The sequence below is a fragment of the Myotis yumanensis genome, unplaced genomic scaffold (assembly GCF_028538775.1).
Source record: "Myotis yumanensis isolate MYYU_CA2020_CCGP unplaced genomic scaffold, mMyoYum1.0.hap1 SCAF_18, whole genome shotgun sequence".
Taxonomy (NCBI): Eukaryota; Metazoa; Chordata; class Mammalia; order Chiroptera; family Vespertilionidae; genus Myotis; species Myotis yumanensis.
Window position 1 is genome coordinate 3,018,160 of NW_027223769.1, and position 114,341 is coordinate 3,132,500.

Here is a 114,341-nt window from a genome sequence, read left to right on the forward strand (position 1 = left end):
GTGGGGTCCCTCAGCCTAGCCTGTGGGGATTGGGCCGAAACCAGCCTGGTGCACAGATTCATCCAGGGCATGTGCAGCCCGTCTCGCCCAGTCCTGATCGGCCGGATCCCAGCATCAAGCTAACCTATCGGTAGGAGCGCCCGCCTCCTGGTGGTCAGTGCACATCATAGCGACTGGTTGAACGGTTGAATGAATGATTGGACACTTAGCATACTGGGCTTTTATTATATAGGACTAGAGGCCTGGTGCATGAAATTCGTGCACGGGTAGGGTCCCTAGGCCTGGCCAGCGATCAGGACCAATTGGGGCCTTCTGGCTGCCGGCTGGTGCCTTCCTTCCCCAGCTGCCAGCTGCCAGCTGCCAGCCAGGACCTTCCTTTGTTCCATGCTTCCCCCTGGTAGTCAGTGCACATCATAGCGAGTGATAGAACTCCCAGTCTCCCTGTCAAATTCCCAAGGGGACACTTTGCATACTAGCCTTTTATATATATAAATATATATAAAAGCCTAAGTGACCATCCGACTATTTGACCGGTAGCTATGACACACAATGACCACCAGGGGGCAGACACACAATGCAGGCGCTGCCGAGCTGCTGTGACTTGGCAGTGGCAGTTCTCGGGTGACACACCCAGAACCAGAGGAAGGAGCCCAATTCCGGGGTGCATCACCAGAGAACTGCCCTCTCGCTATCCAGGACCCCTCGGGAGATGTTGGAGAGCTGGTTTCAGCCCGATCCCCACAGGCTAGGGTGAGGGACCCCACCTGCCAGAGGGATACCACTCACTCTGCAGATGATCTTCAAGCCCCGGCGCCACTCCAAGTGTGGCTGGCTGGGGAGGGACCGAGGGAGATTGGCTCCAGGGCGTGTCCTGCCCGTCTTGTCCAGTCCCGCCCCACCTGCCACCTTCTAATTAATTTCGTTTCAATGTTCAGGAATCTGTGCACCAGGTCACTAATAAATATATAAAGCAGGCAAAAGAATTGAACAAAACTTCACAAAAAAGAAACTAGCTGGTTTGGCTCAGTGGATAGAGCTTCGGCCTACAGACTGAATGGTCCTGGGTTCGATTCCAGTCAAAGGCACATGCCCGGGTTGTGGGCTCATTCCCTAGTAGGGGGCGTGCATGAGGCAGCTGATCAATGATTCTCATCATTGATGTTTCTATCTCTCCCTCTTCCTTCCTCTCTGAAATCAATAAACATATATTTTTTAAAAAACTTCACAAAAAAGAAAAGCCAAGACAACAATGAACATTAATAAAGGTACTCAAGTAGTAATCAGGGAAATGCAAATTAAGATCACAATGCATTTCCAATATACACTCATCAGAATGGCTAAAATGAAAAAGAACACTACCACCAAATGTTGGTGAGGGTGTGAAGGAGGGGGAACTCTCATACACGAGAAATTTGTTCAAACACCAGGAAAACTCTTGAACATATCCTACGACCCAGCAATTCCACTCCAACCAGATGTGAACATATATCTGCCAAGAGATAAATTCCCATCAACAAACAAATGGATACATAAATTGTAGCACCTTCACACACAGAAAACTATACAGCAATAAGAATACAGCCCCATGCAACAGAGTGGGTGGATTTCACAAACAAAACCTGGCAGACAGCAGACATGAAACAATAGATACTTTGTGGTTTTATTTATGTAAAGTACAAAAACAGACAAAATTAACCCATGTTAGAAGTCCAGTTAGTGATCACCCTTGGGGGCATCCTGGAAGAGGCATGACAGCCATCCTGGGGAGCTGCTCATGTTCTCTTCTTCAGCCGAGTTCTAGTCACCTATTGAATTCAGTTTATAACATTTCATCCAGCTCTTCATTTATGACTTGTATGCTTTTCTGTACATATATTGTACTTTAAAACAGTTATTTTTTAAAAAATTAGAACTTTAAATACAGACATAGATAAATTCCCAAGATGCATCACTGAATGAAAAAGCAAGCTGTAAAAACAGTATGTACACTCACTTTGGAAAACAGTATGGTAGTTCCTCAAAACATTAAAAATAGAATTACCATATGACCCAGCAATTCCACTTCTGGTATTAACCCAAAAGAACTGAAAACAGGGTCTTGAGGAGATATTTGTACAACTATATTCATAGCAGCTTTATTCACAATAGCTAAGAGGTCAAAGCAATCCATGTGTCCATCAACAGATGAGTGGTAAAACAAAATGGAGTGTATATATACAATGGAATATTATTCAGCCTTTAAAAGGCAGGAAAATCTGCCCAGCCATTGTGGCTCTACCTATGAACCAGGAGGTCACAGCTCGATTCCTGGTTGGGGCATATGCCCAGGTTGGGTTGCGGGCTCGATCCCCGATCATGCAGAAACCAGCTGATCAACGATTCTCTCTCATTATTGATGTTTCTATCTCTCTCTCCCTCTTCCTTCCTCTCTGAAATCAATAAAGAGATATATATTTTTTTAAATAAAAGCTTACAACAATAAAAATAAAAGGCAGAAAAATCTGACATGTGCTACAACATGGATGATTTTTTTGAGGACATTAGGCTAAATGAAATAAGCCAGTCATAAAAGGACAAATACTAAATGATTCTACTTATATGAAGTACATAGAGTAGGCAAATTCATAGAGACAGAAAGCGAATGGTGGTTGGTTACCAGGGGCTGGGGAGAATGAAGAGGGGGAGTTGTTTTTTCATGGGTACAGAGTTTCAATTTTGCAAGATAAAAATAGTTCTAGAGATTAGTTGCACAATTATGTACATGCACTTAATGCTACTTGATCTGTAGACTTAAAAATGGTTAAGATGGCCCTAGCTGGTTTGGCTCAGTGGATGGAGTACCGGCTTTCGGACTGAAGGATCCCAGGTTCGATTCCGGTCGGGGGCACGTGCCCGGGTTGTGGGCTTGATCCCCAGTGTGGGGCATGCAGGAGGCAGCTGATCGATGGTTCTTTCTCATCATTGGTGTTTCTATCTCTCTCTACCTCAACCTTCCTCTCTGAAATCAATTTTTAAAAAAAAAATGGTTAAGATGGTAAATTTTGTTAGGTGTATTTTACTACAAAGTTTTAAAAATTAAAAATAAAAAGTACATAAATAAATATTCAGTGTGCTTCTTATAAAAATGTGTAAAATATGCCATTTCAGTAACAACAACAAAAATCATCAATAATAGCAAACATTATTGTCCTTCCTATGTGCCAGGCACTGTCCTAAATTCATTACGTATTTGTATTAGTAATCTATTGCTGGGTGACAAATTATCTCCCCAAACTTAGTGGTTAAAACAATTATTTATCACTGACATAGTTTCTGTAGGTCAGTAATCTGGAGATGGGTTAGCTGAGGGTCTCATGAAGCTACAGTCAGCATGTTGGCCAGACGTAGTGGTCATCTGAAGATCTGTTTGAGGCTGGGAGATCTGCTTCCACGATGGGTCACTCACATGGTGCTGGCTGTTGGCAGGATGCCTCAGTTCTTCCTCATTTGGTCTCCCCATGCCGGCTTTACTGTTGTTACATCATGATGGCTACCTCTCTCAAAGTAAACTATCCAAGAGCAAGATCAAGGTGGATGCTTTTTAGGGCTTGGCTTTGGAAGCCACTTAGCAACACTTCTGCCACATTCTATTGGTTAGAAGCTACTTACCTAGTGCAGCCTATACCCAAGGAGAGAGGAATCAGGCTCCACCTGGTGAAAGGATGAGTTTCAAAGAAACTGTGAACATATTTTAAAACAGCTTCATACATCCATTGACTCCTGACAATAATCCAACAAGGTGGGTACCATCATTCATTCTCACAGATGAGGAAACTGAGGTATTGTAGGTCACACAGAAGGGGAAGAGCCAAGACTGAAATCCAGGCAGTCAAACTGGGGAGTTTTTCTTAATCACTAATATCAACCAATAGAAGAAACCAATTGAAGAAAAAATATTTAAGGCCGTGGCCCGGTTGCTCAGTTGGTTAGAGCATCACCCTAATATGCCAAGGTTGCTTGTGGGTTCTATCCCCATCCGGGCACACACAGAAATTGTTGTAATGTACCCCACGAGTAACACACGGGACGAAAGATCAAATCAATGAGTCATTTAATCAATAAAGCCGGCGACTGCAAGGGAGAAGCGGCTCCAAATCTCGCAGTGCCCAGTGGCCGAAGCATCAGACTTATATAGGCAAATATCACAAAGGTATTGATTACATCTTGAGGTTTGGAATGAGGAACCTGGTTTGCAAAATGCAGTTTGTTACAGAAACTAGATTGAGCAAGTTAGTTATCTACAAAGATTAATTATAGTTTCAGGTCTTGAGACCACTGAGTCAACGGAAACACATTTTCTGGAGCCACTGAAGCAATTTAAAGTAATTGTGCTGTCCTGGTCTCTAGGTGCAGGGGAATGTGTTTTGAAAGACCAGTAAAACCACAATCAATGGGGTATTCAATCCACAATCAATGGAGTATTCAATTGAATGGGATGATTTATATAAGTTCAGAAAATCAAAATAACTTTTCTATTATTTTAGCAAGCAGATAAGTACAGAAGCCAGAACAGCAGGGTTAAAATATTTTTTTTGGGGGGGGGGGGTTTAAAATATTAAACAGCAATTTTTACCTGAGATGGTTGCTACCATGCTTCAAAATCAACCAATGAATGCATTAATAAGTGAACAACAAATCGATATTTCTCTCCCCCCCCTCTTCCTCTCTCTCTGTAAAGATAAATAAATAAATATTTTAATTAAAAATATTTAAGAAGGAGCATTGACAGGACTCGATAACTGGTTGGATGTGAGAAGTGACAGCATGCGGGTGACACCCACACACAGCCTCCCTGTTCCTTGAGCAGAGAGGCTAAGAACAGAAAGTGTAGAGACAGGGTCAGGCAGAGCTATGATCAGTTTGCTTAAGGCAAATAATTTTGCTCCAATTTCTTCATTTTAAATAAAGCTGATAATATTACCTACCTGTCGGGATGTCTGTGAGGATTAAAAGAGATGCAAAACCATCCGTTTCCGGGGGACTGGTACAAAGAAATAACTCAATACAGGGTAGCTTTCAAGTATACTTATCAGTGCAATATCCTATTGAATTATTCATTTCCATAAACCTTATCCTACTGAAATGTGCCCCCCCCCCCCCCCCCATAACTTGGAGTGGGTGACCAGCTTTTGTAGCCCCATTTCCAGCCCTGCGGGCGCCCAGCCTGGGCTGGAGCGGAGGGGACGCAGGCTCCGCTCCGCGAAGTCAGACGTGCGAGGGCCTCTGACTCAGTCCCTCTCCTTGTGCCCATTACACGGATGAGCAAACTGAAACCCAGAGCCACGCGGTCACAAGACAAGTTACTGGCGGAGTCCAGTTTCTAGAATCGGATTTTCTGCAGATAAAAAGGCCTCAGTTCCCCATTTCTCACACCCATCCCCCACGCCCATCCTCGCTCAGAATCAGCACCGTGAAGAGCTGCGCAGTTTTTCTGAGAAGGAAGTTGGATCATCAGTCCCACGAAGCCCGGGGAACTCTAAAAATAAAGGAAGGAAAACCCCTCCCCGCTTCTTGGGTATCTGTGAATGAGGAAGGATTTTTTTCTAGTTATGAGGCAAGAGGATGCACTCTGCTGAGAGTCCCCCTTGGTTCTGGCTCACACCTCTGGTTTGTGGTCCCCGTTGAGGGGAGATTTGGGGGTCGCGAGGCATCAATGGGTGATTTTGCTAAGAGGGCAGCTGGGAGAAACAGTCGGCGCTCAGACTGCCTCAGCCGCGCTTCAGATGGCGGCTGCCCGGCCACGCCCCCAGCGGCTGGACAGACCCTTTTCCCAAAATGGAGAGCGCGAAGGGCGAGAACGTCCATCAGAGTTTGGCCCCGCCCCCGAAGACAGCGAGGGCCAATTAGCGACCCGCAGGGCGGGTGCGAGGCCAGGGGAGGAGGCTGCTGTTGCCTCAGCAACCACCCGGGAGGACGAAGGCGGTCGCGGCCTGGGAGGGATCGCGGCGCCGCGGGTCTCTCCCTGCCGGGAAGATCGCGGGAGAGCGCGAGCCAGGCGGGAAGGCAGCGCCGGTGGAGAGAGGGACAGGTCAGGCCCATCAACTCCAGTCCCGAAGCCGCTTTCGCGCCTCCTGTTAGCGGTTCTGAAGTAGGCATAGCGCATGCGTACGCCTGGAGGCGGGGCTTTGCGCCAGCTCTTAGGACGCATGCGGAGTTGGAGCCTTTGCGCTGGTGGGGGCGGAGCCACTGGCCCTGGGCGGGGCTTCCCTCTGCTGTGAGCTGGAAGTTGTAGAGTTAGGTGCCTTCTCTTCAGCCCGGCCCTCCTCCCCTCTATTTTCCGGGCTCCCCTGGAGAAGCATTTAGGATCGTGTTAAGACCCCACACTCAGTGGTTTGGCGAAACTACTCTGCCATCCTAGTACTGTTCCTTTTGGCCTCAGTTTCCTCATCTGTCAGGTGGAAATAACAGTACACTGACCTCACAGGGCTGTGACTCTGTTTTTACCCTCCTAGGGCTATGGCTGAAGTGCACGTGATCGGGCAGATCGTAGGGGCCACCGGCTTCTCGGAAAGTAGCCTCTTCTGCAAGTGGGGCGTCCACACAGGTATTCCCGACCTGGCTCATTCCCCACTGAATACCAGCCTAGAGGCTCCACCTCCTTCCTTGACCCCCTGGCCCCGCCTCTGAGCCCCATCTCCCATCGGCTCTCAGGACTCCTGGCCCTGACCATACTGTGTCCATGTGTCTCATGCTCCCGTCTTATCCCTTTCCATGCCATCTCTGGGGGCTCTGGCTCCTGCTCTGAACACACAGCCCCTAAGGATATGGGGCTATAAGCTAGACCCCACACACACACTCCCAATCCTCAGAACACTAGACAGCCTTAACCCCATGGTTTGGACTTCATTCACTGTCCTAGGGGTGTCCTGGGTCCCTCCCCTGTCTTAATTCTTTGCTTAACAGTCTCCATTTATTGAGTTCTCACTGTAAAATGGAAGTTTCCATTCCAGATTTACAGAGGAAAGGCCACCCTCTTGTGCATAATTCTCTGTGAGAAGGGAGGAACCTGTTCTGGTAATCATCCAAGCCCATCCATATGGCCCAGGGAGGACCTCAGAGGCCCCAGTGTGCATGTCTCCCATGGGAGGCAGAATAGTGTGGTGGTAGTGTAATGGTCAGGGCCACCAGATCTGGGCTCAAACACTAACTCTCCCATCTGTTAAAGTGGGGCCTGTGAACTTAACCTCTCTGAGTCCCAGTTTCCTAGACTGAAAAGCTAATAGCTGAGAGGCAGCACATATTGAGGTTAAGAACACAAACTGCCTGGGTTCAAAACCAGTTGTTTATTAATTATGTGACTTTGGGCACTTGTCTTTGCCTCAGTTTCCCTGTCTATACAATGGTAATAATAACAATACTTACCTCATGGGGTGATTGTGCGAACTAAATGAATAACAAAAGCATTTAGGAGAGGACCTGGCCTAGTAAGTGTTCAGTAAGTGTTTACCCAGCTCATGTAAAAATTGGATGGGGTCTTGTTTGTAAAGCTCTGGGTATGCTGCCCAACAGATAAATGCACATGAAACGAGTGTGGCTACTGCTATCCTTATCTCTGCAGGCCCCAGGTCCTTGGTGGTGGTTGAGATTCCCTGGGAAATTGTGGTCCTCCAGCTGAGCACATGAAGAGGCAGCTCTGGAGTCAGACTTGGTTTCCAGTCTGGGCCCCATCTGCCCTGTGACCCTGGGCAGGTGCTGTCCCTTCTCTGAGCCTCAGTTTCCTCATCTGTAAAGTGGGATAGATTGTATGTGTAAAGCCGGACTCAAGGCCTGGTGCTTTCCTTGCCTGAGTCAGAGAGAACAGTAACTCAACAGTTCAGGGGGCTGTTGGGGAGGGGCAGTTAATCCAGCAGCGAGCTCAGAGGCAGTCAGATAAAGGGGAGCCGAAACCGGTTTGGCTCAGTGGATAGAGCGTCAGCCTGCGGACTGAAGGGTCCCAGGTTCGATTCCGGTCAAGGGCATGTACCTGGGTTGCGGGCACATCCCTGGTAGGAGATGTGCAGGAGGCAGCTGATCGATGTCTCTCTCATCGATGTTTCTAACTCTCTATCTCTCTCCCTTCCTCTCTGTAAAAAATCAATAAAATATATTTAAAAAAATAAAATAAAATAAAATAAAGGGGAGAGTGTAGACTGGGGGTGGGGTGGGATTAAAAGTCCTAGAGGGCGGATTAAATGGATTCATCACTAAAGTGCTTAGCACAGGGTCTGGCATTCGGTAAGCAATCGGTGCGTTTTTGCTATTATTATCACCCTCAGTAGGACCGGTCTGATTATGTGCCTTTCACAGTGCGTTCATGCTTTTTGTCGAAGGGCACCCTTGGTCCCATCTTAGTCCTTGGACCAGGCCTCTAAATGCAGTGTGAGAATAGTGACAAAACGATACCCAACACTGATCCAGCACTTACTACACCCCAGGCACTGTTCTAAGTGCTTTGTGTGTATTAGCTCATTTAATGTGCTCACAAAATGACAAGGAATGCATTATTACACCCACTTGACAGATTGGGAGACTGAGGCAGGAAAAGGTAACTTGCCCAAGTGTGTGCAGGCAGGAAGAAGTCATGCCAGGATCTGAACCCAGCCCTTTGGCCCCAGAGCCCACACTTTGTACCCCCTGTCCCCCAGCGCTAGAAGAAACGGTCTCACAGCCACATTGGCATATCCTTCCTGATGCCTGCCTCCCACCCTTCCCTGCCTCATTAGTGTCCTGGCTCTCATTGTAGGGGCGGCATGGAAGCTCCTGTCTGGCGTACGGGAGGGCCAAACACAGGTGGACACCCCCCAAATAGGGGACATGGCCTACTGGTCCCACCCCATTGACCTGCACTTTGCCACCAAAGGCCTCCAAGGTGGGTTCTCGTGCTCGGCCCTGCGCCAGGCTGAGGGGATGGGGTAGGGGGGTGGGGTGGGGGGGTGGTTAGCAACACTCCATGGGACTGAGAACACCAACTCCTGTCCCTGCTTCCTCGCCCTTTGGGTCCCTTTCCTGGCCAGGCCTGGCCCTGGAGAGACTGAGCTGAGGCCTCCTATGGCTGGCTCTAGAGCAGCCGTGGGCAAACTACGGCCCTCGGGCCGGATTCGGCCCGTTTGAAATGAATAAAACTAAAAAAAAAAGACCGTACCCTTTTATGTAATGATGTTTACTTTGAATTTATATTAGTTCACACAAACACTCCATCCATGCTTTTGTTCCGGCCCTCCGGTCCAGTTTAAGAACCCATTGTGGCCCTCGAGTCAAAAAGTTTGCCCACCCCTGCTCTAGAGTGTGTCAGAGGCCAGGGGTGACGGGAAGAGGGGAAGGTGGGGACCAAGGGGAGAGGAGGGATGGCTTTCAAAGAGAGAAACCAAGAGAGTCTTCCATCAAGAGGAAGCTGGAGGATTTATGAGAGGGAGGGAGGGAGGGCTGGTGGCTGTCCCCAGGCAGGGCTCCTCTGCTGTTCAGAGGAAAAATGAGTTTGCGGGGGAGGAAGGGTATCAGAAAATCTTTTCTGGTGGAAAATTTGGGTCATTGGAGAGGAGTGAATTCCAGGAAATAGCCTAGGTAAATATGCCATATATTTCAACAATATAAATAATAGTTACTGAGGACATGCCCTGTGACGAGTGATGCCGGGGAGGTGTCGGTGACGGAGACAGCTCCTAGCCCTGTCCTCACAGGGTTCACCATCCCATGGGAAGGCAGAGCTGTTCCCAGACAGTGATAGCCCAGAGTAGGCAGGGGTGGGACGGGGAGTTCTGGGGACTATGGGAGCCAAGAGGAGGCTCCTGACTGCCAGGGAGTTCAGGGAGGGCTTCCTGGAAGAGGGGATGTTTGAGATGCTGTGAGAGACCAGTGGGAGCTAATAAGGCAGAGGGAAGGAAGAGGGAAAGCCCAAAGGGTAAAGTGAGCTAGGGCATTTGGAGGATGGAGGGAGAGCAGGAGGACTGCAGGGGTGAGGTGGCAGGGGACAGGCCATGCAGGGCCTTGAATCCCAGGCCACTGAGCTGCGGCCATCCCCTGAGGGCACTGGGGAGCCACAGCAGGTGACTGACAAGTCAAATTTTGCTTCTAAAAGACCCTTCTGGCTGCTTGTGGGTGATGGGTTGGAGGGTGAGGCAGGCTGTCCTTTCACTCTTCAGACCCCACGTTCTCCACTGGTCCCACCAGGCAGCTCCCAACCAGGGCCTTTTCACGCGTTGTTCCCTCTGCTGGGCATGCTCTTCCCTAGATGTCTCCATGGCCCACTCCCTTCCCTCCTTTAAACATTCACTTACATGGCCCCTTCTTAGTGAAGCCTTTCGTGATCATCCCCTTTCTAAAACTGCACCCCACCCCCACCCCACCTAGCTTTATTTTTCTCCAGAGCAGTTATCACCATCTGACATACCCTATAATTTGCTTATTTACTATGCTCGTTGTCTAGGATGTCAGCTACACTAGGGCAGGAATTTTGATCTGTTCTGTTCACCTCTGTGTCCCCAGCTTGTAGAACAGGGCCTACCACAGAGGGGCTCAGAAAGGAGAGTAAAATGAGGCTGGGTCTCCAAGGCTTTGCCGGCCAGGCTGAGGAGCTGAGCTGTATTCTTAGGACACTTGGGGACCGGTGGGAAGAGAAAGATGCTTCCAGATGCCAGGAGGAAGGTGAACTGGAGGGGACAAGAAGTCCCTGAACCCAGAGAGGACAGGGTGGGAATGGGGGAGAGGTCTAGGACAAGGCTCAAGGTGCTCGCTCACCTGTGGAACATGGACAAGAGAGGGGATCAGCAGAGGCCTGATCTCAAGGGCCTTGGGTGTTGAGGTTGGGTTTTATTCTGAAGGCACTGGGGAGCCATGAAAGGGTTTTGAGCAGGGGAGGGATATGGATTCAGAAATATCCATTTGGCCGTTGTGTGGGAGTGGGAGTCCAGAGAGGAGGCTGGGGCAGACGCCAGGGAAGAGGACTGAGCCCAGAGAGAGACCGGCTGCACCATCCCTCTCTCCTGTCTTGCAGGCTGGCCCCGACTTCATTTCCAGGTGTGGTCCCAGGATAGCTTCGGCCGCTGCCAGCTTGCCGGCTATGGCTTTTGTCACGTGCCCAGCAGTCCAGGCACCCACCAGCTGGACTGTCCCACATGGCGGCCTTTGGGCAGCTGGCGGGAGCAGCTGGCACGGGCCTTCGTGGGGGGTGGGCCTCAGCTGCTGCATGGGGATGCCATCTACAGTGGGGCCGACCGCTATCGCCTGCATACAGCCGCTGGTGGCACCGTGCACCTGGACCTGGGCCTGTTGCTGCGCCACTTTGACCGCTATGGCGTGGAATGCTGAGGCACCTGCCTCCTCGGCCCATCCACACCCCTGGGCACCCGTAAGGGGCAGGATGGTGCAGTGGTCAGAAACGCGGGCTCTGGAGACTGCCTTACCCTACCCAGCCGAGGCCTGGGGCAGCTTCTGTCTGGCCAGCACTGCAAGCCCAGTACCTCTCCCTCCGAAGTCCATTTTCCCATCTGTGAAATGGGGGCAGCAAGTATGTGGGTCCCAGGGGTTTGGGGAGAAGAGGCTGCCTCACACATGGAAGTGCTAAATAAAGAACAGTTCTGACAGGTGTGGGTGCCTTCCTGAACTCCTGACCTGTCAGCTGGCCGTGCCCCATCTTTGCCTTAAACTCTGGGTGCCTCCTTATGACCCCTCTCTTTGGGGGGTTTCCTTCTCTGTGTCCCTGGGCCTCTCTGCCCCAGTCTCCCACTCTCTCCATTCTGGGTCCCCTCTTCGGATCCCTTGTACTCTGGGTCCCTATCCTCCGACTGAGCCCTCCCCGCCAGGTCTTCGTTCTCTCCGTCACCCCCGCCCCCCATCCCCGCAATCCCGAATAGCCATCCTAGCCACACGCATCCGCTTTGCTAGCTGTCAGCCACCAGGAGGCAGCACCCTGCTTGGGGCGGGGCCGGGGTGCCCGCCCCCTCCCGGGTGGCTTAAGGGACCCCCCTCGGAGCCCGCCCACGCGAGCTGAGGACGGTGGCCAGGCCCCCCCTATTGCCCTCCCCCGGGGCCGCCCCCGCCCCGAGCGCTTCCTGGGTGGGGCTGGGGCGGCTTCAAAACCCCCCGCCACTCTAGCCGGTCCTCGCTGCCCTCGCTGCCGCCGCCCTTCGCGCCCCGGGCCGCCCCACTCCCTCCTCCCGCGGCGGATCCACCAGACAGCTAGGCCCCGGCCGGGGGCAGGGGGGACGCCCCCTTAGGGGCACCCCCCCGGCTCGGAGCCACCCGCCGGGAGCGGAGGAAGGAGCGGCCCCGAGGCCCCAGAGTCTGAGACGAGCCGCCCCCGCCGCCGCCGCCGCCGCCGTGGGGAGGGGGGGGAGGAGGAGCGGGAGGAGGGACGAGCTGGTAGAAGAGGAAAAAAGTTTTGAGACTTTTCCGCTGCCGCTGGGAGCCGCAGGCGCGGGGACCGCTTGGCGCGACGCTGCCCAGCGAGGAGACAGGACTCGGGGATCCCAGATCGCCTCGCTGCCTCGGACGCTTGCTCCCTCCCTGCCCCCCCGCCCCCCGCCCCCGGCGTCCCTCAGGCACCCCACTCCGGACCAGCCCTCAGGAAACGCTAACCCGACCACCGCGAAGACTTGACCCAAGACCTTGGGCGCACCCCCTGCACGCTCCCCACCCCCAGCCTCTCTCCCGAGCCCCCACGTCCAAGAGCCCTTGTCCTCCGGGATCGAGGCAGAACCTCTGACCTGTCTCCGCTCCCCTGTTCAAGACCACCCACCTCTGGTACGAGATCGCTCCATCTCGGGTTTTTCCGTAGGACAACCAGCAGCCGCTCACCAGGACTCCCTGCTCTCTGGGACCTCACCTCTGCCCCCCCGCCCCCCCTTCACCCTCTGACTCTCCTACCTTTCGTCGGGAGACCCCCACCCCCAGCCCCAGCGGGAGCGGGGCCTCCTTTTCCCCACAGCAGCCCGGCCCGCGCTCTCCGCAGTGCCGGGGGGCGCAGCCTCCCCCATGCCGCCCTCCGGGCTGCGGCTGCTGCCGCTGCTGCTGCCGCTGCCGCTGCTGTGGCTACTAGTGCTGACGCCTGGCCGGCCGGCCGCCGGACTGTCCACCTGCAAGACCATCGACATGGAGCTGGTGAAGCGGAAGCGCATTGAGGCCATCCGCGGCCAGATCCTGTCCAAGCTGCGTCTCACCGAGGCCCCGAGCCCGGGGGAGGTGCCGCCCGGCCCGCTGCCGGAGGCCGTGATGGCCCTTTACAACAGCACCCGCGACCGGGTGGCCGGGGAGAGCGCGGAGCCCGAGCCCGAGCCCGAGGCGGACTACTACGCCAAGGAGTTGACCCGCGTGCTGACGGTGGACAACAACCACGGTGAGCTCAGAGCGGGGGGCGCCGGCACGCTGGGGTCGGGGAGGAAGCTGGCTGGAGGAAGAGGACCTGGGGGGCCCGGGAACGCTGGAGGCCCCCCTCCTCCCCCGAGAATAAATGGGTTGAGTTTCCTACCCACCAGGTGCCTGGTCTTGAGAGGAGGAGACAGTGAGCGGAGTGGACCTCTTCTGGAGGCGACAGGGACATCAGGGGTCGCGGGGGAGTCCCCTCGTGGGAGAGAACATGGGGGGAGGTAGAAAAAGACTTCGCCTCCGGGCTGCCCTGGAGTCGGGGGTCTTGCGGTGGGGGCTGCAGGGAGGGAGCCGCTTTGGGGCTGGGGGAGGCAGTGGGGAGAGCTGATGCGGAGCTCAGGGGTCCTGAGGTGGGAAAAGTCAAGGACAGAGAAGCTAGGCGAAGATGAGCTCCCCGGTGCCCTCAGAAAGAAGCCCAGCCTCAACATTAAGGCCCTTTGGAGGTTCTGAGGAACGGAGTGGGCCCGCTTGCGGAGGGTGCAGGGAGCGGGGATAGGGGGTGCAGAGAGCGGGGCGGTGAGGGTGAGAATCCGGGGAAGGAAGGGGCGCGAGGGAGGGGCTGCCAGGGATGCGCGGGGAGGAGCCCTGCGGGTTCCGCAGATGGACGTGCGAGGAGGAGGCCAGCGAGGAAGCGAGCCCCCAGGAAACCTAGAAGACGGGGTCGCGGGAAGGAGTGTTACAGAGGCGGGGAGACAGGCGTGGGAAAGGCGGACGGGGGTGCGGGTGAAGGAGAGATAAATGGGGCCCTTGGGCGCGCGAGCCCCAGAGCTGCGGGCTGGAAGGGAGCGGGCTGAGCGAGGAGTCGAGCGCAGCGGGAGAGGTGGGTAGGTGCGATCTGCAAGGTCGGGGTGAGGAGGTCCCACGTGGGTGCCACGCGCGGGGGGAGGAGCTGCGCGTCCGGAGGGGGCGAGGACCCCACAGAGCTAAAGGCTGAGAGTCTAGACCCCACAGTGTCAGTTCCTCCCCGCGAGGCTGGGGAAACCCCAGCGTCCGGCCGCCTCGCCCGCCCGCCCTCTTCCCTTTCCTTCCCGTGCCCCGGGGGGTGGGGATCGCGCGCGGAGCCTGGGGCGAGATGAGGCAGGTCCGGTCCCCGCCCTCGCGGCGGCGACGGCGCCTCCCGCCCTCTTCACCCCAGTTCCGGGCGGGGCTACCGTGGGCCCGCCCCGTCGGCGCCCACGCGGGGACGCAGGGGTCCCAAGTGGCCCTGCGACTTGGGGCGGTTCCCCTGCTTTCACCTTCCCTCGTGGGCGCTGGATTTGTGGGTCCCCAGCCCATTCTTTTGCCCAATTGTGGCTCCAGCCAAATGACGCCCATCCCCCTCACAGATCCGCCTCACCTTTTCCGTAATCGCTTCACCTTTTTTGTAGAGATTTAACAATGATACCTTCAATCCTCTCCCTCTGGCTCCCAAACCCAGTGTCCTTCTCCGAGTGTGTGTGTGTGTGTGTGTGTGTGTGTGTGTGTGTGTGTGTATCCATCTGGCCCTCATCTTCATTAGTCTCCATCTCCTGCCTCTACTTCTCCACACCTCCTCCAACCGCTCCCGGTCTGGTCCCTGGTCTCCGTGGTCTCTCCCTCCCTCCCTCTGTGGATCCCTGCCCTTTCTCTCTCTCTCTCTCCCTCCCTATCTGTCTCCCTTCCTCTGGGGGTTGCTGAGTAACCCCTGGGCCAAGATAGTGCTTATTTGCAGGAGGCAGGACTGGCCTGGCTAGAGTGGGGATGAGTAGAGGATGGGGGCCCACAGAAGGGATTTCCTCTGACATTTCTCAGAGCCTGTCTCTGTGTTTACCTCCCCACTGCAGAGGCCTAAAGCAGATGCTCCCGTTTATCCAGGAGTTCCCTCAACCTCAACCCCAAACTTGTCCTAGCCTAGAACACACCTGCTAATTTTCTCCCCACTCCCAGGCCATTCCTACCTAGAATGAACTTTGCCTTTTCTAACCAGCTGAGGGAGGAAGCAATTGATAATAACAATAATAATATCACATTAGCTTAGGGGTTGTCTCTGGAAGCTGTCTGCTTGAGTTTGAATCCCCATTCTGCAGCTTCCTAGCTATGTGACTTTGGGGCAAATTACTTGATCTCTTTGTGCCTCTGTGTTACTACCTAGAGAATGGGTATAATAATAGTATCTTCCTCATGGGATTGTTGTGATGTTTAAATGCAAAATGCTTTGAATAGCAGCTGGCAAATAGTGAGCTCTTTAACACACACATTAGGGTGACTATTGTGTGCAGACTCTGTGCCATGTGCTTCATCTGCCTCATCTCACTTCACACTCTCCTCCTGCAGCCATCCTTGTGTCACAGGTGAGATTCTGGCACAGGAACTGACTTGCTCAGAGTTACACCAGCACTTCAGTTAGGAGACCCTGGGGTGGAAGGCAGGGAGCTTGATGTGGTTGCCATTTTCCAAAGAATAGCAGGAAACTGAGGCTCCAAGAAGGGATGGGACTTGCCAAGGTCACAGAGCTCAAGGCAGCAGAGGCATGGCCTGCTCCAAATGCCCTTGACCCTACACTGCCATGGAACTTGCATTTGAGGCTCCAAGTACTGGGAAGATCTGAGCAAATAAAGCAGACACCTTTGGTGCCAGCCTGTATTGAGTGGGCACTTGACCGATGATGGAAGAGAAGGGTTTTAGAGAGGAGGAAATGAACCCAGAGAGAGCAAGCCACTCATCCAAGGTCAGGGTCGGACTCCAACCCAGGCTGTCAGCTCTGGAGCCCATGCTCTTCACACTTGGGGTGCATCAGCTCCCCTGCCACTGCCACACCCCTGACATCCCCCTTCTCCACTCCTTCTGCCTAGAAATCTATAAGAAATTCAAGCACAACGCACACAGCATATATATGTTCTTCAACACGTCGGATCTCAGGGAAGCAGTGCCTGAACCCCACTTGCTCTTCCGGGCCGAGCTGCGCCTGCAGAGGCACAAGTTGAAAGTGGAGCAACACGTGGAGCTGTACCAGGTGGGGGCATGGGCCAGGTGGGCCACTGGGCCATGGGTGACTGCAAGGGCCACACAGACAGACCGTGAAAGACAGAGGCCGTGGAATCATAGGGCTCTTTAAAATGTCAGACTCCTAGCACCCTAGAATGTTAACCACGTAGAAGGCTGGAATCTTAGCAATTGGATTCTAGAACGCAGGTATCTTGAAAGTTGAAATCTGTAGAACAGTTCAGGGTTCTGGACCTGCTCTGATCCATAGGGAAGCCACTAGTTACATATGGCCATTTAAGTTTTTAACAATTAAAAACAAAAATTCAGCCCTGACCGGTTTGGCTCAGTGGATAGAGCGTCGGCCTGCGGACTGAAGGGTCCCAGGTTCGATTCCGGTCAAGGGCATGTACCTTGGTTGCGGGCACATCCCCAGTAGGAGATGTGCAGGAGGCAGCTGATTGATGTTTCTCTCTCATCAATGTTTCTAACTCTCTATCCTTCTCCCTTTCTCTCTGTAAAAAATCAATAAAATATATTTTTAAAAAAATTCAATTCTTCAGTCCCACTGGCCATATTTCAAGCAGCCATAGTCACATGTGGTTAGCAGCTATTTGGGACACCACAGATAAAGAACATTTCTGCTGTCACGGAGGGGTCTCCTGGATAGCTCTGTTCTAGAAATTTGGAATCTTCAGGAAGATTGGGGCCTCTGGGAGAGGTGGTTCTCTAGAAGGTCAAGTGGCCCAGAATCCACGTCATATGGAACTTTAGTTGTGATAGTAGATGGTAGAGGGAACTTTGTCTCATGTTAACTTCTTGGCATCTAGAGACCCCAACTTTATGCTGCTACTCCTGGAGCATTCTGTCCAGAACCAGGGATCATTCCACAGGAGTGTCTGCAGAGGCTAGGTTTATGGCATGTCAAACTCCTGGACTTGTGGAACATTAGTCTCTCAGATCAACGGTTCTCAACCTGTGGGTCGAGACCCCTTTGGCGGTCGAACGGCCCTTTCACAGGGGTCGCCTAAGACCATCCTGCATATCAGATATTTACATTACGATTCATAACAGTAGCAACATTACAGTTATGAAGGTGCAACGAAAATAATTTTATGGTTGGGTCACAACATGAGGAATTGTATTTAAAGGGCCAGAAGTTGAGAACCACTGTCTTAGAACTTCTTGGGCTCATTGACTGTCATTCTTGGGATGCTGTCAAACCCTGGAGTTAGAGAATGACTTCTAACATAAGCCCCTAGAAAGTGATAGGCTCAGAATGCAGGGTGTCAAATGTGCGGAAATGTACGCTGAGTGAAGCCCAGGATGTCTGCAGGGAAATCTGAGCAGTGGGCTGTCCAAGCTCAAAGGGGCCTGCCATTTCACCAGCAAGGAAACTGAAGCCGAGAGAGAGAAAAGAATTTCCTTGGCTCCAGAGGATCAGGGCCCGAGGCTGAGCAGCTCAGGTGCCGTGACCCCCAGGCTGGAGCTCACTGTGGCACAGGTGGTTCCTGTGGGCCCCCAGGGCATGGGTGTCTGGGAGGGGACTGTCCATGGGACTGTCTGAAGGCCCATTTAGAGGAGCAGATGGGGTGGGGGTGCAGGCAGTGGACGTGGAGGTGCATGGCAGCATCTACCCACCATCTCTGTCTTTCTATTCGTCATCCCCCAGAAATACAGCAACAATTCCTGGCGCTACCTCAGCAACCAGGTGCTGGATTCCGGCGACACGCCTGAATGGCTGTCCTTTGAGGTCACTACAGTCGTGCGGCAGTGGCTGAACTACAAAGGTGAGGACCACTTGTTTGCCCCACCCTGTTTTGCAATGGGATCGACCCCATTGTCCTGCAACTACTCTGCCTAGCACCCCCACCCCCCCGGCCCTATGTTGGTGCCAAAGAGCCGGGACCTGGCCCTCCTCCCAGACACTCAAACCTGAGTGATTAATGGCTTGATCCATTTCCTGAGCTCCGGGACCTGTGCTGGGTGATTCTGGGGACACAGTAGTGATAAAAACAACTCCATCCTTGCCCTCACAGAGCTCATGATCCATTGTTGGGGTGGGGGAAGAGGATGAAAGACCTGTAAATCAAGTAGTAATGACCCAGAGTGGGCAGGCTTGGAATGGGGAGCCCAGAGGAGGTGGCTGCACAGTCTGGGATCAAGGAGGGCTTCCTGGACAGCAGAGCCAATGTCTGGGGGATGAGTGGAACCAGCCCAGGAAAGAAGGAGGGCAAGACTGTTGGAGGCAGAGGGACAGGATATGCAAAGGCCTTTATTCCGGGGAGAGCCTGGCACATCCAATCTGTCGAGAAGAAGATGGCCTCTGTCCTGTCCCAGCTGAGCCCACAGTGTCCACATCTCCCTTCCTAATATCCCTCTTACTCATGCTTCCATTCAGTAAATGCTAGTAGGTGCCTGCACTGTGCCGGGCCCTGGGTGGTGGTGCAAGGGAGACAGTGGTAACCAAGCAGACTTCTAGGCGTTGTCCTCACCATTACTTCCAGGCACCTAGGAAGTCTTGCCAAAGCCCTAGCAGGCAGTGATGACTAGAATGATCAGGGCCAGAAGAGGGGAGCCCAGAGCAGATAAGCAAATCCATCTGGAGGAGGTGGTCCAGGGGGCTTCCCGAGGTTAAGGGTGAATGTGTTGAGACTCATGGCATAAATGGTGGTTTGGCCAGATGAAAAGATGGGGGTTAGGGAGCATGTGGGCATTGGGAGGAGTGTCTGGGGCCACTGGACAAAGGCCTATCTTGGTCATTATTTGAGCCCAGAGCACCCAGTACAGGGTCCAGCACATAGTGGGAGCTTAGAAAATCCACCCATTCATTCAAGAAGCCTTTCTCCCAGCCCTGCCTTTTCCCACTTGGGGCAGGTCACCTCCTTTCTGTGTTGCCTGGGCATCCTCTTCTGGAAAATGGGTGGCTGTGGTGAGGGTTAAAGGAGATAATGCCCACAGAGTGTTCAGAACATGCCTGGCACGCAGTGTGCCCTCCTGCACTCAGTAGAAGTTTGTTTTTATCATTGTGGGCCAGGTCCTGCAGGGAACAAGAAAGCAAGGATCCCTGCCCCCATGCATCCTGCTCTCCACTGAGAACAATGAGGGAAATAAATAGCCAAATACAAAGGACCCAGAGGGTCAGGGCTATGGAGAAAGTTAAAGTGGTGTCATCGTGGGAGTGGGGCCTGCATCCAGCAGGGCCTCTTGGAGGAGGTGACATTTGAACTGAGACCTGAAGGTGGAGGGAGAGGCAGCAAGGCAGAGAGCTGCAGTAACAGGGTCAAGAGGCTGCAGTGAGAGGGCAGCTGGGTTTGAGCCTTCCTGCCTTCTCCCCCAGGGGCTGGGTGAGCCACACCCTCACACTGGCTCCCCTCTCCTCACTCTCACAGGCGAAATCCACGGCTTTCGCCTCAGTGCCCATTGCTCCTGTGACAGCAAAGATAACAATCTCCATGTGGAAATCAACGGTGAGGCCCACCCTTCTGTCCTGGTGCCATGTGCAGTGTGTGTGTGTGTGTGTGTGTGTGTCCTCCTCTCCCTGCCCATCCCCCACTCACCACCTAAGAGTGTGTGTTTGTCTCCCCACCCCTCACCCCGACTCCCAAACTAAAACAGGAATCAGTATGGGCCGCCGGGGTGACCTCGCCACCATTCATGGCATGAACCGGCCCTTCCTGCTTCTCATGGCCACCCCGCTGGAGAGAGCCCAGCACCTGCACAGCCCCCGACACCGCCGAGCCCTGGACACCAACTACTGCTTCAGGTGAAAACTGAGGCCTTCCAGCCTGGGAGGCCTGACCAGGTGCTGCAGGGTGGGCACCTGGCTGGCACTATACTTGGGCTAGTATCTCCTTCAGCCTGGAAAACTCAGGGGATGAGGTTTGAGTCCTAGATGCAGGGATGTGTGACCTGGGAGTCCTAGAATGTTGAGATCAGGTTGTTTTCTTGCGGGTGTGTGGGAATCAGAGGCTATTAGAATGTTGAACACCAAGAATGTGGGGATTCAGTCTTTGACATTACTGGCAGGTTGAGATCCTAGAGTGTTCGGATTCTAGGATGCTAGAATTCAGTGTTAGTTATTGAAATCTAACACTGTTGGACTCAAAGAGTGTTGGGATCCTAGAATTTGGGAATTCAGAATTGGAAGGTTGCCCTTGTTGGATTCCTGTTTATTGACAGATTGGCGTCTCCAGTGCTGGCAGATTGCAGTCCTCGAATCTGGGGCTCAGAAGGATAAAATCCTGTGTTAAAATGTTAGGATTCACAAATGGGATCTGGAGAAAGCCAGAATATGGGCACCCTAGAGTACTGGGGCTTGGTGTTAGCATGCTGCATTCTATGAAGGCTGGGATCTAGACAGTGGCAGCTTGGCCCTCTTGAGTGATGATGGGCTCAGAACTTTGGAATGTTGGAATGCGGTATTGAAATATTGGAATTCAAGAATGCCAAGATCCTCGAGAGTTGGAATGTGGAACTCCTAGAAAGTTGGAAATGATGTTGGAGTGTGAGTGTCTTGAGGTGCTGGCGTACTGCAGTCCAAGAAAGTTGAAAACTTGGACTTGTAAAATGTTAAAATTCAGAGTTAGAATGTTGTGAATTTAGAATTATAATATGATCCTGCCCCTCCCTTGCTTAATAAATTAAAATATAGATATATATATTTAAATATATATATTTTTATTGATTTCAGAGGGGAAGGGAGAAAGAGAGAGAGATAGAAACATCCATGATGAGAGAGAATCCTTGAGCAGCTGCCTCCTGCATGCACCCTACTGGGGATCGAGCCTGCAACCCTGACCTCTTGGTTCATAGGTAGACGCTCAACCACTGAGCTACTCCGGCCTGGCCTCTGCCTAATATTTTGATGGTGCCTCTGGGGCTTTGTCATGTGCTAGTCCCCAGCTGGGAAGTCAGCTCTTCTCCCAAGTTCCTTGCAGATCCTACCCTCAGCCCAGCAACTCTGTGAATGAATGGACAGATGAGGTCTTGAGTGCCAAAAGCTAATAACATTACAAAGAAAGGCAGCCAGCCATGTAAGCCTCCATTGAGAGGGACACAATATCACCTAGGAAGTCTTGCAAAAAAAAAAAAAAAAAAAAAAAAATTGAATCTGAAGTTGATCAAGATAGTAGATCCAACTTCCAATTTTCTAGAAATATAGGGATAGTGTAGCATGTTAAACAAACACCACCACAGGCATACAGTCAGCAACATCTAGATTGTGGGAAAACTTAGTTTCTTCAACACATACAATGCAAGGGTGGGAAATAAAGAATGGTTCTGTAGACTTAAAAAAACAATCTTAAGAGATACATCAACCAAGAGCAATGCGTAAACCTTATTTGGATCTTAATTTGTGCAGACTAAAAAAAAAATGTTTATGAGACAGTTGGGGAAATGTGAACTCTAACTAGATATCTGATAATATCAAGGAATTAATTTTTCTTATGTGGTATTGTGGTTATGTTTTAAAATAGCCCTGAATTTCTTGGAGATACATATAGAAATATTTATGGGTGGGGTGATATTGGGGAGAGGAAGTGGTAGGGGTAGAGATATAGTGAGGTTGGTCATGACTTGCTAAATGTTGAAGCTGGGTGATGGAGATATGAGGGTTCAATATAATATTCTCTGCTTTTGTGTATGTTTGAGGTTCAAACACCATCTTCTTGTCCTTAGCTCAATCACCATCTCCACTGGGAAGCTTCCCTGACCATTCCTTCCCCAGCATCCAGCATCCATGTGGGGCCCTGGGTTTCTTTTACTCATCAGGCCCTGTTGGGTCCTAATGGGCTGACTGAATGAGAGAGCTTTGTAAGGGCCTTAACTGCGTGTATAACAGGGCCCAGAATGCAGCAGGTCCTGAAGTGTAAGTGCCTCAGGGCCACTTGGAGAGCTTGTTAAATCTGGCCTGCTAGCCCTCACCTCCCACCCCCCAGTTTCTGGTTCAGGAGGTCTGGGGCCTGAGAATTTGCATTCCCCATTAGTTCCTGGTGATATTGCTGCTTATCCTGGGACCTCACATGGAGAATGGCTGAGTTGGGTAATAGAATCACAGACTCTTCAAATCTTAGCCCTTAGAACCCGTCAGATTTGGAACACAAAGTAAAGATTATTCTGGACAGTGACTCTTCCACTTTTGTGAGTCCAGGACCCCACTGAGAAGCCAGAAGCCAGGCACCATTCCTCCCAGAAGTATGTGCATACATACACATCTCCGTGCATGTGGTTTGGGGCCCATACATAGACTTCCTGAGCCCATACACAGACTTCCTGATACCTCTTAGGCCCTCAGGTTATCAACACTTTATTTGATCCAACATTGCCCCATCTTTGATGGGGAAACTGAGTCCTAACCAGACTGTGGAGGGACCAGCAGAGCTCAGGGGTCTCCGTTCCCTGCCTCCCTTCTTAGGGCTCTGTGGCTTGTGGAAAGGCCTTGCCCCAGGAGATCCTGTGTCATCACTCCTTTGCCCTCTGCTCAAGCTGACATGGTTGTACTGGGCAGATGAGGCCACAAGCTCTGGGGTGGCATAGAGTCAGCTGTGAACCTGGCCTCAAGCTCCACCCCTTACATACTATATGTGAGCAGGCAACATCCTTCTCTGAGGCTCAGTTTTTCATCCTTCAAATGGGAATAATAATAAGGCCTGCCTCGCGGGGTTTTGAAGTGAATTGATGAATTCTCTATTGATTACTATTTGAATAGGTAAATACATGCACATGGACCAAACCTAGAAAGGATCTCAGAGACCCTCCAGCTCTAACCCTCAACCTCTCACTGAAGAGGCAGCCACTTTTATTATATGTGTGTCTCCTTCCAAAGAGTATCTGCATGAGACACTTACATATAGCCATATATTAATTTATTTTGTCCAAATTATAGTCTTATATTTGAGGGGAGTGAAGGGACTACATTTTCTTTCCAGATTCTAGAAGTAACACATATCCACTCTTAAGAATTTGGAAAGGATAAAGAATATTGTCCATCATACTAAATATAAATGCCATAGAAATATAAATATAAAAGATATTACTCATTATACCACATACAAAATATCACCATCACATTTCAATAAATTTCCTTCCAGTTGCTTTATGCCAAACAGAATTTGGACCATACAGTACCTGTAGCTTTGCATAGTGCTTCTTTCACATGTTATAAACATGGAATATAAAGATCTTGTCTGCCCATGAGTCAAGCTTTTTAGCCAAGCTCTCTGTCCATCTCAGCCATGGTCCCAGGGGTCTGCACATTTAGTGCCCAGGTCCTTTCAAACAAACAGAAGTCTGGGCCCCAACTTGGGAGGACTGGCCTTCGGATCTGAACATGGCACAGAGATCATAAATCCAGGATGGTAGTATCTTATACACGACTATTCTCCAATGTGCTTTAAAAAAATTTTTTTTTATTGATTTCGGAGAGGAAGGGAAAGGGAAAGAAAGATAGAAACATTAATGATGAGAGAGAATCATTGATCAGCTGCCTCCTGCATGTCCCCTCCTGGAGATCGAGCCCACAACCCGGGCATGTGCCCTTGACTGGAATTGAACCTGGGATCCTTCAGTCTGTAGGCCAACATTCTATCCACTGAGCAAAACCAGCCAGGGCTCCAATGTGCTTTTTAAAAACCTAACCCATTGAACAATTAATTCATACATCCAATATTTGCAGAGTACCTACAGTGTGCCAGGCACTGTTGTAGGCACTAGGGATACATTGGGAGAGAAAACAGACAAAAAGTCCTGTCCTCAGAGGAAGGCAGATAATGAACAGATAAATCAATATCAAATAAAAGAGCAGGTAGCTAAAAGTTCTAAGAAGGAAAATAAAGCAAATGAAAGAGACAGAAAGAGATACTGGAGAGTATTTTTCCTATCCTGATTTTTATTATGAAAATTTCAAATGTATATAAAAGCGACCAGGATAGTATAATGAACTCTTATTCAGCTCCCACAGGTTTTAAGATTTTGTCCCACTTCGGACACAGACATTTTCAGATTTCCTTGCATACCTGCCATGCTGTAGTTACACTGAATGGAACTGTCTTTTGGATTGGTGTTTTGGGTAGGATGGTCCAGGAAGGACTCTCTAAAGAGATGGCATTAGCCCTGGCTGGTTTGGCTCAGTGGATAGAGCATCGGCCTGCAGACTGAAGGGTCCCAGGTTCGGTTCTGTTTAAGGTTGTGGGCTCGATCTCCAGTAGGGGGTATGCAGGAGGCAGCTGATCAGTGATTCTCTCTCATCATTGATGTTTCTATGTCTCCTTCTCCCGTCCTCTCTGAAATTAGTTAAAAAAAAAAGAAAAAAAAAAAGAGATGACATTAATTTGTTTAACTATTTATTGAGCACCCACTGCATGCCAGGCAGTGTTCTAGGATTGAGGCTCCCTGAGTGAAGGACATTTAAGCATATAATTAAAGGAAGTAAAGAAATAAGCTGGAGCAGAAATTTGTGTGAACAGCAAGCCAGGCAGAGACAACAGCAAGTGCAAAGGCCCTGAGGTAGGACTGTTTGAGGAACAGTGAGGACACTAGTATGACTGGAGTAGAGTGAAAATGGAGAGGGAATTGAGATTAGCCAAATCCAGTAGTGCCTTGTGGTTCATGGTGAGGATTTCTGGCATTTGTCCTTAGTGAAGCGGGGCCATGTTCAGAGAAGAGCAACATGACAGTCTCTAGCATTTGGCCCTAGAGGACAGGGGTTTCTGTCTGTTTTGTTTGTACTGAGTCCCTGTAGATCCCAGGGCAGCACACACTAATTCAGTAAACATTTGTTGCACATGTAGAATGTACCAGTACACATGGAGCTGCACTGTTTTATGTTCTAGTGTATGGATGTGCCATGATTTATTTAGCCGTCTGTGTGGATGGCCACTGGCTTCCTACAGGCTTGTTTGAGCACTGCACGAGACCCTGTTTATTATGTTGCTCTTAGCACAGTGCTTGACTGGAGGAAGTGCTTTATCAGTGCTGGCGATCATCAGTATTATAACTGTTGGCTGTTGTTATCACAGTGGGTGCAAGGGAGACCAAGATGGAGATGGTGCAAACACACACACACACACACACACACACACACACACACACACACACAGGGGCATGGCTAGCCCTTGCAGGCCCCTCTGTCGACCTGACCTGGATTCCTCACCTGTGTCCCGCCCGCAGCTCCACGGAGAAAAACTGCTGCGTGCGGCAGCTCTACATCGACTTCCGAAAGGATCTGGGCTGGAAATGGATCCACGAGCCCAAGGGCTACCACGCCAACTTCTGCCTGGGGCCCTGCCCCTACATTTGGAGCCTGGAAACGCAATACAGCAAGGTGCGTCTGGCCAGGGCTGGCGATAGCAGGGACCAAGGGAGGGGAGGGAGAGAGGTACCCGCAGAGATGAAGTGCCGAAAGGAGAAATAGAGACAGAGAGACTGGAGGAGAGGGTGATAAAGAGATGGAGAGAAGCTGGAGACCGGTCTGCACAGTTAGAGACGAGGCGTATGAGGAGACCCACGGGACGGAGTAGCTTGGAAGGAGAAAGAGAAACCGAGAGATGAGACAGAATGAAAAAGGCAGGAAGGCACAGGTTGATACACAGAGACAAGAAGATGGAAGGAGGAAGAATGATTGAGACACAAATCAAGATTGGGAAATGAGCGGCAGAGATTGAGCCCTAAGGGTGAGAAGAGGTGTAGGGAGAGGGGAGCAATCTGACCCCTGCCCTGACCCCACCCATCCGCCCGCAGGTCCTGGCCCTATACAACCAGCACAACCCCGGCGCGTCGGCGGCGCCCTGCTGCGTGCCGCAGGCGCTGGAGCCCCTGCCTATTGTGTACTACGTGGGCCGCAAGCCCAAGGTGGAGCAGCTGTCCAACATGATCGTGCGCTCCTGCAAGTGCAGCTGAGCCCCCTACCCCTCCCGCCCCGCCCCCGGCAGGCCCGGCCCCGCCTCCCCTTCCCCCTGCCCGTTGCGCTGGGCTGTATTTAAGGACACCGCCCCCCGACCCCCCCTTCTCCCGGCCAAGCCCACCTCGGGGCCCATTAAAGGTGGAGAGAGGACTGGGGTCTCGGTGTCGTTGGCTGACAGGGTCTCTACCGATGTTCCTGGACTCCCGCTCCATCTGCCGCCTCCTGTCTCTCTTCACTTTTCATTTGCCCCTCCTACCACTTACCAAGCTCTTCTTATGTTCCAGGTACTCCTGGCAAGCACTACATTTATTTATTGAGCACTTTGGGCCTTGTTCTAAGTGCTTATGTTAATCAACTCACTCACCGTAACAAGCTCTGGGGGTTCTTATAACGCCCACTTTAAAGGTGAGGAAACTCAAGACCAGAGAGGTTAAGAGAATCGTTCCTGCCCACCAGGAACCTACTTTCCCGGGAAGAGACAGACTTTGTAAATGGCATGAAGGCAGGAAAGCAGGATGGAGTGTGAGATGGGACAGGGAGGATTTCTTGGAGGAGGTAGCTTTTGGGACCTGAAGGCAGCTTAGGGGAGGAAGAGGGAGAGTGTTCTGGGAAGGACAGAAGGCAAGGCCTGGAAGTGAGGATAAACTTGGGGTGAGGGAGGGAGGGACAAGGCCAGTGTGGTTGGAAAGGAGGGCCAAGGGGAAGGGTGTTGGGAGCTGAGTCAGATGGTAACACCCATAGGCCAGAGAGTGATAATCCTCCATGCCAGGTATGAATCTACCAGCTCACTGCATTCTCCCCACAGCGCAGCAGAGCAGGGGTTGGCAAACTACAGCCTGCAGGCAAATTCTGACCTGCTGCCTGTTTCTGTAAATAAAGTTTTATTGGAGCACAGCCATGTCTCTGGCTGTTTTAGTGCTACAAGGGCGAAGTCGAGAAGAAACTGTATGCAAAGTCAAAAGTCTTTGCTATTGGGCTCTTTATAGAAAAATCTTGCCAACTCCTGCAATAGAGACCACCTTACAGATGGGAATATTGTGGCACAGAGAGGTTACTTGTTAGCTCACAAGCAGCAGAGCTGGCACTCAAACCAGGCAGCGGCAGTTAAGGGTCTCTGCACTGGTACTGCGTGCCAGAGCACGTCAGCCCTGGGGGAGGTGGGAACCTGTGAGAATCTGTACCTGGGGGGTGATGGGAGCCATGACAAGATTCTGTATAGAGATGGGATATGATTTGACTTCGGTGCTTAGCGATCCCTTTGGCTGATGGTTGAGAGTGGACTGAATGGAGCCGTAGGCGACTGCAGGAAGAACAGGGGTTCAGGTGAGAGGGGCTGGTACCCTGAGCCGGGTGGGTTCCCTCTGGGCTTTGTTTCTTCCCCTCTGCTGTGGTCTTGCTTGTGAATTCTCCCTTGCTTCCTCTTTCTCCGGCATCTTGGTTTCCTCTCCTCCTCCCAGGTTTCAATTCCCTCATCTGTTTCCTACCCTCCTTCCCAGGTCCCAGGCCCTGAACTACTGCTTTGCCCAGAGGTGCCCCGGGGGAGGGGGAGGTTTGGGCAGCACTAGGTCTGAATGAGTGGGCCTTGGGATCCTACCAGCCCAGCCTAGGGTAGCAATGTGGTTATTCCACCTGCCACAGGTCTGGGAGCCACGAGGGCTGAGTAGTGTGGGGGCAGGAGGAGTTCACTATTCAAGGAAATGCAGCCATTGTCACTGGCCTCCTATGAAAGGACACAGTGACATGGAAGTCACTGCGGCCCCTGAGGATGTGGCACACGTGTGCACACACGTGTGCACACACTCATTCATACATACAGGGGTTGAAGCATGGATAGTGTCCCACAATGAACACACTAGAACTCCTACAGGACACCTGGCAGCAGGCACAGCCCACATGTGACACCCATTACAGAGCCCACCCTGGAGCCTCACTGGGACCCAGCACAAGCAGAGATGTCAATAGGGACACAGCAAAACACACCCACACAAATACATCCTGTAGGGTCACAGTCACAACCACCACACGCCAGACTGTGCCACCCACCTCACAGAATAAGGAAATGAAACAGGCCACCAGCAGTTTACACAAACATCCTCTATGGATGGGGTCATAGTCACAAACAGGCACACGACCTGACTCGTCACAGTCCCACCCAGACACACCATACACGGAGATGTGACACGTCACGGTCTCACTGACTGCCAGGTGGTCATGCCCACTCAAGTTTGACATTTCACGGCCCCACACACTCAGGCCTGGGGAGTCCCACGTGGCCCTGCAGAAGGCAGCTGACCCATCATAGCCAGACACACTGTCACAGCCCGGTCTGGTCCCAGACAGAGCAGTCCCACAAACCCAGACACATCTCCAGGGTCGTGGCCCTCACAAGCCCAGCTCGTGCCTGGGCCTCAGAACAAGTCCTGGCTGCACCCTGGGGATTCACTCACACTCCCAGTGCTGAGCCCTGGCCACGCCCTCTTGACACACCCCGCCCACCTGCCTGCTGCCAGAAAAACTTTTGGGCTCAGCACCTTCTCACCACGTGAGCTCTGCTCCTGCCCCCACCCTCCTCGCTGGGGTGGCCAGGCCCTGTAGGGATAAGGCAGCTCAGGCCCCCAGCTAACGGCATGGGCAGGACCCGGGGTTCAGGGTGTCCTCCCCTCCCCCAAAGCCCAAGCTCAGGGAGGAAAGTTGAAGGGGGGTAGTCTGGGTTCCGGCTGAAGCCCCAGCTTCCTATCCAGCCCCCAGAGGGCAGGAAGCTGGGCTAGGGGAGGCCAGCTCAGGCCTTCCTGCCCCCTCCCCCAGACAGGCCTGGGACTGGGGTCAGTGGGTAACAGAAAGAGAAAGAGACAAACAGCCCATTGCCCCCTAAATCGCTGGACATTCCAAGCGTTGGTCTCTTGTGTTTCTAATGTGAATTTGAATGTGTTCGGGACCTTTGTGTGTGTGTGTCCCCAAGTTCTGTGGTGTGAGTTTTATGTGTCTAGCATAGGGGTCTTAACATACCAGCTGGGTGCCCACAGGCTGTGTGGGGATTTTCAGTGTGTGTGTATTCCCAGCACGCGTTAAGCTCCGTGTGCGGGTGACTGCTGGGTTCCTGGTGTGTGTGGTTGCTGTACAAGTCGGTGTGCTCTCTGGGCCGTGTCCTGACACGTGTGATTTGGGAGGTCTGTGTTACAATAGGTCATATGCCTGGGGTGTGTTATGTGTCTGAATTTTTTTCTTAGCATCTTTGCTGTTTTCCTCCAGGTGAGTTTGTATATCTTCAGTGTAATTTTGACTTGAAATGTGGATATTTTGTGTATGTTTATGGGCCTGGGAGAACGATGTGTTTCCAGAGGTGGTGTGTATTTTGTTTCTCACACATGAGCAGTGTTTTCAATGTGTGTGTGTGACAGTTCCCAGTTTCTGGGCAAGATGTTTCTGGGTTATACTTTGTGACCAGTGTGTGCGCCGCTGGTGTTCTGAGCATGTTTGTGTGTCCACGGGTGTGTCTCCAGCATGCTTGCTGTCATTCTCCAGGGTGTGTGTGCGCGCGCGCCCATCATGGGGACTGGTGTTTTCAGCCTCTGTGGGTGTCTGAGCAGGTGGTGTCTGTGTTGTCCCACATGTGGGCTGGTGGCTTCAGTGTGTGAGCAGTTGTGTAGGTTTCTATTTTGCATCGCCTTTAAGGGCATTTTGAGCTCTCAGTGGGGTGTGTATGTGTGTTCATGTTCACGAGCATTTTGTGCTGCTGTCTCCAGGGGAGGGGGAATTGTGCGTCCTCAGTGAAGTTGCTGGCATCCTGGGCAACAAGCCCAGTGGCCTCCGGGCTGAGTGGAGGCTGCCTCTGCGGTATGTCCCCTCGCCGGCTGGTGCCACGCTGGCTCGGGGCTGGCTGTGGCGGGCAGGGCAGGGCAGGGGCTGCGGTGGGCACTGGACCTGCGCCCAGCCCTTGGTATAAATATCCCGGCTGCCGGCGGCAGTGTTTACTCTGTCCCAGCCCGGGGGTGGTGGCAGCCCAGCAGGTCCTGGGGGCCAGTGGAGGGGGGGCTGACCAGGCCACAGCATAGACACTTCCTTCTGGCCAGACAGGCTGCAACCTCACTGCCCTTCCCACCCCCTTTCTGGGTGGAGGTGACCCCTCATTCTGGGCTCCCAGGAGCCACCAGTGAACCTCTAACCTGGATGTCCTCTCTGGGCTTCCAGGGTTTGGGAGCCAGAGAAGAGAGGACAGAGATTGAGATGGATATGATGGGGGCCGGCCAAGACAGCAGGGAGAGGGATAGGAAAACATGAGGGCAAACAAGCAGGAGTGACACAGGGAGGGGAGGCCCAACAGAAAGGCAGGGGAAATGGGGACATGAGACAGTGAGGGAAACTCAGGGAGTGATGAGGGAGAAAGGAGGCAGACGCCCAGGAAGAACGAGGAAGAAAGGGTAGACAATGACAGCCAGAGAGGTGCAGAGACGGAATGAAAGGGTGATAGAGAGGAGGGTGGGGGGTAGAGGGAGAGAAGCAGGACAAAGGACAGAGCAGGCAGGCATTAGAGGCTCATGGAGTCCATGTCAGCTTTGGCAGGACGCACAGAGGTGTCAGACGTGGGGGTGGCAGCCAGGACAGACAGGAGACTGGGGGTGGGGGCCGGATGTGCACCGAGAGACTCTCCCCCAGCAGGGCCCTCCCTTCCTGACTCAGCCTCTCCACCCACCCCAATCCCAGACCTGGGAGCCAGGGCCAGGCCACTGGGGCACCTCCAGGTCTCAGCACAGAGGCCGTGACCTTTGGCAAGTGTCTCTCCATTCCTCTTGACTAGCTCCACCTCCACCTCAGCTACAGACGCTGGTCTCCCACCATCTGACTCACCCCAATTCCTATTCAATAGTGTTCACTTAAAAAAAAAATTATGTACGGCACAGTATACCACAAATTTAATGATCGAATGGTGAAAAATGTGCACTAAGGGCTGATGCCTGGAGTAGGAGTGTGCTCACAACCTGAGGGCATAAGCACAGGTGCCAGGACACACGTCTCTCCTGTGAGTCAGCTGCCTGGATGACCCTGGGCCTCCTCCGGGAGGTGGATTATCAGTACTGATAGCACGAGGCGCACAGGACCGTGATGGTTGGGATTCAAATACTGACTTCTCCGTCAAGATGATTCAGTCAAGTCTGTGTGGAGGACGGTGCCTGGTGCCAACAGAGGCCCCCAAAGCTTAGCTGCTATCATCATCAACAGCTAAGTCTTCTCGTCTTCCCATGTGAGGACGTCTGTGCATCTGTCCACTCTGAGGGCCGATAGCTGACCGCAGGCCAGTAGAGCTCTCTAGGACTTGTGGTTCTAGACCTGCCTTTTCACCTCTGAAGGCCGCCCTCCTTCCTGGGCCTCCCTTGCCCGGTCTAGGAGTTGAGTCCCTAGTTCACAGCGATGTCTGGAGGATTCAGCGCAGTGTCAAGCACCTGGCTCGGGCCTGGCACAGGATAGAACTGCTCAGAAACCAGAACTTTCCTTTTTTTTTTTTTTTCTCATTGAACAGCCTGAATGTCCCTCTGTGCCCATCCAGCTCTTACTTTCTGTGTCTGGCTCTAATTCTGGCTGACCCAGAGGGCAGAGCTAAGGCCTGGGGGTCCAGTCATGGCCCTAGGAGGCCTCAAGGCCTCTGCTCACTCTGGACTACATGCCCCAAGAGGCAGCTTGAAGAGTGTTTAGGTTTGGCTGTGGAAGGATGCCGCTACTCCTGTGCACAGGGCTGAGAGGCCCCAGACCCCACCTCCCTGACCCGTGGCCATGCTCTCCTTCAGCAGACGGCCCTTTTCCATGTGTCTACTGGGGGAGCATGAGCTGGGTGTGGGGGCATGGGAAGGCGGGATGCCTGGGTTCCCACAGGCCGGTGGCTGAGTCACCAGGCGGCCATCTGGCTCCCATTAGCCGGGGAGGCAGGGGGCTCTGTGGGGCGGGCCTGTGGCTGGCTGGGGGCAGAGACGAGGGGCAGCCTGTGTGTGTGGGATGACTCAGGACCCATGATAACAGCCTGTGCGTATTTGGGGAGTGTAAACAAGAGGGAGAGAGAGGCAGAGGAAGTGAAGAAAGGGAAAATTGTGGCTGGGCAGAGGGGGGCTATGGGCTGGGAGGGGAGAGTGCCCCTCCCCCACTCCCAAGCTGGCAGGCCCATGATACCCAGTGCTTCCCCTGCCCATCCCTCCCAGGGCTGGGTCCCAGTGGAGAGGTGATGGCTGTGGACACCTCTGTGGTCTCCCCCTGCCTGCAGTGAGGCCACACTCAGCAGCCAGACTGGGGATGGCACTGAAACCCAGAGATAAAGGCTGAGAGATGGAAACGAACTGGCAGGAAGAACCACAGGCCCACATATAGAGGCAAGGAGAGCTTGACAAATGGGACAGGTGAATAACAGAGTAGGGACCAGGAGGGGAGACAGCGAGCTGCTCTGGGGCCCAGGGATCAGCCCGACCCCAAGTTGGGCACTGGTGTCAACTTGGCTGGCTCTAGCTACAAAGGGCCCTGCTGGACTTGGTCAAGGGAAGGATGTTCACCCTGTTGTGGGGACCAAGCGGCCAAGGCACAGAATGAGGAGGAGAAACAGAAAGGCAGAGAGGAAAGAGACTGAGGTGGAGAGAGGGAGACAGAAAGGCAGGGAGAAAAAGAGACCAAAGACAGAGAAAGAAACTCAGAGAAACAGCAATGAAGACAGAAGCAGGGTTGGGTTGGGGGGAACTGCAGACACAGCGGGAGGGGCAGTCTGAGGTGGGACCAGACCCTATGAGGCAGCTTCACTGGGGTCCCTGGAGAAAGTCTCTGAGCCAGCCACTGATCAGCTGCCTTGTTTGGGGGCGGAGGGGGACGGACAGGGCGGGTGGCTGGGCCATCAGTCCCCGTCTAGCTCCGGGCTAGGTGCATCCTCAGGCTCCTCCTCATCAAAGTACCTCTCTTCCTCATCCCGGGCCACAATGTCCAGGTTGTCGAAGTCGGGGTTATCATCCACGGCGCTGCAGAGGGAGGAGGGGGGTGTCAGAGGCTGGCTCTGCCTGGGCCCAGACCCCACCCTTTGGGGAAGCTGGGGAAATGGCTCGGCCCTGTGAGGTCAAAGGCCGTATGCTGGCAGCTCTAAGATTCAGCTAACCCCCTTGGAGGGGGATGTTGGGTCTCTCAGGGCTTCAAACAAAAGGCAGTATTTTCCAAATCAGAGATTTTACATAAAAACTTCTGGTTTCTCTTGAAAAGCTGGAAGATGTGATATGGTGACACTGGGGCCCACATTCCCAAGGCAGCGGTTCTCAGCCTGGAAGGCTGTGTCCCCTCAGATGACATCTGGTGATAACCGGAGACATTGTCACAACTGGGGAGCTGCTACTGGCACCTAGTGGGTGGAGGCCAGGGTACTACTCAGCATTCTGGTGCACTAGGATAGGCCCCGCTCACAAAGAATTATGCTGTCCCAAGACCATTAGTTCTGAGGCCCGGAAACTGCATTAAAGTGACAAGTGATCCTAAAATGTGAGGAGCCGGACTCCACTCCAAATCCTCCCTCAGCTCCCATCAAGCTCACTTTGTGCAGAAAGCCCTGTCCATTCTGCCCTCCCTCCTGCCACTCGGGCAGCCTTGCTATTCTTCCGTGCCACCCTAGGGCCCTTCCCCCGGATATCTGTCACTCACCCTTCACTTCCTGCAGGTATCTACTCAGAGAGCCTTTCCTGGCCACCTTGTCTCCCCCCATCCCCACCTTTTCTTCATGGCCCATCACCACCAAACGCTTGATGCTGCTTTTCCTCACTACAGTGGGACCTCCTTCAGGGCTGGGAATCCTCTCATCGGTTTTGTTTCCTGCTTTATCCCAAGCCTGGACACAGCAGGCACTCGGCACGAGGTGGCTGAACACCACGAGGGAACATGTGGCCCTGCTGCCCAGCAGTGGCCTCTGGAGAGGGGACAGGCTTCGTCTCCATCATTCCTCACGCCAGGCCTGGATTCCTTGTGGGTTTTATGGCAGCAATGGTGCCCTCACTGAGGGCTCCCTCCCTCACTCTGTGGACATTCAGGCTGCAAGGCTGGTCCAGGCTGGAAGTGACCACCTGGACCTGACTCCAGAGCCAGGATGTCCAGATTGGGCCAGTGGCTGTTATGATCCCCATTCAGCTGACGTGCCCCCGAAGGTCTGTTGTTCACACTGCATCAGAGTTGTGTTTGAAACCAGAGCCCTCTGCTGCCATGCCGGTGTTCAGGACCACAAGCCAAATTGCCTCAGTGGACAAACCACTTATCTTTGATTTTGATAGTTTACTCTCCTGTGTCCTTCTCCCTGACAGTAAAATCCTTTTCAAAGCAGGTGGCCCATGCATCTTGGCCCTGAGGTTATACTGGAGAAATTACCCACCAACACTGCAGGGCCCCCACCACAGGCCCCTCCCACTACACATTAGCTTTGCCAGGGATTACTTCCTGCAGCATGAGGTGTGGGGTTCCGGGGGACATCTGGGAGGCCTGGGGTAGTGGCATCCTGCCAGGCCACCAAGTGAAAATGTTTCAATATCTTATCAATATTGAGTTGAATGTCAGCCCTGCTCATTCCCTCCTTACATTTGGGGAGAGGATCGAGGCTCTCAGATGGACAAAGCTAGTCCAAGGTCACCCACTGATCTTTGGTTGATCTGAAACCCTGAGGCTGACTGACCCCAGGCCCATGGCCTGGAACTGTTCTGGGGCCTTCTAGCACCACGGAGGCCCTCCATGGAGATGCCTGGGACCTGGCATGCAGCTGAGGGCTATAGGGTGCTGGGTTGGGGGACAAGGAGGTAGAGGCATGAAGCACCTGTAGTCAAAGTCCCCGTCCTTGCCGTCCAGGAAGCGCTGGTGCATCCGGCTGGTGAACTCTTCCCGCAGGATCAGCCTCTCCTCAGAGTCGGGAACCCAGGCCTCCGAGTCTTTGCCAGGGCTCTCGTCTGTGGGGGAGACACCCACAGTGTGGGAGTGTGAGGGGGACGCTCAGGTAGGTGCTGAACACAGTTCAGAGAGCTGCATCCTTTGTGCTGGGTGGCACTGGGAACATAACAGTGACCAGAAAGCCTGCAGTCCCTGCCCTCCTGGAGCACACACCAAGCACATGACAACCAGTGCTCCACGGGCTGCAGAATAGGGTCAGGACTAGACACCTGAAGGGTGGTGAAGGGAAGGCATTCCCGGCAGAGGGAACGTCATGAGCAAAGGCCTGGCGGCGAGGGATTGCTTGGTGCTTTTGAGGATTGGGGGCACAGAGATGCTGTAGAGGTCGGGAAGGGCTAGGGCACACAGGGCTCTTGGGTCAGGCAGGACAGGGACTCAATGTCTACTCCTGCAGGTGGGGCCCAGCCTGGTACCATGGACTGAGGAGACTCCAGGACTGTGGAGTCCAGATACTGGGGCTCCCCTGCTGCTGGTCCTCACCTTCCTTGTCACTATCCTCTTCCTCTTCTTCCTCCTCCTCCAGGCAGGCCTCCTCCTCCTCCTGCTGCTGGAGCAGCCGTTGCTGCAGTTCCTGTTCCTGGTAGGATTGCAGCAGCAGGTCGGAGAGTGGGCAAGGGGGTGTGCCGGGGGAGCCGGGCTTGGGTGGCTGGTGGGCTGGGGTGCGGGCACTGAGCTCTTCCTGGGTTAAGTACTGCCCGATGTACTGCTCATACAGCAGTGGAGCCCGGAACCGCATCTGCTCGTCACTGAAGTACTCGCCCCCTGCACAGAGGAGACAGAGTGGGGTCAGGAGCCTATGGGCGGGGCTAGGGGCTGCATGCAGGGTGAGGGTATCTAGGCAGACATGTGTCCATGCGTGTGTGTGTGATCATGCTGGTAGGAAGACATGAACACACAAATGCAAGTGTGCACACATTCAAATATGTAGGAAAATATGCAGATGCCTGAGGTCCCGTGGCCACCAGTATTCATGCATGCATCTGAGCACATTTGTGTGACCAGGCCTGTATCTGCATGCCTACTCATGTGTCCAAACATGTGTCTGCACAGTAAGGCCCATGAATATCCTGCCCCTGAGGCACTGGCGGCCTGTGGACAAGATGCCAGGGCAGGACTCACAATCCCCTGCCCACATCCTCCCGTGGGTGTCCACACGCTGCCACAGGTACCTGTGTGACTAAAGTGTGCAGATATTGCAGGCAGATGTATGCGCAGTCTATAGGCTGTGTGCCTGTCCACTGAGCCCCATTCTGGCTATTGGCGCACACATCTGGACACCTAAGTGTATGTCTATGGGAGCTGGCATGTGTGCGCACAGGAGCAGCTAGAACAGGGCCTCTGCCCAGGTGTGGTTTTCCTGGTGGTCTTCCAGACCCCAGCTCTCCCTAGTGCTCCTCTCTGCAGCCACCCCCCAGGTGGGCCTGCCATCCCTGGCACCCTAAACCCGGGTCCTCTGCATCTCTCCTGGCTGCCTGTTCCTACAGGGGCAGTTCTGTGCCTCAGTTGACAGTTAAACGGAGCCTGGTCCCTCCTGCCCTACTTTCAGAGCCCAGGGTGGGAATCGGCCTGAATCCTGGCCTCTGGAGCACCTGAGCGTGACCGTCCCTGTCCTGCCTCCCATCTTGCCCTCTCTTACCCCCAGCTTTTGTATTTCCCACCAGATTCTGTCTCTCTCCCTCCTTTTTCCTGGCTCTCAGTCACCCTCTCCTTCTCTGACCTCAGTTTCTGTCATCCAGCCCCCCATTCATTCTCTCCTGTTTTCATCTTGCTCACCTGTTGCTGTGTCCCACTCTTTCATTTCCCTCAGCCCATGCCTTTTCCTTAACAAGAAACTTCACTTTCTCTGCTTCATTTGTTCTCATCTTTTACCTTTAGTTCTGGTGTCTTTGGTCACAAAAACACTTGTCATGTCATGGTCAAACAGGTATTGATTGATGTTTTCCTTCATGCTTTTCATTCACGTGTGCCTTTATGTCCCCAGGGTCATAAACACACTCCCCTAGGTTTCCAGCAATGCCTTTGTGTTCGGTGTGAGGGAGGGTTCTAATTTTCCTGACAGATAACCAGTTATCACGGCTCTAGGCACTGTGTCCTCGGTTCACAGATCTGAAATGGTACTTCGGTCGTTCCCATTCTCTTTCCCTGGGTCCCTATTTGTGTAGTCTACCTAATGTCACCCTGTCACTTCACATTTGTCTGTCTCCCCCTGAATCCCTGACTCAGCACTTGTCTCCCAGGATCTCTGTCTGTTTCTGCTCTTGCATCCTTCTTATTAGCTCTGCCTCGCTTTCCCCTCCTGTCCAGTCCACCTGCCCCCACACCTTGGATGAGCTCACGCAGGGCAGCGTAGCGCCGGTTACGCAGGCGTGTACGCAGGGTGCGGGGCCGAGCGGTGCCCTGCCGGGCTACCTCCGCACAGTAGAAGTCTGCACGGTGATCACCACGTAGGTGGCCAAAGCAGGCCAGGTGCTCCTCGCGGAGGCCTGTGCGGAAACGCTCTAGAAACACCAGTGGCTTCTCGTGATACAGCTGGCCCAGGATGGCCACCTTCTCCTGCTCGGTCAGGTCAGGCTCTCCTTGCTGCTGGCTGCATACAGGCAGGTGGCTGGCAGCCACGGCATGCAGCATAGCACTCACTGCTGCATTCTCAGTCCCAGAGGCGTCACTGCCCAGGGCCTTTGGAACGCCCTCTGCTGCTTCCACCTTGTCCAGGGGTCTGGATGGGACGGGCATCCAGCTCAGCTCCCCCCAGTGCCCAGAAGTGGGCTCTGTGCAGCCTGTGGGTAGAGGGGAGATTTCTTAGTCTGGAATGGGAGTGGGGGTGAGTAGGAGGGACTGGGTGCTCAGTCCCTCACTCACTTCACATTTATTGAGCACCTACTATAATTTGGGCACTGTGTTAGGCCCTAGAAATACCACAATAAACAAGAAGTTGACATTTCAGTGGGAGACACAGATAATCAAAAACATTTACTAAAAACATATAGTGTGTTAGAAAACATACAGTGTTAGGTGGTTTAAGAGTTATGCAAAAAAATTCAGAGGAAAGGAGAAAATGGGGGACAGGGAGGGGAAAAGGCTGCAATTTTAAGACAGAGAAAGCTTGCCTAAAAAGTGACATTTCAGTAGAGACTTGGGGTGGTGAGGAATTGAACCATGACATTTCTGGCGGAGAAGAGTTTCAGACAGAGGGAACAGCCAGTGCAAAGGCCCTGAGGCAGGAGTGTTTGGTGTAGTTACTTGGTCCTTTACCACTTCGTTCACCGATTCACTCAATTCTTTGCCTTTTCGTTTGTTCACAAAATGTAATACATTCACTAACTTGTTCACTCACTCATTCATTCTCTTCCAAACCATTCTTTAGCAACTCTAAAGCTATTCAAGGCCCTGAACTGAGTAATGCTGAGGAGCCACAGGAGGAATCCAAGCCAGCTCCTGCCCTCATGAAGCACCCAGTTGATGAAGGAATAGGGAAGATCAAAGACAATACAGGCCCTGAGAGCTAGGCTGCAGCAAGCAGGAGCTAAGTACAGACAGAAAGTATAGACAACTCCTTGCCCTGGCTGGTGTGGCTCAGTTGGTTGGGCGTTGTTGTCCTGTGCACCAAAACGGTGAGGGGTGTGCAGGAGGCAGCTCACTGATATTACGCTCTCACATGGACGTTTCTCTCTTCTCCCTTCCTCTCTCTCTAAAAATCAATAAACTATTCTTTAAAAAAAAAAAAAAAGAAAGTATAGCCCTAGCCGGTTTGGCTCAGTGGATAGAGCACTGGCCTGCAGACTGAAGGGTCCTGGGTTCAATTCTGGTTAAGGACACATGCCCAGGTTGTGGGCTCGAGCCCTGATCAATGATTTTCTTTCATCATTGATGTTTCTATCTCTCTCGTCCTCTTTGAATTCAATAAAAATATATTTTAAAAAAGAAAGTATAGACAACTCCTTTAGGTAGCTTAGCTGGGATGGAGAAGAATAAGGGGGTAATGATTACAGGTACATGGGTTTCAGATTTTTAAAAAATATATATTTTTATTGATTTCAGAGAGGAAGGGAGAGGGAGAGAGAGATAGAAACATCAATGATGAGAGGGAATCATCAACTGGCCGCTTCCTGCATTTCCCCTACTGGGGATTGAGCCCAAAACCCAGGAATGTGCCCTGACTGGGAATTGAACTGTGACCTCCTGGTTCATAGGTCAACACTCAATCACTGAGCCATGCCAGCCGGACACGGGAAGATTTAAACACACAAAATTTTTTTTTAAAGCTGAGCTAGACCAGAGCAGGTGCTGTGGAGGAAGGGACAAGAGGAGTGGTGGTTAGAAAGGTGTCTGGGGCCCGGCAGGCATGGCTCAGTGGTTGAGTGTTTACCTATGAACCAGGAGGTCAGGGTTTGATTCCTGGTCAGGGCACAAGCCGGGGTTGTGGACTCGATCCCCAGTGTGGGACATGCAGGAGGCAGCCGATTAATGACCTCTCTCATCATTGATGTTTCTATCTCTCTATTCCTCTCCCTTCTTCTCTGAAATTAATTAAAAATATATATTAAAAAAAAAAGATATCTGGGAGGCCAAGTACATAAGCCATGGGGCTAAAGGGCTGGGAGTTAAGGGAGGTATCCAATTAAGATCCAGAGCTCTGGACCCTGAACTAGTCAAACTGTCTGAGACAAAGACATGGACGAGCAGGTTTGAGGGAAGATGCTGACGCCAGTTCAGGACATGGAAGGTAAGAGGGAACCAGGGGACACCCAAGGGGCATTTTAGAGACCATTAGTACATGGGGCTAGAGCAGCCGTGGGCAAACTACGGCCTGCGGGCCGGATCCGGCCCTTTTAAAATGAATAAAACTAAAAAAAAAAAAGACCGTACCCTTTTATGTAATGATGTTTACTTTGAATTTATATTAGTTCACACAAACACTCCATCCATGCTTTTGTTCCGGCCCTCCAGTCCAGTTTAAGAACCCATTGTGGCCCTCGAGTCAAAAAGTTTGCCCACCCCTGGGCTAGAGACTTCTCAGAGAGAAGTGTTGGGCTGGGGACAGAGTTGTGGGGGTTACAGAGTCAAGACAACAATTAAAGCTGAAAGAAATTAGAGGTCATGGGGAGGGCAGGGGCGGGGACATGTGTGAAGATGAGAAACGAAGGGCTAGGAAAGAGCCCTAACTGGATGGGGAGAAGATATGCCTGTGAAAGACTTCTAAAAAAATGGTCTCCAAAAAGATAGCCACGTCTTAGTTCCTGGAACTTGTTAATGTTACCTTCTATAGTCAACGACAATAGCAACAAAAGGGTCTCTATAGATGTGATTAAGTTAAGCATCTCGAGATGGGGAGAGTATCTTGCATTATCCAGGTGGGCTCTAAAAGCCATCACAAGTGTCCTATAAGATCTGACATACATGGAGGGGATGACAATGTGAAGATAGATGGAAGCAGGGGTTGGAGTGATGTGGCCACAATCAAGGAATGACAGGAACCGCCAAAAGGCGGAAAAGGCAAGGAATGGGCTCTCCCTTAGAGCCTTTGAGGGTGCCCCCCACTGTCTTGCTGACACCTAGATATCTGCCCAGTGATACTGATTTCAGACTCTGGCCTCCAGAGCTGTGAGAGAATAAATTTCTGTTGTTTAAAGCCATCCAGTTTCTGGTAATTTGCTACAGCAGTCTTGGGAAACAAATACTAGAGGCTGAGCTTGATAGGAAGGAAATCGGAAAGAGGGGTGTCGGAGAAACCAAGGGAAAACCTTAAAGAAGGACGGAGGGGTCAATAGTACTGTATTCTCCATGTCGTCTAATAAGAAAAACACTGAATGGGGTGACACAGGGAGGTCACTGGGGACCCTAACCAGAGCAGTTCCTGAAGGTAAAAGCCAGACGGCAGTGGGTGGGAGATGGGGAGATGGAAACAAGGATGGGTGACTCTTTGGAAAAGATAACATGGTTTCTGGAAGGTAGCATGGGATCAAGGGATAGATTTTCTCTTTAGGTTAAAACATTTTTTTATTATGGAAAATTTCAAACATGCACAAAAATAGAGTACACCCCCCCACCCCCCCACCCCAATAATCCAGCTTCAATAATGATCAATTTCTGGCCAGTGATGTTTCAGCCTCCCAGCCACACTTCACCCCACATGGGATTACTTTGAAGCAGGGGATGGAATTTTAAGTCGAGCAAAACAAAAGCATGTTAGATACTTACGAGAAGGCATCAGGAGAAATAGATTAAAAGTGCTATAGAGACCTGGGGGTGCACAGAAATGGACTACCAGCAAGCACCCTGAGGTGGCAGATGGGGCTGAGAACTTTGGGAGAAGAATTAGAATGAGACGGAGGAAACCGTTGGTCTGAGATAAGTAGAGTTTGCATGGGGCAGGAGGAGGGTTAGTCGGGGAAAGGGAAGCCTCAGTTACACAAAATGAAGGCGGTAATTTGAGAAACAGGGTTGGCTGAGATACAGGTAGAGTAAGCCAGGGGCAGGGGAGAGGTTCCCGTTAGTTAACCCGGGAGTTAGCCAGGAGGAACCGGGACATGGAAAAGGCTGGCCTGGAACGTGTTAGAGGTTAATTTCGGGGAAGGGGATACAGTAAAGGTCAGCCCGCAAAGAGAGGGGTTCACTTGGACAAAGTGGTGAAGGGACAGGTAAGGCCGAGGGCAGGTCTACAGAGTCCTCCTTCGCGATCTGGGAGTAATTTCCCAAAGACACCGAAGCCCCCCCTCCCGCCGCCTTGACCTCACCTTCATCAGGTTCCCTTGCTGTCGCCGCCGCCGCCGCCACAGCCTCCATCCGGATTTTCTACGCTTTTTAACCGCCGAGGTAGGCTCCGCACAGTCAACTCGGCTCCACGCCCTAACCGGCCACTTCCGGCTGAGCACACTCGCTGGGGTCCCGATGCCCCGCTGCGCCCAGAACCAAAGTTCCGGGCAGAAGGCGGACCTTTCTATGCGCATGCGTGTCTCACTTAGGTTTCACTCTCCGTAGCCGGGAAGGAAAAGGCCACCAGTGTCAGAGGCCTAACACTTGGTTCCCCCCACCTCCAATCTGAACTGCTACGGAACTGGAATATCAGTGACTCCAAAGCCCGCATGCTTAATTTTGGGATGGATGATCGGTTGAATGAGAAACACTTCAGGGCCTCAAAGGGTTTGTGGTCTAGTTTAAACGCCAGCCTTTCCTTTTATCTTTTCACCATTTCAAAGAATATTTACTAAGCCTTGTCTCTTGCTCTGTCATCACACCCGGTTTCCGGTTAGCATGAGCTGGGTGGTGAGGGCTGGGACAATCTGCAGATGTGGCCTTAGGAAACTGCTTTGCCTTAGGTAGTAGACATGTCACCAGTGACCGTCCCGAATGTTCAGGGCTCTAATGGACTGAGGGGGATAAGGGAGCTGCCACCCATTCTGGAGGCCCAGGGGAGGCTTCTTTTGGGAGGATGAGATGCCCCAGTTGAGACCTGAAAGATGATTTAGGACAAGAGGAAGGGCGGTAGGGAAGGGTTTAGTTAGGGGGATGGGAGAAGCCAAAGATCTAGAGAGCACACCCATGGATAGTTCTGGTAGCTGTAAAGGCTTCATATGGAATGGGAATAAGTTCTAACTTGAAGGCCTTGATTGGGCGGCAGAGAATTGAGAACCTCATGTATCTTTATGCAAAATTCCACATACATGTGAATTTGGATCATGGCATTTATAGATTCAAGGGACTTGACTCCCCCCAAATCACTTATCCGAAGTGCAAAGGGGGAGCAGCAAAAGATGAAGACGGTGAGGTCACCAGGGCCCAGGTATGGGGCCTCATAAGCCATATTAAGTAGCTTGAGCTCCTTTATATCCTGTGGGGATAGGGCAAGGGGTTTCAGGGGAAGGGAGATCTGTGAGGAGGCTGGTGCAGTTATCTAGACACTGGCCAGGAGCAGTTTGCATTCCCAGCACATATCCCACACAGATAAGAGGGATACTACACTTAAATGTATCGAGGCCAGCAGAGGGAGCTGTTGCTCAACACAGACCAGAGTTGGTAAGAATTCCCAGACTAGAGGCCCTTGCTTAGCAGGGAGAGTGGGCACTTACTCTAGCGTCTTTTAGTCTAACTAGCCACCAACTTCCGCTCCTTATGTTTAGATGTCCCACCCTGACCTCAAAACGATTTGGCCTTTCTCCTTTTTGTAGCCTGTGTCCCTTCCACACGCTGAGATACTTCCTGTGAGGGAAGGGATGGAGCTGAACTGGCTATTCCTGTGCTCCAGCATTGCCCCTCACAAAGGGCCAGGAACACAGGCTGTCCAGAGGGAATGAAGAAATGACTCAAACTGCTGGGGATGATGGGCTGTGGGAATGCAATCAGAATGTCCTTTAACCTGGCTCACTCCTATTTTAAAATATTCTCCCTTCTCTAGGAAGCCCTCACCACCACCACCACCACCACCACCCTAGGCTCTCATAGCTAACCACTAGGTGCTATCACCATTTGATGACAGGTCCGTGTTACTTGTGGCCTGGGAGCCCTGGATGGGCAGGGTCCAGGGTTGCCTTGGCCATACTGTGTCTCTCAGCACCATCCAGGCCCAGTGAGGAACAGAGCAAGTTCCTAACCTATTGGCTGGATAAAGCTCCTGTAATCCCCACTGGACCCAGACACACAGGCAGGAACTATCATAAGTCCAGCTCACAGGCCAGGCCTGAGGTGGATGAGCAGTGATACCCAGTGATGACCCGAGTCCAGTCCTGGTCTCCCCCTATTAGCCATACTTACCCTCCATACCAAGGGATCTGGTTCCATACCTTCTAAACAAATTCTTGGAGATTTGGGACTGTGAGTGGACTGGAAAGGGCAGGGACCAGAGAACCACTTCAAAAACGAACTAGTGGGTTTTAAACTGAGGGCCCCAGGTTTAAGGTGGCATCCCCAGCACCAAAAATGGGGCTAGGCATGAATCCCTCAATAAGTGTTTAATGAATGGTAAATAATGTCCCCTTGAAAAGGCCCCCTCACCCCAATTAAAGGCCAATTGCACTTCAAGGTTTCAACCCTTATTCCTTCCTGCTAGGAGGTGCCATCTCATTTATTGAAAGAAAACAAAACAAAACAGGGGAAACACATTTCTTAGTAAGTGCAGTCTGTTAAAATCCTGTTAAAACATATGGGTCAAGGGCAAGTAAAAATAATCGGAGGGTCACTGTAGGAAAAACCTTTAGGTCTGGCACCTGGGAAATCTCTGGAGAGGAAGCAGTGGGAAAAACTTCATATTCTGAAGGAAAGGAGACACCCCTCCCCCATTTTCCCCCTCGCCGGCTTAATCCCACCAGAAACTACCAAGACGCCCGGAATAAAAGGTTTCAAGTTCAATAGTCACACTCTCTCCAAATACAAAAAGCAGTTACAATTCAACTCAACACAGAAGCTTGTGTGCAAAGTTAAGGGAAACTGACACATTGTATAAAAAGTTAGGTTAAAGTTGATTTTGTGGTTTTGTTTTGAGGGTGTGGTTCTTCATTGGTTGCCTGAACTCAGCAAAGAAATGGTTATCTTGATGAAGTATCAACAGCCAACCCACAGTAAAAACAGACAAATTCTAAAAATTAAAAAAAGCATAATTACCAAAAAAATATCTGTCACTGCTTCCTCCCTCCTATTTTGTTTTTTTGCTTTTTAAACTTTTTTTTTAAATTTTTTGATTTTTTTTTTTTAAATCCTGAAAAGTAGACAGTAAAACAGCTTCTGGAAGAATTTACAACCAACTGCATGAGGGTCTGGGAAGCTGAGGGTCTGGAGCAGGGCTGGGAAGAATGGACAGAAAGGGGCCCTCCCCTCAGTCATTATGGCATCACTGCATGACCAAGGAAGGGGGTGTATTTAGTCAAGAAGGATGACGGGAGAAGAGGAGGAACAGGGAGAAGGTGGGGAGAGAAAGAGAAAATAAAAGGTCATTGTTGTCTGTTTGAAACCAGAGAAAAATGCCCAGCCCTGTGGTTGAAGAAGCCCCTCAGAGGGGAGGCAGTGGGCTGGAGGGAGGCAGCCCTGGGATGACCTGTCCCCCAGCACCACAGGACCCGGTGGGGGCAGATGAGGGGCCATGGCGGGCGCTGGTAGAGGAAGCCAGTAGGGGCCTCCGGGGTACACTGGCTACTGAGTGCTTGTGCCCCCCTGTGTGTTCCCGGTGTAGCTCCCGTAGTCGTAGTTCCCGTAGTATGGCGGCCACTGGCCCTGGTTCTGATAGTACTGGTTCCACTGTTGAGCATACTAGGGAGAAACCAAAAGTACAGAGTTGTTTCTCATCTAGACCTCCATTTGGCTCCTCCCCTCACCCCACTTTCACCCTGGGTAGAGATGGGTGCAGTGACAACGGCTGACACATGGTCCCCTGACAGAGAAATCAAGGCACCCAGGGAGGACAAGGGACTGACCTGATGCCACATGGGTGGGCAGCGAGGGACTGCAGCCCAGGTCTCCTGGCTTGCCAACCTAAGGCCCTTTTCAGGTACAGGTTAAGGACCACATTCAAAATACTCAATCTCGGGTATGGTGGCCCATTACCAACCCACTGGAACGGACACTGGCTATGGTGGTGAGGCAGGATCTGGAGGCCACTGCTATACCCTTTCCTTGCTGCACTGGGGAGAGGAGCTAGGATACCAGCTGTTCAGCAGCCAGTACAGAAGTGTACTGCGAGGGCACTACTACTGCTAGGGCATCAGGTGAATTCTTGGCAGGCTGCTCATCTTCATGGGATAAGCAAGGACTCAAGTCTGGGAATACACACCGCAAGGGGACCCTGAGAGTCACTTCATTCCATTGCCCCCAGCCTCCCTAACCCGTGTCCCCATTTGATACCTACCTGCTGATACTGGTTATAGCTGGGCTGAGGGTAGGTCTGTGCAGTAGGGGGTGGTGGTGGGGTGTAGGGGGCCGGGGTGTAGCCGCCGTAGCTCCCATAGTTGTAGGCAGGTGGTGGTGGAGGTGGAGGTGGTGGGGCTGTATAGGCCTGGCTGTAACCTCCCTGGTTGTAGGGTGGCTGGCTGTAACTCGGCTGGAAAGTGGGGGGAAAAAACCAGGGCTCTGTGAAATAGCCAGTTCAGCTGGGATGAAGGGAAGACTTTTGTAAGCAGTGGGCCCACAAAGGAACTTCCCAGGTGGAGGTGGAGGCCTGAGGGGGAGGTGGGTTAGCAACATGGCAGGAAAGGCAGGGTAGGATACAGAGGTGTTATGGACTCCCAGAACCTGGGGAATTAAGTACAAGGCAGCTCTTGAAATCCCAGGCCCGCCCCCGCCCCTGTAAAACAAAAATTACAACAGAACTATTTGATTATCTTATTCTGTATTCAATAAGCATGTGAACACAAACCACTGGGTACTCAGTAAATTCTGAGAGTCATTATGGGAGGAGTTACTGAGAAAAAGAGTAGTGGTGCCCTAGCAGGTTTGGCTCAGTGGATAGAGCATTGGCTCGCAGATGGAAGGTTCCTGGGTTCAGTTCTGGTCAAGGGCACATACCTTGGTTACAGGCTCAATCTTCCGCCCTGGTCAGAGTGTGTGTGGGGAGGCGACCATTTGATGTGTCTCTCTCACATTGATGTTTCTCTCTCTCTCTCTCTCTCTCTCTCTCTCTCTCTCTCTCTCAAAGTCAATGGAAAAATATCCTATGGTGAGGATTAACAAAAAAAAAAAAAAAAAAAAAAAAAAAAAAAAAAAAAAAAGAGCTTATTCATATAAAAAAGAAGAAGAAAAAAAGAAAAGAAAAAAGTAGTAGTGGTAATTTCCTAAGTGCTTCCCATGTCCAGGCTGTATCATTAACTAACCCAGTCCCCCCACCAGCTCTGAGAGGTGTACTCTGTCAGCCTCGTTTTATTGAGAAGGAAGCAGAGACTCAGGGAGGTTAAATCACTGAATGGGCCCAAGTGGCAGAGAGCCAGGACTTGACCCCAGATCTGTGGTTCCATGAAGCTATGATGCCACCAACCATCTCCCACAACAAGCCTTGGATGTGAATTCTATTAACAACTATAGTCCTTTATGAGAAAAGGAGGTCCAGAGAGGTAAGGCAGTCCAAGGTCACAAAACTAGGATGTTTTAGGGTGGGGCCTGAATCTGCGCCTGCTCAACTACTGTTCTAGAAAATATTCTTGTTAGACCAGGAGTGGGGAACCATTCATCTGTCTCTCGGCAGCTGTTCCCAGGCCTGGCATGTGAAAGGTATTCAGGAAACAGCTGCACAATAAAAGGAGACATACTCTGGTTGACAAGGGCCTGTGCATTCCAGAGTCCGAGCACTGGCTTTCAGAGAACTGGAACTGAGTCTGGAGCTGCTCTGTTTGAAGGTCTCAGAGCAGAGGCCAAGTCCTCATCAACCTTAGGACCTGTCTCCACATCCTGAAGTCAACAGAATCAGCCCTTCCAGCCTGGGCAAGGGGCAACTCTGAGTGCTTTCTTGGGGATTCAGTGAGCCAGTGACACAGCCAAGAGAAATACACTTGCTGGATGAACCTGGAGATGGCGAGGGGCCATCCTTGTCAAAAGCACTGTCTGGGAGAAAGAAGGGCAGGTAGGAGTGGAGACGGGCTGAAGCAGGTGTTGGAAATTTCCCTGATCCCACCTCCTCTCACCTGTGGAGGGCTGTAGCTGCTGACAGTGGGGGTGCTGGTACTGACACTCGAGCCAGGGATGTTGCTGTTCTTGCTGTAGCTGCCGATCCCTGGTGGGTTTCGAGCTGGGCTGTAACTGGGTGGTGGCGGTGGCTGCTGTGGTGGTGGCTGTGGTGGCGGTGGCTGCTGAGGGGGTGGTTGCTGTTGGGGAGCTCGATTGTAGTTGCCTCGGTTGTTGGAGTTGTTGTTATCCCGGCTATTGTTACCCCAGCGGTTCTGGTTGTAGCTACCACCTCCAATGCGGTTGAAACCTGCATTGGAGAAACCAGATGAGAGGCCTGTCATTCTCAACTTGGGCCCCTCAAGAGCTGGGCTGACTTGGTGACTGCTGCAGCCCAGTATGGCTAGGCTCAGAGCAGCTCAGTCAAGTAAACAAAGCATCCTCTCTGGGATTCCCCAGACCCCTAGGTGCACTCTGCCGTGTAGCCCTGACAACACTTGGTTATCGCTGTTGACTGACAGGTTTGTCCTGGTTTCAACTGTGTCCTCAGCATCTCGATAGCTATTGAATAAATCGGAAGAGATGTTCTGGAAGAGGGGTGACAAGCACTGGGAACAGTCCTTGTTAGGTTTGTCCAAATCGGCCAGTCTCTCCTGAGCCCTCATGCAGTTGTTTCTTGAGCCTGAGACTCTTCCCTCTTCCAACTCCTACTGGTCTCTAGACCTTAATTTAGGCTCTCAGGAAGCCTTCCTGAGCCCTGCTCCCCTACAGATTGGGTCAGGTGCCACCTAAGGTCACAGTCCTGCTGGGCTTTCCTATTAAGCTCAGAATCCTTCTGGACTGTCACTACGGGGTGATGTCTCTGTCAGGGTCCGGGCTGTGTCCCCAAACTATGCAGCACAGACCAAAACATGGTGGGGCATGCCTGTTAAATTATGACCGTACACTTTATTGCTGACAGCAGAACTTAGTGACTAAGAACTTGGAATTTGGGCCACTTGACCACAACTCTAGATTTAGTAAATTCTGGGTAAATTAACCTAAGCCCCTTTTTCCATTCGTTTTAAAATATATAACCCAAAGCAGTCCTAACATTTGACTTATACCAGGTCCTGAGCTGGGACCCAGGACTGACAGTAACTTGGTTTGGTTCTTCTTCTCAAGCTGACGGTCAGATGAGGAAGATGCACAAAAAAGGCCAGAATGTGACATACAAATGGGCAAGTGCCCAGGGGGAATAGGATAGTGGGAGCATTTCCCTGAGACCCCGAGTCTGACTCATCCTGGTTCTCTACCAGAGTTCAGCCCTGGGCTGGTGCTAGGGAACCTTCACCTACTGACTGAATAAACGGTCACAAAGCCCAACCCTGACCCAGAAACCAGAAGTGCGAGAGCTCACCTCCTCGGTAGTTGCCTCCTCCACCACTGCCTCCTCCTCGGTTCTGAAAGCCTCCTCGGTTGCCCCCGGGGGGGCCTCGGTTGTCATAGCGCTGGAAAGTGCCACCACCCCCACGGCCCCGGAAGCCACCACCGCCTCGGTTGTCAAAGCGCTTTTCAGGGGGTGGCCCAGCCTTACGGCCTTCCTCGTTGTATTGCCTCACCAGCTTGTCTGCTTCTTCTCGCTGCAGCTCAATGAATAGTACCTCATCCAGGAAGTCCCCAACATCTGGCAACGTGAAGTTGGCTAGAAGGAAGGGAGGTCCGCAGAGGGAACAAATAGGTCAGTACTTTTTGAGGCGTGGTCCCCTCCACAACCACAACATTGTAGTAGGCGGCAAGAGATGAGACAGGATCCCAACCTTAGACTCTCTGACAACAACCAGTGGCTAATGAAGACTTCTTCTCCATTTCCTAGAGGTAGCTAAGACCCACCAAACCAGTGTTGATAAATGCTCCCTTCAGGAGCAGGCGAGGCAGGTAGAATCAGGGAGGCAGACTGAGGCTTGCTCACAGTCAGCTCACTCAATGGAAACCAGAGGCAGGTGAGCATGTAGGTCTCTAGCATTTGCTTCCACACATTCTCTCCATCATGCCCCAGTCCCACCTGTCTAAAAACTTTGCAAAAGAGAGATATGGGCAACTTTTCCATTCACAGTTGAACTAGACAGGGAAGGGACAAAGCAGAAGCAAAGAAAAAAATAAGGACCTGGTTGAAATGTTCCTCTGGGAATCACTCATCTCCTACCTTTCATTTCTAAGACAGCGTGATCTGGGACATCCTTCCCTTCTTCGTCGGTTCGCTTTATTGTTCGGTCTTTTAAGTCCTCATCAGTGGGACAAATAACAATAGCTTTGCGCTGGAAGCCTTCAAATGGTCTCATTTTTCGTCTCTGAGCTGACCCATAAACATTTGTCTAGGGTAGGTGACAGAAGAGGCAAGAGATGGCACATTACAGGATGGTTTTCTCATCTGTGGGGCACTATGTCAGCCAAGGACTGAGAAAAGGGCACTAATTCTTCTAAGCAGAGAAACCCAAGAAACTGCTCTTCTTCACTTTTAAGATTTTTGAATCCACCCTCAGAAAATGAACTGACTTGGTAAAGGGACTGCTGACAGTCACAAGACAAGGGATTCCTCCTTGTTCTCAGTACTTTGCTTTACAATTATCCCCCTCCCACCAAGTAATATAGGCCTCATTTTATTTAGCTTCACAGATGTGTGTTTTACAAATTGAAGGCAAGACCCTCCACCAGATCCTGACTCTCTTTATTGCAGTGGTCTGGAACAGAACCCACAGTATCTCAGAGAAATGCCTGTACATGTTCATCATAAAAAATTCAGAGTATAGGCAGTCCTCGGGTTATGTCGGACTCGACGTACGTTGTTTCGTGGTTACATCGCCATCTCCCATTTAGTTATAAAAAAAAGTTCTGTCATTTTGATGTATGTACATATGTGCTTTGTTTTTTATTATTTATTTACCAAAAGTAAAGGTCAGGAATTGTTCTTTCTTTTACATTTTTTTTACTGTTTCACTTCATTACTGCTGTGTATGTGCTCCATGTGAGTGACGTAGGTGCTTATGTAGGTGGGTTCCGACTTACGGCAAAAATCGTGTTATGTCGTGCCGTAGGAACGGATCTCCGACGTAACCCGAGGACCTACTGTACAAGGTATAAATTTTAGAGTAAGAATCTCTTCATCCATCTACTTCCAGTCTTATCCTAGAGATGATTAAATTTATGTCCTTTTAAAAAATATATATTTTTTAATTGATTTCAGAGAGGAAGGGAGAGGGAGAGAGAGATAGAAACATCAATGAGAGAGAATCATTGATTGGCTGTCTTCTGCATGCCCCTCCCTGGGGATTGAGCCCGCAACCTGGGCATGTGCCCTTGACTAGAATTGAACCGAGGACCCTTCAGTCCGCAGGTCGTCGCTCTATCCGCTGAGCCAAACCAGCTAGGCAAATTTATGTCTTTTTAAAAACATCTGTGTGGCCCGGTCATTGTAGCTCAGTGGTTGAGCGTCAACCTATGAAATAGGAGGTCAATTCCTGGTCAGGGCATATGCCCAGGTGGTCGGCTCAATCCCCAGTGTGGGACATGCAGGAGGTAGTGGATCAATGATTCTCTCTCATCACTGATGTTTCTATCTCTCTGCCCCTCTCCCTTCTTCTCTGAAACCAATAAAAATATATTTAAAATAAATTTAAAAAAACTTAAAAAATAAAAACATGTTTGATTTTTAACATGAATGTTATCATACTATACATTCTTCTGAAGCTTTTTTTCACTCAACATTTCTGTAACATTTTTCTGTCCCAGTGTTTTCATTTAATGACTGCATAATATATACAGAATGGATATCATAATTAACCAGCCTCTTCTGACAGTTGCATAAATTGTTTTCACAGCATTGATTCTTTCATCCCCTCTGTCCTTCTCTGAAACATCGGCCTCACCCTCAAGTTTCTAACTAGGAAGCTTGACAAGGCGCAGATTTACTACTAATGTTCTCTTCTCTTCCTCTAGGTCATGGATGGGGAACCTTTTTTCTGCCAAGGGCCATGTGGATATTTAGAACATTGTTCTCGGGCCATACAAAATTATCAATTTAAAAACTGGCCTGTTATATTTGGTTAAACATTTAATTAACTCACCCCTAATGTCTTGGCAGGGCCAGAACAAATGATCTTGCGGACCTTAAATGGCCCACAGGCTGGACATTCCCCACCCCTGCTCTAGGTGAGGAGCAGGTGTGTCCTAGGCTGGTGCTGGCACAGACGAGGGCCCTAGGACACATCTGAGCAGAAGTAACAACAGCTTCCTTTTATTGAATACAGTAGGTCTTCGGGTTACATCGGAGATCCGTTCCTATGGCGCGACGTAACGCGATTTTCGCTGTAAGTCGGAACCCACCTACATAAGCTCCCACGTCACTCACATGGAGCAATGAAATGAAACAGTAAAAAAAATTTAAAAGATAACAATTTCTGACCTTTACCTGTGGTAAATCCTATATCATAAAAGGGTAATATGCAAATTGACCCTAACAGCAGAACTACCGGGAATGACCGGTCACTATGACACACACTGACCACCAGGGGGCAGATGCTCAACACAGGAGCTGTCCCCTGGAGGTCAGTGCGCTCCCACAGGGTGTGTGCTCCACAGGGTGAGCTCCACTCAGCCACAAGCCGGGCTGACGGCTGTGAGCGCAGCAGTGGTGGTGGGAGCCTCTCCTGCCTCCTAGGCAGCACTAAGAAAGTCCAACAGTGGGCCTAAGCTGGCAGGTGGACATCCCCTGAGGGCTCCTGGACTGCGAGAGGGTGCAGGCCAGACTGAGGGACCCAACAAGTGCATGAATTTTCGTGCACCGGGCCTCTAGTAAATAATAAAAAACATAAAGCACATATGTACATACGTCAAAATGATGGAACTTTTTTTTTTTTAAATAAATAAATGGGAAATGGCGACATAACCATGAAAAGACGTACGTCGAGTCCGACATAACCCAAGGACCTACTGTATTTAATAAAGGGAAGCTCTTGTTACTACTGCTCAGATGTGTCCTAGGGCCCTGGTCTGTGCCAGCACCAGCCTAGGACACACCTGCTCCTCACCTAGAGCAGGAGTGGGGAATGTCCAGCCTGTGGGCCATTTAAAGTCCCCAAGATCATTTGTTCTGGCCCTGCCAAGGCATTACGGGTGAGTTAATTAAATGTTTGACCAAATATAGCAGGCTAAAAATGTTATTTGGCCCAAGAATGACGTTTTAAATATCCAAATGGCCCTCGGCAGAAAAAAGGTTCCCCACCCCTGCTCTAAACCAATATCCAAGTGATCCTGACACACACACCAGGCAAAGATGTTCTTCCCTACTCCCCAGGGAAAGTGTCCCCACTTTCATTAAGGGGAGGGAGAGACTGTGTGGTGGGCACACAAATGCTGTTAAAAAGCACATCAGGTTAGAGGAGGAATAGTCAAGTCCCTTTCCCCACTGCTCTTCCTGGGCTCTACGCCTAAAAAACAGAGGAGAAGGTGGCATCTGGTCATAGGAAGATAGAATTTGGCTTTCTCCAGCTAAATAATGAGGTTTTCTTTTGGCACAAAAGCTAGAGTGGATGGATGCCACAAAGAATGTGCCCCCAGACCATTCTATGGATAACCCATTCCAGGGTTTATTTGCCCATAAGATGTGATCCTATTTTGACTCCTTTGAACCCCAATGACAGAGAAAAATACCTCCTGGAGGGATTCAATGGGGCAGACCTGCTGTGTCAATGTCCTAAGCAATACTGCCAAGAGGGCTAGTCCCTAAAGTTTCACGGGGTGGGAGGAATGGGGGTGAAGCAGACTGGACTCCTAAAGAGCTGGCTTCTGTTCTGAGAAGTGGCTAGATCTGAGCAATGCCTCGTTAGGCACTCTAGAACTGAGGTGCAGAGAACCCTCTTGGTTACCATTTATTAGATGACACCTCCCTTGCCATACCTCTTGGCTTGGGGACCTACTGTAAACCACACCAGCAGAAATACAAATACTTGCCTTTCCTGGAAAAAAGGGAGTTAGCTGCAGGCGACTGTTGCCACAGCAAACACAGTGAGGTCAGAGACCCTAGGTTGGCCCAGGACTGTCGTGGTCACTGGGGGCTGCTAGTGTCTGTTGCTAAGAGAGACCAGCACAACAGCTGGATCAGCTTTTCCCAGCTGTGTGAGTTCTCTCTGCCTAGCTCCTACTTCTCCCAGTCCCACCGAGCTTGAAGCTGCTGACTCTCAGAAGGTATGCTGGGGCTGTGTTCCCTGACCCTGGGCCACCCCCAATCTCCAGCAATGTCGGCTAAAGGATAGGAGTTAGGTTTCTCAGCGGAGCTGGATGGGCAGTTTTGGTGCGTGACAGCCTGGGGGAGTAAGGGAGGAACACAGCATGCTGCTCACAGCCCAGATTCTGTAAGAGTCCCACTGTCCTATGTCCACTTTCACCTGTCCCCCCATCCATAGCTCAGTGGGGTCAGGCTGGCAGTGGGAGAAACCTGGCTGGATCCCAGAAGAACAAATTTAAAGCTGGTGACAAAAGAGTTCACTCTGGGCTCACAGTAAGGTAAACCCAGTGGAAGGAACCCACATGTAGGGTGAGAACTAGCTGGAATGTTACTATGGAACTGGCTGAGGCCCTGGGAACAGGAAGGGTGGAGGAAAGAAACACCCCTTTCTCCCAATGCCTGCCAATAAGAAGAGGTCTGTGCCTCTGCTTTATCCCTAGGTTTGTTTCAGACAAAGGCGTGGCAAGGTCAACAGGGATGCAAAGCAGGACTAGAAGCACACATTCTGATGGTTGAGGTGAGGTTAGGGATCACTGCTTGGCCTGGCTCTGGACTGCTAGAGCCCTAAGGGAGCTCCTAGCCTGCAGCCCTCAACTCTGCCCCACAGAAGCCTTCTCAGAAGCCTCTAGGAGGGCAAAACTCTGTCGCCTCAGAGGGCCAACTCCTGCTCTGCACCAACTCTTGTGGGTCCTTGGTAGGCTAGGGATAGGCTGGGCAGCATCTCATTCTTGAGGTTTTTTCACCAGCAACAGAACCACTTGAAGCTATGTGGCCTACTTCCTCTTTCTCAAGTCTTTTAGTAGGCAGGCAAATTTAACATATCCCTCCCTGATGAAAACATAATTATGGCTCCTCACTGCCCACAGGACAAAGCCTCAATTCTTTTTATCATCCTCCATGTGCTGGCCTAGACATCTCACCTCCCAATTTCCCACCATGGCTCCAACTATTCTGGGCCGTGGCCATCTGGGAAGTCAAGCAGAGACATGTTCTACCAGTAAATCAACAGCATGACTTTGAACAGGTTCCTTTTCTCTGAGGCCTGTTTCCCCGGTGATCCATCTCTTCTTTTTCTCCTCAGATGTTCCACAGCTATAACACACACATGATCTGAAGAGGATACTCAGGTCATCATGGAATGTAGGTCAAAGACCCAATAAAACCAAGAGCTTGTGCCCAATGAGACATACCCTGGGGTAGGCGCTGGGGCCCTAACCATACATAGGCAGAGTCCTGGCTCACACAGCCTCACCTGCCTTCTGCAGGCACATTCTGCTTTTCTCTCAATAATGGGCATTACAGAATCCAACCTACATAATAGGAGATTCAGAGGAGCAAAATGCATGGAGGTCTGATCTCCTGGGAAGAACCAGAGAAGGGAAAAGATGAGCTCCAGGACTGCAGGGAATTCTATCTAGCTCAGGAGACAGTTATGCATCAACTTATCCCTCACAGCTAAAGCTAGTGGGGTGGGAAGGCCTGCTCTGAATCTTCTACACTGCCTCCCCTCACCTCCACCAGAGGGTTTCTTGGAACCTACGTTTGGGGCTTACGCCCAAACAGCTAAAATCACTGGCTTCAGACCTCTTCCCAGGCTCGAGTAACCTATAGTTTGAGGCCCCAAGTCAATCCTCCAATCTAGGGTTAACCAGAGAACCCTCCTCCCCCACCGTCAGAGTTTAGGTAGTTTTGCCTTACTGTTGGCCTGGATCACTTGGCCCAACCTGCATATCCCTCCATCAGGACAGCCCTGAAGATCAACGTATACCTGGTAGAGCCCTGGACCCCTCCTATGAACAAGCCAGCACATACTCAAAAAACCAATAGTGTGTTGTTTACAGAGCCAGCTGTACTGGCCTGGCTAAGGAGCTGGAGCCTGACCTCCAGAGATGGCCCACGTTTATATGCTGGATAAAAATGTTAAGAATCCTTCGCCACTGAGCCACACATTTGAAATGGGTTTCACAGCTAATTTAATCAGCAAACTGACAAAATGACAGGCAGGGAATACTTGCTGAGAATCCTCAGGGTACTAAATCAACACTGCTCCCCCTTGCAAGACACTGAGTCCCACTGGTGCCAAGTCAAACTACAATTCCAAATGGCCTGACAACAATGAGACAAAGCAAGGCCAGGGTTGAAGAACAAAGTCTTTGAAGAAAGAAAAGGCTGGCTATATGCATTACTGATGGGGCTGAGCTGGGGCAGTGGCCCTGTTTGGCTTTTGGACTATCCTGTGCTGAACAGTCCCCTCCAGTCCCCAGAAATAAATATTTGAAACATTAGCTCAATTAGTTGTTTGCATCAAAATTTAGTATTAGGGAATCATGTACTGTCTTCTTCACAAATGTGAGTCTTTAAAGCAGGGGTCCTCAAACTATGGCCCGTGGGCCACATGCAAATACAAATATTGTATTTGTTCCCGTTTTGGTTTTTTACTTCAAAATAAGATATGTGCAGTGTGCATAGGAATTTGTTCATAGTTTTTTTTAAAACTATAGTCCGGCCCTCCAACGGTCTGAGGGACAGTGAACTGGCCCCCTGTTTAAAAAGTTTGAGGACCCCTGCTTTAAAGGATCAATCCAATGGCTGCAGAACCCAGAGCAAATCTCACATGTCCACCATCACAGAAGAGGGCCAGGGTGTGGGCCAGCCTTGATCAACTTTCAGTTTTCTTAGCATGGCTGTTCCATCAGCACACAGCAGATGTCCACTCCCAACACCTAACTGCCTGGCAAGACCATTAAAATTAATTTGTCTAGCCCTGACCGGTGTGGCTCAGTTGGTTGGAGCTATTGTCCTGTACACCAAAAGGTTGTGGGTTTGATTTCCAGTCAGGGCACAAACCTAGGCTGTGGGTTTGATCCCTGGTCAGAGCATGTGTGAGAGGCAACCCATCCATGTTTCTCTCCTATCAATGTTTCTCACCCTCTCCCTTCTTCTCTCTCAAATCAACCAACATATGTAATAAGTTCAATAATAAAAATAAAATAAAATCAACAAATATATCCCTGAATGAGGATTTAAAAAACTATAAATTAATTTGCCTATCAAGAACTATCACCCGCCAATAACCTTTTTTCTTTTTGTCTTTAAGAACAAAGTTTTTACTATGTACTTCTTTCAAATGTTGGATATAAGGCATCATTTCTTCAACTGTAAACATAGATCACTAGTTTATAATGAAAGGATGTAGCTCAGGACCAGCCAGATGGAAGAGATTCATAAGGCAAAGTTATGTGAGAAGGGGCGCAGAGCTTCCACACTCTCGGGAGCACACATACCACTCTCCCACATCTCCACGTTTATGACCCCAAGATCCTGCTCAGTTGTTTTACATAAGATGCCAACTCCCATGCACAGGCAAATTGGTTCCCTGGGCTTTCCAACCCCACCCCAGCCCCACCTTCACTAGGAGGCCTTGGAACCCTGTAACCAAGTACTGGCACACAGGGAAGGCACTCCAGCAAGGCGGCCAGGGCAGGGGTGCTACTCACCTTACGTATTTGCACATTCACAGGTTTTTAAGAAAGCATGAATGCAAGGTTTAAGGAACCTTGTTCACAGATCCCCAAATACAGGATTTGGTACCCTCAGGACACATGTCCTTCTGTCTCATAGGTGGTGAACATGAGGAATTCATTACCCTGAAACAGGTATCCTTAACTATGTTTGGGTCAGTTATACTTTTGGGAATGTTGAAAGCCACAGATAATCTTCCCATTCTAAATCAAAACTGTCTAGCTTTTTTGTTTTTTAAAATAACATGCTTGCACCTGCATACAAAATTGTGTTTAATTTCAAAGGTTCCCAGATCACCTGATATGAAGAACCCTGCTCTTAATTTAAACACAGTATAAAATACATGATTTAGGTATGTACCTGACAGTCATAAAACATGCTAAGAGCAACTGGGACATACCTATTCTGTAGAGTAATTAACAGTAATTTCTAGTTACTATGTGCCAGGCCCTATGTTAGGGAAGGGCACCATTATAATCTCAATTTTACAGACCCGGAGACTGAGATTTGAAAGATGAAGCCAGTTGTCTGCAGACACAGCTAGTAGAAGAGTTGGGATTTAAGGCTAGGTCTGTCCAGCTCAGAAACCCATGCCCTTTCCATTTCATTAAATGGCCCTTACCTGATAATGTTCTCTTGGACTGCTAAGAACATGAGCTAGGCCTGGATCATGGCCCCAGACCCCACCCACATACAGAGCTCAGAGAGCTCTACTAAGAGCCTGGGACTGTGCTGTCATGTATGACTGACCGTCTTACCAGCACTGCAGTCCACGAGCATTATGATGAAAAATAAAAGGACAAGAGGGTAATATCCAGATACTCAATAGGCTTCTTCCCTCTCTAGGAGCATCATGGTCACCAGTAAGTACCTGGTCTAGGATATAGTTGCGTTTCTTGCGGGCAGCAATCTGGATGAGGCGGTTGAGGCACTGGGTGGCCTGCTGGATCAGGACGTCCCAGCGGCCGGCATAGTTCCGCTGCCGACGTAGGCCCATCACCTGTGGGTAGGGGGTGGTGAGGGGTGCATGGTCCTGGTTGTAGGTCAGCAAAGGGGGATGGGATGAGGGAGTTGGCTAAGGAGAGACCAGGGGCTGCCCTTACCCGCATCTTATCCATGATGGCATTGGTACCCAGTATGTTGTACTTCTTAGAGGGGTTGGAGGCTGCATGTTTGATGGCCCATGTGGTCTTACCGGCAGCAGGAAGGCCCACCATCATCAGAATCTGTAAGAACATGATGGAGAGGCACTGAAGCAGCAGCAGGCACTACCCTGATTCGCTGGAGACCATGAGGGTGACTCTAAATCTCATGGCCATCTCCAGGAAATGAAAGCAATAGCTTCTACCTCAGTGTTGTTGGGGTTCAAAGAGATGAGGCTCATCAAATCCTCTTAGGCCTGGTATGGGACGAATACAAAACCAAGAGCTGTTATGAGCATTTACATTTTTGTTTAGCAGAATTCAGTGGCCTCTGACAGGGAAGGCCATGCATTGGGAATGGTACACAAGAGTGGGCACAGAAAGTGGTACAACCTTCCTGGAGTTTGAGATGGGGACAAAATGTATGTACAAGTATAAGCATTGTATCTAATCAGTGCATTTAGAATTTGCAGAAACCAGTCGCAACCTAATGCCCAATAAGAGAGAAATGGTAAATATAGGTATTTACAAAATAATGTTAAGTGAAAAGGGTTAAATATCAAAATGCTTATACCATAAGATCTCAATTATAAATGTGTCTGTGTATGAAATGAGCACTTAGCACGGCAAAAGAACAAGATAAAATCTAAAACTTTGGAAGTAAACTTATTTATGACTGGTGGAATGAGAAACTTTAATTTTCTAGAATAAACATAGTCACTTATATATCAGAAAAAAAAGTTTGGAAATAAAGATGATCATTACAGCTTCTGCAGCCAAATCATCTCCAAGGCCAGTTGTCATTTTTCTTCTTAGACAGCTTCGAGTCAGTGTGAGAAGCTGCACAACCTCCTTGAAGAACACTCACCTGGAAGTACCTTCATATCCTCTTCTCCTATTCCAAGATTCTGACCTCACCCAAGGTGGCAATTTCCCTCTGGAACCTTCCCAAGATTTAAGTCTCTCATCACATCCCCTCTCTCTTTGGCCTAAACCATACCCACAGACCTCATGTCACTCTCATAGCAGCTTTCAACTTGGTCCAGCCCTGAGGAGTTAGGAGGGAGAGGGCCCTTTCTCTAAGATTACTCATGCAGGGAGGTGGTTTGCTTTCACCACACCCAGCTGCCATGTCTCCCCTCTGCCTCAGCAGTACGGTGGCCCAGGAGAGACAGCCATTAATTTAGTCTTCCAGGCCCACTCACCTCACACTCTGCCTTGGTCTTTGGTCCGACAGTGCCCCGGATCCGCTCACTCAGGGGAAGGTGCTGGATGAATGTAAAGCCAGGAAGGACAGAACAGTAGGGCTCTGCCCTCTGCCCGAAGTTGAACTCCACTGCACAATTCTTCACCAGCACATGAGGGTAGAGGGCCTGGCCCCCCAAAGCTTCCTTCTGAATTCGGAAAGCAATGCCCATCCACTTCCCATTCTTGGTGAAGGAAAGTTCCACGTCATTTCCACATTCAAAGTCCTAGAAGAAAAAGCCAAAGGAAGAGAACCTTAAGCCAACGCTCAGATTGAAGGCAATGGGAACCACAAGTCAGAGAGAGCAAATGCAGAGAGAAGAAATACAGCCAGCTTCTCTGATTTAGCTGTAACCCCACCTCTCAACATACAGATACAATGGGCAGCACCAGGGAACAGCTCAGAGAATGTGCCCCCAAACCCTCCTTGTTCAAGACCCAAAGGCTGGTGGCTATGAAGCATGTTATCTTAGGAAGGCCCAATTATTTAAGCCTTGTGCCTAGCCTGAGACGAAGATGAAGGAATAGGCAATCCAGCCCATCCTCAACTCACGAGCAGTCTGTGAAGATAATAGATGGAAAGAAAGCCATAGCAGTCAAATCCAGCGCCACAAATGAATTCACTTGTTGGTTTGACACATGTTCTCCAAGTTTCTGCTCTTCTTGGTGTGAATGTCTATGGTGATCTGGGCCTAACAAAGGTCGGGGCCGAGTGGGGAACCAGATAAGGACACTATCTTTTTTTTTTTAAAATATATTTTATTGATTTTTTTTTTTACAGAGAGGAAGGGAGAGAGATAGATAGTTAGAAACGTCGATGAGAGAGAAACATCGATCAGCTGCCTCCTGCACATCTCCTACTGGGGATGTGCCCGCAACCCAGGTACATGCCCTTGACCGGAATCGAACCCGGGACCCTTCAGTCCGCAGGCCGACGCTCTATCCACTGAGCCAAACTGGTTTCAGCAGGACACTATCTTAATTGAGTACAAGTGCTTACAGAGGAGCAAGATTCTCTGAAAGGTGGGGACCTGTAAGCCAAGTCCTAAACAAAATGAAATAAGCCAAGTTTGGGGAAGGGGGAGAGAGCCATAAAGAGAAGTGTTGTTTGTGTACAAATACGGCAGTAAGAGAACACAGGGTCAGACTGGCTGAAGCATAAAGGACGAGGGGGAAGTGATTTCAATATAGCTGGAGAGCCAGGCAGTGACCAAATACATTCAGTAACTCTTCATTGAGTCCCTACTGAGCAGCTGAAGTTTAGTGGTTAAGATCCTGTTTTGGAAGGCAGGCTATTTCAGTTCTACCATTTACTATCAAAAAGGGAAGGCCATGATAAGATACTACAGTGCACAGGGTTGTTCTGAGGAATAAGTGGGTTAGTGTGTTTACTCCATAGTGAGCACAAAATAGGGGTTCTCACTCCAAGATGCCAGGCACCATGCTGGGCTGGAGTGTGAGATGGAGACATGGCTCCTGCCCTCGGCACGTGAGGGTCTCTCTGTCACCTTAGGAGTTAGAGCTTTATGCTGATGGCAGAGCAGAGCCCCTGACCTGTTTCAAATATAGAAGTGGCCTGGTTTTCAAAACTGTTTCAGAAAGATCACTGGGTACAGGATAAAGGTTTACAATTAAGCTCAAAACCTGGAATCAGACAGCAGAGTGAAGCAAAGTAAAGTTCAGGGTCCTGATTTAAAGTACAAGATGTGGTATTCTTTTCTTGCGACCTGCCCTTTAACAAAGTAAAAGCCCTTTCTCCCAAGGAGTTTTCTCACCACCCTCCTCTGTGCTCACAGGGCACAGCTCTATACAGTCCTTCCTATCTGTCACCTCAAAGTGCCTACACAGCTCAAGACAACTCAAAGCAGACATGCAAACATTTGCCAGATTAAATCCTGCACCAATCCCTGTAGCATGGTCTCTGCCATGTCTTCTCACCTGAGCATAAATGGCCCCGGTCACCTTTGTTCTAACATAAAAATAAACATCATGGGGATTAACCTTCCTTATGACCACCAGCATTATTATAGGAACTTATATTACACATAAACTACGTGACAAATCTACTAATGACAGGGCCTTCTGTTCAAGAGGCAAGTGTAGTCCTGTTACTCTTGCTAAAAGTCCTCATGCCACAATTTTTAACACATATATGAAACAACTCATATTTGGACACAGAGCATTTTTGCCTTCTTTTTTTTTTTTAAATATATATTTTATTGATTTTTTACAGAGAGGAAGGGAGAGGGATAGAGAGTTAGAAACATCGATGAGAGAGAAACATCGATCAGCTGCCTCCTGCACACCCCCTACTGGGGATGTGCCCGCAACCAAGGTACATGCCCTTGACTGGAATCGAACCCGGGACCCTTGAGTCCACAGGCCGACACTCTATTCACTGAGCCAAACTGGTTAGGGCCATTTTTGCCTTCTTAATCTCACTTAATTCTTTATAACAACCTGCAAACTACGCTGGGGAGGAATTATCTCCATTTTACAGATGAAAAACTGAAGGTCAGTGTTTCCTGAAAGTCACACGACTTTAGTTGTTAGTGACAGAATTAGGTTGAAAAATCAATTTTATTAATTCTCATTTTAAGGAAAATGGGGTAGTATAAAAAGAGAAGCTAATGAGTGGTTGCTATGTGTCAGACACTATGCTATGTACATATGCATTGCCTATGATAGAGGCAGTATCACTATTCCCTTTATACAGATGAGGAAACTGAGGCTAGAGATGGTGATATATCAAGGTCACATGAATGATTAGTGGACATGGGATTCAAACCCATGTGTTCTTTGTCAAGTCTAGCTCTTAAACAAACAAACATCTATTTAAGTCTTGTTTCTGCTAGCTATTAACTGTCTAGCCCTTGCCAAATTTTGCAATGGGGGGGGGGGGGTCTCTGTTAAATAAAATTGTGTGTGTGTTTGTAAAAAAAAAAAAGTCCTGGTACCAGTCCGAGGCCCAATGACCCCAAATCTTTAGGCATGGCATTATTCAGTGTGCCATTTTTGTAGCCTCATCTGACCCATCTCCTTGTTGTCATCCCCAAGACTCCACCTGTTGGTTGAAATGGACTATACTGTTCTCTCTACCTGGAAGGCCATTCTGTCCTTTTTATTTTGTGAATGTTGAGAACTCAAGATCTGACACAAGTGTCCTCCCCCAGCTTTCTTCAGGTCACGGATTTTTACACCCCCTCCGACTTAACAACCTGAGCCTTTTAAAAATTTATGGCATCCTTTGAACAGAGGGAATTGCACATAGAATCTTAAAAAAACAGAAGTAGAGGGGATGTGGTTGAAGCAAGAGTCAAGGCCTGGAGTTCCAAACTGCCACACACTGACAGAACCTCACGCTCAGGTGGGACAGAGTCGAGGGAGCACTGTCACAGAGGGTGACATGTTAAATTGCTACAACCTCTTTGGAGTGCACTCTTGGTGGTAGATATAAAAATTTAAAAATATATCTTTGACCCAGAAGTTATACTTTTAGAAATAAATACAACTATATTCCCACAAAAACATATAGATATGTAAACTGCTCACTCCAGCACTGCTCAAAGTGCTCCAATGGGGAAGGGGCCACACAGGAGACCATGTGTGGGACTACAAAAAGATCTTGAAAATACTCTGGTAAGTGGGAAAAAGATAAGCTGTCACTGCAGCATCAACCACTCCAGCAAATAACTTTCAGGTCCACCAATAGAACTAAACCAGGGTAAACTGACACATCAGAATACTATACAGAGTAGGTAAGAAACTCACTTAATGTCCACTAATAGAGGACTGATTATGTAAATATGGTTGATCTACATAATGACTACAGATTACACAAAGAACAAAGAAGTCTTCTAGGAAGTGATATAAAAAGATCTCTAGGATATACTTTTAAGAAAAAAAAAAGATGTAGAATAACATGTATAAGCTAAGCTGCTTTAGATGAAGATCTGAAGAAGACTTTACATTGTGCACCTTTTTCTATTTCTTGGTGTTTTTGCAAACCATGTGAATATGTGAATTAACTATTCAAAAATGTCTCTACCTCAGTTACATCTATATTATCTGTGTAGCCAAGTTTTATTGTTAAATGGAAAAAAATTCCAGGTTTAGAATAGAGTATAAACATGGCTAATTTTGCCAAAAACCGGTTTGGCTCAGTGGATAGAGCGTTGGCCTGCGGACTGAGGGGTCCCGGGTTCGATTCCGGTCAAGGGCATGTACCTGGGTTGCGGGCGCATCCCTGGTGGGGGGTGTGCAGGAGGCAGCTGATCGATGTTTCTCTCTCATCGATGTTTCTAACTCTCTGTCCCTCTCCCTTCCTCTCTGTGGAAAATCAATAAAATATATTAAAAAAAAAAAAAAAAAAAAACATGGCTACTTTTTAAGAAAACATGGTTTTTATTAAAAATACAATGAGGTTACAAAAGATAAAGGAAGACTGAGAAACTGTTTCAGACTAAAAAGATGTGACAAGAGAATGCAGTAAGTGATCCTGGATTAGATCCCGAACTAGAAACAAAATTGCTCCAAAGAATATTGTCAAGACAACAGACGAAATTTAAATGTGGATTGAGAAGTAGATAATAGCATTATATCAACGTTAAATGCATGCTGAAATATCTAGAAATAAAGACATGATGTAGGCAACACACTCTCAAATAGGTCAGACAAAATCATATATATTTGAGAAAATGGTAAAGCAAATGTTAGAATTTGGACAAGACTCTATGAGAGTTTTTAGGGCTTTTCTTTAAGTTTAAAATTATTTCAAAGTAATAGGGGAAAAAAAAAAGAAAAAACAAAAAAAGGAGTACATGTGTACAAATCTGAGGGAAGGAGAAAAGAAGACTCAGAGGAAGCATCCACCTGGGTAGCCACTCCTTGCCAGGTTTCCCTGGCACATTTTACAAACATCTATAAATCCTAAAGATAACAGTACTAAGTAGGATTTACTGAGAACACACCATGTGCCAGGCATTATTTTCAGTGCCTGAAAGATTAATTTAATGATCCTACATGAAATTCTGAGGTAGGTGCAAAGATTCTCATTTAGAGTAGACTGAAATATAGGGAGGGTAAGTTGCCCATGGCTGTGAGTGGAAGAGCAGGGACTGGGGTTAGGGAGTCTGGTCCCAGAGCGGACAGCCAGAGTCTGTAGCACTGTGTGGGTCACTGCTGTTGGGGACTGAAGTTTGGCAGCAGCTCAGGCACCCTCTATCTTGTTCTGTTTTACATCCACTCCTGTTCTCCTATGAGGCAGTGCAATGTAGGAAGCCTGCCTCAACCAATGTGAGATGAAGGAAAAGAGAAGTTTAGGGATGAGATGATGCCAAAGTGGGCAATTGCCAATGAGAGCAGACAGGCTATTTGGCAGCAAAGAAAAGCAAGAAATTCCTGGGTTTAGAAAATGTCAGTCTGGTATCTAGGAATGGAGGAAGGGTGTGCAAACCAACAACCCCAAACCTCTTCAAGGTGCCATCTAATAGGTTTGCACAAAAGATCAGGCAGGTAGAATGGTAGATTTTTGCACAAAATGACAGCAAACGTTCCAATGTGTCAAAGAGAGACAAAGAGGTATGGCGAGAGTGGCTTGGCATGGTGCAGACAATGAACAGAGGTATTCTGGGGGGAAAAAGTCTGCAGGTCCACCTGATAGGACCAACATTTGGTTCTGCCAACTCCCACAGGCTGCCGGCACTCACCGCAAAGCAGCCAATCACATCATTCTCTGCAAACTTGTCTCCGTAGTTTTCAAATCGGCTATTGGTGGACTTCTTCCCAGTGCCTCCATAGCCATAGGAGAAAGGCTCTTCGCCTGATGAAAGAAATAGGCAAAGGCAGGTTAAACCTGCGATGGTCACAACAGCCTTTATGGTTGTCACAAACTTTTTAAAAAAAATATTTTTATTGATTTCAGAGATTAAAGGGGAGAGAGAGAGAGAGAGAGAGAGAGAGAGAGATCAATGATGAGAGAGAATCACTGATCGGCTGCCTCCTGCACACCAGGGATCGAGCCCGCAACCCGGGCAATGTGCCCTGACCTGGACTCGAACCGTGACCTCCTGGAACCACTGAGCCATGCCAGCAGGGTTGTCACACACTTTTAAGAAAAGACAAACAAACAACTTTCTTTACTAGTTTACTAATCAGATGCTTTTGGGAGGAGGGGGGAGGTGAGGAAGATTCCATTGAAAGGAAGCCCTTCATTGCATATGCAGAACTCCTGAGGGCTTGATGGGTTTAGTGTTAAGTCTGTGAACAGGAGCAGAACTGAACTGTTCTGCACGGAAAGGGAGAATCTAGAAAGAAAGGGAGGGGAAGAAAGGAGCTGGACTAGAGGAAGGCTGTGTGCTGAGATGCAACCCTTCCCTGTGACATTCAGTATTCAGTAAATCTACTAATGGCATCAATTTTTTGTGCCAGGGGATTTGGGCAGCAATCAGCCAAGAGGCTGGGTTTTGCTTCTGGAAACCAAGAAGTTTAAACTCCTTGGAAAGACACTGGATTTCCTTAGGCTACAGAACTGGAGGCTAATGCATTCTGACTGAGACCCCAAGAGCCCTGGATGACACCTGGATTATACAGAGATCTTGGCCAGGAACCCAAGGAGCATCCTGCCAGAAAAGCAAGAGCCAACAAGCTCAGTTCTTCTATGAACCAGCTGTGTGACCCTGGACAGCTGCTTGACCACTTTGAACTTTGTATCTTCATCTGTATCAACAACCCACCACTTACACCTTAAAACTTAGACAAAAATAAAATGAGATGATATGCAAGTCTTAAACAAAAAACATTAATATATATCAGAACAAAAGCTGTACACTCTTTTTGACCTAACATTTTCACTTTCAAGAATCAGTCTTAAGTTAACAGTCAGAACAATTATATCTCTCAGGTTTAGGAGGTTTTTAATTTTTCTTCTATTTGTATGGCCTATATCATTTTTGTAATCAGATGATTATGACCAAGGCAGAAGGTCTCAGCACTGGTCACTGAAATCAGTTATTTGGGGACAGTCATTGCACCCTGGGGTCCTAGGAAAATTCAAAACCTCTCACAGGGTAGCCCTTGCCTCTGCCAACCAGCCCTGCAGGGCCCCACTGTTCTTTGTTTCACCTTTTACTCTGAGTTAGGTTCTGGACAGAAAATCCTAGACAGAACTTAACGGGGCTTAAGAAACTTATTTTTATTTCCAACATGGTTTAAGGACAGGAGACAACTAATCTTTTTTAAAGAGAACTTTGAACCCTCTCCTAAAAGATGGATACAGTTTTCATAGAAAAGTTATTATATAACTGTGGTCCATCCAGTTGAATTTTGTTGGCCCACACAGGCAATGGCATATATGCAATCCTTATGTCTGTTCCACTCCAGGCTAATTCTGTTGATTTCAACACTGGGAAGAGATTTTTAGGAAGCGCAAGAATCCAGGGATAGAAGTAACTGCTCTTCTCTGGACTGTTTGGCTGCCCTCCCCTTACCTAGCTGTGTGCTGCAGGAGTCAAGGGACCAGCCGATACGGACAACATGCGGGTCGGGCTCTGTGGATGGAAGATGCTTCACGGAGATTTCCTCATTGATCTGGGGACAGAGAACAAGAGGGCACAGACTGATTCATTCTCTGGAGGCAGGTGGTTTATGAGGCAATATAGGAAGGAAGTACATAACGCATTAAAAACAGTGATGACTTGCCCGGCCACAGTATGGCTTAGTGGTTGAGCATCAAACCATGAACCAGGAGGTCAGGGTTCAATTCCTGGTCAGGGCATATGCCTGGGTTGCAGGCTCAGTCTCCAGTAAGGGATGTGCAGGAGGCAGCTGACCAGTGATTCACTCTCATCATTGATGTTTCTCTCTCCTTCTCCCTTACGCTCTGAAATCAATAAAAACATATTATAAAAAACAAAACAAAAAAAACAGTGATGACTTTTGTTGTTGAGGAAAAGGCATCTAAGCTACTCTGAAGCCAGGTCCTCTGAAGGGCTCAGGGGAGTTCAGGACCACAGAGATAGGTTTTTCAAAACAGTTATTTTTATTTACTTAAATACTTTGATTTTTAGAGAGGAAGAAAGAGAAACATCGATGTGAGAGTGAATCATCGATAGGCTGCCTCCTCCACACCCTCTACCAGGGATCGAGCCTGAAACTTGGGCATGTGCCGACCAGGAATCGAACTGGCCCGATCAACTGAGTCATACCAGTCAGGGCTCAAAATAGTTATTTTTAGTTCTAACACTTGCTGCAGGGAAACAAGTACTCGTAATATTTGGTGTAGATGGGTAAATTGGTTCAATGTCTGTGGAGGGCCATTTGGGAGTCTCCATTTAAAATTGCAAATGCACAAGACTGTAAAACCCAGCAATTTAGTGTGGCACTGTTTATATTACCAGAAACAAATAAACAGAAAAAAATCCGTAAGGCACTGGTCACATTATGGCACATCCAATGAATATGGCACACCACAGATTATGAGAATATGATGCAGCAGTTTAAAAAAAAAAAAAAAAAAGGCCCTAGCTGGTTTTGCTCAGTGGATAGAGCATCAGCCCGTACACTGAAGGGTCCCAGGTTTGATTCTGGTCAAGGGCACATGCCCAGGTTGCGGGCTCCATCCCCAGTAGGGGGCATGAAGGAGGCAGCCGATCAATGATCCTCTCATTGATGTTTCTATCTCTCTCTTCCTCTCTGAAATCAATTAAAAAAAAAAAAAAGATAGTATGGTGTGGCTCAGTGGTTGAGCGTCGACCTATAACCAGGAGGTCACAGGTTCTATTCCTAGTCAGGGCACATGCCTGGGTTGCATGCTCAATCCCCAGTAGGGGGCATATAGGAGGCAGCCAATCAACTCAATGATTCTCTCTCATCATTGATATTTCTTTCTCTTTCCCTTCCTCTCTGAAATCCGTAAAAATATGTTTAAAATTGATGGGATAAGAGAGAACTTTGTCCATTTCATTGGCTGTGTTGCTCTATGAGCAACACACAAAACAACGGGTAACTTACAATCAACAGTGTCTAAGAGTCAATGAAAAGCAATAACCCTAGGTCTCAGTTTCTACCTCTAAAAAAATGGAGTTAACAGTTCCTATTTTATGATAGCACTGTGAGAATTAACGAAGATATCTGTGTAGAGCTTGGCACCATATCTTATGCGTGCAGTGTTCCATAAATATCAACTATCATAAATGTTTTGATACATAAAGGTGGATACACAAGAAATGGTTGCCCTAGCCGGTTTGGCTCAGTAGATAGAGCGTCAGCTGTAGACAGAAGAGTCGTGGGTTCAATTCAGGTCAAAGGAACATAACTCAGTTGCAGGCTCAATCCATGGTCCCGGTTGGGGTGCATGCAGGAGGCAACCAACTGATGTGTCCCCCTCACATCGATGTTTCTCTCTGTCTCTCCCCTTCCCTCCCACTCTCTCTAAAAATCAATGGAAAAATATCTTCGGGTAAGAATTAACCAAACAAAAAAGGAAACAAAACCAACAAAAAAATTGTTAATACAAGTTACCTCTGGAGTGTACAAAGGGGACAGGGAGGATGTGAGCACAAATTTTGCTCCCCCCTGCCCCATACTGTTCTGTACCATTTGAACTTTTGTTAAACAGAAACATGATATTCTCATAAACATAACCCGACACAGAACTGCAGAGAGATGATGGTGGAGGGTAGCCTGATGGCAGAACCCTTCTTTGCCCTGCTCTCCCTCAAGCTTTCCTCTAACTGGTGCTGCCTGAGTTCATTCTTTCTAGCTCAGTTTTCTTCCAAACAACTCCTTTTCTCAATTCTACAAACATGTCACCCCTAGAGTGGTTGGCAAATCCCACCAAGGAAAAATCTGCTTGATGAAGAAATGCTTTTCTGATATAGTGTTTAGCAATGGTATAGTTCTCTTAGGTTCATTATACTTTTTTAACATGAACACAAAGTCTATGCTCAATCAAATCTCTTAATATTGTGGTCTGGCCAAGGTGGCTGATGGCAGGCCATTCCAAAGGATGAACCTGCTTTCTGCCCCTCTCCCCTCTGTTGTTCCCACTCACCTTCATCTCAAAGCACACACGGCCCCTTCTGACCCCATAGCTGGCACGGGCTCCTGACCACAGGTATGCAAAGCCCTCAATTGTAAGTGGGTAGCCACTACTCCGGTCTCGGGCCACCTTGAAGTGGAGATCACAGTTATCTGTGGAGGAAAAAGACTGGAGTTTGGTTGATGTTTTAAAGGTCCCAGAGACATGCACAGGCAAAAATTAAGTTCCTTCAGAATGTTAACGAGGAGTTCACAAGCTGACACATTGTTGGGACAGGCTCATGAGAAACCAGCCACACCGCCTCGCCAATCTCCCTTTCAGTAGAAAGGGTATGGACTACTGCAAACTGTCCTGCACAGGATCAAAGCAGCTACTTCACATAGAAACTGGGGTCCTTCACCTGGATGGGGTCCAAAGACAGTCATTGGGAGGCACCTTTGGAAATTGCACACAAATGTCTTTTACAAAGATATACACTTGTTAGGGTCCATAGCCTCACCAATTTCAAAGGATTTTATATTCATAAAAAATAATCCCCACTACCATTCACTTCAACCATCTCCCTGTGCTAACACTATCAGTAAGGAAGTCAGACTCCCACCTCCAACAGCTGCACAAATATCTGACCCTGATTCACACATGACAAGGCACATAGGCCCCCACCTCCTTTTATAGGCCTAGGACTCTCCTGCTGTAGCTCGGACTCTTCCCACTCAAGGAGCCAGCCATGCCTCTAAGAATCTTTCCTAAGAGAATCTTTGCTCTTTTCTCTTAAAGCAGAGGTTCTCAACCTGTGGGTCGAGACCCCTTTGGCGGTCGAATGACCCTTTCACAGGGGTCGCCTAAGACCACCCTGCATATCAGATATTTACATTACGATTCATAACAGTAGCAACATTACAGTTATGAAGTAGCAACAAAAATAATTTCATGGTTGGGTCACATGAGGAACTGTATTTAAAGGGCCAGAAGGTTGAAAACCACTGTCTTAAAGGCTAAATGCCACGGTCTGTACATGTGGCATTTGATCAGATGCTGCTTCATGGACCACTGCCACTCAGTACTTTAAAAATGGCTTTATCTTCTGAAAGCATGTAGTCACTGCTCTATAAATACGAGCTATGCAACAAAATACATGAACTGTTATTTACTTTTTGCTGTTGAAAAGGCCAGTGGCCCTGACCGGTTTGGCTCAGTGGATAGAGCGTCGGCCTGCGGACCGAAGGGTCCTGGGTTCGATTCCGGTCAAGGGCATGTACCTTGGTTGTGGGCATATCCCCAGTGGGGGGTGTGCAGGAGGCAGCTGATCGATGTTCTTCTCTCATCGATGTTTCCAACTCTCTATCCCTCTCCCTTCCTCGCTGTAAAAAATCAATAAAATATATTTTAAAAAAAAAAAAAAAAAAAAAAAAAAAAAAGAAAAGGCCAGTGTTGTTAGACCTGGGTGCATTTAAAAATTCAGATTCACAGTCTCTACCATTTTGATTCTGTCTTAGGTCTGAAGAAGAACAGACCTCTATATCATTCCTCTAAGTGTTTAGATATGTAGTCAAGGGGAAAGCCACTTATCCAGTGGAAAGAAAACTGAACTGGCGGACAAAGAGCAAGGCCGGCCAGGTTAATGCCTCAGAGGACAAAGTGGCATTGGTTTCACCAGGAACGTGAGCAGCTAATGGAAACTGGTCGCCAAAGAGTTAAGTTTCCCCAGAAGCACTCAGGTTCCCTTCCTGATTAGATTATAACCCCCAGTGTGTACAGGGTGTTCAGGGTTTTCCAAACTGCTCTTATCCTTCCTCTGTAGAGTGCCACTGGAAGTCCTTTGAGGTATGAGAGTATGGAGAGAAGCTCAGAGAAGTAGAACGACTTGCTCAGGATTCCACAGTTTGAGCCGGGAGCAGATCTTGTCTCCAAACCAGCACCCTATCTGGACTTACACTGGCTCTGGATGGTGCTGGGCAGAGATTCTGTGAAGGTCAAGGCAGTTTCCAAATAGTAACTGGAAGGCAGAATCAGATAGGCACACAAAGACTCACATGTGTCGATGGCAACAAGGGTGTCATCAAAATCATCTTCATCCTCTTCAGCAGGAGGCTGAGGAGACCGACCCCTGTGTCAGAAATAGGGGTTAAGTCACATGAGAACAGCTGAACGAGTGCAGAGGAAGAGAAATGAAGGTTCTGCTGGAATGTACAAGTGGCCTTCCCGGATTTCAATTTGTTCCCACAGAGGTTAGCAAAATAACCCCCCCCCCCCCCACACACACACACAAAACCCCCACCCAACCCTCTGTTAATCCTACATCCTTGCAATGAGAACAATGATTGTTAACTCCTGGTGGTAGTGGTGGTGGTGGGGGGGCGGGGGCAGGGATCAGAGAGGGCATGCTCTGCTAAAGAGGGCCATCATAGTCATTTAGAGAACTTTTTCAAAGGAGACGCTTCTCTCACACCCCAAGATTCTGACCCATAACCTCTGCATGCCTCCATACTGAACTGTTACTAAAGAGAGGCTGTGGTAGCCCAAAGGGTATTTGGGCAAGGAAGGGGAATGTGCAAAGGCTTGGCTAAACCTCAGTAATGACAATGTGTTCACATACCAGGCTTCCTAAAAGTTCCCATCTGAAAGGATATGTAATGACCCATATTTTGTCTTTGCCTTTCACACATGCTCAGGGTTCCGGGCTCCACCCCAATAGGGGGCGTGCAGGGGGCAGCCAATCAATGATTCTCTCTCAACATTGATGTTTCTATCTCCCTTCCTTTCTGAAATCAATTTAAAAAAAATTTTTTTTTTTTTAAAGAAGAAGGACTCGCCCAGGTAGGAAACAAAATATGTCATATGACTAGTCCAGATAAATAGAAGAATGGTCATTCCTACTTTCTGTGATTAGAAAAGGCTTCATACAAGAGCTGAAGGAGGGTAGGAAGAAGGTATAGGACTGGACTTGGGATGAAGGGAGGGGGAGGCTCTTATCAGAAAAGGGAAAAAGCAAGTGATCAGGACAGGGAGGCCCTGCCCTCCTCTGAGCTTCTAACACTCACACTCACTTCTGTGGCTTGTGCATGTGTTTGACTGAGTCCCTACACTGGCAACAACAGAAAGACAAATCCACTGTCCAAATAATCTCTCTCCCCAGTGTCCAAACCAGGTGAGAAGGCACTATGAGCACTGACAATGAATGAATGAGTAAATGGATGAAGGGAATGTGTTTGAGAGAAGGGCGAGGAAATAGATCTTTTTTTTTCCTCTCTCAATCAAGGGATACTGAGCAGCCATTATGAATAGGACACTATGCAGGACTGCAGGGCAGTGGGGCAAAGGACTGAAAAGGTAGGCTGGTATCTAACACCTGAAAGGCTAAGATGTTTGGACTTGACCCTGTAGTAAGAGGAAGGGCCAAAAGTTTTGGGAAGCTGAATTTGATAGTGAGTGCAGGAAGAAGTGGGGGGAGAGTGCAAGAGCAGCGAGAACCCTGCTCTGCCTGCTCCTCTTGGTTAGTACAAAGGCCCTAGCAGGCACTGGACTACAGACATAGAGACCTACTGGAACTAGAATGACTACTGCATCACACACTCACCTCCTATCTTCTCGGTGCTCGAAGTACCCCCTTCCCCGGTTTTCTTCATAAGGCCTCTTGCGACTCTGGAATTGCTGTCTGTCTGGCTTGAATTGAGATGCATCAGGCGGGAGGAAGCTGGTGGGTGGTTCTTGCTTCACCTCTGTCTTCCCTTCCACTGTCAGGACAATTCCAGATGGTCAAGACACTCAGAAATTCCTCAGTTACCAGTTTTCTGGTCCCCTTTACCTGAGGACAGTGATGGCGAACCTTTTGAGCTCGGCGTGTCAGCATTTAAAAAACCCTAACTTAACTCTGGTGCCGTGTCACATATAGGAATTTTTTGATATTTGCAACCATAGTAAAACAAAGATTTATATTTTTGATATTTATTTTATATATTTAAATGCCATTTAACAAAGAAAAATCAACCAAAAAATGAGTTCGCGTGTCACCTCTGACACGCGTGTCATAGGTTCGCCATCACTGCCTTAGGAGATGCTGGCAGGATCCTGACTGCATTGATAAAGGGCTGGGCACAGGCAGCCTGCTGAATTCAATGGAAGCCTGCTAAGGGAGCCAGAAGGCTGTACTAAAGAATAGGGTTAGGACAAAGGGAGGTCAGGGATGCCTGGCCAGCACATCAGCACTGGCAGTTGATGAGATGACAGTTGTCAGATAACCTTAGGCTTCATGGGGAGGCAGAGGGGACTTCAGCACTAAATAAGAACAAGCTCTCTAAAGACCTACCTAAAGCTGGCATAGCTGCCTCTGGCTAATTACAAAGGGCCTATGACAATTGGCAACCACCTTGGCCTGCACGCAGGGGGAGGGATCCCGAGAGGACTTCTAAGATCCTTTTAACCTGAGATTTCACGAGTCCATTCAATTTCTCCTCCCAAAGAATTGCTCCATCTCAGGTCTTACAAAGCTCCTTCAATCTTACAAAGGAGGGGGGAAGGTCCATTCAACAATGTGCTGTCATTCTGCAGCTAACTCCACTGGCTTTAATCACTCCAGAAGGGAGGGTTTTCATTTAACACATTGCTGACCGATCACGAGAATTCTTGCTTCATATTACACAGTGTTTTACAAAATATCATACTTTAAAGATATTAGCTTGTAAGAACATGTAATAAATAACTTCAAAATGCAATGGGTATTTAATTTTAAAGTGTGCCTTTAACATTTATGTAAAATGTTTTTGGTACTCGTTCAATAGAAACTTATCTGGCCACTGGGTAAAACTAGCAATAAAACTACTGGTCTGCAATGTGTTAAGCCAGCCCTTAGGTGTGATGGCCTCAGTGAATCATCCTGAATAGAAAGTCAGGATGGGATAACATGCTGTGGACCACAGGAATGTCCCAATCTTAGGCAGACTCCAAGAATCAGTACCTAATCGAGAGCAAACCCTGGATTCAACCTAACCTTATTTCGTCCACAGCATCTACAGTATGCCTGATACTGTAGATCACTTACATCTACTTGTCTCAGCACGCAACCCAAGACCACCTTGGACCATGCCCTAGTTTGGGCATGCAGACCAAATTTCTCAGAGAAGTTCTCCAGGACAGGGGTGGTGTTCACCCATCTGAAGAGGGCCTGCCTGGTTCCCAGCACAACCCTGAGCTCACAGGAGGCCCTGATAAATGTCTGTCGATAATAGCACAAAAAATACTCTCCTTGGGCCAAATGATACCACAAGTCTCACAGAGTCTGACATAAATCTGCAGTTTAACCTACATTTATTAAAATCCTGACCCACCCACAAGAAATGTCTGGGGATTTCACTCTGTGGATGAACCAGAATGGAATTAGATAGACTCAACTAGATTCACCATGGCACTGGGGCCACAAAATAGTGAAAGGAGCACAAGACTAGGAGTCAGTCCAGGCTCTGTCATTACTCAAGAGTGGGACCCAGTTTTCCAAACAGTAGGACACAAATGCAGTGTCCCAGGAGCCAATTTCCTGGGTTCTAACCCAAGCTCTACCATCAGACAAGCCATATCCCCAATCTATAAAACAGGGAGAGAACTGGATTACATGTGTTCCCAAACTGGCATAATGAAAATCTTTGTTCTGCGAAGATATATTTACATGTTTAGAAAATCCTAAACCACATGACAGAACTTTTTTCAATCCAGGACTTCTCAGGGCTTTTAATACTCTGAGCACAGTGACTTTCCCAGAAGTGGTAAAGTATATGCGCGTTTCCAGATGTTTGGGCAAGAAACCCTTTCTGAGATGTCCCTAATGACATCTCCTGGAACAATATTCTTCAGAGCATGGGAAATACCTGACTAGATTTAGACTAGATTTAGAAGGTCCTTTCTGGCTTCCACATTCAAAGATTCTAAATAAGACCCAAGTAACTACTTTCAGGTCTAAATTTTCCAGGGTGCTGACACTAACATCTGAAAACATAACCATGAAGACTCCCCTCTTCTAACACCTGGAAGCGGGACTATGTTCTTTCTTTTAAAAGAATCTTGCCAGAGTGACAAAGCCCAAATGGAAGATGCAAAGTCTCTCTGGAAAGATGGGATCTGTGTAGAGGGTAAGGGCCATGTACACAGGGTGGGGCAAAAGTAAGTTTACAGTTGTGAGCATGCAAAATACAGAGTTTATTCCTATATTATTATTTATTAATTATTGTATTTTCCATACAAAAAATTGTAAACCCACTTTCCCCCTACCCTATAGATTCCATTTCCCTCAAAAGAGATGTACCATGTGTACTTTCCTACCTGGGCGATAGGCCTGCTGCTGCTCCATTTCCAGTGGTCTTCTCTCATAGCCTGACTCGTTTTCTTGTTTGATGACCTGAGTCTCATAGAATTGGTTCTGCCTGGTAATATTGTCCATGACATCTTAAAACAAAAAACAGACATTTAGAAGGGTTCTTCTTGGGACTAGAGGTGGCTTTTTTATGCTACCCTAGGGACAGTCAGTCTGCCAGAGGCTAAAATGTGTGACAACACCTTCAGATGGAAACCTATCTGGGCAGTCAGCAGTCCCAGCTGCCTAAGGACATGCTCTCTTGCCCCACAGAAGGTTGAACATCAATCTGTGACTGGGTTCTACAGAATCCCAAAATAGAAAACCAATGGAAGCAGAACTGCTCTGGTTGAAGCAAGGAGACAAGAGGCTCAAAGAAGGGGCCCAACTTGCCCTTGCCCTCTAAGACTCCACTCCAGGGTGGAAGGCAACTCGACAGACACATAGTACTCTGTAGAGCACAGTTGAAAAACCAAAGGCCTACTGGGGCAGGGAGAGGGGGTACAAGGCAGGCCGGAGGGGGTCAATGGGGGATAAAAGGAAACATACCTAATACTTTCAACAATAAAGAATTATTTTTTTAAAAAGAAAAAACCACAGGCCTAGCTGTTCTGTGACAAGTTATAGTGCTTAGGGAGGGAGCTACCTTCAGGGAACAACCTTTAAAGTTTAGAGCACAGGCACAGGACCTAAACAGATACTTCTCCAAAGAAGACATACAAATGGCCAAGAGACATATGAAAAAATGCTCAACATCACCGATCATCATCACCGATACAAATTAAAATGACAATGAGGTATCACTTTACACCTGTCAGAATGGCTACCATTAACAAATCAACAAACAAGTGCTGGTGAGGTTGTGGAGAAAAGGAACCCTAGTACACTGATGGTGGGAATGCAGACTGGTACAATCACTATGGAAAACAGTGTGGAATTTCCTCAAAAAAGTAAAGATGGAACTGCCATTTGACCCAGTGATCCCACTTTTAAGAAAATATCCTAAGAATCCTGAAACACTAATCAAAAAGAATATACACACCCTTATGTTCACAGCAGCATTATTTACAATAGCTAAGATCTAGAATAGCCATGGGCAAACTACGGCCCGCGGGCCAGATCCGGCCAGTTTGAAATGAATAAAACTAAAAAAAAAAAAAAAAAAAAAAAAAAAAAGACCGTACCCTTTTATGTAATGATGTTTACTTTGAATTTATATTAGTTCACACAAACACTCCATCCATGCTTTCGTTCTGGCCCTCCGGTCCAGTTTAAGAACCCATTGTGGCCCTCGAGTCAAAAAATTTGCCCACCCCTGGTCTAGAAACAGCCCAAGTGCCCATCAGATGAATAGATAAAAAAGATGTGGTACATTTATACAATGGAATACTGTGCAGCTGCAAAAAAGAAGGATCTCTAGAGACAACACGGAGGGACCTGGAAAGTACTATGCCAAACGAAATAAGCCAGTCAGAGAAAGACAAATATCACATGATCTCATTTATATGTGGAATCTAATGAACAAAATAAACTGACAAACAAAATAGATCCAGAGACATGGAAGCATACAACAGACTGATGATTCAGGGTGGGGGTGGGGAAAATTAACCAAAGAACTTACATGCAAAACTCATGGACTCAGACAATGAGTCCATGAGATGAAGGCGGGGGGGGGGGGGCGCGGGGGTGTGTGTCAATAATGTGGGGGGAGAAAAGGGGACATTTGTAATACTTTCAATAATAAAGATAAATTTAAAAAATAAAATTAAAAAATTGTTTAGAGCTAAAATAAATTCTCAGCCCAACTCGGTATTCCCACCTGCACACCCCACCCTCCTAAAGACTGTCCTCCACCCTGCCAATAGCTGCAAAGATAAGGGGCAACCGTCTCAGCTGAAGGGGAAATGGAAAGAAAGGAAAGGAATTATTAAGAAAACAGGAATCATGTCCTGAAATATTTGGAGTTAGGTAGGAAGAGTTTTGGGAAGGTGTCTTGTGGGTCCAGAAGAAACTTAGCTGAAGGGTGGTATGAATAACAATATTAACTATTCATGGAGTGCATACTACACACCAGACCCTGGGATACAGATGAGAATAAACTTGCTCCACTGAAGCCTCCAGTTCAAGAAAGACATACCCACATTAAACAAATACACACACAAAAACGAATTATGACTGTGTTGAGGGCTACAAACAAGTACCAGGAGCTAAGACTGGGACTCAGACAAGTAAAGATAAATGATGAGGATGGAGAAAACATTCCTGGGATTGGGGTAACATGTGAAAGCTCAGAGGTGAGACTAAAACCAGAGTACCAAGCCTGAAATTTACTCAAGAACCTTGCAGCCAAACCCAGAAAGAAGTTTGGAAACCTAGGATGAGCAGCAAGCAGGCTCTCCACCCCAAAGGCAAGCTTGTCTGGGTGCCGCTAGGGCCCTATAAGTAACTGTGCCAGGACCTGTGAGGCACAACCACAGGGAAGGAGAGACTATTCTGCCATTTGCCAACTGACTGGATCCTTTCTCAGAGGACAAATACATCTGGGCACAAACCAGGTGCAGCTCAAAGGGAGGAAAGTTACAGATAACATGGCTTGTAACAGGTCTGTTTACCAGAACTGAAGAGTGGTTGGAGGGAGGCATGAAGAGGGCTCAAAGGGTTTTGTTATAGGGGTAGGGGAGAAAGAAATAGTATATCTCCTTAACTGGAACACTGGGCGCCCCTTCAAACCATTCTGTTTCTCTCAGACTCCAAGCATAGTGCTCTTCCCACAAAGCCTCACATCTCTTCCAGAGAATCTCTCCTGGGCCCACAGAGGCAGCCTTGCCGAGGCGCGCTGTGATTCTGGGGTCCTCCACTCTCTAAAACACCCACCTCCTAGGAACAGGCAGGCCCAGGGCTAAGCTCCTTAAACATGTGACCTCATTCCTAGCTATCCAGGGGGCACTATTATTATCCTTATCTTACACACAAGGAAACCAGGACTCAGAGAGGTGAAGTAACTTGTTCAAGTCATGGAGCCATATTGAAACAAAGCCTGTCTTGAATCTAGAGTCCGTACTCTGAAGCACCTAATTCACTTTCCTGAGACACCTCTGGCCACTGGCCCTTCTTCCAGGCATTCCTGCCAGGGGCTGTCCTGCCCTAGACCTGCATGCTGGGCCACTCACTCCTTTCTTCAGAGCTCTTCAATGGAAAGTTTTCTTCCCAGCATTTGGGTCCTGGACAACCCCCAGGCCACCTTCCACCCCAAATCTACACTCGAGTTGCCCCCCTCCAGGAGATCCCATCTCTCATGAACAAGTGAGTACCCAATACTAACCCCCATTTTTTCTCTTCCCTGACCTCCTTATTCTTCTCATTCTCTTAGCCCCAAGGCCCAGGGTGCCCTCTTTTCAAAGAATTAACCACAAACCCTGGATGCCAGAGTCCTTTCTACTTACTCCTTAACCTCTCTGATCCCCATTCCCCAGTCCTGCTAGAAAGCCAACCTTTTCTAACTCCAGATTTACTCCCTCCCACCCCAAGGTCTCCTCTCTTCAGACAATCACAGATCTATCCTATCCCTCATTCCCAGTCATACCTTCTGAGTGATGCAGAGGTTCCCTGCTACCTCCTCAGCCACACACAAACCCTCAATCCCCAGGCACACCTCTTAGGGAGACGCTCGGCCCCAGAAACACTCGCTCTACTCCACCCTAAGCACTCACCACCCCCACCCCCTTTTTTCCCTCCTTCCACATGTACACACACTCCCCTTCCCCTGACTGACTAGATCAGCTACACACTCCTGTGCTGGACACAAGCATCCTGTCCCCCAGATACTCCTACGACTTCAAACTCCAACTCGGTATTTGCCCCACCCCAACCACCCTTGTTTTCCATACAGTTAATCCGAGACCATTCAGCACTGGCCACCGAGGTGTCTGTCCTCGGAGCCTTGCCAGCTCTAGACTTTAGGACCCAGTGAAGCATCCTCTCCTCCCTTGCCAGCTTCTGGACACTAGGACTCCCTATGCCTCCTCTAGAAGCCAACCGGGTCTCCAGATTTCCCAACACCAAACACCCCTGCCTCAGGGTTAGCCTTCGGCTCTGGATCTGGGTCCCCAGGCCACCCTCAGACAGATGTGGGTCTCCCACATGCCCAAATGCTCACCAGCTAAACGCCAGAGCACCCAGTCCTTCAGATTCTCCCCCATCGCACCAACCCCTCCAAGTAGGAAATGGGAGTTCCCGTTACCCCATCAAGCAGCAAACTCCAGGATCCTCCACCCTCAAGACACTCCCAGCCCCGGACACCCGGTCATGCCTCCCCCAGCCCGGAGAACACGGCTCCCAGGGCCAACCCCCAAGCCGGGCCAGCACAGCCCCCAAGCCCACCCAGCTCCAAACCCTGGGATCACCATTTCCAAGACCGTTCTGGTCCCCAGGAGACAACCTCTTGTCCTTCCGACTCCCTTTCCAGAAACCACGGCTTCGGGTCTCCGAGCCCTAGGCTCCAGAGTCCTCCACAACCGCCCCCACCCCCGGACTTCCCTCCTCTCCGACACTGAGCCCCGACTCCCTGCCTCTCTCCTGCACCGAACGCCAGGACCCACCCGTCGGCTGTCCCGAGGCCCTGGTCCCCGGATCCTTTCCAGCGGCGGGTAGCGGGACCCCAAAGGCTTCAGACTCCCGCATCCCACAGCCCTTCCTCTGCCTGGACTCTAGACTCCCCGGCCCCCCGCCCCGCGCACTCTCACAATGTCCGTCCGGCCCCGAGTAGCCGCCAGGTTCCGGATGCGGCTGCAGCCCCGGCGGCGGTGGCTGCGGCTGCGAGGTCCCTTCCAGCTGGGAGCCCCCCTCGGTCTCGACCTCCTCGTTATTGTGCCCAGGTATCCCGGGTTCCTCCTCAGCCTCGAGCTCCCGCTCGTCTTCGGGCTCCTCGGCCTCCAGCGCCGCCTGCAGCCGCTCAGCAAGCTCGGCCTTGAGGCCCCGAGTGTCCAGGCCGCGGCGCTGCAGCTCCTCCCGAAGTTCGTTCACCTTCAGACGGCGCACATCCATGGCCCGGGCCCCCGGGGTGGCCCCCGAGCCCGGCCCGGCCTCCCAGGGCTCTGTCCCCCTTAAACCTTTACTGTCAGGAGGCGAGGGGGAAAGGGGGGGGCTCACTCCAATGGCGGCGGCAACTCAAAATGGCCGCCGCCACCTCCCCCTCCTCCCTGGTTCCATGCTGTGCAACACGGGTGACAATTGGCCACCGCATTGGGAGCAACGGGCGCGGGCCCGAGACTCGGCCAATCAGAAAGTGCCTTTCAAAAGCTGGTCGATGAAAGAGCGCAGGAGCTGCCGGGGAGGAAGCGTTGGCTTACGTCGATTCAGCGGCCCCAGTGGAGGGCGGGAAGAGGCGGGAGGCGGAGCGTACGGTGATTGGGTAGCGACCCTGCACTCGCTCCCGTAGGGTCGAATGAGGTAAAGGGAGTAAGAATTTAGGCCAATTAGCGATGAGATCTCAGAATGAGCGCGCCTCACAGCCTTTCCTGCGCAGCCCCAGCATTAAACTAGTGTCCCTGTAACACATATCCTGATTGGTATAAATCTCCCGCCCCTAGAGGAGTCCAAGCGGGTAAACTCACTAGAACCAATGAAGTGGAGGGTCAACAGACACCCCCCTCTTTCACTATTGCCTTTAAGAAACCGGAAAGAGATGAATTCACGAGGGACCCGCCCCTTGCCGTTAGGGCGGTTTCAAAACAATCTGTCCACCAATCGCAATTTTTGTCTTATCTCACCAAAGCTCGTACAGTTGGGTCGCTTTAGGAAAAACTAACCAGATTGGCTATTCTTCAGCGGATAGCCTCACAAATTTCACTGTGGAGGGAGGTATATGAGCTAGTGATTAAGTAAATAAGTTATTCTTTTTTAAAAAATGCTTTTATTGATTTCAGAGAGGGAGAGGGAGAGAAAGAAACATCAACGATAAGAGAGAATCACTGATCGGCTGCTTCCTGCACGACCCACACGGGCTCGAGGGGGCAACCCGGGCATGTGCCCTGAGCGGGAACCCAACCATGATTTCCTGGTTCATAGGTAGATGCTCACCCACTGGGTCACTTCGGCTGGGCTACATAAGTTATTCTTGATCTGGAAATACTAGTTGACTTCAGTGAATCCTGAAGGTTTGATAATAGAGGCTAGAGCCAGGGGTGGGCAAACTTTTGACTCGAGGGCCACAATGGGTTCTTAAAATGGACCGGAGGGCCGGAACAAAAGCATGGATGGAGTGTTTGTGTGAACTAATATAAATTCAAAGTAAACATCATTACATAAAAGGGTACGGTCTTTTTTTTTTTAGTTTTATTCATTTCAAACAGGCCGGATCCGGCCCGCAGGCCGTAGTTTGCCCACGGCTGGTAGACTAACAGCGTGAGAAAAGTTGTAAAGGAAATCCCACCCTCTCCCCTTGAAAGTAAATCTCAGGGCGCCTCCTGCCACGATTATAGCTTCGCTGCCATCTTCCTCTATGGTTGGTATTTCTATGGGTGCTCTGCATGCGACCATAGAGCCCCCCCCTCCCCCCAAGGCCTCCAGAAGTTCTCGGGTCTCTACCCCAAATCCTTTAAATTGCTGTTCAATATATCTGGCTGTTTGGCGTCTGTACTGACAAGCTCAAACACACAGGTCGGTGGTAGCTAAGCTTGTGTGTTTGAGCTAAATATGAGCGCCAGTTTCACAGTATCTAACCCTGCACCACCTGTCGCCTGGAACTGAACGGACACAAAACTTCTGTAAGATATACAACTGAGATACACATGTAAACGCCGGCTGCCCACTGAGCCTTACCTTAAACCCACAAAAGCCACACACAACCCCTATGTAGACAAAGGCACACACAACACAGATAAACATGTGACGGTGAGATCAGATCACATGCATCAATTCAAGGGACAATACACCAAACTGCAGTGTAGATATGCCCACTAAGATCCGCACCGGCAGGAGGCGCCAAATGATAAAGGCACGGGGTATATTACAACACAAGCTTACACTACAGCAACCTAGACACACAGCACCCACTCAGAAGCCGGACAGACACTCACGTGGGCCCGGAGGTTCCAATCCAGACACCCCGCCCCTGGCCAACGTAACGTCTGACTTCCTCTCTCCTCCCAGCTTCCCACAGATTTATCCTAAAAAAGTTTGTGGCCCAGATTGAACTGTTGTCAGTGTCCAGGAGCTGCCACCGGGGGGCGTCCGGGCGCTGCCAAGGGCTCCTCCATTTGCGGTGGGACACACCCAGGAACTTGTGTCCGCCCTGCATGCAAAACACGGTGTGGGCTTGTCTCGGCAGGAGTTCCTTTGTGGGCTGGAGATTATTGGCGATATCCTGTGCCTGTGTTGCTGTGTGAATCTGAATGTTTGGGTCTGTGAGTACCTGTTGTACTCTATGTCTCTGTGTAACTGTACTCTTTGTGTTACTTTAGTTTCTTCCTAATGTTGGTGAGTATCTGCCTGTGCATCATGTTTGTTTGTATCTATAATTTTGTCTCTGTTGCTCTATGTGTCTGAATTTCAGTATCTCTGTATTTGTGACCCGGTGTATGCCCATTAACAGGTGTCTCTATGTGACCCTGTATTTATGTGCCTATTCCTCAGTAGGGGTTTTGGAGTCTGCTTTTCTTTGTGTGACTTTTTGTCTATGTGCATGTTCATTTCTATCTTCTTTAAAAGATCTCTCCTGGATCCCATAAAACCCTTCTTTTTATGACGGGGAAACTGAGTTCCAGAGAGACCACATGATTGTGGAGAGAGACAAGAGAAAGAAGTGTGGTTACAAAGTTTTATGTGATATAAGCCCCGTTGGAGGTGTCAGAGTCCACACTCTGTACAGGGGGATACGAGGGACTGGCTCAGGGTGCGGGCAGCATGGCCCAAAAGGAGGAAGATTGTCCCCTGGGGAAAGGAGGCCTCCCTAATGCATTGCACAGGCTTGAGGGGGGAAACCCCCACATGAGGGGAGGAGGAAGCAGAGGTGGCTCGGCAGGGTCACATGGAAGAATACTATAAAGTTAGAACCTTGGAACCTTGGAGTTCAAGACCTGTAGACCTTTAAAACCTTACATTTGAATTTTAGAACTGCAGTGCCTAGAATCTTAAGATTTAGAATCATGGATTCTTGGATCCTTAACTAAAATCCTAGAAAGGCAGAATGCAACATAGAGCTTAAAGGTGTCCAACATTAGAAATTATTAGAACTTTGGTATCTAGTTAATCACAACTAACTGTAGAGTCTTATACCTTTGATCTGAGGACCCAGAATCTTGGACCAATAGAATCTAGAGTGCCTTGGAATACAGAACTTAACATTAGAACCTTAGATTTTAATAATCTAGGACCTTGAAACATATGATCTTGAATCTTAGACACAGAGAATCTAGGTTCTTAGACTAAGTCTTAGAACATCACATCTGAGAACATTAGACTTTAGAACCTCCGTCTGTAGATTCTTAGAACTTTTGAATTGCAGAATCTAGAAGCTTAGACCTTTAGGATCCAGAATCTCATAACAAGAGCTTCAAGGATCATAAAGCCTTAGAAACTCTAATTGACCATCATTAGAATCTTATTTTTTTTAATTTTTTTAAAAAAATTAATTTCAGAGAGGAAGGGAGAGGGAGAGAGAGATAGAAACATCAATGATAAGTGAATCATCGATCGGCTGCCTCCTGCACGCCCCACACTGGGGATCAAGCCCGCAACCCGGGCATGTGCCCTTGACCGGAATCGAACCTGGGACCCTTCAGTCCGCAGGCCGACGCTCTATCCACTGAGCCAAACCAGCTAGGGCATCATCATTAGAATCTTAGAACTTGAAAGGATAAAATCTTGAAGCCCTTATGCTCTAGACGTAGCGGTTCTCAACCCGTGGGTCGCGAACAATGAAAATACATCCTGCATATCAGATATTTACATTACAATTCATAACAGTAGCAAAATTACAGTTATGAAGTAGCAATGAAAATAATTTTATGGTTGGGGGTCACCACAACATGAGGAACTGTATTAAAGGGTCGTGGTATTAGGAAGGTTGAGAACCACTGCTAGAGTAGGCTCTAGAGTCAGCCAGGGGATTTATACTCTAACAGGCTTAGAACATCAAATTTTAGAACATTAGGCCTTAAAACCTCTCTGTCTAGAATTATAGAATTCTAGAACCTAGAGTCTTATACCCTAAGGAAAATGAAATCTAGCATCATTGAGTCTTAGTTCCTATGCCTAGAATCATAGAACTTTAGAACCCCAAAACTTACAGATTTTATCAAGAATCTTAAAAACAGGAAAATCTAGGGCCGTAGAATCTCGGAACTTTCAAATATAGACCTTAGAGCGTTCATGTCTAGAACCTTAGCACTTTAAAATTAGATAATTTGGAATTTCAGGTCCTTAGAACCTAAGACTCATAACGTCTTTGAAACCCAGAACCTAGGCTCTTTAAACCTTAGAATCCAAAATCTTGGCATGTTAGACTTAGGAGGACGCTTAGGGATTGCAGTCCAACCCCTTCCTTTTACACTCGGGGACACTAAGATGTGGAAAGCGAGAGGATTTGTGTGAGATGGAAGTGGAATTGGTAGGAAGAGAGAGCTGCAGTTGTGAGTAAGGTCTGGAATGGGAACGTAGGTGGCAGTGCCTAGCTTGGGTCCTGAGAGGAAGTCCCAGGCAGAGGGTTGTCTCAGGCTCCATCCTCCTGCCCTGGTGGTGCTGGGGAGCCCCTGTCAGCAGGTAGGGTCGGGCCGGGTGCTGTAGAAGGGCAGAGGACATAGCGCCCAGCAGGATGGACCTCAGCTGCGGTGAGACAGCTGCAGGAATCCTTAGGATCAGGCTGGGTTGGGGGGTCAGCTCCTCCAGCAGCTCCAAGTGGTTCAGCATGACTCCCACCCTCATCCATGTTGACATAGAGGATTTCATCAGGCTCCTGGGCAGGTGGCAGGGTCTTTAGTGTGTTCTCCAGATCTTCCCGTAGCTGTGAAAAACTTGGCCGGTCCTGGGGGTTTAGCTCCCAGCACTGGGACATCAGGGCATACCTAGGACAGCAGAGTGAGGGGTGAGAGACTGTGCAGGGACTTAGAAGGGGAACATTCTGAGAGTTAGGGGGAAATTGAGGACACTCAGGGGACCAAGGACATTTCATGGGGCTGGAGGGAACTATTACAGTTGGGGGCATCTATAGGGACTGAAGACTTCTCAAGAGTTTCTGAAGGATTTCTGGGACACTTGGGAGCTGGAAATGGTATTGGAAAACCTCACTAGGTATGGGATGGTATTCTAGTGATAGTTTGCTACAGCAGAGCTTTCCAGTGTGGCTCCCCAGAACAGACTGGCATCAAAGACTTGCAAGCTGTGTTGATTTAAAATATGTGCTCAAATTCTTTGACATTCTTTTTTTTCCCAAAAGATAGAACCTAATTTCCCTCCCCTTCAATGTGGACTGGACTTCTTGACTTGATTCTGACTTACAGCCGTGATGTTGTGTGTGACTTCTGAGACTAGCCTGTAAAAGGCATTGTGGTCTCCTCCTTGCTCTTTCCCATAGGATGCTCATCTGGGTGAGGCCAGCCACCATGTTGTGAGGAAGCTCAAGCAGCACTATGGCAGGGTCTTCATAGAAAAGAACTAAGGCCTCCTGCCATAGCCATGTGATTGAGCTACCTTGATAACAATCTTCTAGTCCCAATCATCAGATGGCTGCAACCCCATCTTGACAGCAACCTCATTAGAGACCTTACTCAGAATCACCCTGAATCTTGGCTGTAACCGCATTAGAAATCTTAATTCAGAATCACCCTGCCAAGCTGTTCTCAGACTTTGACCTTCAGAAACTGAAAGTAATAAATGCTTCTTATTTTGAGCTACTGGATTTGGGGGCGTGGATAACTAATACACTAGCTATGCAGCCTTTGGCAAGTGATTTACCATCTCTGGGCCCCAGTTTCTTCTCCTGCAAATAGGAATAATAATACTTTATGTGGCCATTTTAAGGACCAAATGAGTTAATATATGCAAAGCGCCTAAAACAGTGCCTTTGAGTAAGTTCTATAGAAACACTAGCTATTATTCTTGCTCCCCTCAGCTTCTGGACACCCAAGGAGGACCTGGGGAGCCTGCAGCCCCAGGCTATCCTCTCCTGGCCCAGCAACATCATGCTGGATAAATGTTCTGCTCTCTGGGTGTCAACAGGTGACAAAGTTTGATAAGCACCATCCTAAAGAAGCCTGAGAACATCTCAGAGGAGGCTTGAGGGTTTGGGGAAGCTCGATATAACAACCTGAAGGATTTTACAGAGGGTCCTGGGGGTTGCAGAGCATCTGGTGAAAGTGTGGGTGCTCAGGAGTCTGGGATGGATTAGAATTCTTTGAGAGTGGGGCAGTCTCAGAGGCAGAGCCCCCAGGTAAGATTGTGTAGTTATTCACTGCTCATGGATAACTGGCTGAGGAGGCTGATCCAGCCTGCACTCCATGCACAAGGCAAAGGAGGAAAGGACACCTTTTGCTAATTCACACCCCTGTGGAGCAGTGGTGAGGAGGGCAGGTGGCCTCCTCAACAGTCTGAGGGATTCTGTACAGGGTCCTGGACATGTTTTGGAGTGAAATCTGGGATTAAGTGGAGATGGGGGGAGGGGGTCCTAAGGGTCCTCACAGTCCATCCAGACAGTCCACAGGCTGCTTCAGGCGGTTTCCCTGACGCAGGTAGTCGTAAATCTCACTGTTCTCCACTCCTGGATATGGGGTTTGGCCCCGAGTGGCAATTTCCCACATTGTCACCCCGAAGGACCACTGTGGAGGGCAGAGGGGAGAGAATTAGAGTGTTTCTTCTGCACAAAGACGCCCCTGAACACACATTTATGTACACATGTGCACATAGCTATCTTTGTGGGTGCATCACAGCTATTCACAGAACCACTTTGGCACAGGTACACCCTCATAGAGGTAACTTTTGTGCACACAGACATGCTCACCCATGCACACATTTACATACTTAATGGACACATGGTCTCATGTGTCACCCTCCACAGCCTGCCTATACACATGTATACATACTTACCACCACCTCTTATAACCTTAACTATCTATATGTCCCATGTAGAACCTGCCACCATGCACACATGGACCTGTCCACATCCATAGCATGTCCACAACACTGTTCATAGTCACCCACCATAACTCAGACATGAGTAGTCCACGTGGGCAGGTCCCTGTGAGCCCAGGTGCAGTGTGAGATGATCAGGCCACACCCTCCTGTTGTAACCACTCCTATCAGAGGTGCACATACCACATCACTCTTGCTGGTGTAGACGCGGTCAGCCAGGCTCTCAATGGCGATCCACTTGACTGGCATCTTGGCAATACGTCCCTGGCGGTAGTAGTCCCCATTGTAGATCTTTTTGGAGAGCCCAAAGTCCGCCACACACACGGACATGTTCTCATTCAGCCTGCCAGGATTGGGGAGAGGAACAGGGTCATGACATGGGTTCTCCACCAGGAAGCCTACTCTCACTCTCAGACATCTCTATCTCCACCCTGGCTGTCCTGCTTGGGATTAGGGCCTGTCTCTCCTCCTTGCCCCAGATTTGGAAGGAACTGTGTTACTTCTTGTTTCCTCCATAAAATGAGGGCGGGACAAAAAGCTACTGAGGGCCTTCCCAGCTCTGGCTTTTTGCCAGATTCTAAAGTCCTTCCTAAGCTCCTTGAGTTTGATTATCTGTTTTGAAAACAAAACAAAACAAAACTGTTTTCTTGATGTATAATATATATGCACAAATCTGAATTTTCACAAACACACCCATGGAATCAGCGCACAGATTAAAGAAACAGAATATTATGGGACACCCATACAAGGGATATTATACAGAAAACAACAAAAAAAAGAACAAACCACTGAAACACACACACACACACACACACACACACACACACACACAATATGGACCAATCTCAAAAACATCATGCTGAGCGAAAGAAGCCAGACACCAAGGAGTACAAACTACATGGTCTCATTTGTGTGACATATAAGGATAAGGGACAGCAGAGCAGTGAGGGGAGGAGGATTTCAAGATGGTGACTGTAGTACTGGCTGTGGCTGTGGTGATGACCTAGCCCTGGGTCAGCAGAGTTGAAGGTGGTGGTGTTTGCTCTCCCGAGGGGCCATCAGGAGCTCAGCGGGGACCGAGCCTAGGCAGTTGGCGGTGGTGCCAGCACCTTTCGGCTTCTGGGACAGCTGCGGTGGCAGCGGCGTTCAGGTTCTAAATGGTTTCTAAGTTGAGTGCAGATTTTCATAGGACTTTCAGTTGCTTTGATGATGTCCTATTTAAGATCGGAGACAAATTCAAAACACCAGCTAAAGTTGGTCTACCTATTGGCTTCTCCTTGCCTGATTGTTTGCAGGTTGTCAGAGAAGTACAGTATGACTTCTCCTTGGAAAATGAAACCATTGAGTGGGTTGAAGATATTAAGAAAATCCAAGAAGCCCAGCGGGAAGCAGAGGGTAAGGTTGAGGAAGCAGAAGCTAAAGTGAATTCTAAGAATGGCCCAGAAGGCGATATCAAAATGAGCCTCCCCAAGACTCACAGCACAGCCACAGTGCCACTTCCTATTAACCCCATCCTTGCCACCTTCAGCACAACAGCATCCTCACCCCGACTCGGGTCAGCAGCAGTGCCACAAAACAGAAAGTTCTCAGCTCACCCCACACAAAGGCAGATTTCAGTCCTGTTGACTTTGAGTATGAAGAAGACCCATTTGATAATCTCGAGTTAAAAATTATTGATGAGAAGGAAGAGCTGAGAAACATTCTGGTAGGAACCACCGGCTGTTATTGGACAGTAACTTGCCTAGAGGAGGCTCTGGGTCTGTATTACAGGCATCTCTGGAGCAGGCAACACTAGATTTCAAGCCTCTTCATAAACCCAATGGCTTTATAACCTTACCCAGTTGGGCAACTGTGAAAAGATGTCGCTGTCTTCCAAAGTGTCCCTCCCCCCGATTCCTGCAATAAGCAATATCAAATCCCTGTCCTTCCCCAAACTTAACTCTGATGACAGCAATCAGAAGACAGCCAAGCTAGCAAGCACTTTCCTAACACATTCTGCCTCCGAAATGGCACGTTCCAGAATTCCCTAAAACCTTCCACCCAAAGCAGTGCCAGTGAGCTCAATGGGCATCAAAATCTTGGGCTTTCAGCTTTGAACTTAGACAGTGGCACAGAGGTGCCAAACCTGACCCTTTCTGATATGATTTCCCAGATGCCTTCCCTCTCTGTCTTGTCTGTGTGTACAGAAGAATCGTCACCTCCAAATATAAGTCCCATCGTCACACCTCCTAATCTCTCACTGTCACAAGTGCCCAACACTCCAGCTGTCCCCAGTCTTATTCTGACCTGCAGACGCTGTCCCCTGTGAGCAGTAGTGTGTGGAGACAGTGGTCAACATGGGCTACTCATATGAGTATGTCCTGAGAGCCATGAAGAGGAAAGGAGAGAAATCTGAGCAGATTCTTGACTATCTTTGTATACAGACAGCTCTGTGGGAAGGGCTTCGACCCTCTTTTAGTGGAAGAGGCTCTGGAAATACACCAGTATTCAGAGGACAATATGATGGAGTTCCTTCAATTAATTAGCAAATTTAAGGAAATGGTCTTTGAACTGAAAGACATTAAGGAAGTTATGCTTTTACATAACAATGACCAGGGTAATACTTTGGAAGACTGCATGGCTCAGGATGAAGCCAGCTGAGAGGAGGCCCTGCTTCAGCTCTTCACCTGTGGGGAAGGAGAAGGGGCACAAGTCCAGATTTTCCTTTGGGGATGGAGGGTCAGTGTGCTTGCCAGTCTCTATGAGTCTAGGCCAGGGGTGGGCAAACTTTTTGACTCGAGGGCCACAATGGGTTCTTAAACTGGACCGGAGGGCCAGAACAAAAGCATGGATGGAGTGTTTGTGTGAACTAATATAAATTCAAAGTAAACATCATTACATAAAAGGGTATGGTCTTTTTTTTTTTTTTTTTTTTTTTTTTTTTTTTTAGTTTTACTCATTTGAAACGGGCCGGATCCGGCCCGAGGGCCCGTAGTTTGCCCACAGCTGGTAGGCCCTGAGCTGGGGAGAAGGTGGGGAAGATTTGGGCATGTGAATGCCCTTAAAACTGTCCTGGTTCCTTCTATATTAAAAGTATTTGTATTTTGAGAAGTGTCCTTCCCACCTCGGCCCTCCAGAGAGGCCCTGGGTTCAATTCCAGTCCAGAGCACTTGCCTGGGTGTGGGTTTGATCCCCACTAGGGGGTGTGCAGGAGGCAGCTGATCAATGATTCTCTCTCATTGTTGATGTTTCTATCTCCCTCTCTCTTACTCTCTGAAATCAATAAAAATATATTTAAAATAAAAATGAAAAAGTTGATATTGAAAAATAATAAATTAAAAATAAAAATAAATAAATAAATAAGAGCTACTACAGGGGCATAACAATCAAATGCAATGTGGGAACCTTGAATAGGTCCTGTTTTAGAGGGAAAAATAGCCCTAAAGATATTTCGGAAGACAATTGGAAGAATTTGAATATGGATTGGATATTAGATTATGTACAAAATTATTGATAATCTTCTTAGATGTGATAACAGAATTACTGTTTTTACTTAGGCATAATTCCTTATTCTTAGAAAATACCTACTGAAGATTTAGGGTGAAGGGTCACCATGTTGGCAACTTACTTTCAAATGGTTGAGGGGAGAGAGAAAAAGAGAATATAGGAAAATGGCAAAATCTCAACAAGGAGGGTATATGGGTGTTCATTAAACAAGTCTTTCAATTTTTCTGTAGGATTGAAATTTTTCAAAATAAAAAGTGTTGGGGGGAATAAAATATTTTCTATATTTCTGAGAGTTGTGAACATTTACACATTTTATAACAGATACTCTGATTCTTCAGCTACAATTTCTATGAGTCCAACATTGTAATGAGACTAATATTCTAAGCCTATATTTACACACACACACACACACACACACACACACACACACACGTCCATTAATGGGGAGAGGGGTCTAGTCTCCTTATCCAATTTGGCCCCTCCCCAAGGGCAGCCCCAGACAAGACACTCAGCATAGAGAGGGAGAGAAATGAAGCTTAAATGTCACCACCCTCATCGGTCACCTCTGCCCCTTTGCTCACTCATGCTGCCCACTGAGCCCACCCTCTTGCCTCTTCTCTCTCCACATTCAAATACTCCTTTAAGATTTCAGTTCATGGCCCATCACCTCTAGGAAGCCTTCCCCAATCCCCTTGCTGACCTCTCTATCCCAGTCCTGAATTCTGACCTGTGCAAAGGGTATGTGTGTGTGTGTGCCTAGCCCCCTCTTTCATCCTGAGAAGGAGGAAAGGAGCTCCCTATAGGCTTTAGGGTGTCCCTGGAAGACTCAACACTCACATGCAGTTCCTGGCGGCTAGGTCCCGATGTATGAATCTCTTGGTACTCAAATACTCCATGCCACTGGCAATGTCTGCCATAAACTTCACCAGCATCTGAGTGGGCAGGAACTAGGGGAACAGGGCAGGAGAGAGGTCAGTTGAGTTCCTGAGACCCATCCCTCCTTCCTTCCACCTTTCCTTCCTGTGTGTGCCTAGCTCTGCCCTGCAATGGTTTCCCATGGCTACAAGAATTAAATCTAACCCTTTCTAACAAGGCCCTATATAATCCCAGTCTGTCTTCCTCTGTGACTTAATCTCCTACTGTTCTTGCCCTCGACATACACTCCTTCCAGGGGCCTCCTTTCTAGTCTTCAAACAAGCCATGCTTGTTCCCACCTCAAGCCTTTGCCCATGTTCCCTTCAGGATTGCTTCCTCCCAGACCTCTCCACCTCCCACCGGCTGGCTCCTCTCCTTAGTGAGACCTCCTTGTCTATCCAAACTAATTGCCTGGCCTCCTGTCATTCCTCTTACTCTATAATTCCTTCCTAGTACTCAGATCATCGTGCCTATTTATTTGTTAACTTGTTTATTGCTGTCCCCCCACTGGCAGACAGTTCTTGGTCACCATGGTCTTCCCAGTGTCTGAGTAGCACCAGGTACCTGGTAGGTGCTCAATTAATACTTGTAGATTATTAAAACTTGTAGATGATTATATGCCCTCACCACTGGCTGGTCCCCGAGTCGAGAATAGAGAAGGAAGCTGTGTAGATCTCCATGTTTCATGAAAGGTAAGATGACCACAGGTGCAGGGAAGCCATCTAGTTCGGAACCCTGGAAACAGACGCCTGAGTCCCCCAGGCAACCCTGTCACTCCAGCTGGACAGAAAGGGAAGCCACCCCCTCTCCCAGCTCAGTCTGTCCCTCTCCCTCAAATCTGGCCTCCAAATTGTTTTAGGGGTGGCAAGGACCAAGCTTCAGAGAAGACATTTCCAGCACTGTTCCCAAGGATGTTTCCCCAGTCCTCCTGGGGACCTCAGCTATTTCTGGGAAAGGTCACAGGTCACATTCCAAGCTGAGGGAGAGAAGGAGGGGGCAGTTTGCTGGCTCTGAGGGAGGGGGAAACGAGGGAGCTTGGAGCTTTGATCTTCCCAGTGCCAGAGGGATCTTCCCTTTAGTGTTGCTTCCACAAAGCCTGTAGGCCCCCTAAATCTGCTGTCCCTCACCGATGAGCCTCATGACATTTGGGTGGTCAAATTCTTTCATGCAGACAGCTTCACTCAGGAAATCCTCCAGCTCCGACCTTGTGCAGATGGCAACTTGGGGGAGAGAGGAAGGAGGGTAAGAAGGAGGGGATGAGAGGGGATTCAGGGGAGGGAGTATTTCCCCTCTTCCTCCTCTCCTTCATTATCATCATCATCATCTTCTTCATTAAACATGACTGTTAAGTGCCAGGTGCTATACTCAGAATTTTACATGTATTAACTCATTTAATCCTCTGAGGTGTTCCTATTATTTTATCCATTTTAAAGGAGGGAAACCAAGGCACAGAATGGTTAAGGAACCTGCCTGAGGGCATACACAGCTTGCAAAAGGAATAGGCAGAATTCAAAGTCAGGCTCCGGGTCCAAGTGCACACACCACAGCAGGCTATGTCCCAACACATTTCCAATAGCAGTGGGGGTCTGTGTGATTTTTCCTGTTTTACAGCTCAGGAAAGTGGCTCACAGAGGCAAAGTGACTTGCCCAAGGCCACACAGCTGGGATTGAAACCCAGGCCAAGAACATAGGAGATGTTCAAAAACGACTGAGTGAGTGACTAAGTGATGACTGCATAACCCAAACTTTTGGCCCCAGTGATTCAGAAAGGACTGTTCCTCCCTCACCTCCAGCCTGACCCTCTATGCTTTTTCCCTGCATGGAGATGATTTCCTGCCGTGGACTTCCTGTGCTGTGTGGCCCTGGACAGGCTCGCACCTTCTCTGATGATGTAAATAGTATAGTCACAGTCCACATCAACTGCATGTACTACGTTCCACACCTAGCATTAAGTGCTTTGTCTCACAACATCCTAGGACAGTGGTCGGCAAACTGCGGCCCCTTGCGTGTGGCTCTTTGCCGGAGTCCATTCATTGTCTTCACTACCTGAGTTTAGACAGAGACCCCCAAAAGCTAGTAACCTTTGAAGTCCTAGCAAAGGTCAGCACTGCGCACCACCCAGTTAATCTAGGAACCACCCAGTTAATTTAGGTAATAATAGTTGAAGCATCATCCCCACCTTAGTTCACTTAATTCCTTAGATACTTATGTAGATCCTTGTTGATTATTGTTGCTCAGATACTCTGCCTATTCCTGGAAATCTAGCTATTGATGAGCTAATCAGATACTCTACCTGTTCCTGGAAATTGTCTGCTGATCTGTGTGTCATTGAAACCTCCTTACCCTAAGGGCTACTCCAGATCAATAAAAGATTGGAGCGGCCTGAGCATCGGTGGAAGTCCTTCGGGACTTGCCCGCCTGGTCCCCCAATATTGCAAAATTATCTCGTGTCTTTTTCTCTCATTTGTTGTGCGGCTCCTCTTTCAGATACCGAACCCTACTCCACGCAGAACGTGGAGGGAGTGTTACTCGACACTCTTCCATAAAATACCACGTGCAGGTGCGCACGTACAGTGAGATTGAAACTTCGTGGCCACACTCAAGGGGCCAAAGAGCCGCATGTGGCTCGCGAGCTGCAGTTTGCCGACCACTGTCCTAGGAGGTAGGGCCATTATGATCCTTTTTTCCACATGAGGAATGGGAGGCTCAGAGAGGGATAGTCACTTGCCTGAGATAACACTGCTGGTAAATGATGAAGCCAGGTGTACCTCATTTCGGATCTTTCTTGCTCTGCTATGTATCACAGGGTGCTGGCCCTTGAAAACTACATTTCCCAGGCTCCCTTTCCTACTGGTTTGTTGTTGGACTTTGCCAATGGGAAGCACTAATGGGAGACTGGCAGGTGGACAGGAAGGAGGAGGGGAGAAGCCAGGGTATTTCACCTGGTCTTGTAAGGCTTCCAGTATTTCCTTGGTGGTGGCTGGGTCTCCTTTGTGTTTCAAGCTCCCACGAGGTTTCCGCTAACTCTGTGATTCCCAAACCCTGACAGGCGTCCCTGGCCATGGGCTCTGGTAATCCTGGTCATTCCTCCCTCTGCCCTTCAGGCCTAGAGGTGGGAATGACTATTGCTGCTGCTAATCTCCAGGTTGCGTCACTGCTCCCAGGTGTCCTTCAGTCCTTCCTACACCTTTGTAGTAATCTCACCATATTAAATTTCTCTTTTTGAAGTACCTAGCATGGACTTCATTTCCTGCCTGGAAACACTGAGGTTCTGTGGTAAAGCCAATTTGCTGTTAACTCTTCTGCTCTTCTGCCTCCTTTGGGGCATTGGGAAGGATAGGCTAGAGGATGGGGGTCCCACATGTGTGCACAGACTCACTCTTCATTGTCTTCACAGCCACCTTGAGGATGGAGTCATCCTGGTTGAGCTGGCCCTCCATCACAGCTCCAAACTCTCCTGTAGGGGACCAGAGGGAGACACTGACCTCAGGGGGGTTCATAGGGGTTGCATTTTCGTGTGGTTGGGTGGACGTGGGGAAGTGAAGGACTCCTTAGTTCAGGGGGATATACATGTGTGCCAGGGGGACTCACCTTCCCCCAGGGTCTTCCCCAGGGCCACCTTATGCCGGTCCACCATCACATCCCGCAGCTTCTCCTTCAGCTCTTCGCTGATTCCCAGGCTGTTCACTGCATGGGGAGTGGGGATGACAGAGCCATAGAGCTGGGCTGACATTTACATGCTCAGAGATACTTCTGCATTTATTCAGAAATAGCTACTGTCCTGAGCACCCTCCACTCCCACCCTAGCTCCTCCTCTAGACCCCTTGAATATTCCCCAAGAGGGGCACCTAAAAGGTTGGAGCCTGTCACATAATCTCACATCAGTGGGCACATTGATTGGTTAGTGTTCTGCCATACCAGTTGTTCATAATATTTATTAAAGTTTTATTGTGGTATATAATCTGTAGAAATCATAAGTGACCAGCTCAATGAATTTTCACAAACCAACCCAGCAGTCTAACTAGCACCCAGGTCAAGAACAGACCATGACCTACCCTCTCAGGGGTGGCCACTTTCCTGACTCTCTTACCATAGATTAGTCTTCTCTGTTTGGGGATGTTATAAACATAGAATCATATATTGTATTCTCTTTTGTGTCTGTCTTCTTTCACTCAACCGGATGTCTACGACACAGTTGTCGTAGTTATAATTGATTCATTTTCATTGCTCTATAGGAAGAGTTCCCAAACTTACTGGCCTCAGGACCCCTTTACATTCTTAAAATTATGGAGTTCTGCAAAGAGCTCTCATTTACGTGGGGTATGTAGAGAGTGTCTCCCAAAAATGTATACACACTTTAACTGCTGATAGCTCAATTGACTTTTCTTTCTTTTCAGATTTAACCCATTGGAATGAATAATTATTCAAAGTGTGTATTGCCCTAGCTGGTTTGGCCCAGAAGATAGAGTGTCAGCCTGCAGACTGAAGGGTCCTAGGTTCCATTTTGGTCAAGAGCATGTACCTCGGTTGCAGGCTCCCAACCCTGGTCGAGGGCATGCAAAAGGCAACCAGTTGATGTGTCTCTCTCATATTAGTGTTTCTCTCTGTCTTTACCTCTCCCTTCCACTCTCTCTAAAAATCAGTGGAAAAAAATATCCTTGGGTAAGGATTTAAAAAAACCACACACACAAAGAAACAACAAAGTGTGTATACATTTTTGAGATATCCTGTCTATTGATATTTACTGTATTCAAAATTAAAGCAAATAGATTTTTTAAAAAACAAGAATACATAAGCACACATTCTGTCAACCAACAGAGTGATGACATCATCACACATTAGAAAGTTCTTGGAAAACTCCATGGAATCTTGTGAGAAAGTGAGAGTGCAAAAGGGCAAAACATATCTTGATATTATTATGAAAATAGTTTTGACCTTATGGACCTCCTGCAAAGATCTCAGTGCCCCCCAGGGACCGGATCATACTTTGAGAATTGGTGCTGCATGTGATTCCATTAGATGAGTGTGACCTGCTCACTTCCTCTTCCTTCTCCTCTTAAATTAATGGCTTTTCCAGCCCCTTCTGAAATCTCCTTGGGGCCTGGAAGCCTTCTCACTGTGTGCTAGGAAGATCCTAACTCTGCCCCCTCCTTTTTTCCCCTGGATTTAGGTTTCCCCAATGGGAAGATGAAGAGATTTGACTGGGTGGCCTCTGAGCTCCTCCGTAGCTGGGACCCTCCATAACTCTACAGTCCTCTAACAGAGAGCCTATAGTTTTAAAATTCTATAATTTTCAAGACCCTAAGAGTCTATAGTACTGAGCCTATAATTTTTTTAGGCAAAGATCTGCTGGGGTCCAACCCCAGCAGGTCCAGGGGTCCCCAAAGGTGTGGACGGAGTCGGCGAAGAAGGAATGACACGGAGACAGTGTTCAGTTGATCAGCAGCCTAGTCAGGACCTCTAGCCAGGATCTCCAGCCAAAGTTCTGGTCGGGATCTCCAGCAAAGTTCTGGCCAAGTTCTGGTTTGGATCTGATTTGGATCTGATGAGGATCTGATGAGGATCTGATGTTTATTGTCTTGTTACATCTGTATTTATACCAGCCAATTTTAATCCTGTCAATTTCTATTGCAAAGGTTAGGGCGTTTCTTATCTCCATTCCAGGGAGTAAAGATTATGTAGCTTAACTACCCGCCTGGCACTTAATTAAGGGGTTGTATCCCCCTCCCTAACCTCAGGGAAAAATCCCCACCTGGGGAAACAACCTTTCTCAGAGAGGTGACCTTGGTTAAAATACATGGCGCTAAGGAGAGCAAACATATTAAGAACAATATGCTATATATGCCAGGTCCCTTGAAACATATGCTGTGCAGATGTTTCTTTCCTGCAGCGACTGTGTCAAGCAGCAAGGATGGACTGGCTTCCGGCAAAGATCTATTCTACCTCTTTCACATCCTATAATTCTAAGAGGCAGTAAAGAAGACGGACTTCAGAGCCAAACTACCTGGGTTAGAATCCCAGCTCTCCAACTGACAAGCTGTGTGACCTTGACCAAGCATCTTAACTACTCTATGCTACCGTTTCCTCATCTGTGAAGTGAAGGGGGAATAACATGCCTACCTCACTGGATTGCTCTGAGGATTAAATTAAGTGACATGTGTAGAGCATTTAGAACAGTGTCTGTCACATAGGAAATGTTAGGGTTGGCTGTCATTATCAGCATCATAATCATAACATCATTGTAATTATAACGATCAACACATTGTTCTAATATCCTATGGCTCTGAGGTTTGGTCTTCCAAGATTTATTGTGTCTAAGATTCTATTGTTCTAAGGTTTTTCTGTGTGATTCTACAATTCTGTTGTTCTTAGAGTCTGTGGTCCTAACATCCTAGTATTCCAAGGCCTTCAGAAATGTTTGGTTCACGTATATACAGAAGACTGAATCTCTACACTTATTATCCCCAAACCAGGGCATGGAGGCATGGAGTTCACTTACAGGTGGCTTCAGTGGTCCGGCGACTGTAGGACTTGCGAACGCGATACCTGACCACCAGCTCGCCCCTCTCCACTGTTGGTTCAAACACCTCTCTGGGGGGGGGGGGGGGGGGGGATGGGGAGGAGGTGAGGGTAGAGCCATGTGGAACCCCCTCCTTCCACTAGCAGTGAAAGCAAGCACCGTCCCAATCCCAAGTCCTGCCTTTCCTCTCCTCCAGCGTTTGCTGAGCATATCTTGGACTGCTACCTTCTTCCTTCCATTCATTCCCCAGACCCTCACTCTAATTCCAGTTCTTGGTAATCTCTCCTCCTGCACTAGCCTCTCCATGGTCTCCCTGCTTCCAAGTTCTCCATTCTAGTCTATGTGAGCCTCCCTACTCACAGAGTTCCAACTCACCCATAGCGGGTCTCCTTCTTCCGCCGATGGATGAGGAACAGGGCCAAGATGAAGACACAGGCAGCTGCCACAACTGCTCCCAGCAGTACATACCACCAGGGCCATGAGAAGGAGGGGGCTGGAGGTTCACTCACTGTCAGGGCATGGGGGACAGGTCATGGCTAAGGCCCTGTGTCCATCTCCCTGAGACCCAAGGGGGTGATGTTGGAGGTAGCAGATGTGGATATATTTGATTAAGCCTATCATAGGTGCATTCACATATATGGGGAGACTGGACTGGGCTGGGCAAGGCATGCAATGAATGCGATATGAGTGAGTGTTAAAGTAAGAGCATGAGACTTGTAGGGTGGCTGAGGTGACTTAAGAGTGGGATGGACAGTTGAGGACAGTTGAGGAGTGTGTGATGAGTCTGAAAGGAGTGTGGGATGGGTTATAATAATGCAAGGAGGGCCCTGGCCAGTGTTGCTAAGTGGTTAAAGTATTAGCCTGTGGACCAAAGGGTCACAGGTTCATTTCTTGGTCAAGAGCACATACCTAGGTTACAGGCTCTATACTTGGCCCAGGTCAGGGTGGGTGCGGAAAGCAACCAGTCGATGTGTCTCTCTCACATCAATGTTTCTCTCTCTCTTCCTCCTCCCTCCCTTCTTCTCTCTCTAAAAATCAATGGGAAAAATATCCTCAGGTGAGGATTAACAACACAACAAAAATAATGCAAGGAGGGCTGATGAACATGAGATGGGTGTGTGATATATGTGATAATTGTGCAAGAAGGGGAACTTGGGTGTGGAAAAACAGGCGAGTAGGGGAGAGAATGCATGCAGTGTAGGATGGGTGTATGAGGCATCTGCATTAAGTATGCAAGAACAGTGAGGCTCCTGGGATAAATGACCAAAGAATATTTTTGAGGATTGTGTGATGACTGTGGAAGGGTTTTCACTAAGCGAGGATGAGAGTGAAGTAAATGTGCAAAGGGGTGTAGTGTGCAAAGGAATGTGTACAGGGTGCGGATGGATGTTGAAGGAATTGGGGGGTTGTGAGTGAGGAGCATTCAAGGAGTTTTAGATTCAAGGAGTGAGCAGTGATTTGTAAGAATTAACTTTGGTGTGAGAAGAGTGTGCAATGAGCATGTAAAATGTGTGGAAAGGACAGATGAGCCAGGGATGAATAAAAAGGGTGTGCAAATAGGGTGGGAGTGGGTGAGTAAGAAATAGAGAATGGGAATGTGCTAAGTGTGCCAGGAGTTTGTGTGGGTGTGTGCAGTGAATGGGGATGGGTTAGGATTACCTAGCGGTGAGGGAGTAACATGGAAGGAGTATTGGATGAGTCTACAAGGAGAGTTGTAGAGTGTGGGATAGTGTGGACTGAAAGTTTTTCAGTGTTTGCAATGTGGAATGTATGGTGTGTGTGTAAAAAGTGTGCACAGAGTTTGTGAATGAGAGGTGTGGGAAGCATTAGGTTTTGGAGGCATGTGTAAGGTATGAAGAATTATAATGGGATGAACATGAAAAGAGGGTGGGTTAGTGTGGAAAGGGCATGCAAAGAAGTGCAGGAAGATGTGAAAAATATTTAAGGATAGTGGGATGAGTTATAAGAGGTGGAATGGAATGGTGCTAGGAGGATACAAAGGGAGTAGGAGGGATGTTTGAGTATTGTTAAGAAATATTTGAGAAGGATGAATGTGAAGGGGATAACTCATCCACTGTTCTTTCCATCCATCCATCCATCCATCCATCCATCCATCCATCCTTCTTTCCTTCCTTCCACCCACCCACCCACCCACCCACCCAACCCATTCATCCACCTATCTATCCATCCATCCATCCACCCATCTACCATTCACTGAGTACCTACAATATGCTGGGCTATTCCAGGCACCTCCATCAAGGACCACATAAAAACAAGAAATAGAGGATTAGAGTGATGAGTCTGAGAAACATGAAAGGGATGTGTAAAGCATATGAGTGTGGTGATAGGGTCCTCACTGGGAAGGGAGGGAGGTGAGGGGTTGCGAAAGCCCTTACCCAGCTGGTGCATTGGCTGTCTTTGCCCTGTGAGGAGAAAGGACAGAGGGAGGACATGCTCAGGAGGGCAAGACTGGTGTGACGCAGGTGAGGGTGTGAGGCTCAGTAAGATTCTGATAGGAACAGAGCCTAGATTGGGGCAAAACTGAAAGTTGCAGAGAGCAAGTCAGGAGCATCTTGGGGAGTTAAGGTTCTTCTGGGTACTTTAAAGGGGGCTGACATGATTTTGGAGTTACCTGGGCGCCAAGGCTCTAGGGGCACAGGGAGGCTCCAGGGTCCATCCCCAGAGGCGGTGTAGGCTGCCACACACACCGTCAGGTTGGGCACAGTCCTGTCCTCCCGCAGCTCCAGGGTCACCTCTTGCTTTAGTCCTATGTCCATTAGCACCTAGGACATCCAGACTTAGCATCAGGGTAGAACCCCAGGTTCTTAACGCTTAGGCCTCAACTCCCCAACCTTCTGTAAACCTTCTCATCTCCCATACCTTCTTCCCTTCTTCTTCCTATCTTTTCATCCCCACTCCTTTTATCTCCATCCTCGTGCCCACTAAAATATCAGTTCCACTAGGACAGGACTAGGACAGGACTTTGTCTCATTCACTGCCATGTCCGCAAGTCCTATAACAGTGCATGGCACATAGTACTTATGCTGGAAACTGAATTCTCATCTTTCACTCTCATCTCTCCATCCCCTTCTAAATCTCACCCTTTTTCCCACCCTACTTCTCCACCCCAGGGATGCTGTTTGCACAGATAATAACTTTGTGCAAATTAGAAAAGGCATCCCTTCCTCAAGATGCTATACAACTATCTGCTGTAGCATTGTCATGGTAAAACATGGAGGCTCCTGGGATAAATGACCAAGGAAACATGTCCACTGAAACACTATTTATAATGATTCATAAATAGCCATTCCCTCCCCCTCCCTTGGACCTCTTTAACCTTCCCACAATGTGCTCTCCTCTGCACTACCCAACCTGTACAACTAACTGTCCATATCTGCCCTGTCATCTTCTCCTCCCCATTTCCCTCCTTCTCAGCCCCTCTACCCAACCCCAGCCAGCAGCACCCACCTCAGGAGTGTCCTGGCCTCGATAGGCCAGCCGGTACCCTAACAGAATGCCCTGCAGGGGTGCCATTGGCTTCTGCCAACGCACGATGGCTTGGCTCCCATTCCTTATGGCGGTAACGTTCTTAGGGGGGCCCAGAGGCACTGGAGGACAGGGAAGAGGGGAAGCTGGTACCTGTACCTCTTCCTGACTTCTCCCTGACCCCAGGAAGTGAAGGCAGGGTGCAAAGAGCATGCGCATGGGCAACTCATGCAGGCCTCCCAGGAGCGGAAGCACAGGGAAGAGGTCCGGGAGAGATGCCAGTGCTGTGCTGAGGAGTGGGGACTGAACAGGAAGGAGATGGAGTCCACATGGGGTAAATGGGTGAGAGGAGATGCTGAGGGTGGCACTGATGTGAGCAAGGTCCAGGGGGCAAAGGGCAACGTCTCTCCCATCAGCCCCTTCTTACCTCCCTCAGGCGTCTCCACGGGAAGCCAGTGGGTCCAGGGTGAGGGGCCCTGGCTACTGGCACATGCCACCCTGACGTGATAAGGACTGTGAGGACGGAGGCTGTCCAGCTGTAGTTGGTGAGGGGGGACGGATACTTGCATGGTGAGGGGCTCCTCCGGGGGATCTGGCTCTCCCAGCCTGATGCCGACCCCATCATCTGACAGCACAGCCTGGGGACAGAAAAGGGGTGTGAGGACAGGATGGCCATGCAATCACATGAGCAGTCAGACAATGCTCGGTGGTGGTCCTTGTGATTACACAACTTTGAAAGGATGTGTGTGTGTGTGTGTGTGTGTCTGTGTGTGTGTGTGTGATAGCTTCATTCTAGTGCTCCATGGGCACCTGCATTTGCAAAGCGAGGAGACCATCCAGCTGCACAATGTGGTTCTGTCATCACTTGCAAAAGCTACCTCTGACAAGACGTTCCCTCATTGAACCTCAGTTTCCCCATCTGTAAAATGGGGTATAACGTCTCCCTCCTTCAAAGGGTTGACTGAAATGAATCTCCTAAGCATTTAGAAGAGTGCCCGTATGTATTGAGTGTTTGTCATTATTAGTATTGTGTGTGTGTTTGTGTGTGTGTGTGTGTATGTGTGTGTGGTTGCCTTGGCAACAAGTGTCCAATTCCACACACCTTGCACAGCGGCATAGGCTGGCACATCCACCTGCCCCCAGGAATGGCCAGGTCAGGATGGCAGGGCTACAGCTGGGGAATACACCTGTGCAGCACGTAAACTGGTTTGAACATCACACCAGCAGCTAACATTTCTTGAGTGCTAACTACGTGTCCAGCACCCTGTCAAGTGCATGTTTGGGTGAACTCAATGACTTCTTACCACCACCCTATGGGGTCAATTTCTTTTTTCATTCCTATTTTACAGACGAGGAAACAGAAGCCCAGAGAGGTTCAGACACTTGCTCAAAGTCACAGGGCTCCCACATGTGGAGATAATACCACCCAGAGGCCTGGGGAGGAGGTGGGCAAAGGGTGGGTAACAGGATGAGGGGAGACTGTCCCCTTGCCTGCTCTTTGGCCCACAGTGACAGCCAGGAAGAGGAACCTCTGCTGGGACAAAGGGGACCAGGATGCACTCAGCCTCCCATGCCCGCTCCCACTTCTCTTTTCCCTGGGATGGCTGTGACCCTCCCATTCGAACCCTTCAGCCCCAGCCTATGCACAGCAGGAAGTGAGACCTGCAGAGGGAAGAGGACACACTTCTGCTTTCCTGCGGACACTGGATGGGTGTGGGGTGGGGGTACAGCTGACACCTGACCTGGCATTTGAGCTCTCCCAAATTGGTCTGGCCCCTGGGTTTGAATCAATTTCATCCTCTTTAGGCACTGGAGAGGATTGGTCATTTCTTCTCCCTGGGCCTCAGTTCCTTACCTTGAAAATGGGAAGATTGACAACCACTACTTTTAAGGTTAAAATGACAAGTGAATCAGGTTGTGTCCAAGGCACATAATTGTAAGAAAGACAGCTGCTGTTTAATCACGTACAGGCTCGAAAGGGTCTCTAAGGCAGTAAGGAGCATCCTTTGGGTTTGGTGAGACAAGGGTTCGAATCCCACCTCTCCACTTCCTGGCTGTCACCTTGGGCAAGTTTCTTAACTACTCTGAGCTTTAGTTTCTTCATCTGAAAAAAGGTTGTAAACACAGACCACATTTCACAAACACACAAGGGTAAAACATAGGCCCAACACATAGTTGGCACTCAATGAAAGGTGGCCATTATTAATTATCATCTCCTATCAGGGGCAATGCCCTACCAACTTCCGAATCACAGAGATCTTCAGGCCAGAGCTGGATCTTGTATTCACATGTCTGTGTGTTTGTTTTTCTTACACTAGAGGAGGAGCGACTTGGGTGCAGAAGGCTGGTCTGGCCCTTCTCAGCTGTCAGGTAGTCTTCTTCTGACTGGCCCTGAGCCAGGCAATAATGAGGACTGAGTGGTGACTGAGACATCCTGGCTGTGCCCTCCCAGAGCTCAGTCCAGTGGGGTGACAGACTCACCCCCAGACAGTGACAACCCAGAGTGGTCAGGGCTGAGGTGTGAGAAGCAGGGTTGGGGGTAGCCAGTGGTGACCAAGAAGGCTGTCTCAGGGTTCCCATTCTGACTACAGTCAATATCACTGATACCAAAAAAAAAAAAAAAAAAAACCCACTGAAAACAGCTAATAGTTTATTATACATTTCCATTTGCATTTACTTATTGAATTCCCACAACAAGCCTTTCCAGTAGTACTACCATCATTATGCCCGTTTTATAGATGAGAGAACCGAGAAACAGTCACCTACCTGAGCTCATGCAGCCATCAGGTGGTGGAGCCAGGATTTGAACTCAAAACAGCTGCCTTAACCCAAGGCTCTACTGCCTCTCAACACACAAAAGCTGGGGAGGGCTGGTTATCCAGGGAGATGCTGAGGGCTTGTGGGTGTGGTTGGAGGGGAGCCTGAGGTTAGTAAAGTCTGAGTCTCACCTGCAGGGTGCAGTGGGTAAGGGGATAGATGCCGCTCAGGCCTGGTGTCCAAACCACCTCCAGCTTTGTGGGCAGACTGGAAACCAAGTGAAGGTCATGGGGCCGCTGGGGAAGCACTGTGGAGATGAGAGGAAGGACTGACCTGGGGGGCCTTTGCCCAAAGCTCCTCACCCTGCCTTCTACCCCAGCTCTGACCTTTGACCCCAGTCCCACACCATCTGACACCCAACTTCCCAGATCCCTTTTCTGTTACCTGTGATGATGGCTGTGCGGGATGTGGTGACCCCCTTGGCATTATGGGCTTCACAGGAGAAAGAAGACGTCTTGTTCAGGCCTGGGAAGTCATATGAGGGTGGGGTCCAGTGTCAGAGAGGTGCCCCTACCATGCCCCACCTGACAGGGCCAGTCTAGCCTATAGGGGCACCTGCTTAGAAGGAAACTATGGGAAGGGAACACAGGCCTCCATCCCAAACACTGGGACAGGTCTGGGGGCCTCAGCCCTAATGCCCACCACATAGACACACATATATGCAGACACAGGCACACACATGGATAGACTCACAAACATACACAGAAACATACACACACATAGAGACACGCACACTCTTGTACACACACTTATGTACAGATAGAGATACATATTGTACTCACACATGTACATAAGCACACTTAGAAACACATTCACACAGCAAGACACACAGATACAGAGTTATACAAAGGCACACATAGAAACACATACTCATAATTATACACAAGTCACCTACACCAATACACACAGTTATACCCATGAACACACAAAGAAACACACTCACATACAGAAACACACATACTCATAGCTGGACACACAGACAGACACACACACTCACCTAGGTGCAGAAACACAGACACACATAGAGGCATATACATCTAATAAGCACACACCTAAGAAACAGGCTCTCATGGGTGTGTACAAATGTAGAGGTATTTATCTATAAACATAAAAGCCTAAGTGACCATTATGGTAGAACGACTGGTTGCTCTGACATGCACCGAGCAGGCAGGCAGGCGAGAGGTTGGGGGCAAATAGACAGGCAGGCGAATGGTTAGGGGCAACAGGCAGGCAGGCAGGCAGGTGAGCAGTTAGGGGCGAGTAGTCAGGGCGAGCGGTTCTGGATTGCGAGAGGGATGTCTGACTGCAGGGATCAGGCCTAAACCAGACATCCCCTGAGAAGTCTGGATTGCGAAAGGGCGCAGGACCCCCCCCCCCCATGCCCCCCGTGCATGAATTTTGTGTACTGGGCCTCTAGTTTGTTTGTAAGCTCGGTTCCTACCAAGTCCACTCCCCCTCACTCACTCACACCTCACTCTCCTGGTGTTTCTGGGAAGCATACATCAAGCATTTTCCCACCTCGGGAACTTTGTACTCCTGTTCCTTCTTTTTGGAACAGTGTTCCCACTGACATCCAAGTGGTTCACTCCCCACCCCTTCACATTGTTACTCAGATCCCACCTTCTCAGCCCTTCTGACCCTGACCACCTTGTTTAAAATCAGAACTGCATGGCGGGTGTGGTTCAGGGATTAAACCAGGAGGTCAAGGTTTGGTCCCCAGTGGGGGGCATTTGGGAGGCAGTGGGTTGAATTCCCTCTCATCATTGATGTTTCTGTCTCTCTCCCTCTCCCTTCCTTTCTCTGAAATGAATGGGAACATATTAAAAATTTTAAAAAGAAATAAATTTGGAACCTCCCTCCATATCTAGCCTTTTTTCTGCTTTATTATTTTCCCTTTGGCTCTTCTCATCACAATGTCAACTCCACTAGCATGTCAGCAACATGGGCAGGGGTTTCTGTCTGCCTTGTTCCCTGCTGTATCGCCTGTGTCTAAGATGGCCTGGCACCCAGTAGGTGCTCTATAAATGCTTGTCGAATGAGTGAGTGAATTTATGTGTATACATTTGTTTCCTTTGAGTGTTTCTGGCTGTGTATGCAGAAATGTGAGCACGGGTACTTCTGAGGGTGAGTTAATGTACGTGTCATGAACAACTGTTTTTGAGTGTCTTGCCTCCCCTCCCCAGTGTGATGATGGTGGGAACACAGGCAGACACGCACACACACACACACACACACACACACACACACACACACACTCCCTGGGTGACAGGATGTAAGGAGGACTAAGTCTTAAGTCTGTATGTATAACTGTAGCTTGTGCCTGTCTGCCCATGCCTGTACCAGTGTGCTGTGGACCTGTGAGTGTCTATGGATGTTGGGTGCTGCGTGTGCCTCTTGCGTTTGTTCTGCGCCTGTTCTCACCACCATCTACCGCAGACACAAAGTTTCCTTTTCTTAGTCAGCAGAGGGAGTGGAAGGAGGGAAAGCTGGCTGGCCGCCCAAAGGGCAGGGAAGCTCCTCAGTTCCGCTGTCCAGGCGCTAGTTCCCAGCCAAGGTCAGGTGCCCGCCTGCCCCCACAGCCCCGCAGCCAGCCGCTGCTCCCGGCGGGGGGGGGGGGGGGGGGGGGGGGGGGGGGGGGGGGGGGGCGGGGCACACGGACAGGACAGCCCTGGGCAGGCGGGCAGCCGGCAGGGGTGGGAAGTCTGGGTCCCCTCCAGCCACCTGGCATGTGGGGGCCGCCAGGGTCACTGTGTGGGAGCTGGCACTGTCCTCCAGAGGAGCCCTGGGGCAGGATGGGGGTTCTGGAGCCCCGTCCTGTTCCGACCACAGCATTCCTGCCCCCGTCTGAGTGAGTCACCAGGCCCCACCCCCTGCACTTCCGGCTGGCCTTGCAGGGAGAGGCCCAGGATCCCCCTTCCCAGGCTCGGACACCAACACCTTGAGGGAGGGGAGAGCAGGGATGAAGGGACCTGGGACCCCTTCCCTGCAGCAGGCTCTCCCTCACAGCAGGAGCAGGCCCACTCCAGATGTGCTTTCCAGATGCACTGTCCACCTCCTGTCCTCTCCTGCTCCTCCCCCCAACCCTGTGCTTTTTCCGAGGGAAAGAGAGGGATGGAAGGAGAGAGGGGGCACGCCCTGAGTCAGATCAAGGGACAGATGTACACAAACGGGCTAACATTCCTTAACACAGCCCCCCCTCCCGCCCCCCAATGAATCACTCTTAACTCACAGGGACCGTTATTGGCACAGAAACAGAGAATGCGGCGCTCAACAAGCTACGCACAAGGCTGATGCTGTGGCAAACATGCAGTGACACAAATACATACTCCGTGACTTCCATACACAAGGGCTGACACAAATAAAGGAAGAGACCAAACATAAACACAATCAGACGTGCACACATGAACTACAAACACCTGGCAAGACCACATACACCTAGGCTGCAGCCGACAGACACACAAACCTCCCTGCATGTCGAGAGGCACACACCAAGGGACAATCACAAGTTGAGGTTGAAGTGGACAAATAATACATGCCAGAACCCGTAGAGGTTAATGTGGACTTGCTCGCACAAAAATACAGCCAAGATTTCAAAACACAGCTGGACTTACTCAGGATGCTTAAGACATTCATCGAGATGCAGACTGATACAACAGCACTCACTTGCATGGACACGAGGGCTGTGGCAGACACACAAGAGGGGAGACACGTGCACACAGGTGGCACAGACACATCTACACACTGGCTGCTAAGCACTCCATGTTCATCCACCCAGAGGGCATGGGGCCCGACTGGTACTCAGGGAGAGCAGACAGAGGCAGAAAGGTGTTGCTGCTGTCTGCTGAGAGTCACACGTGCGTACACACACACACACACACACACACACACGGGGGTCCATGGGACATAGTCCATACCAACATGCTCACCCTGTGACAAATACACAGACACCACAGATATCCATGGACACAGATATGTATACACACAGACAACCACAGTCGGTGGAAACACACTAAAAAGCACACTAAGTTGTCCATTGACACAATCTAATTCCATGGAAGCAAAAGCCCACGCCATGATACTCACACCCATAGGTGCACACCTGTAAGCTGACATTGTCTCCTCTATATAGGGAGGTATGGGAAATAGCCACAAAACGCACTGTGATCCCTCACTCTGCCATCTCTCCCCCAACACACATACACACTCCACCCTCACACAGTGCGTCACAGCTGCGAGCACACAAACACAAAGGCTGACGCAGGCTGACACTGGTATACTTAGTCACACACACACACACGCACACACGCGCACACACACACACCCATGCACCCCTCCCCCACGCACTGAGACAGCTACAGAAGCTGGCCCTTGCTAACACCTCCACCTCATCCAAAGAGGTTGATGCTGACAGACACTGAGACACAGATCCAAAGGGACATGGACACACACCCAGAACCTCCCCCCCACCCCACCCCACACACACTAATACACACACACACAGATCACCCTCACAGTTGCACCAAATACTGATACATGCACAGACCTCTCCCACCTGTGGTCCCCCCCATTTTTCCTTCTGGGATGGAGTTGGGCAACCGGCCTCCTCTCCCTCCCCCTCTCTGGGGTCCTGCCAAGCTGACTCAGTCCCCAGAGCCACTGGCCTGAGTCAGCCCTCTGGGGGCTGGCATGCTCACCACCTTTCCCTTGCACACTCAGGGTCCCCAGAATGCTGGGAATGTGGGCACCTCCCTCCACCCTGGGAGACCCTCAGTCAGGAGTCCCCTCCCCATCCCAGCAGTTGGAGAGCAGGTTGGGGGTGCTGGAAGCTGATACCCTACAGGGTCCAGCCACCTCCCTCTGACTAATTGAGTCTTCCCCTTCTGTATTCCTCTCTCTCTTTCTCAGTGAAGGGGAACCCCCTGTGTCCATGGTCCCCCAGCAATGCCACAGACCACTGTGTGACCCCAAGCTTGGTCCTGCCCCATCTTGGGTTACCTCTGTGGTCTGTCCCTCTCTGTCTCTGATTTTCTCTCTCTCTCTGTCTCCCACTTTCACCTTCTCTCTTTACTTCATGTTCTGTACCCACCAATGGGGCCCTTCAGTGACAGGGGTAAACAGGTTGGGGGAGGTGGAGGAGAGGAGGGCACGGTTGATTCGGGTGCCCTGCTTGGGGTCAAGGGCTGACAAAGGGCCATCAGGCCTACACACACTTGGGCTATGGAACAGCTCAGAGGAAACCCAGGACAAAGAATTCTATTCAGAGACAAGCTGGGGTAGTTGGAGGGAGAAAGAGCAGAGAGACAGGACACGGAGAAACAGAGTGATGGAGAACAGAGACAGAAGGAGATGGAGAAAGCGTATGGGGAGAAGTGAGGAAGTAGACAGGGGCAAAGATGCAGAGATAGACTCAGAGGCAGAGACTCAGGAACCGAGAGAGACGGACAGAGGACAGAGGGACAGGCAGACACTCACACAGGAGCATGAAGGGCACGCTTCTCCCACTTCCATCCATCCAGGGCCTCTACAGTGAGCTGGCCACATCCCGGGACTCACCTGGAACATGAAGTATGTGCTGGGGGGTGTGGCCCGTGGCCGCAGCCAGGGGGGACAGCATCCTGGAGCCAGAACAGGTCCACGGGCTCTGGGGGACCCTGGGCCCGGCAGCTCAGGTTGAAGGGGGTGTTGGCAGTAACAGTCCTGTCCTCAGGCTCCTCCAAGAAGTAGGGCAGGCCTGGGTGGGAGGGTGATGGTAGAGGCTGGGTCTCTCTGAGCCCCCCCAGGTGTCTGACTCATTGCCAGGCGGTTGGAGGCTGCAGGCTCTTGAAACCGTATGTCCCCTCAGGCCTCTACCCCCAGGGCACATCATCCCAATACCTGTTTCCCCCAACCAATGTCGGACCCCCAGGACATATAAGCCCCTCCTTCTTTTCCAGAATGTCTGACTTCTCATACCATTTTACCAATGAGGAAGGGGGGGGGGGGCGGCTGAGGATGGGAAGATGGTTAAGTCATGCCTCTGACACCTTATCTGTTCGAAAAATATCCTACCCTGACCATGGCTGACCCCAGGATATCCAACAACACCCCCTACCCCAAGATGTCTTCTTCCGCAGGACTTCCCAATAATTTATGGACCCAAGCTTCCTGATCTGTTACATCTGTATTTATACCAGTCGATTTTAATCCTGTCAATTTCTATTGCAAAGGTTAGGGCGTTTCTTATCTCCATTCCAGGGAGTAAAGATTATGTAGCTTAAGCGCGATTGTTTGTAGTTAAAGTGATTAACTACCTGCCTGGCACTTAGTTAAGGGGTTGTATCCCCTCCCTAACCTCAGGGAAAAATCCCCACCTGGGGAAACAACCTTTCTCAGAGAGGTGACCTTGGTTAAAACACATGGCACTAAGGAGAGCAAACATATTAAGAATAATATGCTATATATGCCAGGTCCCTTGAAACATATGCTGTGCAGATGTTTCTTTCCTGCAGCGACTGTGTCAAGCAGCAAGGATGGACCGGCTTCCGGCACTGATCCTTTCAGATCTCTGACGTTCTTAGCATGTATGTCCCTGGGAGACATCCTGAATCTTCCAGCACCCTTTGACCCCTGGGGTTCCTGACCTCCCATGACCTCTGAGCCCAGAGCTCACCCTCCAATCCAATATAGCCGGGCTGGGACACAAAGTTCCTTCCTCCCAGGACCACTGCGCACTGGTACCATCCCACGTCCGAGAGCTGCAGGGACAAGATTCTGACAGGGACAGAGAGGTTTGGGGTCAGAGCTGGACACTGGGAGGGACGCATTAGAACTGAAAGATGGGGGTCTGGACTGAAAACACGTGAGCTAAGAGGTGGGCACTATTATTAACTCCTTTTACAAAAGAGGAAAGTGAAACCCGGGGGCTACATCACATGCTCACAGCCACACAGCCGTGGGCGAGTGGCCAAGCTGGGGCTCCAACCCCGGTGGAGAGCCTGGTGGTGACTTTTTCACCCACCATGTGATGGAGGTGGTGGGGGTCAGGGGTCAGGGGGGATGTAGGGTTGTGGTTGGTCAGGGAGAGGCTGGTCACCTGAGCTTGCTGACCACTTTCCAGTCGTCCTGCTCATCTTCGCCCAGGGGCACCTGGATCTGGGTGCTGTCTGCCAGCTCCAGGGCCTGTCCATCCCGAAGCCAGGTCACCTCAGGGGGCTCCCCATGAACCAGAAGCTCACACTGAAGGGTCCCCGTGAGTTCCCGGGCACCAGTGATGTTCCCTGGGCTCCCCACAAAGGGGTCTTCCTGAGCCTGTGAGCCTGCAGGGAGATGGGGAAGAGCCGGCTTAGGAAACTCCACTTCCCTCCAAATCCTCAGTCCCACCCTCTGGGCCTGCTTATGGCAGCCACGACCTTGCCAGGCCTTTAGGCCCACATAGCTGTAGAGTGACCTCAGCGGGGGCTGGAGGGAGGCGCCTTGAGGGTAGGATGGGAGCCTTCCCAGGGGATTAGGGTCCAGCCTTCATCCTTCAACTTTGGGAAGAGGGCCCGGGATCTGGCAGCCTCCCACGTCCTGGCCTGCCGGGCAGGGCCAGCTCTTGCCCCGCTGCCCTCCCTTAGGGTCTCCAGAGACGTGACAGGTCAGGCTGGTGGATGGCAGGGAAGAAAAGGAGGGAAGGAGAGGGAGAGGGGGGAGGGAGAGAGCGAGAAGGCGAGACGGGGGAGAGAAGCCAGAGAAAAGTTGAGCAGGGGGAGTCAGAGACAGAAAGGAACAGAGACCCAGAGAGAGACAGAGGGTGAGAGATGAAGAGACACCCTAGGGGAAAAAAGTGGTGGAGAGACACGAGAAAACGGCGAGTGACATTGATAGAGACAGGCAGAGAGGGAGGGAGGGAGACCCACAGAGATGGTAGAGCTGGAGCCTGAGACAGAGCCTCGGTCCCAGAGATGGAGCAGACAATGGTGGGGCAGGGACAGGGTGTGGGGGGTGACTGTGCTGAGGGTTTTCCCCTAGGTGTTCCCAGCCCTCCCCGTCCCGCTGCCGGACTGAGTACTCCTTTCTGGAAATTTGCTTCCCTGGAAGCCCCCCTCTCAGCCTCTCCCCAGGGCCCCCACCCTGCCCTCAGCTTCTCCGGGGTGTCTGTCTCGGCGTGTGCATCTCTTCCCATCTCCGACCCTCCTAGTTTCTATTTCTTGTCCCTCTGTTCCTCTCTGAGCCCCTCTCTGTCCCCCGGGGCCTCTCTGGGTTTGTCCCTGTGTCTCCCGTCTCCCCCCTCCGTTGTCCCAAGAAAATTCCCTGAGCCAACTCGGGACCACCCTCAACACCTGCCATCCCCCCTCCCCTCCCACCTCCCCCAGCCCCTCCACAGGTAGTCCTGCCCTTCAGGCCACCATCACTCACCGTTGGGGGGCCATGCACCCCCAGCAGCACAGAGCCAGCCACCAGGCCCGCGGGACCCTGCCCATCCTCGGGGCAGCGCGCGAGCTCTGCCAAACTTTCCTCAGAAGTTGCTGGGCACACGGAGGGGGAGGGGGCAGGGCCGGGTTGTCCCCGGCCCTCCCCCCAGCTCCGGGCTCCCCGGCTTTGGCTCTGTCCGCCTGGCACAGGAAGGGCTCCTCACCGGCTCCACTCCACTCCGTGGCCGCCTTCCCTGCTCCCTGATCTTCTTCTCCCTCCCAGACCTCCGAAACCCGTTCCCCCGCCCCTGCCTCCCCCTGCCTCCACCCACCGGGCTGGG

General features: G+C 49.5%; 5 protein-coding genes and 1 pseudogene across 10 annotated transcripts; 3 read left to right on the forward strand and 3 right to left on the reverse strand.

Annotated features, from left to right (window-relative positions):
* Positions 1–5,922: 5,922 nt before the first annotated feature.
* B9D2 (B9 domain containing 2) lies at positions 5,923–11,597 on the forward strand. Of its 2 annotated transcripts, none has more exons than XM_070397761.1 (4): positions 5,923–6,127; positions 6,492–6,583; positions 8,762–8,887; positions 11,009–11,597. In XM_070397761.1, the coding sequence occupies exons 2-4, from the start codon at positions 6,496–6,498 to the stop codon at positions 11,320–11,322; spliced, it is 528 nt and encodes a 175-aa protein (XP_070253862.1). In that variant the 5' UTR covers positions 5,923–6,127; positions 6,492–6,495; the 3' UTR covers positions 11,323–11,597. The 2 variants fall into 2 exon arrangements, with proteins under 2 accessions (XP_070253862.1, XP_070253860.1); XM_070397759.1 differs by having other exon boundaries at positions 5,925–6,067.
* A 506-nt stretch (positions 11,598–12,103) lies between these two features.
* On the forward strand, positions 12,104–27,115 carry TGFB1 (transforming growth factor beta 1). The gene is made up of 7 exons (XM_070399012.1): positions 12,104–13,348; positions 16,188–16,348; positions 17,990–18,107; positions 19,710–19,787; positions 19,936–20,083; positions 25,489–25,642; positions 26,059–27,115. Exons 1-7 carry the CDS (start codon positions 12,988–12,990, stop codon positions 26,215–26,217), a joined length of 1,179 nt encoding a protein of 392 aa, XP_070255113.1. The 5' UTR covers positions 12,104–12,987; the 3' UTR covers positions 26,218–27,115.
* Positions 27,116–31,104: 3,989 nt separating this feature from the next.
* CCDC97 (coiled-coil domain containing 97) lies at positions 31,105–44,082 on the reverse strand. Its single transcript, XM_070399013.1, has 5 exons — positions 41,890–44,082; positions 37,477–37,932; positions 35,636–35,917; positions 35,025–35,154; positions 31,105–33,204 (listed from the first exon to the last, which is right to left on the reverse strand). The coding sequence occupies exons 1-5, from the start codon at positions 41,936–41,938 to the stop codon at positions 33,084–33,086; spliced, it is 1,038 nt and encodes a 345-aa protein (XP_070255114.1). The 5' UTR covers positions 41,939–44,082; the 3' UTR covers positions 31,105–33,083.
* Positions 44,083–44,172: 90 nt separating this feature from the next.
* Positions 44,173–81,453, reverse strand: HNRNPUL1 (heterogeneous nuclear ribonucleoprotein U like 1). 2 transcript variants are annotated; one of them, XM_070399010.1, is made up of 15 exons: positions 81,024–81,453; positions 76,251–76,373; positions 73,519–73,675; positions 71,975–72,048; positions 69,954–70,093; positions 67,390–67,489; positions 65,611–65,723; positions 59,863–60,129; positions 58,619–58,741; positions 58,387–58,515; positions 49,917–50,085; positions 49,131–49,415; positions 47,752–48,041; positions 45,987–46,178; positions 44,173–45,391 (listed from the first exon to the last, which is right to left on the reverse strand). In XM_070399010.1, exons 1-15 carry the CDS (start codon positions 81,322–81,324, stop codon positions 45,275–45,277), a joined length of 2,580 nt encoding a protein of 859 aa, XP_070255111.1. In that variant the 5' UTR covers positions 81,325–81,453; the 3' UTR covers positions 44,173–45,274. The 2 variants fall into 2 exon arrangements, with proteins under 2 accessions (XP_070255111.1, XP_070255112.1); XM_070399011.1 differs by lacking the exon at positions 81,024–81,453 and adding an exon at positions 80,880–80,955.
* Positions 81,454–84,083: 2,630 nt separating this feature from the next.
* Positions 84,084–111,341, reverse strand: AXL (AXL receptor tyrosine kinase). Of its 4 annotated transcripts, XM_070399049.1 has the most exons (17): positions 111,182–111,341; positions 106,013–106,093; positions 105,760–105,875; positions 103,239–103,449; positions 102,794–102,933; positions 101,958–102,108; positions 101,722–101,748; positions 99,701–99,833; positions 99,305–99,396; positions 96,397–96,492; positions 96,185–96,262; positions 93,933–94,025; positions 93,433–93,554; positions 92,728–92,837; positions 88,588–88,747; positions 87,955–88,091; positions 84,084–86,342 (listed from the first exon to the last, which is right to left on the reverse strand). In XM_070399049.1, exons 1-17 carry the CDS (start codon positions 111,240–111,242, stop codon positions 85,991–85,993), a joined length of 2,160 nt encoding a protein of 719 aa, XP_070255150.1. In that variant the 5' UTR covers positions 111,243–111,341; the 3' UTR covers positions 84,084–85,990. The 4 variants fall into 4 exon arrangements, with proteins under 4 accessions (XP_070255150.1, XP_070255151.1, XP_070255152.1 ...); XM_070399050.1 differs by lacking the exon at positions 101,722–101,748; XM_070399051.1 differs by lacking the exons at positions 101,958–102,108; positions 102,794–102,933.
* LOC138997033 (ubiquitin-associated protein 1 pseudogene) lies at positions 89,562–91,044 on the forward strand (annotated as a pseudogene).
* Positions 111,342–114,341: the final 3,000 nt, after the last annotated feature.

Bases quoted from the DNA above. Each gene is read 5' to 3' on its own strand.
- B9D2 (XM_070397761.1), top strand. From the start codon at position 6,496: ATGGCTGAAGTGCACGTGATCGGGCAGATCGTAGGGGCCACCGGCTTC. The intron at 6,584-8,761 runs GTATTCCCGACC...CTCTCATTGTAG, and splicing joins CAAGTGGGGCGTCCACACAG to GGGCGGCATGGAAGCTCCTG. The intron at 8,888-11,008 runs GTGGGTTCTCGT...CCTGTCTTGCAG, and splicing joins TGCCACCAAAGGCCTCCAAG to GCTGGCCCCGACTTCATTTC.
- TGFB1 (XM_070399012.1), top strand. From the start codon at position 12,988: ATGCCGCCCTCCGGGCTGCGGCTGCTGCCGCTGCTGCTGCCGCTGCCG. The intron at 16,349-17,989 runs GTGGGGGCATGG...GTCATCCCCCAG, and splicing joins AACACGTGGAGCTGTACCAG to AAATACAGCAACAATTCCTG. The intron at 19,788-19,935 runs GTGAGGCCCACC...AAACTAAAACAG, and splicing joins TCTCCATGTGGAAATCAACG to GAATCAGTATGGGCCGCCGG.
- CCDC97 (XM_070399013.1), bottom strand. From the start codon at position 41,938: ATGGAGGCTGTGGCGGCGGCGGCGGCGACAGCAAGGGAACCTGATGAA. The intron at 37,933-41,889 runs GTGAGGTCAAGG...CTCTACCCACAG, and splicing joins AGCAAGGGAACCTGATGAAG to GCTGCACAGAGCCCACTTCT. The intron at 33,205-35,024 runs GTGCTTCATGCC...CTCCCTCTGCAG, and splicing joins GACGGGGACTTTGACTACAG to CGCCGTGGATGATAACCCCG.
- HNRNPUL1 (XM_070399010.1), bottom strand. From the start codon at position 81,324: ATGGATGTGCGCCGTCTGAAGGTGAACGAACTTCGGGAGGAGCTGCAG. The intron at 65,724-67,389 runs GTAAGGGGAGGG...TTCTTTCATCAG, and splicing joins CTCCTGCAGCACACAGCTAG to GCGAAGAGCCTTTCTCCTAT. The intron at 50,086-58,386 runs GTACTTACTGGT...CACCTACCCTAG, and splicing joins GCAACTATATCCTAGACCAG to ACAAATGTTTATGGGTCAGC.
- AXL (XM_070399049.1), bottom strand. From the start codon at position 111,242: ATGCTGTCCCCCCTGGCTGCGGCCACGGGCCACACCCCCCAGCACATA. The intron at 102,109-102,793 runs GTGGGTGCTGCT...TGGATGTCCTAG, and splicing joins GAGGCCAGGACACTCCTGAG to GTGCTAATGGACATAGGACT. The intron at 86,343-87,954 runs GTGAGGACCCTT...CTGCTGTCCTAG, and splicing joins GTGGACTGTCTGGATGGACT to GTATGCCCTGATGTCCCAGT.